This window comes from Copadichromis virginalis, linkage group LG22 (assembly GCF_057382275.1).
Source record: "Copadichromis virginalis isolate Kocher_CV1m ecotype Utaka linkage group LG22, C_Virginalis_male_GT1.1, whole genome shotgun sequence".
Lineage (NCBI taxonomy): Eukaryota > Metazoa > Chordata > Actinopteri > Cichliformes > Cichlidae > Copadichromis > Copadichromis virginalis.
The window spans coordinates 36,854,370-36,986,562 of record NC_140638.1 but is presented as its reverse complement, the minus strand read 5'-3'; the positions used below and the strand labels follow the sequence as shown (position 1 = coordinate 36,986,562).

The 132,193-nt window shown below is 43.3% G+C and overlaps 9 protein-coding genes, 2 long non-coding RNA genes and 1 other non-coding gene across 24 annotated transcripts in view; 5 read left to right on the top strand and 7 right to left on the bottom strand.

The window, feature by feature from the left end:
• Positions 1 to 1,625: 1,625 nt before the first annotated feature.
• Positions 1,626 to 11,939, bottom strand: gtf2h4 (general transcription factor IIH, polypeptide 4). The gene is made up of 14 exons (XM_085446021.1): positions 11,818 to 11,939; positions 11,433 to 11,621; positions 11,237 to 11,341; positions 10,228 to 10,359; positions 9,526 to 9,708; positions 7,758 to 7,866; positions 5,671 to 5,739; positions 5,440 to 5,523; positions 4,772 to 4,928; positions 4,403 to 4,533; positions 3,594 to 3,641; positions 3,417 to 3,495; positions 2,627 to 2,688; positions 1,626 to 2,210 (listed from the first exon to the last, which is right to left on the bottom strand). Exons 2-14 carry the CDS (start codon positions 11,546 to 11,548, stop codon positions 2,100 to 2,102), a joined length of 1,386 nt encoding a protein of 461 aa, XP_085302147.1. The 5' UTR covers positions 11,549 to 11,621; positions 11,818 to 11,939; the 3' UTR covers positions 1,626 to 2,099.
• A 4,041-nt stretch (positions 11,940 to 15,980) lies between these two features.
• Positions 15,981 to 17,930, bottom strand: polr1h (RNA polymerase I subunit H). The gene is made up of 5 exons (XM_085447058.1): positions 17,601 to 17,930; positions 17,361 to 17,480; positions 16,464 to 16,564; positions 16,266 to 16,375; positions 15,981 to 16,192 (listed from the first exon to the last, which is right to left on the bottom strand). The coding sequence occupies exons 2-5, from the start codon at positions 17,476 to 17,478 to the stop codon at positions 16,168 to 16,170; spliced, it is 354 nt and encodes a 117-aa protein (XP_085303184.1). The 5' UTR covers positions 17,479 to 17,480; positions 17,601 to 17,930; the 3' UTR covers positions 15,981 to 16,167.
• On the top strand, positions 17,923 to 43,638 carry ddx39b (DEAD (Asp-Glu-Ala-Asp) box polypeptide 39B). 4 transcript variants are annotated; one of them, XM_085447056.1, is made up of 11 exons: positions 17,923 to 17,987; positions 26,264 to 26,505; positions 30,940 to 31,067; positions 31,636 to 31,728; positions 31,801 to 31,984; positions 37,865 to 37,983; positions 38,544 to 38,675; positions 39,640 to 39,749; positions 42,274 to 42,418; positions 42,924 to 43,025; positions 43,258 to 43,638. In XM_085447056.1, exons 2-11 carry the CDS (start codon positions 26,274 to 26,276, stop codon positions 43,324 to 43,326), a joined length of 1,314 nt encoding a protein of 437 aa, XP_085303182.1. In that variant the 5' UTR covers positions 17,923 to 17,987; positions 26,264 to 26,273; the 3' UTR covers positions 43,327 to 43,638. The 4 variants fall into 4 exon arrangements, 3 of the variants coding, with proteins under 3 accessions (XP_085303182.1, XP_085303181.1, XP_085303183.1); XR_014917763.1 differs by lacking the exon at positions 43,258 to 43,638 and having other exon boundaries at positions 42,274 to 42,713; positions 42,924 to 42,986; XM_085447055.1 differs by having other exon boundaries at positions 42,924 to 43,326.
• Positions 43,639 to 44,376: 738 nt separating this feature from the next.
• mgat1b (alpha-1,3-mannosyl-glycoprotein 2-beta-N-acetylglucosaminyltransferase b) lies at positions 44,377 to 60,148 on the bottom strand. Of its 2 annotated transcripts, none has more exons than XM_085447053.1 (3): positions 58,917 to 60,148; positions 51,828 to 53,045; positions 44,377 to 47,250 (listed from the first exon to the last, which is right to left on the bottom strand). In XM_085447053.1, exons 2-3 carry the CDS (start codon positions 52,692 to 52,694, stop codon positions 46,552 to 46,554), a joined length of 1,566 nt encoding a protein of 521 aa, XP_085303179.1. In that variant the 5' UTR covers positions 52,695 to 53,045; positions 58,917 to 60,148; the 3' UTR covers positions 44,377 to 46,551. The 2 variants fall into 2 exon arrangements, with proteins under 2 accessions (XP_085303179.1, XP_085303180.1); XM_085447054.1 differs by having other exon boundaries at positions 59,570 to 60,148.
• Positions 60,149 to 62,412: 2,264 nt separating this feature from the next.
• vars2 (valyl-tRNA synthetase 2, mitochondrial) lies at positions 62,413 to 83,662 on the bottom strand. Of its 3 annotated transcripts, none has more exons than XM_085445498.1 (30): positions 83,616 to 83,662; positions 82,330 to 82,566; positions 81,090 to 81,171; positions 80,380 to 80,480; positions 79,176 to 79,297; positions 79,036 to 79,102; positions 78,806 to 78,903; positions 78,642 to 78,723; positions 78,067 to 78,186; positions 77,512 to 77,620; positions 77,350 to 77,438; positions 76,868 to 76,958; positions 76,641 to 76,768; positions 76,459 to 76,562; positions 74,545 to 74,626; positions 74,363 to 74,439; positions 74,157 to 74,244; positions 73,832 to 73,925; positions 72,216 to 72,286; positions 72,019 to 72,144; positions 71,822 to 71,926; positions 71,400 to 71,468; positions 71,243 to 71,321; positions 70,734 to 70,864; positions 69,384 to 69,536; positions 68,851 to 69,102; positions 66,900 to 67,011; positions 65,514 to 65,716; positions 64,486 to 64,635; positions 62,413 to 62,745 (listed from the first exon to the last, which is right to left on the bottom strand). In XM_085445498.1, the coding sequence occupies exons 2-30, from the start codon at positions 82,486 to 82,488 to the stop codon at positions 62,668 to 62,670; spliced, it is 3,222 nt and encodes a 1,073-aa protein (XP_085301624.1). In that variant the 5' UTR covers positions 82,489 to 82,566; positions 83,616 to 83,662; the 3' UTR covers positions 62,413 to 62,667. The 3 variants fall into 3 exon arrangements, with proteins under 3 accessions (XP_085301624.1, XP_085301626.1, XP_085301625.1); XM_085445500.1 differs by lacking the exon at positions 83,616 to 83,662 and adding an exon at positions 70,233 to 70,313 and having other exon boundaries at positions 82,330 to 82,689; XM_085445499.1 differs by lacking the exons at positions 62,413 to 62,745; positions 64,486 to 64,635; positions 66,900 to 67,011; positions 83,616 to 83,662 and having other exon boundaries at positions 65,581 to 65,716; positions 82,330 to 82,691.
• Positions 73,205 to 73,633, top strand: LOC146683839 (uncharacterized). The gene is made up of 2 exons (XR_014917401.1): positions 73,205 to 73,515; positions 73,550 to 73,633. It is a non-coding gene; the product is annotated as an uncharacterized LOC146683839 (long non-coding RNA).
• ppp1r11 (protein phosphatase 1, regulatory (inhibitor) subunit 11) lies at positions 82,935 to 89,723 on the top strand. Its single transcript, XM_085445501.1, has 3 exons — positions 82,935 to 83,249; positions 84,462 to 84,570; positions 85,712 to 89,723. The coding sequence occupies exons 1-3, from the start codon at positions 83,172 to 83,174 to the stop codon at positions 85,894 to 85,896; spliced, it is 372 nt and encodes a 123-aa protein (XP_085301627.1). The 5' UTR covers positions 82,935 to 83,171; the 3' UTR covers positions 85,897 to 89,723.
• A 1,843-nt stretch (positions 89,724 to 91,566) lies between these two features.
• Positions 91,567 to 93,267, bottom strand: LOC146683836 (uncharacterized). The gene is made up of 2 exons (XR_014917400.1): positions 92,947 to 93,267; positions 91,567 to 92,852 (listed from the first exon to the last, which is right to left on the bottom strand). It is a non-coding gene; the product is annotated as an uncharacterized LOC146683836 (long non-coding RNA).
• A 2-nt stretch (positions 93,268 to 93,269) lies between these two features.
• Positions 93,270 to 103,299, bottom strand: lg22h6orf47 (linkage group 22 C6orf47 homolog). 4 transcript variants are annotated; one of them, XR_014917398.1, is made up of 7 exons: positions 102,759 to 103,299; positions 102,186 to 102,240; positions 101,960 to 102,001; positions 101,428 to 101,459; positions 101,101 to 101,149; positions 99,952 to 100,953; positions 93,270 to 93,797 (listed from the first exon to the last, which is right to left on the bottom strand). XR_014917398.1 is itself a non-coding variant. In XM_085445497.1 (2 exons), the coding sequence occupies exon 1, from the start codon at positions 99,260 to 99,262 to the stop codon at positions 98,360 to 98,362; it is 903 nt and encodes a 300-aa protein (XP_085301623.1). In that variant the 5' UTR covers positions 99,263 to 100,263; the 3' UTR covers positions 93,270 to 93,797; positions 98,358 to 98,359. The 4 variants fall into 4 exon arrangements, 1 of the variants encoding a protein (XP_085301623.1); XR_014917397.1 differs by lacking the exon at positions 93,270 to 93,797 and adding an exon at positions 98,522 to 98,586; XR_014917399.1 differs by lacking the exons at positions 93,270 to 93,797; positions 99,952 to 100,953; positions 101,101 to 101,149 and adding an exon at positions 101,156 to 101,232 and having other exon boundaries at positions 102,759 to 103,268.
• On the bottom strand, positions 101,855 to 101,921 carry LOC146683835 (small nucleolar RNA SNORD52). The gene has a single exon (XR_014917780.1). It is a non-coding gene; the product is annotated as a small nucleolar RNA SNORD52 (small nucleolar RNA).
• A 279-nt stretch (positions 103,300 to 103,578) lies between the features above and the next one.
• Positions 103,579 to 117,617, top strand: sacm1la (SAC1 like phosphatidylinositide phosphatase a). Of its 3 annotated transcripts, XR_014917396.1 has the most exons (21): positions 103,579 to 103,813; positions 105,911 to 106,008; positions 106,946 to 107,020; positions 107,102 to 107,229; positions 107,868 to 108,017; positions 108,757 to 108,816; positions 108,897 to 108,930; positions 109,019 to 109,120; positions 109,565 to 109,650; positions 109,857 to 109,943; positions 110,031 to 110,099; positions 110,192 to 110,271; positions 111,217 to 111,315; positions 111,388 to 111,526; positions 111,737 to 111,806; positions 111,898 to 111,970; positions 112,061 to 112,154; positions 114,054 to 114,146; positions 114,223 to 114,280; positions 115,619 to 116,652; positions 116,690 to 117,617. XR_014917396.1 is itself a non-coding variant. In XM_085445495.1 (20 exons), exons 1-20 carry the CDS (start codon positions 103,785 to 103,787, stop codon positions 115,753 to 115,755), a joined length of 1,761 nt encoding a protein of 586 aa, XP_085301621.1. In that variant the 5' UTR covers positions 103,579 to 103,784; the 3' UTR covers positions 115,756 to 117,617. The 3 variants fall into 3 exon arrangements, 2 of the variants coding, with proteins under 2 accessions (XP_085301621.1, XP_085301622.1); XM_085445495.1 differs by having other exon boundaries at positions 115,619 to 117,617; XM_085445496.1 differs by lacking the exon at positions 103,579 to 103,813 and adding an exon at positions 103,854 to 104,012 and having other exon boundaries at positions 115,619 to 117,617.
• A 13,922-nt stretch (positions 117,618 to 131,539) lies between these two features.
• The window catches only part of LOC146683832 (tRNA selenocysteine 1-associated protein 1-like), a 9,211-nt gene continuing 8,557 nt past the window's right edge, over positions 131,540 to 132,193 (top strand). For both annotated transcript variants that reach the window (XM_085446072.1, XM_085446071.1), the window contains exon 1: positions 131,540 to 131,709. In XM_085446072.1, coding sequence (XP_085302198.1) covers positions 131,686 to 131,709 — 24 coding nt within the window. In that variant the 5' untranslated portion in view covers positions 131,540 to 131,685. The remainder of the gene's footprint in view (positions 131,710 to 132,193) is intronic.

The window sequence follows — 132,193 nt, the reverse complement described above, 5'->3', positions numbered from 1 at the left end:
GCCATTTCGTTCGCGACCGACACATTACTAGTACAAACCAGCGCCTGACTAACGCTAGGCCAGCCAGTCACATGGCACCGACTATGGCACCCCACTACAGCCCGCTCTTCCTTCTGCTGGTTTAATTCTTTTCACAATCGCAGTAATTTTTTAAAAATTACATTTGTATCATGATATTTAATATACATAGATATAATACTGGGTTAAATGTAACTTGGCTAACAATCTTTTGCGGGTTCAGAACCTGCAGTGAATACTGCAGATGGTGGGCTGCATTATATTTATAACACATGTTTATTACTCACGTGTTCATGTGGAGTTAAATCAGATGTCATTTAACTGTACATCCTTTTATAGATCTTTTTAGGTTTCCATTGTAGCTCAAACATACAGGGGTCCAATAAGACAAAGCGTGTCTGGAAAGGGCGAAAAATAAAGAAAAAAATACCAATCTAATGTAATATCAGATTATACATGAAAGAAAACAGTTCATGGGCCCTTATATATGCCACGTAATCATCAGATTCTCCCTGAACAAACTTAAACCTTTAGATCAGATTGGGGCAATCACAGCCCTCTTTGTCAAATATCACCTTTACCTCAGAACATGGAAATTTGCTTTTGATTTGAAATTTGCTGTACACAAGTACAGCTTATTCTGGTATGTCACCACTTTGCCAAAATCAGGAAGAAGACCTAAATTGTCATCTTCAGATGAGAAGAAAATAGTTTGGATGCTCAAGAGCAACTCAGGAACCACTAAGGCTCAATCCTGCCATGAACTGGAAACTGCTGAACACCAGCATCACTTTCTATAGTGAAGTCAGTTTTGCATCAACATGGACTGAGGCTACCAATCAAGAACAAAGCCTTCCCAAAACCCCAGACTTTGACCCCATAGAAAATTTGTGGGCTAAGTTTAAAAGGAGAGAGAAAACCAACTGATTTAAAGAACTCAACCAATTCTGCCAAGAAGGGTTGTCCAATATCCAGAGGTGCCTGTGTGTATACTTTTGACTGTGTGGATGAGAGAAAATTCAAACTTGTGCACCTCATTCTTGTTTTTGAGTCACTGAAGATGTATGCTGTACAGTCATTCCCACACTGCAAAAGAAACTATTAAAAGACAAACGTTACCATGATATTCTTGCTCATGAGGAGTGCATTTTAACTTCTCATCAATTTCATTTACTCATACACACACATATCTACACAGTGTTTTTATCTATGCCTAGGCTCCTCTAACATTTTCATTCAATCACACTCACTAACTGGCACTATGGTGAACACACTGAAGGAAACTCAGGAGTTGCGATCCTCCTCAGGGAAGCAGGCTGGAGGGATCCATCAACCTTCCAACTGGTCCATGGCCTGGTCTAGCAAAATTCTAGTTAATCCTATCTGCTACTTCAAACTGGGAGCTACCACTAAGGTCATCTACTATATTTTACTGAATATGGATGAGTACTTCAAACAGCAATTACTTACAAGACACCATACTGTCCCAGTTAAACTTCCACAGCCACGAAAAAAAGCTGCTCTAGTGGCAATACCAACATAAAGATAAGTGTCTGTTGTTTCAAGCAGGTATTATGTGAAGTTAATTCAAAACATTATTGTGAAAATATAATTCAACAACTTTTATTCTGAACTCAAAAATATAAAAAGCCACAATCCTTATCCAGTGTGTACAGGGTGTCTTTGAGCCATGCACTTAGTTTTCAGGTCACAACACCAAACAGATCAATTAATAAAGTTGGCTTCTTACAAATTAATCTTCTGAGTTTGGTTCCATTATTGCTGTCAGCTTTTTCACTGTAACTCCACCAGTTATACGATTATTTACAGTGGCTGTTCCACAGTACTTTGTAGTACTTAGAGTCCAAAGGGTGTCTTCGAGAACTCAGTAATCAAAACCTGATTCTGAGTATAGGATGCACACAGCTACTCAAAAAGGAAAGCATGAGCAGAAACTGTTCAGTTTAATACTCAGATGTTAGCATGTTGTAAAAAAATACAAAGTCATCTTCACTTTCCTATCGTACTAACAACGGTGATGGTAGTGGAAAGCAAGAAAAGCCACATTTCTCCTCCTCCGTTTACGTGTGAGATCGCTGACGTTTCCAGAACCTCTTGACCTCGCTGTGTCCCTGTGGTGTCACCACCATCACTCTGTGGGCCACATCCTGCCACACCAGACAGCCCAGGCCCTGCACCAGAACACCTTTGTTAGACACCAGCAGGCTACAAAGACAGTCTTGGCATTTGATGAACAGAAAAGTCATTAAAAAGATGTCCATCTGCTGTAACTACAACACGTCGATCGCATGGAATTATATGAATACATACAGTGAAAATATGGCACAACGTCACTGGCTCTTGTGCTGTAACACCAATACAGGAGTTATGTTTAATAAAATTTGTACTATTACAACTTGTTACGTTTTGTTGTACACCAGGACGTTCCATTATGAAGACATTATGAGCGTCTTGGAGCAGCAGGTACAAGCAATGCTGGAGACCTCAAAATCAAAGCAGCATATCCTAACTGACTAAGGATCCTTAAAAACATTACACAGTATATTAATCTGTTATGATTCTGGTATTAATATAAAAACAAACCAACCTGAGCTCTGTCTCGCAGAACCTCAAAGTCAGCCTGGGAGAGGAACTGGTTATAGAGCACACCTGAAGGAGACAGACAGACAGACAGACAGACACACAATCAGTTCTCTTCCTCTCTATCATAGTGTAGAGTTCATGCAATGAGAGTTACAGCTCAGCTATTTTGAAAGGTCTCTGTCAGCAGTCAGTCCAGCGTCACCAGGAAGAATCAAATGATGGTTCACAGACATTACATAGAGCGCCAAGGAACCACTCACTGATAAAAGTACATGTACACAGTCTGCTGTTTATTGCCACTTCATTAGATACACCTGTTACTTGTTAAGGCATATGACTAATCACTGAATCACATGGCAGCGACACAATGCATTTAGGCAACTAGGCATCATCAAGATGACCTGCTGAAGTGTGAACTGGGCATCATCAGAAAGAAGAAGAAGAAAGAACAGTGGATTAAAATAGCCTGACTGTTGGGATTGTCCTACACAAGCAATCTCATTTACAAAGAGCAGTCCAAAAAGGAGGAAACATTGAGTGAGCGACAGTTTGCAGGGAGATGTTTCACATCTAACAGGGAGGGCGGGTATTTTTCACCTTTACCACAGGTTTTAATGTGAAACTGAAAACAATATGTGAGAGCAGCAGACTACTTGTTAGCATGGCACGATTACTGATGCACGCCTGTAATTAGCACAGTGGATATGTACATTACAACAAATTTATGAAGACAAGAAATAAACAAGTAGTGTTAAGTGTTGTTTTGAACACACACACTTGATAAACATGCTCACCCTCTGTGAACTGCAGGCGATCTCTCTCCAGCTCCCACAGTCTGATCTGGTCTGTTATAGTTGGAGGCAGCACCGGGGTCTAAAAGCACAACAGAGGATGAGGATACTTTGCAGAGCGATTAACCTGTTCATTATTCATTTTACTAGACTGAACTGCAAAAAGAATCAATGCTGTACCCGAGTGAGCATGACAGGGTGAGCTCTGGTCCTCAGAAAATGGATAATCTGAACAGAAGAGAACACAAAATGTAAAAACTCAGCTCTGGAGCTCTGGAGCCAGTCGCCTTCAGAGGGACTAGACTCTGTCCCAGTCTGGACTTATCCACAGCGGGTGGGTATACTTGCACCGGCCCGGTTTGCTGTGGCATTTTGGATTTAAATAAATTGCCCGTGATTGTAAATGTAAGTTTTCTCTGTGGCCTGTCCGGGGTGTGCGCCGCTTCGTGCCCGACGCATCAATGTCAAAACAAGTGCACCCTCTTAAGGTTTTACACATCAGGACGTTCTAAAAATAAAATGTTCCTTAATAGGGCTTCAATTAGATGAATCACAAAACTATGTGCCATTACTCATTTAACAAAAATGAATATACTGTTCGACAATTCGCTGCTCTGGATTCAGGTGTGCGTTAACACAAAATCAAGTAGGGAAAACATTTGATCCTGAAGTTGTTGCTGAAAAGTATTACTAAAAGTTTCCAAAGAGGAAATCAAAGGTTTATGTGAGCTAATTCTTTCATACATTTACTGAGTGTTCACTTTCTACTGTAACATCAGGCCATGTGACGAAGGTTACAGCTCTGTGGTGGCAATGCATACGGGAGTGCAAGTCTAATGTTCTATCATAATTACTTTCTGTGTTTGTTCCAATCTGTCTAATGTTCACAGTTTGTGTTTTTGCTGCGGCTCCATCAGTACAGGGGATTGGAGGATGGGAAAGATGAGAACTGAATTTTTAGTGTGTAAGTGAGCCCAGTGCAGCAGTACCTGCTGTGCAGTGATCCCGTTGGCGATAGCCTGTTGCACAGACTCCCTTGTCAGCTGAGCCACAACTACATTGGGGAAGCGGTAGAGCATTTCACTGAAGAGAGCCACCAGAGCAATCTGAAGTTCTGAATCTGTGAGAGTCACACAAACACAAGTCTGGACAGGTTCTGTATGATAGCTGTGCATCCTTTCAAATGAAACAAAGGGGAAAATTACACGAACAATTAGAGATGCTACTGTAAAACAGTTAAAGGAAGTCAGGGTCAAATTCTATGCGGTTTACAATGGAGCTTCAGCCATCCTGACACCCTCTTAATCAATGGTTACATAGTGACTAGATGTGAAAAGTCTTGAGGTGTTCACACATACTTGTGTAGGCATAGATACGATAATTGGTTTCCACCACAATGAAACCTGCATCTCCAGTACCAGGACTGGAAGCCAGGTTAGAGGAGGAGGAGCTGCTGGCGACTCCTGCAGCCAGAGTGATTGCCAGCCTGGTGGGATAATATCTCCTGGACTTCCTCTAAATAGCAGAAGATGGAAGCATTAAAAAACAACAACCAAAACCAGACTTCTAACTACTGATAGTGTTCTGGTAACTAACTCTATACAGATTTCAACCATTTTTAAGCATTTAGGTCATTTTGCCTTCCACAGCTCTTTGTGGTGACAGCGTAATCAAACCAGTCCAACCCTGCTACGTAACTGCACTAACTTGCACTGCAGTAGCAGCTAGCAAACCAGGTCTCACGTGCAATGGCTCTGTCAGTGTTGTACTCTAGTCCAGGACACACAGGTTTCAGTTTGAAGTGTTTATTGTAAGCTGTACTTAACCTTTTCCCTCTAACTGCCCAAATTTGTCAAACAGTAGGAATGATTCTACACTTTCTTATTTACACAAGAAAGAAAACCAATCCGAAGGAGAACAACAACTGGTTAAGTAAAATCAAGCCACAACCATTAAAGCTAGACCCATTCAAACAGCTAGTTGGGTTGTTTTTTTGCACACAAAGTAAGATTCTCAAGTAGCTCACCTTTCTTTGGAACACCAGTCCAAACTCTCGCAGGTGCTGCAGAAAAGTCAGTAATGACTCGCTCATACCCTCCACCGAGTAATCCTAGGGCACACAGGCAGCACGTTAAAGGAAGACCTGAGACCACCGTATTACAGCAAAGTTATATTGCTTTTTGCACACACCCCAGTAAAAATAATCAATTAAAAATGAATAAATAAGTCAAACAGATGCTAACTGCTGTGCACTCACTCTGCCCAGACTAGAGAAACTGAGCTGGAATAAGAATGACAAGATCTCCACCAGGTCCATCCCTCTGGACTACAAGACACAAAGTATGAGATATGAGTAGATCGGTTCAATTACACATTTAAGCATTTAATAACAAGCAAAGGAAAACAAATAAACTCCATCTTGGATCATTGCATGCACCACATGGCACTTTACACAGCAGGGCTGAGGTCTTACAACAGCAGTGAGATAAAGATTCGCTGATACGGAGTCATTTCTACAACCTCCTCGATCCTGAATGGACAGTTTCTTTTTGTGAGATCAACACTTTTGGTCCGTTTCAGGCTGGGGCTTCAGCTCTAACATTTTAATTCAACACAGAGGACACCGAGACACGTGTGATGCAGCACTGACAAAAAATGGAAAGCAGAAGATGTTTTCTTTGGGAGTAAGCAGGATGGACAGGATGAGAAATAAGGAACAGCTCATAGTAGGAGAGGATGGAGGGTGGATATGGTGGACAAAGGATGATGAAGATGGAGCTGCCAGGCAAGAAAAGGGGAAGCCTGAGAGGAGGTTCGTGCATGTAGGACATGCAGAGGGCTGGTGTGACAGACGAGGATGAACCACTGTGGAGAGCACTAAAGGGAGCAGCTGAAAGAAGAGGGGGATCTTGAACTATGGGCACAGATTTGATGTCCTCTTTTTAAATCTATATTAATGATGCATTCAACATTGATCCACAATTAAGAGGTGGCTCATAGCGTTTTTCTATAATTTACATAATTTGTATTTCTGTACGCCTGTCTGGTCCAGGTCACCCTTAAAAAAAGGTTTTTAATCTCAGTGGGATCTTCCTGTTTAAATAAAGGTTAAATAAAAAAAATTTTTATTAATGACAATTTGTAGTCATTAATATTAGTCTAATGTAACCATAAATTATTGTCTTTTACGGCAAACTTACCAGCAGAGTGGTGTTTCTTGTTGGACATAACAGGAAACAAGTACAGCTCTGCACACTCTGCAGCTCTCTGAGTGTTTGCTTAACTGTTCATCGACACGGGTCGAGTATGTCCTCAGGTCGAGCTTTAGTTGCTAGGCAACTGACAACTAAAATCATTGGTGAATAAACACCTCAAGGACAGTCTTTCAACAAGCTTTACAAATGTATTTCTATCCATAATTACACTTTTAATTATGTTACATCAGGATTCATCCATCCGCTTCCACTTATCCTTTTCAGGGTCGCGGGGGGCGCTGGAGCCTATCCCACCTGTCATAGGGCGAGAGGCGGGGTACACCCTGGACAGGTCGCCAGTCTGTCGCAGGGCCAACACACAGGGACAGACAACCATTCACACTCACATTCACTCGCACATTCACACCTAGTGGCAATTTGGGTTAACCAATTAACCTATCCCCACAAGCTGCATGTCTTTGGACGGTGGGAGGAAGCCGGAGTACCCGGAGGGAACCCACGCAAACACGGGGAGAACATGCAAACTCCACACAGAAAGACCCCGGCCTGATGTTGGAATTGAACTCAGGACCTTCTTGCTGTGCGGCAACAGTGCTAACCACCGTGCCACCGTGCTGCCATCAGGATTCATTATTCACTTTAATCAACGTGGAGTGCGACAGGATGATTAATGATTAATTATGATTAAATGGGTCTGGTGACACGAAGAGCCTGATTGGTTCAGCTAAAGATGTTTTTCTTACTTCACAGGGAAATGATGGCTGATTGAGAGTGGGAACAAAATGAATTTACACGCTGATGTAAAGATGCTGCCCAGTTTTCATTGTTATTCACAACTGCCAAGTTTCACTTTGTCTCACAAATAGATTTCCATTCCCACACAGAGCTCAGCCCTTCAGGCCAGTATGTGCACTATATAGAGCAGATATCCTTAGAAAAGATTTCTGTGACCCAAAGTAGGGTTTTCAGTCCAGCCAGCGTCTGCAGCAGCTCGCATCGAGGACTAGAGCCCCGTCTGCCTGAACACGTGCTAGTCAGAGTAATGACAGGCTACAGACTCTAGAGGCTCAACGACCTGCTCGTCAAATCAGTTTAAACCTGATCAGGTTGAAGTAGTAGAGAGGCATACCTGAGCAGTTTTGAGGTACTGCAAGGTGAAGTACCATAGCTGAGAGGCTGTGTCCAGAAGGAGGAACTGGAAGCCAGCTGAGGTGATGTAGGGCGCCTCTCCTGCTTCACTGACAGTCGGAGAATAAATCAGGACAACATGAGATACAGCGCCGACATTACTCGCCAACAAACCCTCCCCCATGGCGAGTTTCTGTTAACGCCATGGAGATGAAAGAAAATTTATTTTAGCATAGTCTACTCTTTACTGTTACTTCTTTCATACAATGTTACAGCTGTCCACTTTGGATTTCCTCTTACTCAGGCGCACCCAACACGTTATTTACATTTGACCTGAGCTCACACAGGCTGCACACATCATCCCCCCCCAGCCTGAAGCCTTTCTTTGATGTTTTCTGGAAAAGTCTGACCTGGGCTTCCTTGTCTTGTACGGTTACAGTAACAATCTACAGCGTCAGTGGTTACTAATCGTAGAATCCATCAGGCTCGGCAGCTGGAAAACTCATACGTCATGTACAGGCAAAGTCACTGAATACAGACTAATTGAATTTACACTGCATGGGTGTGTCTAGCTTTAGGTGCCGCCTGACTCTACCCAGCAATTGAGCTAGAGTACTTGAGGCCAGAGAAAGGAGAGCTGCCAGAGAGCCTTTCTGGTTTTCAGCTAGTGAGCTGTGTGTGGTGACTGCTTACGACTGGTCTGTGAAGACGAGTGTGTGACTGGCCTTCTGTTTAGTGACCAACTTTGAGTGTTTCCTTTCTTTTGAAGGTGACAGTGGCTTGTTGTCTCTTTCAGTTTAATTAGTATGAAACAAAAATTAATAAAAACCTAATTTATCAATTTTGCCTTCATGTCTCTTTTTTATTACGTTCCCCCATCCCTTGGAGTTTCTAAAGCATAGGTGTCAAACTCTGGCCCGCAGCCTAATTACATTTGGCCCGCAAAGCCACACCAAATGACTATCAGAGCTGGCCTACTGGTATTATACAGTTAATATATATATATTGTTTAGTATAAAGCTTTGCTTGTTCCATATTCAGTTTTTCAGCAAAACATGTTTGAGTCCATAAGAAAAGATTCATTCTTATATCTGGAGGAAGACTTTTTTTTTCAATAAATATTAGCGTTAGCCCGCGACTTTGTTCCAGTTTTGAATTTTGGCCCACTGTGTATTTGAGTTTGACACCCCTGTTCTAAAGGATATGAGTACCAATTCTTTTCCCCGCATTAAATAGTCCAATCACCATCAGACAACAGCCAGAGGATTCAAGCCACGTTTCATTCGTTTTTCAACACTGACTGTTTCATTGACTGCAGCCAAAGCAAACGCCCCAGGGCTACAAATAAAAACATGAGCACTTCTTTATAGAGAAAACCAACAACATCTCACAGTAACAACCATCACTGGCAAGAATGCAGATGTTTTTGACTGGAGCACATTATAATGCTGAATTTCATTTATATCACATGAGCTGTAAATGCAGATTTAAAAGTGTTTTAGAGTTTTTACTGTTACATTACTCTGGCCACTCTGCTTGCATTGCTCCGCAGTGCTCATATGGCACAAAGTACATTTGCAGATTTTTCATTAAAAAGTTCCTGATTTTTAATTTAAATGTACTTATTGTTTATAATGTTTGCACAGTCACATTTCACTGTGTTTTGTACTTGTACGACTATGCATGTGGCAAATAAACAATCTTGAATCTTCTTACTTTCATATACATTACATGTAAAATGTGAATGTGACATAAAGACTACTGCATACCTTTTCATGAGGCCTGCTTGAACCAAAAGCTGTGCCAGGTCCTGGCTGACAGCGCTGGGAGAACCCACCATAAACTGCAGGATGATCTCCCAGCGCTCCATAGCATAGCGGTCAAGACTCTCAATGTCTCGTGCATGGCGGTCAGGGCCCAGCGTGCTGCCCTCATCAGCCCAAGCTCGCCCCCTGTGTGTTGAAACAACAATGATTTGGCTCTCTTGGTTAATACTGGTCCTGCAGGAATGAAAGAAAGTGAAACCGAGCAGGTAACAGGTGACTTCACTGACTTAGTTTTGGGCCCAGTAACTGTTGTGGATAGGCGTAGCTTTGGGTCACGTGGTGTCGGTAACAGTAATAGTGATTGCTATATCATCTGTTCACGTCCCGAGGGAATTTTTGTGAATGAGTGGGCGATGGGGGAAGTCGACTTTTGCTGACCGCTCAAGCTTAGAATGTTTTTGATCAGTGTTTTTCTGGATTTTAAGGATTTGATAACAACTAAAGAAGTTTTTAATCTGGAACTTTGACTTACGTTTTGAACAACGGGCGCGTCAACATTATTCCCCTATTCAGCTGCTCGGCGACTCAAAGGCTTGACAGTTGCCAATAGTAACCATGTTTTCACTTTTCAAAGAACAGTTCCTAAAAGAGAGAGAGATGCTGCAGCCCCATGACTAATCGGTATTTTCACAGTGGCAGACGTACCCCCCGAGCAAAGCTGTCCTCAGGTTGTCTTTAAACACCGGATTTAAAATGTATCCCTGCAGACCACCCTGCAGCTGCTGACTGTGCCAGAGGCGGAGACCAGCCAACACTGAGACACATTCATCGTGGTCCCTGCAGGAGGAAGGCAAAGACAAAAAACAATGAACAGAACTGGTTATCACGTTGAAATGTGCAGTCCCCTGAAGATGTCAAAGACAAACTGCAAACACTGAAGAAAACTTATTTCCTGTTTCAGAGACACAGGGATGCTCCGCCATCCAAGGACAGAGCACACCTGACAGTTATCAATCACTTCATGAGGCAGACACAGGGTTGAACAGCGAGTCATGCAGTTAAATGATCTGCACCATTTGTTATGCTGGTCACCTGCCGCTCCAGAACCAAACATACAAAGGGGACAAAGAGCACAATGAAGAGAATAAATTTAAATCTACATTCAACCATTTAGGAAACACCTCTAAGCCACACACGAGGAACATAAAAGTGTAACAAACTTCTAATAAATTCATGGCAGTTACCATTATCTTGTTTTTAATATCTTCTGCTAAGCTGTTAATTGCTTCACAAACCAAACAGGCTGCTGACTCTTTGGCAACAATTCCTGCTCTCATTTTAGTCTCTGACAAATGTTTCAAATGAGTTTTAAACAATGAGGAAAAAAGTTTAAAAGCAGAAAACAAGGGCACTGACACAAGGCTGATATTTGAGGCATAAAAACAGGGGCTCTCCTGCTCAGACCTACCAGGCTGGGGTCATCAGCTGACAGGACCAGTGTGTTACAGAGCTATTTAGAAATTTACTGTGATTTTAATGAAAAAAACAAAACTTTGGAGTTTGTCGTGCATCAGCCACCAGTGATGTGCACCAAAGTTTAGCAGGTTGTTATTTTGCCCATGCTCTAACTCTTCTATTTTCATGAGAATCAGCAGAGTAGTTTTGTACTTGACTGACAACACAGCGGACAAACAGAACAACAGAGGCAACTTACTTCTGACTGTCTTTCTTTACCCACAATGCCACAGCTGCCTGGGGGAGAGGCTGATCCAGGAACAGCATGCGCATCACATAATTCTTTGCTAGAGAGGGGAGTTCCCTGTAAAATATCAAAACACATAAAAAAACAGGGAAGAAGATTCACTCAACACTTTCTATATAACAAAAAAGAACCAGTCACAGGCACGCACCTGTACACAGCCAGGCATGTCGCTGGGTGGTTGTAGAGTCTGTCCAAAATCTCCGGACTCAGCTCCTTCAGGTATTCATGCAGGTTCTTGCATTGCAGCTGGACACGCAGCTTCATGGTCTCCAGCAGCAAAGAGGAACTTCAGCAAACGCGGTAAAGCTACTTCATACCCACGAGGCTCCCAGATTTCCTTTAGAAACACAAAAATGTAAAATTGCTTCAGCCGTTTTGTCAGACACTGACAGTATCTGACGGAAGACTCCGTATTCTGTGGATCCAGCTTTATTTCTGCACATGTGTATTCTGCGTGTATAACTGGACTATAACCAGGACAGCTGAGCCACACAAAGCTACCACGTGAATACAAATATAAAAAGCTATTTTACCGTAAAGTAAACCGCCGTCTTCCTATAGATAAGTACTTGTGCTGTTCAAAGTAATTGTTATTGCTCGATAGCTTTCTCAGCTTTCTGAAGCGGCCATGTTTCCAGGTCATGTGACCTGAACAGGAAAGTTCTCATTGGTCGTTTTCTTCTTCTGTTGCTTTTAATTGAGATCGTACTATTAGAAGGGTGCTGTGTCGCCGCCTGCTGCATTTAGTTTGGAAACGCTGACATCCGGGGAAATTTTTTAAAAAGATGCTGTAAAATTACAAAGTGGATTTGTATTGTGGTAAAACCTGTATTTTACGGAAGACTCGAGTCAAAATGTTGGACAGTTTACAGTTTGCTGTTCTGTTCAACAGTGTTGTGTTATGCTGGGTTTTTTCTTCTTCTTCTTTTTCACAACCCAGTTATACAAATGAAGGCAGGCTGTATAATAAAACCACTCTCTGTATATTAAAGTACAGTTAGACAAGGATCTGGAATATGAACTGTTAATTACGCCCATCCTTGTGGACTAGTTTGTTTGTGGACTTAGTTTGTCTGTTTCTTATTTTATCTTGTGCTTTTGTTTTTATTGTTCTTTATTTTGTCTTTGTTCTATTACGTGTTTTATTCTATTGTTAAGTATCTTGAAAGACATTTTATAAATAAAATGTATTATTATTAGTAGTAGTAGTAGTAGTAACTTTTTTTATATAAGTTACTAGTGAGTAACTTATACCAAAGTGTTCAAATATCCAGTAAGTGAGTGCACTAGCGTATGCTAGTACTCTAGCATGAGAGAATAGGTTGTCTAATACTCAGGGTAGGGTAAAGGTAATATCTCTCCATACTGTCTCCGTTTTGGAACAAGCGCTTGCATACCCTGATAAACCCCCAGGAAACTGAGGCTTAACTGTGGCTGTAAAGCAGCTGATACAGATCTTACAAAGGTATAATCCACAGATAATCCAATCTGCACTTATACCTTTCAAAGCTGCTCTGTCTTCCAACCTGAGCTTGGCCAGAATCAAAGCAAATATTACTGTCTGATGCCCAACACAAGTCATTTTTGTAATAAAGAGCTAGCTCATTTAAAGTCTTCAATGTCAACACAAGTGAAGATGGCCAACAAAATAAAGCTATCAGAGAGCTTGTACATTCTTACAAAGAAGAAATGTCCTGCTGAGCAAAACAAACTGCAGAAGATATGCACCAGTGTCTCAAGGCAAAGAAACGCTCTTCAGTTGTCCTCTGAATACCTTCACAGAGTGACAACTGTAAACAAAGGTTTCAAGAACAAAATGTTATTGCAAATAAAAGATATTGTGACCCTATTTTCCTTTCATTTGACACCTTTTAGTTTATGTGGGGGTAGTTTGTCCTACATTTCTGTTAATCACCTGCACACAATCCTGATTTGTGATCAGCAGATGGTGAAAAATCATTAATTATAGAAGAAAATTAGAAGGGGCAGTTATATACTTGATTAACAATGTGACAAACTTTCATATTTGAATCCAGGTGAAAAGACTCCTTGTATTCAATCGCACATTATCTGGTCATGTTATGTTTATTAATTCCTTCCAAGGGCATAGACGGAAGGAACATGTCCCCACCAATATCCAGCAATTATTGAATTGTCCCCACCAATAATTTAAACTCTTCGAGTAAAAAAAACAAACGCGATAGAATGGGGGGGAAAACTGTCAGCGTCTCATTCAACCAGCGGTGCAGAAAGAGTTAAATTACTTCTACTGGAGTCCTACCTAATGTAACAAATATGGCCAATGTGATTGGCTGTGCCATTCAGGGAGCTCTGTTTAGTTTTAGCAGCTGCAAGCCTGCGCTGCCAGGAGGAGAGGAGGACGGCAGCAAAAAGGAAGAACCTGGATATAAGAAAGTGTTTTTCAAAGAAACCTGTGAGTCGCTTAAAGTCAAGCTCACTCATAAAATGTGTCCATCATAATAACGTTACAGGCTATGCCAGGCTTTGGCCCACATCAGTCTAAAACTGTATGTAACCATGAATAACGTGTTTGGGAAACTAACTGCACAACATGCAGCACTGTTAGTTCTCTCAGTCTCAGAGCAGCATTTCTAATTTTAATTGAAACTGTCAGAGAAAATGGCAGCCTCGGGCAAGCCAGGATATTAGTTCACAGAGGCTGTTAAAGTTATACATCTAATGTTAAAATTTCATCCTAATGGTACTGACATATTCATAGGGTTAATTTTTGAGACAATATATCATGAGGTAGTCATGATTTTGCAAATATTCCACCTTGTAGTGCAGTTTGCACAAATTGTTTTAAAAATGCACTCACACTACAAACATCACTGATGAGTCAAGATCTGCACAAATTGACAGAAACACTGAAGCAGCTGCACATTTTATTCTTATTGTCATGTTTGTCCTATTTGTCAGGTGACAGAAGAAGCAACACAAAGCTCAGAGAGCAATGGTGACATAAGATCACAGGTGAAATGATGACTTGTTGGTTCATGACTGTATTTGAAGCACATGTGTGACTGCATGTATGTGGAGTGTCTCACTGTTATTGATCAGGTGACAGAGGCAGCTCTGCCATGTTGTAGCTCAGACAGAGCTGAAGCGCCTTGAGGCGACTTTTGTTGTGATTTGGCGCTATATAAATAAAATTGAATTGAATTGAATTGAATTGAATAGAGGCGAGCTCACAGGTGACAGATGATTTGGTGCTATAGATTAACTAGTATTTATTATCATGACAATTGTTAGGCTGCTGATGTAAATTGATTCATTAGTGTATGTTTGACAAAGAATCTGAATTGACACGTCTCACTTTTTATATGGCACGAATCATGTGTTATTTTATCAGGTGGCAATATGTCCTAGTGCAGTCAGAGGGGAGGAGCCAGGGCCAAAGGTGAGGCACAGAATAATAATTGTAATCTGAGGATAAAACGCAGGTACTGAGGCTGAAAGAAGCCTCAGTGCTCTCAGAAGACTAAAAACATGGCTAAGGTCAACAATGACTCAAATGAGATTAAACAATGCTGCTGTGTGTCCACCAGGACAGACTGGACAGTATAGATGTAAAACAAACATGTCAGCAGTTTATCTCTGTTAGTGAGAGGAGCAGGCCTGTGTTTGGCTGCTTCACATAGTGGACATTGAGTTGTTGTGTGGGACACCAGTAGCTGTAACAGTAGTTCATGTTGAGAATAAAAAGTCCCAGCTCACCGAGTTAATCGGGGCAATAGTGCCTAAAATGTTGCATAATTTTGCTGAGAGATCTTTTACTTTGTGGTAATCTTAGATGAGTAGTTTTATGGACGGAAACCAGCAGGTCACTCAGTGTTCCCTTAGTGCTGATGTATCAGAGATGTTGGTGTAACTGAAGTAATGCTGTTAAGTCTTAAAGTCATATTCTTTTATTGTCATGACTGTATTTGAAGCTATTTTTATTTTTGTATGATACCTGATTTATATGGAATATGACTGAAGTAAACTAAAGTCTAAAATACTTAGTCATTTTTTTAAATAGTAATTTAACATTATATCATTCACATGTAAAACTATGAATTGTGATTTTAAATGGTTTAAAAGCATGTAGAATAGCATGTGTAGGCAAGTATATTTCTCCTTTTTTATCAAGAAGCAAAGACAAAAAGGAAAAAAAGGAAACAGGGCAGGGTTCGGTGGCTGAATCATCCGTCCCCACCAACGCCAAAACCAAATCTACGCCCTTGATTCCTTCAATCAGTGCCCTAAGTGGTCTCAGTCAGAGTTGTTACTGATGTCTTTGGTTATGGACATTATTCCTGTATCTGCTGCAACCTTCAGCCAAACAGGCCAGGTTAGCTGTGTCAGCTCATAGACAGACGTTAAATACTAGAAACCTAAAAGGCATTAAATATGGATACATTTAGCTGTAAGCACACATTTGTTTGTTTTGATCACCTAAACAATATACAAAGTTTATTTAGTGCAGAAAAATAAATAAGTACAAAATAAAGCTGATACATTTCAATATTGCTTCACCTGTTCTGATTCAGTTACATGAATTAGTGGGGGCTCCATCAGGACAAGAATATGGTGTTGCTGAAATCCTGCTTGAGTTTATTCACACACAACTTTCTGCCGACTATATATCAGCGCTGTGCATCCAAGCAGCCAAAGAGAAAAACAGGAATGCTGCTTTAATAAGTTTTTATTGACGTGGTCAGCTGTACAACAGTCACATAAACTTAAATGTTGTTCAATCCTAACTGTACAAACTCAAGTTTAAAATAAAGGTTACTGTAAGCTCTGTTTAAACTGGTTTTTGTGCAGTCTTCAACAATAGCTGAGTAAGCAGGAGGGGGGAGATGCAAAGGACCCTCTTCTTAGGAGTCCTCCTTCTCTTGATACCTACAATGACAAAATGAAACGATGAGCAAACAATCACAACAGCAGCAACATATGGTGACCTCATGATGATTACCTGCAGTGTGTGCAGGTGAAAAAGACTGTCTGTCCTTCATCTGCAGACCTCATCTGCCTGGTATGGTAAATCATACCCTCTTTGTTGCAACGAGAGCAGCGCCTGTCAATCTACAGGAAGCAGAGAGCTTATTAGTAGCACACAGAGCTGTTGGCATCATGCAGTACACTCAGCAGGCAGCAAACAGGCAGCACTTACCACAGCACCCTTCATTTCAGAGTCCTCCTCATCCTGGGACACAGCCGTCTGCTCCACAGGGTTAAACACCACGGCAGAATAGATCTCCTGACCTGAGAACTCTGAATAAGCAGAGAAGAAATCATCTGTGCACTTATCACTCACTAATGTGTTATCAGTGCAGTATCCTTAAAAACAACCCCACACCATAAACCCCCCCTCCACCAAACTTTAGACTTGGCTCAATGCATTCAGATAAGAACCGCTCTCCTGGCTACCACCAAACCCAGACTCATCTATCGGATAGCCAGAAATAGAGGCGTGATTCATCAATCCAGAGAACAGGTCTCCACTGGTCTAGAGTCCACGTGCTTTACACCACTGCATCCAGCACTTTGCATTGCATTTGGTGATGTAAGGCTTGGATGCAGCTGGTGGTCACGGAAACCCATCCCATGAAGCTCTTTGCACACTGTTCTGATTTAATCTGAAGGCCACATGTAGTGGCATCCTATCACGTTACCATGCTGGAACTCACTGAGCTCCTGAGAGCGACCCATACTTTCACAAATGTTTGTAGAGGCGGGCTGCATGCCTGGATGCTTGATTTTATTCACCTGTGACCATGGAAGTGACTGAAACACCAAATTCAGTGATTTGGATGAGTGAGTGAATCCGTTTGCCACAATACTGTATATTGAGCTTATAAAAATACAATCACTTGCTGCAAGAAACTAAAATGATCCAAAGATGGACAGCAGATAGCTCTCAGATAGCTGCTCTGCCACTTCATTTGTACAGGCTGTATAAATATCACAGGAATATCAAGATGGAAGCGAAATGAGAAAAACAAAAAGTGAGATAGCAGCAAAATCTCTGCTGCTCATGCTCACACATAAACTCTGATATGGAATTTACCTGATACAGGGATCCTAAAGGAGCAGCCGGGGCAGCACACTACGTCCGGTATTCCTGGGAGAGGAAGAACATTCCCACACTCTGGGCAGAAGTTCGGACCACCACCAAAACACGACATCTCTGTTTCATGCGAAGTATTATTGTTATACATTTTGATACCATTAATAACTGTAAAATGGAATCGAATAAAAAATTTATACTGACTTATTTTGCTTTGTCGATTCATATTTTAGAGCTTACCTTCCAAAATAAGTTAAAGCGGTAATGTTGTTTTGTTGTCTAACACTCGCTGGAGCAAAACACCGCGCGTGGCACTTGAACACGTGAAGATCGATCAAATCCGCAACTGTCAACTAACCATGTGTTCAGCTTTCGTCGTCAGCCTTCAGCTTTAACAAAACACTTTGATGACTTACCGTTCAATGTCTTTACAGGGTTGGCAATCTAAACAAGACGCGGTTTATAGCAAAGACTCCCTGTTGTTACTTTCAGCCTGGCATCTGCATGGTTACACACCGTGGGGTCCTACAGCGGTTGGTTGTCCGTCGCATTCTACACGTCATTGTGACGCGCTAACAATCGCGCTTTACTTTAAACAGACGTTGACTTTTCTCTCTCGTAGTGAAGGTATGTCGATTATTAAAAGAACTGTAGGCAGTGCACGTTATCAGTACCTGCGGCAACATGACTGTCACCTCTCTGAAGTTTAATGTTGAGCCGTGAGATGTTCCAGTGAGATGTGATGAGTTGTTTGTTAGCCGCTGAGCTAATGACAGCTAGCTGTTTAGAATACTTGGGATTTGCTTTTACGGTTATTGCTAAAACGGCCACTCATGTGCGCTGTGTTTACGTGAGCTGCCATAATATCAGACGAGCTCGAGTAAATAACAGAGATCAGGGATGGTCCCAGTTTTATGGCGTCCGTAGTTTCATGTCGGTAATGATCTGCAGTGTGATGAAGAAATCTTAAAGACATCAGTATTGCTGGATTTGAACTTTCAAAAGTCAAACCATAACTGCGTGTGTGGTTATAGCTATTTAATATTCAGCGACAATAAAAATAAAAGTTCCGGAATATTCCTTCAAAATGAAACCAGGCAATTGATTTTTAGCACAGTGGACTGATTCATGTCTTCAAACTGAGGTGGTGGACATCACTGGAGTCCTTATAGAAATTCTAGCCTGCTGTAAAAGTTGGTGCCTCATGTTAGACACTCACCTCTATTCTGGCATTTATCCAATCCAACTTTATTTATATAGCACTTTAAAAACAACAAAGTTGACCAAAGTGCTTTCCAATAATAAAACAGAGATAGCAGTTAAAAACCATACATTAAGCATACAATGAAATCAATAAACAAAATAAATATATAATTGAAAAAGAAGATAAAAATAAATCAGTGTATATATTAAATATCAAAACATGAGTAGAATAAACAATATGAATAAGATTAACAAAGTAAAAAGATTAAGAATGACCAACAGCTGACTAAAAACTGACTACAAACTGACTCTGATAATACTCCTAGAAAGCCTTTGAAAAAAAGTGTGTTTTTTAAAAGTGATTTAAACATTTCAAGTGTTGAGGCCAGCCTAATATGGAGGGGCAGTTTGTTCCATAGTTTGGGGGCCACAACAGCGAAAGCTCGGTCCCCTCGGTGTTTCAGTCTCGACATGGGGACAGCAAGGAGTGACTGGTCAGATGATCTGAGAGACCTTTGTGGAGTGTATTGGTGTAAAAGGTCTGACAGGTAAGAAGGAGCCAGGCCATTTAAGACTTTAAAAGCAAGCAATAAAATTTTAAAATGAATTCTAAAATGGACAGGCAACCAGTGTAAGGAGGCAAGAACAGGGGTAATGTGCTCATGTTTGCTCATCTATGCAATATAAATAAATTTTGCAGGGTGGCACAGTTGTTAGCACTGTTGCCTCACAGCAAGAAGGTCCTGAGTTCAGTTCCACCATCAGGCCGAGGTCTTTCTGTGTGGAGTTTGCATGTTCTCCCCGTGTTTGCGTGAGTTTTCTCTGAGTACCCCGGCTTCCTCCCACAATCCAAAGACATGCAGTTAGTGGGGTTAGGTTAACTGGTAACTCTAAATTTCCCGTGAGTGTGATTGGTTATCTGTGTCTATGTGTTAGCCCTGTGACAGACTGGCGACCTGTCCAGGGTGTACCCTGCCTCTTGCCCTAAGACAGCTGGGATAGGCACCAGTGTGACAGTACCAGTATTCTGCTTTCACTCAAAACACTTTGTAACCTTTGTACACTTTGTTAGTACTGATTGAATTCTTTGTACCAACAATTCAACGAGATGCTGAAAACATTTCCTCAGAGACTGTGGCCCATGTGGACATCATAACATCACACAGTTCCTGCAGATTTGTCACCATCTCCCAAAGGTGCTCAATTGGATTGACATCTGGTGATTGTGGAGGCCGTTTAAGTACAGTGAACTCATTGTCATGTTCAAAAAACCAGTCTCAGATTATCTGAGCTTTGTGACATGGTGTGCTATCCCCCAAAGGGGTGGACATGGTCACCAACAGTACTCAGGCAGGCTGTGGCATTTAAGCAATGCTCATTTGATACTAAGGGCCACAAACCATGCCAAGAAATTATCCTCCAGGCCATTACTACAGCAACACCATGAGCTGCGGATACAACCCAGGATGGATCCATTCTGCTGTATCTTGTATTCCTCACTATCTGTCTGAGAGGCCTCAGTTTGTACGGCTGTGGGCCAACCTGTCTGATGTGGTGGTTAGTAATACAGGGTTACCACAGTCACCTGAATGACAGATTGGACTGAAGGCCCAACGGTGATGCTGTGTACAAGAAGGGGATGAGCTGACTCTACTTTCTAAGGAAGCTCAGATCCTTTAATGTGTGCAGCAAGATGCTGGAGATCTTCTAACATCCTGTGGTAGAGAGTGCATCTATTCTGCTGCTGTCTGCTGAAGGGGCAGCATCACTGCCAGCAAGATTTAAACACTAATCCAAAAGCCTGGAAGCATCTTTGGTCAAAATTTGGAGGTGTTTGAGTCAGTGAGGGTCAGAGGTCACACTCATCTCCATCAAGGATAACCCATCACATCGGCTGTGTCCCAATTCAGGGTCTGCACGCTTGAAGTACGCATTTCAAGTGCGGTTACGTCACCGCCACGCGACGACGGCTGTCCCAATTCGAAGTGCACTTCAAATGCATGCTCCAAATGTGCCGTCGATTTCCCCAAATATCAAGCGTGGTCCGGTGCACGCTTCGTGGTCCCATATATCCCACAATTCATAGCGCGGCAGTGGGTGTGGATAATTTTGCCGCAAAATACGGCAGAAGGGAGCGGCCGAAGAGGTTTTTTTTGTTTCCAAACTTTATTGAACTTATAAAGCGAACAGTCAGTCATTCCAGTTCAGTTTGTACAGTAGACATACAAGGCAAATAAGAGTAACAATATACAGTACAATGAAATAAGAAGGATAATTAAATAAAGGATAAAAAAGAAAAAAAGGGGGGAATGTGACAGACTTCATAACAACTTTGTACTTGAAAGTTGTGACAGCTCATTCCTTAAACATTTCTGAATGAACTTCAATCAATGATAAACCTTTTTTATTGGAAGTCTAAGAGAGTTTAAGTAATATTCAGTTTCAATCAAAAACAAATTAAATGATGGGGTTGAGTTTTGAAATTTACATTTATGTATGTGGACTTTCCCTAATAAGATGGAGCGGCCGAAGAGTGAACTGTCAAAAGTGCTGAATATGACGTCACTTATTTATGTGCGAATGTTTAATAATTAAAGTCAGTCATATATCCACAAACACAACAAGCTGAAAGTCAGTGATATGTGTGTGTGTGTGTATATATATATATATATATATATATATTAGGGGTGCAACGATATTCGTATCGATATTGAACCGTTCGATACAGTGCTTTCGGTTCGGTACGCATATGTATCGAACAATACAACATTTGTAATTTATTTTATCAACTTTCCTTCTGACGATGCTGTCTGTGTTGAGCGCTCAGTGAATCTGTGTTCGACTACTCCGCCTAGGCTGCACTGTCGAGCGCAGATCCACTGAACGCTCAACACAGACAGCATAGTCAGAAGGAAGAGCGCAGGGCAAGCTAGCGAGACAGAAGTTAAGCTCTCCTTGCAACATGGCAAATTTAACCTCCCCCACTCTCATTCAGATCTGGTGTTTGGAATTATTTTGGTTTTCATGTGACGTATGACCCTGAAGGTAAGCGAGTCATGGACTAAAGTAAAACAGTATGTTGGATGTGCCATGCAATGCTCAATTACATGGGTGGGAACTAGTGTGTTAGCGCAGTTAGCTCGTTAACGTGTTGGCCGTCTAGCCCCATGCACGGGCGATCGGCGGTAACTCGTTAACGGAGATTTGCCGTGTTGTGGCGTTAAGGTCATTTCAACGAGATTAACCTGAAAGCACTAGTGGGAACACAACGAATATGACTGCACATTTACACCGACATCATCCTAGTGCAAAGACAAAAACAACAAGCATGGTACTAACTTTAGCCGAGTCATTTAGACAGCTGTTAGCACATGATTCTCCTTATGCTGCTGAGAATATAGCCCAGAAGAAGCGGATAGTATAGCTTTTATTTTGGAAAGAGACATTTCTCTGTAATAAACTCTCTTTTCCAAAGATGAGTGATTCCTCAATCAGATACAGGGCTCGCAATATCGCTAGCCCAACGTCCTGGGGCTAGCGATTTTTTCAGTCGGGCTACCAAAATCTATCTCTGCCCTGCCCGTCGGGCTATTGTAGGAAGGAAAAATATATGTCAATGCTTTTGCATTCTTTCAGAAATGTAGCTGGGTAATTATGTCATTGGCATCGGTGAGCCACTGTCAATATGTGACATATTGAAATCACGTTTGAATTTGCGCTTGTTTTTTTGCTTTCACTTTGCAATCGTGCGAACTGTGTATAGAGAGCGACAGCACTGATCTGTGAGTGATGATAATTTGTGCACCAATTCCTCTGACATCGTCTTATTAATCGTTAGCTTACTACGCAAACATGACAAGTGAAATCTCCCGCAGCAAGCTTAAACATGTGAGAGGTTGATCGCGCAGAGAATCGCTGAAATTATGTGAGTGCATGTGTAAAAGCATTTCAGTTCTGCTGAGCCAAATAAGACAGGTCAGGGTGAAGAAGTGACAGCCAAAGAAAAGCTTACCACAAAACGGAGAAGTTATGACAAATCAGGTGTGCGAATGCGCACCTGCGGACCACTTATGTGCAGCCCTGGTTATTTAGCTCGTCATATTGCAGCCACAGAAATTATTTTGTCCATGAAACCATAAAGCTGCACTTTCTTTTTGCCTTATAGTCTGATTTGTCATAACTTCTCCGTTTTGTGGTAAGCTTTTCTTTGGCTGTCACTTCTTTACCCTGACCTGTCTTATTTGGCTCAGCAGAACTAAAATATATATCGTGCTGCTTTTACACACGGACTCACATAAGCTCAGCGATTCTCTGCGCGATCAACCTCTCACATGTTTAAGCTGCGGGAGATTTCACTTGTCATGTTTGCGTAGTAAGCTAACGATTAATAAGACGATGTCAGAGGAATTGGTGCACAAATTATCATCACTCACAGATCAGTGCTGTCGCTCTCTATACACAGTTCACACGATTGCAAAGTGAAAGCAAAAAAACAGGCGCAAATTCAAACACGATTTCAATATGTCACATATTGACAGTGGCTCACCGATGCCAATGACATAATTACCCAGCTACATTTCTGAAAGAATGCAAAAGCATTGACATATATTTTTCCTTCCTACAATAGCCCGACGGGCAGGGAAGAGATAGATTTTGGTAGCCCGACTGAAAAAATCGCTAGGACGTCGGGCTAGCGATATTGCGAGCCCTGTATCTGATTGAGGAATCACTCATCTTTGGAAAAGAGAGTTTATTACAGAGAAATGTCTCTTTCCAAAATAAAAGCTATACTATCCGCTTCTTCTGGGCTATATTCTCAGCAGCATAAGGAGAATCATGTGCTAACAGCTGTCTAAATGACTCGGCTAAAGTTAGTAGCATGCTTGTTGTTTTTGTCTTTGCACTAGGATGATGTCGGTGTAAATGTGCAGTCATATTCGTTGTGTTCCCACTAGTGCTTTCAGGTTAATCTCGTTGAAATGACCTTAACGCCACAACACGGCAAATCTCCGTTAACGAGCTACCCCTGATAGCCCCGTGCATGGGGCTAGATGGCCAACACGTTAACGAGCTAACTGCGCTAACACACTAGCTCCCACCCATGTAATTGAGCATTGCATGGCACTAGGGCTGCTCGATTATGGCAAAAATGATAATCACGATTATTTTCACTGAAATTGAGATCACGATTATTTGACGATATTTATTTAACCCTTTAAGACCTACTATAGAACCAAGTCCACCAGAGCTTATATTATTTTTTTTACATGCTGTAGTGCCATTTGTGGGAGCATTTCAAGTTGCTATACAACTGTTATAGCCCATATTTTAATAATATGTATGCATTAAGTCCGTAGTAATTACATAAATTGCAAAAAAGTGCAATAAACTACAAAAAAAATTGAAAATCGCTTTTGTTTTGTTTACATATATTTCTACTTGGAGAAATTTAAGAGGTTTATCCCTCAAAACTTTAAATACAATAAAGTTGCAAAAAATAGTTTACAACAACAGGAAATTTATTTTGAGTGTCTTCATAGTTTTATTTTGGAGATACAGCAATTTTTATATACTGCAGGAAAAACGAAAAAACAATCCTATGATGCAAATTTGCAAAGAAAACAGCAGGTGCATCATTTCACTGTGGGAAGTGTTACGAACAGCTGATAGGAACGGCAAAGCGTGTTTCTGGAATATTATGTTTTTGTTCCTGCAAGCGCTTTTTATGCAATTTTTGCAAAGCTATATGTGGAAGGAAACCGTGACCGAGGACAAGCTGATGGCATCAGATGTAAGTACAACTCCTCCGGTTTCATATGCAAAACAAATTATTGCGCTAGCTTACACGGTTCAGGTTCTACAGGGATTTAACAATAGTTACACAACACGGAGCGTGCTGCTCTGACCGGCTTTAAAGGGTTAACAATGACTTTTAAAAAATAATATAAAATAGTGTGCAACACCACTGAAGTTTTTTTTTTTAAACTCTCTTTTCAACCAACGGCAGTCACTCTCCAAATAACTTCTGCTTAGCTTTCCGAGCTTCCCTCGGGTCCTCTTAATCAGCGGTCTCCAACCTTTTTTGCGCCACGGACCAGTTTATGCCCGACAATATTTTCACGGACCGGCCTTTAAGGTGTCGCGGATAAATGAGGGAGGGGCTAATAATCGGCTCAGTCATTTTTAATGATCGTTGAAAGCCCAGATCGTAATCGTGATTAAAATTCGATTAATTGAGCAGCCCTACATGGCACATCCAACATACTGTTTTACTTTAGTCCATGACTCGCTTACCTTCAGGGTCATACGTCACATGAAAACCAAAATAATTCCAAACGCCAGATCTGAATGAGGGTGGGGAGGTCCACTTCTGTCTCGCTAGCTTGCCCTGCGCTCTTCCTTCTGACCATGCTGTCTGTGTTGAGCGCTCAGTGAATCTGCGTTCGACTACTCCGCCTAGGCTGCACTCTCGAGCCTAGGCGGAGTAGTCAAACGCAGATTCACTGAGCGCTCAACACAGACAGCATCGTCAGAAGGAAAGTTGATAAAATAAATTACAAATGTTGTATTGTTCTTTTTTTTTCTCCCCTTTGGTTTTCTTTCTTTCTCTCCCCCTCTTTCTTTCATTCTTTCCCCCTGTCCTATCCCACAGTCATGTCTGTCCCGTTTGCAACTGAAAATAAAATAAATTCATAATTATAATAAAGGTCAATCAAATGGACCAATATGATGATCCACTTAAAATAAATCCTCTTGGCATCTTTCTTGGCCTCAAGACAACAATTCTGATGGCTATAGATCCAAACGGGACACAAAAAAAAAAAAAATAATATTAATAATTGAAAAAAATTGTATTACTCGATATATGCGTACCGAACCGAAAGCACTGTATCGAACGGTTCAATATCGATACGAATATCGTTGCACCCCTAATATATATATATATATATATATATATATATATATATATATATATATATATATACACACACATATATGTGTATATATATATGTATGTATGTATGTATGTATGTATGTATGTATATATATATATATGTATATGTATGTATATGTATATATATATATGTATATATGTACACAGCTATCCGCTCTACTCCACAGTTTGGAGACAGCAGAGCTCCTCCCCTCTGCATTTGCAGAAGTCTTTGTATTTGGAAAGCCTTCACAAATGCGGCCTCCGAAGGATGCTCCCCCTGAATTTGGACACAGCTTCTTCTTCTTTGGGGTTTAACGGCAGCTGGCATCCTTGTGCATGCAGTGCTACCATCTTCTGTTTCAGTCCGTTATTACACTCTTAAATCCTACTACTTATTCCTGTGTCTTTTGGGATCTTGCAAAGCTTTAAATAACGCGTTAAATTAGTCGTCGATGATTTTGATAGTCGACGTAATCGTGGCAGCTGAAGTTGATTAGGATTTGACTTTGGGAGGTGGGATTGGGCTGCTGCACTCAGAGCATGAGCTTGAGATAGCTAGATTAAGGACATCTGCTCTGACTGACGTCTCCGAACCAGGAGTAAAACAAGCCCAACCTTCTGAAGTCTAAGCTGCTGGCTCTTATTTGCACACATGCTGACTCCAATAATTTTTGGCCATGTTGAACCTTCTAGCACTGCAAAAGTTTAAAAGCTCTTTGTTCCTGAAGTTTCATACACATTATTTGTTTTTCTTGTTTCGCAGCAGGGTCAGGATGACAGAAAACGACGTAGATAACGAGCTGTTGGACTATGAAGATGATGAGGTGGAGGCCGGAGGGGTTGGAGATGTTGGAGATGTTGGAGGTGCAAGTGACATGTCGATAAGGAAGGAAGGGGTGAAGGGCTCCTATGTGTCCATTCACTCCTCTGGATTCAGAGACTTTCTACTGAAACCTGAACTGCTGAGAGCCATAGTGGATTGTGGGTTTGAACATCCGTCTGAGGGTGAGTAACTGGTGCCAGGAGGAAAATTGGGAACTGGTACAACCGCTGCTGATTTTATTCACTTTTTTATCTTCTCTCTGTATTTGAAGCGTCTGATAAAGATTAATGCCAGTTCCTCCTTTTACAGAGCTGTGGTGGGTTGGTGTGTTGGCAATGGTAATTTTAGTTACATAACACATTTCATTATGCTCAAACTCGATGTGCTGAACACAGAAGATAAAAGCATGAAAATCTGTGTAGGTTTATGTGGTGGGGCGTGGACTGCGGTGCTGTGCGGATGCACCTGCACGGCATCCACAGTCAAGCCCGCCATGTTAAAACATGGGGACTCAGGGGTTGGTGGGGTTGTGGTGGTTTGACAAATGTTGAATAAAAATGGCTCAAAACACAGATCTGCGGTACCGCCGTGCCTTAATTCCACCACACTGGTGCCGAAACCCAGGATGTGGCACGGCAGGGTGCATCCGCACGGCACCGCAGGCCACGCCCCACCACAGTTTACAATCTAAATCATTGTAAACCTACAGTGAAAACAGCTAAATAGAATAGCCATTCATTGTACAACAAATGTATAGGCGCTCCACACCAGCTGTGCTGGAATAAAATGTAAATAGAGAGCAGGAATAAATGGCAAACATAGCCATATGTACAGTCTAGAGGAATATGTACAAAACAAGACTAAGGCACACATTGGAGAACAAAGTGCTTGGAAATGGTGCAAAAAAAAAAAAAAAAAAACATATGAAGAGATCTCAGCACAGGGTAATGTGCTCAAATTTCCCAGTTCTTGTTAAAATGCGAGCAGCTGCATTTTGCACCATCTGTAGACCTCTGAAACTTTTCTTTGATAGCCCAGAAAGAAGAGCGTTACAATAATCAATACGTGAAGACACAAGTGCATGGAGCTTTCCCTAGCTCCTTACCCTAATCATGACAAATGAATGCCTAACTACATCCTAATTGTAACCCTGACACTAAAACCACATTTTGAGTCTCATTGTAGGTCAGTCAGAATAAAAAGGTTTTAAGCCTGTTTTTGAACGTAGGCATACATATACAGTGGCTTTCAAAAGTATTGGGCCCCCTTGAACTTTCCCACATTTTGTCACATTACAGCCTTGAGATTCAGTATTGAGGAAGGGTACAAGAGGTGATCGAAGAATAACCACACCGATCTGGCCGGGTGAAGTCAAACGATGATTTTAATGAACACACGTGTGGGAAGACAACTCTGTACGCAGACAGGAAGTAGTCTTCAACTTAATCAAAGCATGAACAGATATTTTATAGCATCAGGGTTTGTTTACTGACGCCCCTTCATACGTCACAGGTACATTTTATACATAGATCAGATCAACATCATCATGACTTTTCACCTAGAAAATCATCTCCTATTTTCATGGCTTGGTACTTTCCGTTCTTATCTTAAAATGAATTGTTCCTCTTTCTTGCCGAGACAACAAGAAACGGTTCCTCTTTTACCGAGACACTTTTGCAGTTACATGCTCTTTGTGTCACCTCTTCACCTACTGTCTGTGTCTCGTCCTCAAATGCTCTTTCTCAATTCACCTGTTGCACTTCTGACCTTTTACCAGACCAGAAGCTCTGGTCTGCGACCGGTTCACCCCAACCGGTCGCAGCAGATGGCCGCCCCTCCCTGAGCCTGGTTCTGCCGGAGGTTTCTTCCTGTTAAAAGGGAGTTTTTCCTTCCCACTGTCGCCAAAGTGCTTGCTCATAGGGGGTCATATGATTGTTGGGTTTTTCTCTGTATCTATGAAGCGCCTTGAGGCGACTTTTGTTGTGATTTGGCGCTATATAAATAAAATTGAATTGAATTGAATTGAAGCTCACTGAGACTATGTGTATGTCTTCTACTAAATAAATGTTTTAACCAAGAACCTCTACTAAAACCTTAATATAAAATGATCTGATATATAAGTGTTTTGTAAGCATGTATTGCAATTCCTTCAGTGGCTCCAAGTCACTTGCACAATAGATTGTCCGAACATCGCGCCGAACAAAGCTTCCGACCCCCAATTAATTGACCGAGCTCCAACTCTTTAATAAGCACAGATATGCATTGTGTATAAAATAGTCATAACTGCTTAAGGCCTTCTTAAAGCTATCTGTTACATTGTTAAAGCCTCGTCTTAGCCTGCGGCTCAAAATAACTTCCTGCTTCTTTCTACATACAACTTCCTGTCAGCCTGCAACTCAGTCTTTCTGAAAGAGACACTGTTTAAACCTTGGAATGCAATATCCATGCTGCAGATTATATTATTAATGCAATGACAATTATTTAACAATAGTAGTAAAATAATTTCCCTCCTCGACAAGCCACAAACATGAATCAATAATAATAATAATAATAATGGATACTTTATTGATCCCCATGGGGAAATTACTTGTTTTTCTCTGCATTTGACCCATTCACTCAGTGAAGCAGTGGGCAGCCCACTAAGCAGGCGCCCGGGGAGCAGTGTGTAGGGACGGTACCTTGCTCAGGGGTACCTCAGGGTAGCCGTTAAGTGGATTCGAACCGCCGACCTTCCGATCATGGGGCGACCACTTTACCTACTGAGCTATCCCTGCCCCCAATGTTATTGGACGTCCAGGTGAAAGACCAACACAAAGTGGTGCACACGTGAGAAGTGGAACGAAAGTCATACATGATTCCAAACATGTTTTACAAATAAATAACTGCAAAGTGGGGTGTGCGTAATTATTCAGCCCCTGAGTCAATACTTTGTAGAACCAGCTTTTGCTGCAGTTGCAGCTGCCAGTCTTTTAGGGTCTGTCTCTACCAGCTTTGCACATCTACAGACTGAAATCTTTGCCCATTCTTCTTTGAAACAGCTCCAGCTCAGCCAGATTAGCTGGACAGCGTTTGTGAACAGCAGTTTTCAGATCTTGCCACAGATTCTCGATTGGATTTAGACACCAGACAGGTCAGGGATAAAGTTATTGAGAAATTTAAAGCAGGCTTAGGCTACAAAAAGATTTCCCAAGCCTTGAACATCCCACGGAGCACTGTTCAAGCCATCATTCAGAAATGGAAGGAGTATGGCACAACTGTAAACCTACCAAGACAAGGCCGTCCACCTAAACTCACAGGCCGAACAAGGAGAGCGCTGATCAGAAATGCAGCCAAGAGGCCCATGGTGACTCTGGACGAGCTGCAGAGATCTACAGCTCAGGTGGGGGAATCTGTCCACAGGACAACTATTAGTGGTGCACTGCACAAAGTTGGCCTTCATGGAAGAGTGGCAAGAAGAAAGCCATTGTTAACAGAAAACCATAAGAAGTCCTGTTTGCAGTTTGCCACAAGCCATGTGGGGACACAGCAAACATGTGGAAGAAGCTGCTCTGGTCAGATGAGACCAACATGCAAAACGCTGTGTGTGAAAACTAACTCTGCACATCACTCTGAACCATCCCCACTGTCAGATATGGTGGTGGCAGCATCGTGCTCTGGGGGGGCTTCTCTTCAGCAGGGACAGGGAAGCTGGTCAGAGTTGGTGGGAAGATGGATGGAGCCAAATACAGGACAGTCTTAGAAGAAAACCTCTTGGAGTCTGCAAAAGACTTGAGACTGGGGCGGAGGTTCACCTTCCAGCAGGACAACGACCCTAAACATAAAGCCAGGGCACCAATGCCATGGTTTAAAACAAAACAGATCCATGTGTTAGACTGGCCCAGTCAAAGTCCAGATCTAAATCCAATCCAGAATCTGTGGCAAGATCTGAAAACTGCTGTTCACAAACGCTGCCCATCTAATCTGACTGAGCTGGAGCTGTTTCAAAGAAGAATGAGCAAAGATTTCAGTCTGTAGATGTGCAAAGCTGGTAGAGACAGACCCTAAAAGACTGGCAGCTGGAACTGCAGCAAAAGCTGCTTCTACAAAGTATTGACTCAGGGGGCTGAATAATTACGCACACCCCACTTTGCAGTTATTTATTTGTAAAAGATGTTTGGAATCATGTCTGACTTTCGTTCCACTTCTCACGTGTGCACCACTTTGTGTTGGTCTTTCACCTGGAAGTCCAATAACATTGATTCATGTTTGTGGCTGTAATGTGACAAAATGTGGGAAAGTTCAAGGGGGCCCAATACTTTCGCAAACCACTGTAACCTACCTCAGGTCAGCAGGCAGCTTGCTCCAAAGAACAGGACCACAGATGCTGAAAGTACCCGTAGACCTAAGTCTGGGAACAGTTCAGAGATGTGCATGTGATGACCTGAGAGTTCTGACTCTGAAAGACCCTGAGAAAGTATACTGGAGGGCAAACCACAGAGAGTTTTGTGAAATAATTAAAGGATTTTAAAGGTAACTTTGCATTGAACTGGGAGTGAAAGAAATGGCTTGAGTACTGGTTTCTGGTTGCTGCATCCTGAATGAGCTGAAATTCTCCTGCTCATGTGTTCTCCTTCCAGTTCAGCATGAATGCATCCCTCAGGCAATCCTGGGTATGGATGTGCTCTGTCAGGCCAAGTCTGGGATGGGGAAGACAGCAGTGTTTGTTCTTGCCACCCTGCAGCAGCTAGAGCCCATCACCGGTCAGGTGAGGTGTAGCAGCCAGGACAGAGCTAAAAGGTGTTTTATTATATTGTAACAACTGTCATTTAATTGCTTTTCTGCATTTATTTTCATTTTAGATTCTACTTACAGCTGATTTTTAGCTAATGAGCACATTTGTTCTGTACTTGTGGAGCCTTCATATCTAGATAAACAGGCTCAAAAACAAATCTGAAAGCAAACTCAGGATATTGCGTTGTGTCTTTTGTGTAAAATGCCGACTTTTACCTGGCAGTCACAGAGTCAGTTGACTCCATGATGTTGTGATTAGGGCTTTTCACAACTCTTGACTGACCAACTGCTAACATCCAGATGAGAGAAAAAATGTTTGAGTCACTCTTAATTATTACCATCCACTTGGCAGAACTCTTGGTAAAGAGTTGTGGGCTGTTTGAGTTTGAACGAAAGACTTGCAGTAGTGTGCAGGGAAAAAAGAACAGTGTACATTCAGATTTACAGATGCATCGTGTTTTCAAGGACCATAGTGCAGTAAATACATCCCATAGTGAATTAAGTTGATACTATATCTTAATCTTTGCCATTTTTATGTGCAGGTCTCTGTCCTGGTGATGTGCCATACCAGAGAGCTGGCGTTTCAGATCAGCAAGGAATATGAGAGATTTTCAAAGTACATGCCCACTGTTAAGGTAAAGCAGCTTGAACTCATACATCAGTTTCTCCCAGCTCAAACAGTATGATGTATGCTTGTTTTCCTGCAGGTGGCAGTGTTCTTTGGAGGGCTGTCTATAAAGAAGGATGAAGAGGAGCTGAAGAAAAACTCTCCTCATATTGTGGTGGGAACACCAGGCAGAATCCTGGCACTGACGCGCAGCAAGACGCTCAATTTGCGTCACATCAAACATTTCATCCTGGATGAGTGTGACAAGATGCTCGAGCAGCTTGGTAAGTGGCACAACCCACTTTTTAAAGCAAAATCAGATCCAAATATGTGCCAGTGTTTAAAACCAAGAAACAAAGAAGAGGATAAGATAACATTCAAACCAACCTCTGTCTCATTAGCTTTGTGGTCTCACTGTGGTAGCTTTGTGGTTTTTATGTATGGAGTCCAGTTTCCTTTCATATTGTGTGAAGGTTTCCTGCCTCCCTTGGGGAGCTTGCAGCAGTAAATATGAGTCTGTGGTTTTCCTGTAATGTGTGATTTTTATAAGGATCATGAGGTATCCATCTTTTCTTTTCCCAGGATAATAAAGTGTTTGACAGCTGACAACTCGAGGCCAAGGTGCTGGTGGTAGAAGTTATTGTACTGCGGGTGTGATTGGTGTGAGAATAAACAGTAACGTATACATGACATATATCAGGGGTGCTCACACTTTTTCCGCATGTGAGCTACTTATAAAATGACCAAGTCAAAATGATCTACCCACTACAAAAATCCAAAACATATACTTATTTATAAATATATTGAGGATTCTTTATATCTACAATGTATATACATGCATAACCGCAATATCCAATATTTCACAACACAATTAACTATGTAAATTTTTTGTCATTACCTGAGTTTACTCTGATGACTTGCACTGAATTGAATCAGCCAGGGATGCATAGTCCGGACAGTAGCTGCTGACGGCCAGGTTTAAGAGAAAAAAACCGAGAGCTAAAAATTGGAGTTAACTCGCTGACTAGCTTGTCAGTTTTACTACACTTCGCGCCGCTGTTTGCGCATGCGCAGCGACCTAAGCGTCAGAAAAAATCTGATGTCATCTGACTGGCTTCCCTGTATCAATCAAGTGACGGGATGGATGATAGGCTGGCATCAATTTTTTTAATGCCATGCGATCTACCAATACTACCTTTGCGATCGACTGGTCGATCGCGATCGACGTATTGAGCACCCCTGACATATATCTAGCTAAATCTAAATGTACACAGTGGATTTCTCTGCTGTGCTTGTGTGACAACAAACAGAATAAAGCGTAAGAAACAAATTTCTCAGTTAAAGATAAATTTGGAGGATTGTGAAAGATCATGGCACCAGCGTCTTCCCACCTTTGTAGAGGCAGAGGGGGCAGCTAAACAAATGCAGCATGACTTTGTTGCTTTTATTTTGATGACAACTGCTACTTTTATTGTCGTAACCCTGCGAGGCGGGCGGCCTGGACACGCAAATTTGTGAAGTGATAACTCAAGGACATAGCGACATAGGGGTGTGAAATTGATACCACTAGGGTATCTAATAAAACACTGAGGGCTATCAGTCTTTCCCTAATAAAATTTAATGAGGCGTCTGTGATTTGGAGCACAAACTGGGCGTCATCAGGACGCTACAACACAGAGCGAACACCAGCCCCACAGACACAGCAGCCAGGGAGGCAGAAGAACATCAAGAAGGCCCTGAGTAAGTGTGGTTATCCCAGCTGGACTTTTGGCTCCTAAAGAAAGCTCCAGCTGATCCAGGAGAGAAGGACAACCGCTGCCCAAGAGAAAACCTGTAGTGATCCCGTACGTGTCAGGAGTATCGGAGCAGCTGAGACGCATTTTTTCTAAACACCGGGTCTCTGTGGCTTTTAAACCTCAAAACACGCTGCGCCAAAAATTGGTCCACCCCAAGGATCGTGTCCCCCGACACAAACAGAGTAACATAGTGTACGCTGTTAAGTGCAGGAGGACTGCCAGGATTTATACATCGGGGAAACCAAACAACCTCTGGCTACAACACAGCAGAGCCACCTCGTCAAGCCAGGACTCTGCAGTCTGTGCACACCTACAGGCCAGTGGACTCTTTCAATGATGAGGATGTAACATCCTGGACAGGGAGGAACGCTGGTTTGAGGGCGGAGTCAAGGAGGCCATTTACGTGAAAAGGGAAAGACCATCTCTGAATGGAGGAGGGGCCTAAGGGTGCATCTGTCACCATCTTACAATGCTGTGATTGCAGCCATTCCCCAACTCTCTGTGAATGGTACTCATGGCCATTGATCAGTGGTCTTTGATTAATGGTCATTACCTCCCAGCCCATTGTTCACCCACCAATAGTTTCCCTCATTGTGTAAATGTACTGTTTATAAGGTTGGAAACCTGCAGTCAGCTGAGACCGAAGAAGTCACTTGGACGAGTAACGAAACGTTTCTCCCACAAAATGTCCAGGTGAACGGAATCAACCTTTGGGATTTACTTACCTGGATGATTGAGCATGCATCAAAACTCTGACGATAATAATCCACGCCTTTTTTCTCACCATGGCACGTGTGGTGAGGGACATGATCAATAGTGGGTCAACAACCTTCTTAACCTCCTAGGACCTGACGTCCACATATGTGGACATCACATTTTGGGTTGTCTAGACCAAAATACAAAATTTTGTTCTACAAGGGCCCGATATCCACTTACGAGGACGTTATACTGCCACTGTTCTATCCAAATGTAAAGCAAATGTCCTCATATGTGGATCTAATTTATCTCAGAAACAAAAATCAGGTATAAAAAAAAATCTGGGAATTCTTTGTTTTTACATCCATCGGGTCCCAATCAGCCCAAATAGCAAAGAAAAATTAAAAATGCATGCCATGAAAGAGTTCGGGCCTTAAGAGGTTAAGGGACAACTTCCACTAAGGATTAATACCTGGGAATCTCCACCATTTTGTTTTATAATTGAAGAAGCTTCTCGGATGAGACGTGAAACGTCTTCAAGAAACTTAAAGAAATCCAGTTGCTTTCAGTTCAGTTTTATATATACAGTACGAGATGACAACAACAGTCGCCTCAAGGTGCTTTATATTGTAAGGTAGACCCTACAATAATAAATACAGAGAAAAACCCAACAATCATATGACTTCCTATGAGCAAGCACTTTGGCGACAGTGGGAAGGAAAAACTCCCTTTTAACAGGAAGAAACCTCCGACAGCTGTGATTGGTTGGGGTGAGAGAACGAAGACAGGATAAAGACATGCTGTGGAAGAGAGACAGAGGTTAATAACAAGGATGATTCAGTGCAGAGAGGTCTGTTAACACATAGTGAGTGAAGAAGAAACACCCAGTGCATCATGGGAATCCCCCAGCAGCCTACACCTATTGCAGCATAACTAAGGGAGGATTCAGGGTCACCTGATCCAGCCCTAACTAGAGCAGGGCGATATGGCCGAAAATATTTATCACGATATATATTTGAAAATTTGTGATAACGATATAACTGATGATATAGTTACTGCGAGACAAAATACAACTCCACAACTTTACTAGTGCAAAAAAACCATCCATTTATTTTCACTTAAACAAGCAGCTGTTTTTTATGTGCATTAAAGCTATATACAAATTTAACAGTGCAAATGCAAATTTGCTGACATATGGGCTGACATATCCTGAGCATAACCATGTATAATATCCACTGAAGTTAAAAAGAGGTGCTTTGCTACATTAAACTGCAGTGTGCCAAATAAAAAAAGTCTAATGTGTATTTTTCAGACCATAAGGTGCACGGGATTATAAGACACATTAAGCAAAACAAAGCAGTCAGATAAATCAAACTTTATTAAACTCATTCTTCTTGCTTCCTCCACTTCTGTACCATTGATTCATTAATGTTGAATTCTCTGGCAGCTGCTCTATTCCCATGTTGTTGCAGTATATTAATGACTAACCTCGTATTGTGGATGGATTATCTCAGTTGTTCTCCTGACTGAAGTTTGGTCCGTTTACAGCATCCTGCCATGCGATTGCATTTGTCTCTAACTATCAGGAACCTTCACGTTAACTTTTATCGAGTGCAAAAGTGTTAGCGTTCATCCTCCAGCTTCACTGTGTTTGTTATGCTAACATAGCTGTGTCGCTAGCGATCACGTGGCACATCATTATATACCAGCTAGCCCAACTTCAGTAACCCTACAAACGTCACTGCTGTTTAGTTTCCTGTCTTAATATATGTTGGAAGTGATAGCAGAGCTGTACGTTTGAATGTTTCAGAAATCTCTCAGTCAGAACATGCTATATCATGCTTAGGTAACTAGCGAGCTAACTTCCTGCTAACTTCTAACTGTTAAATGTCATAAATTCTGTTTTCATGGATGCCTGGATGTTAAACTTAACTGTTACACCTGGTAAAGCAGCAACGCTGATCGTTTTATTAAAGATGAAAGAATTTAGACAGTTTTTAACTCTCAGTGATGCAGCAGTGTTCGTTTGACTTTGGGACCTGAAGCGGACAAAGTTTAGGACCCAGATTACTCCCAGATTTAAGAGCATCTTAGTCCGACAAATACGGCAATAACGACGACCCGCTTGCATGTTCTACAAAAAAATGTGCTTTGTTGTGTATCTGAGGGACAAACACCAAACCAGTTCCACATCACTGAAGTTGCACCATTTTTACAAACCAATTCTGGTTCATCCGTTTCACTCAACAATCGGCCATGTGCGTATGAAAACAAAGGAACTGCGCATGTGCGTTTTACTCCCATTCTATCGCGATATTTCATTTTCTTATCGTTGCCTAACATTGTACCGGTAATACCGTGAACGGTATAATATGGCTCAGCCATAGCCCTAACTATATGCTTTAGCAAAAAGGAAAGTTTGAAGCCTAATCTTAAAAGTAGAGATAGTGTCTGTCTCCTGAATCCAAACTGGAAGCTGGTTCCACAGAAGAGGGGCCTGAAAACTGAAGGCTCTGCCTCCCATTCTACTTTTAAATACTCTAGGAACAACAAGTAGGCCTGCAGAGCGAGAGCGAAGTGCTCTAATAGGGTGATATGGTACTACAAGGTCATTAAGATAAGATGGGGCCTGATTATTTAAGACCTTGTATGTGAGGAGCAGGATTTTGAATTCTGGATTTAACAGGAAGCCAAAACAGGAGAAATCTGCTCTCTCTTTCTAGTCCCTGTCAGGACTCTTGCTGCAGCATTTTGGATCAGCTGAAGGCTTTTCAGGGAGTTTTTAGGACTTCCTGATAATAATGAATTACAGTCGTCCAGCCTGGAAGTAATAAATGCATGAACTAGTTTTTCAGCGTCACTCTGAGACAGGATATTTCTAATTTTAGAGATGTTGCACACATGGAAGAAAGCAGTCTTACATATGTGTTTAATAGCTCCTTAGATTACTATGACCTGGATGACCGAGAACCTACGTAGACTTAGCAGCTCTTAGGGTTTATTTTTCTCAGTGTAACAACAGTTTTAGATGTTGGGTGATATGATTGTTCAATACTGTACAAAAACTTTAGGAATTAATTGTTTCAAATGTGATGTCATAGATTTCTTGGTGTTTTTGACAATTCATTTGGTACGAAGTGAAGCAAAAATGTTTTCTTTTGAAGGGCCTTTTACATCGGCCGTGCGCTGCACTCACTGCTTGTCATTTCAAAACGTGTTTCTCTGAGGAGTTTGTGTCCTATTATGTTCAAATGTTGATAAAAACATGTATCGCTGGTTCATAAAGAAGAAAACTTTGTAACTATCCCAGCTGGTGAAGAGTGTGTTGTTTCCACAACACTGCTTCTCTCTGAGGTCTGCAGAACCTGCAGCAAACAGTTCACCAAACTCTGATACGTACAGAATGTTCTCCTTCATCATGTGGTTGAACTCAGCGCAGCAGTACTCTTCGTTTCTGTTCCTCGCACAACAATACGTCACAAGTGTGCATGTGCTGTGCTTTGCTCGGTGCAGCGGGAAATCATTATTGTGTGGCACAAACAATAGACACAAATGGGTTCCAGAGTGCAGCGCGTGCATATGTGAAAGGGCCTTCAGTCATCATTATTGAATCTTTAGTCACTGCATCTAGATGAGTTTGTAATACGCTGTAAATAATGCTCTCTTCCTTAGACATGCGCAGAGATGTCCAAGAGATTTTCCGTATGACTCCCCACAAGAAGCAGGTCATGATGTTCAGCGCCACCCTGAGTAAAGAGATCCGTCCAGTCTGCAGAAAGTTCATGCAAGATGTAAATACGCCTCTTCACTTTCATCTGCCATGCCTCTTCCCGCTCCCTCCACACCTCCACTACTCCTTCGCCTGCTGGAACAGTGGGTAACAAAGTCCAAGTCGATGTTCAGCCTCCATGAGTCCAAGTCACAAGAAAGAAGTGTGTGTGTGTGTTTACTTATCTTTCTGGGGACCAAAAAGTGGAGTTTTACTATACTTGTGGGGACTAACAGCTCTTATAGGGACAAAGTTCCCGTCCCCACAAATTTGAAGGGATTTTCGAGGCTCAAAATCTTGTTTTAGTGTGAGGGTCACAGTTAGGTCATGGTTAGGTGTAGGCTGAGGGTCAGGCATTCATCTTTGATGGTTAGGGTAAGGGGCTAGGGAAAGCATTATGTCAATAAGATGTCCCCACAGAGATATGAAAACACAACTGTGTGTGTGTGTTACCTATACCAAAGCCTTCCCTCCGTCTCCTCGCTGCTTCCTTTTCACTTCCACTGTATTATGATTGGTGTTCTCTTTGTGTGCTCTTCCCTGAATCTTGCCAACCTCCCTTTCAAACTCCTGCCGGTCCAGCCGATGGAAATCTTTGTAGATGACGAAACCAAGCTAACTCTGCATGGGCTGCAGCAGTACTACGTCAAGCTGAAGGATAATGAGAAAAACAGAAAGCTCTTCGATCTCCTGGATGCACTAGAGTTCAATCAGGTACCCACACCATACTTTCCCCACAGTGTAACCCCCCTGTGGACATTTTTGTTTTGTCTGTTTGCTTTTCTGTTGATGGGAATTAGATTGCTGCGTTTTATGTTCATGTCTTACAAGCATGTTACTGTGGGACACACTTGCAGATCCTGCTAGAGAAGCATTAGTTATTTCAAAGATCAAAATAAATGTTATTTATGCTACTTGTGTGCAACCCCTCAGCTCATCAACTTCCTGAAACCAGGCTCTATTCTTCTTCTGATTGGCTACACCTCTCAGAAAGAAGGGTTAGGGTTAGGCTGTGTGCCAGAGGACATCTCCTCACATTTACAGTTAAAGAAATACTTAATAAGATATGTACAGTATGTGTGTGTACAGACAGAAAAGTATAATGGTCCTCTTAAAGGCCTTACTATGCTTCAGTGTGAGGGAGCGAGGGAAACAATATACTTTGCTCATGTGAGTATGTGAGGGTCCACCAGAGTGAGGGGTGCGCCCACCCAGTATTTGTTAGATATCAGCCCAGTACAGACTTTAATACCTGAATCATGTATATTTGACAACAGGGCCAGCAGTTCACTGGAGTTCTGTCGTTACCATGTCAGCAGCAGAGTTAACAGAACGTGGAGGAAACCAACAGGACAGCAGTGTCATAACTGCTAATCCAACAGGTTCTGCTTGTGCAGTTTGCGAGCTTGTCACTGAACAAAGAAACAAGTCGAGCGCTAGTGAGTGTCAAAAAGCATGGCTGACGGTGCTGTCCTGTTTCTCTCTGTCTCTTTTGTCCTGGTGTTGTTCTACATGAAAACTTTTTGATTCTACTTAGAGTAAAGTAATAAATAGCTGTTAATGATCGATTGTCTCCAAGTGCAGACGAGGGGCGCACACAGTGAAACAGACACACACAGGAAGCCGACAGGACTTAATGTCCACTGTAGCTGAGTGATTGTGTCGCTGTGCTGCTCAGGTGGTGATCTTTGTGAAGTCCGTCCAGCGTTGTGTAGCTCTGGCTCAGCTGCTTGTGGAGCAGAACTTTCCAGCGATTGCCATCCATCGAGGGATGCCTCAGGTGGAACGGTAACTGAGAGCGGTGACGCCATAAATGTTTGTTACTATTTTATTACTCCAGACAACACTGAACTGCCATGTTGTGTTCACTCTACTTGTTCTTTTGGCAGAGGATAGCAAGCTCAGTGTGAACCTTTAGGAAATGGCTCAAATGTAATCAGCTGACAGTGAGCTTAGCTCCATGCAGCTGCAGTCTCTTTCTTGTGGCCAATTTGATTCAGTTTTATTTATATAGCACCAAATCACAACAACAGTTGGTACTTTATTTTGTAAAGTAAGGACCCCACATCTTTATGCTTTCTACTATATAATAATATTATGAAGAAGGAAGCAGGAGGCTTTTATTTTTTTCACTCTCAGACACTTTTATTTTGTTAAATTAATGCGTTGTGATGATTATACCATCGCAAACATAACTTTTACTGGTAAGTGAGGTCATTCTTTATATTAGGTAAAGCATTAGTTCTTATGGTGTTGTGTGCTCTAAGATGCAGTGCTGTGCAAAAGTCTTGAGCCAACCATTGTTAAGACAATGGTGCTGTCATATATTGAAACATGCAAACATACCGTAAAAGGAAATATAGTACATTAAAACACAGTCTGTACAGGTCTGACAAGATTAAAAGCCAGAATCCGGTATTCTTCAACACAGTCTGATCTCTCTGAGACAGCTTCCTTTATGAGTACTCAGGAGCAGTTCTCCAGGCTTCCCAAAGGACATTCAAAGGTTTGGGGAGGCCATGACTGACTGTCCTGTGTGTGTTTTTTATATCCAGGTATGTTTTAGTGCATTGGCAGTGTGCAAGAAAGCACTTACATAGAAACAGCATCGAAGAAAATGCTTGTGTGAATGAGGCAAGTTGTGTAAAGCGCTCAGACTAGAAAGGCGCTCTATAAGAACCAGTCCATTTACCATTTACTATCATGATTTAGCTCCATTATAAAATAACTCAATTGTAAATATCCAGAATATTACAGAGATTAAATATATATAACTGACATTTTACTGTAAAACTTAATTTTGTTATTTTCACTGTAGAGGATGTGCATTAGATGGAGAGTGATATCCACAGACAGGAATGACTTCCTGTGTCCTTTAGTGGTGCATTATGGGTAATCTTAGTCTCTCAGTGACTGACCAGCTCATCATGAGTGGGTGGGAGGTCCAGCATTGTCCTGACCTTGGACAACATCCGCCTCTCAGACACCACCTTATTAAAGTCTAGCTCCATCCCCACAACATCACCCACCCTACCTTGTTTTACCGATGGCTGTAGACACTCACTGTTGGACCTCCTGATCCTTTCCATACATATTGATGACCACAAATATTAGCATAGTGTGCATTGGGTCCTTCACAAAAATTTGAGGAAACTGTACGAGTGACAGGATGTCTGTTGGCATCTGAAACCCTCAACCTGCTGTCCCAGCAAGCAACAGCACAGAGGATAGCACTGTCCACAACAGACTCATAGAAACACCTGTGTGTTGTCCGACAGATGTTGAAGACCTCAGAGACGACTCTGGCCCTTCCTGTAGAGTGCAGTGGTGTTTTTAACCCACTACAATTTATTATCAGGTGTACTCTGAGGTATTTATAGTCCTGCACATCGACCCCCTGGATTGAAACAGGGGTCACAGGTTTCCCGGTCCTCCTAAATCGGTTGGTCTTTGCTACGCTGAGTTGCAGATGATTCTGCTCGACCACAGCCCAACACTCATCACCCTCACTGATGCATCCAACCACTGCAGGATCATCTAAAAGTAAAAGGTCTGTGGTGTAGATGGTGAAGAGGAAAGGGGAGAGGACAGTCCCTTGTGGTGCCCGTGTTGCCGATCACCTTGTCAGACACACAATGTTGAAGACGCACGTTGTGGTCCTCCTGTCAGATAATCAACAAGTCCACAAAGCAAGCTCCATATAAATAAGCAGCTTTGATGTGGAAGAACTTGACTGGCCTGCACAGAGTTCTTAGCTCTGCCTGACAGAACACATGACTGTACACTCAGCTGCTCCTCTGTCTCTGCGCCTTCCACTCGCTACACCCATGGACTTAGCGTGCTACTTAAATAGGGAAAGACAAGGTGGAACAATGAGGAACAGCTGTGGCCTTCAGCCTCCTCCAAGCACTGCTCCACCCCTCCCCTGCAGCTGAGCCAGAAACCACACCCTGTCACAAACACCTGTGGGATAAATTAAAGTGGAGACTACGAGCCAGTCCTTCTCATCCAGCATCAGTGTCTGACTGATGTCGGTGACCAAAAATCCCATAAATACACTCAAAAAAAGCTGATGTCCAAGAAAAACTTTGAAAGTCTTTCAGGAAGCTGGAGAGCTGTTACTCAAGACCACTTCAAAAATTCCAAGAAGGTCTGTGTCATTGGGAGAAAAAAATGTAAAGACATGAGTGGGGACATTTGCACAGTACTGTGAGGATGTTGATCAACTCAGCAGCCCAATACACACATAATGAAACTTTCAATGTGAGGATATGTGACACACAGACTAAGCTTCACTTATTGTCCTCTGTAGTTTGTCTCGCTACCAGCAGTTCAAGGACTTCCAGAGGCGAATCCTGGTGGCCACCAACCTGTTTGGACGAGGGATGGACATTGAGAGAGTCAATATTGCCTTCAATTATGACATGCCAGAAGACTCTGACACTTACCTTCACAGGGTGAGACTATCCATGTGTTGTTCACCTGACAGGCTAAAAGAGTAATAGAAATATATGTGAAAGCTGCACAAGGTCATATTTGTGACTTATTGGATGATGTACAAATACATATTTAAGGAGATGCTGAGGAATCTGAGCTCTTTATTAGATAGACACAGGTGTGAGGCATTTATTAATGTTATAATCAGCTGAGCAGGTAGTAGCTTATCCCAAGAGTGGCAAGGAGGGTCTCTGTCCTGCACCCAGGCTGGAAGGAAGTCTTCTGTTGAAAGAGGACTTCATAGGACAAACACGGGTACGGAAGAGAAAAGGCAGATCAAATACTCTGGGACAGCATTTATTCACTAACATTAACCTATGCCAGAAGAACACGGAGAGGGCTTCTATCAAAGCCATACTATATTGTCTTATACTTATCCTGTACTGTGATTAGTTTGCCCTACTGTGCTGTAGTCTGTGATCCTGACTGAGTAATGTGGTCAGCTGCACTGGTGTCTTGGTGTAGGTTGCTCGAGCAGGCAGGTTTGGAACGAAGGGCCTGGCCATCACATTTGTGTCTGATGAAGGTGACGCCCGCACGCTCAACGATGTCCAGGACCGCTTCGAGGTGAACATCGGCGAGCTGCCAGAAGAGATAGACATCTCCTCGTACACTAAGTCTTCTTTTGTTTCTTGAATTATTGTAAGGTTCATCCAAACTAACAGCACTGTGTGCGTGTGTGCGCGCGCGTGTGTGCGTGCGCGTGCGTGTGTGCGCGCGTGTGCGCGTGTGTGTGGGTGTGCGCGTGTGTGTGCGTGTGGGTGTGCGCGTGTGTGTGCGTGTGTGTGCGCTCCTGCAGTTGAACCAGCACGATAAACGAGCCGGACGCTCCAGTTGGACTTCGATTCACTTTGCAGTTTTACTCTGATGGAAGATGCAGACTGTGTTTGTATGAAACCTGGCATGTCCAACAGCAGATATTTACCCAAGCCTGTGCTTATTGAAAGGAAGAACGCAGGGGCACAGCTCCCTCTGCAGGAATGATTCAGAATAGACTTTGTATGATATTATTTAAGTTTCTAATGTCGGTATTTGTTAATATATAATTCAAGTTATCTGGTTTTCTAGGTGTGAGTGGAAGTACCAGAGGTAGTTTAGTACTGACAGTAGAAAGGCACTGTTTACTGCTGTGGATTAATAAAGTTTGCCTGGTAAGGTCTCCTTTATTCTTTCTTTTCCTTTTTTAAATCCACATCCACACTCGTGCTGTTGGGATACATGCACAATGTGTTTGTTATCGTCTGACACTCAGACTTGTCAGGATGGCAGCACAGTTTTCTTTAAAACCTCTACATACCATTAACGGTGCTTTCACCAATATTCACGGCATAGGTGTAAATGGAGCCTGATAATATCATGCATGTGGGATTTTTAACTGCTGACAGGAAGTTTGATTCCTTCTCTAGAGCACACACCCATCCATCCTTTCCAAAAGGAATCTCTTATGTTTAATATCATTTGGAGTTAAAATGAGATTAGATTCGTGAGTCTTTGTGATTTTACTTTCAACATGTTAGTATGATCTGTTGTATATTTGTTTTTAAATCCAAGCCTTGTTGAAGACAACATCTTGGACCATGTATACTTGTGAACAGCACCTTTTAAATTTGAGTATCTGACAGTCCTGCATGCAAAGGTTTTTTCACAGCGCGTCGGCCACCTTAACTCCATGAATCAACTGAATAACTGAGGAAGCTGAACGAAGACGTCTCATCACAGCTCGTTTGGCACAACACACAATAATGTCTGTATTTTTTTCATTCTTTAGACGTGGTCTGGTCACATAGGGTGTAGTGCCCTGTGTGCTTTTTAGTGTGATCTTCAGTCAGTGCAGCTATTACGCTCCAACTAAGGAGTGATCACTGTGGACACCCATGGATATGAGAACTGAAAATTTCCTTCAATATATGGACAAATATCAAAATAGTGGATTTTATTTGTAATGTAATAAAGTTATAAACATCAGGCAGTGGTTTTACACATCACCATACAGAAGTGGGTATCAGTCAATCATGTAGATAATCTCCCAAAGCTAATTACAGTACAGTGATAATCATCTGTAGCTACCTCACAGACCTCCTGTTGCAGAAACTATCAAACACTGGTTGCTGTTTCTACAAACTGCAGTTTGAAGCTGTTTCAGGGCGATCATGATGTCAGTGAAATTTGAAGTTAATTTGCAGCTTTACGTCCTTCATAAACCTACAGTTTGACACACCTGAAGGGAGCGTGTTGGAAAAATACTGTAACCCTCTGAAATGTAGTGTTTTTCAGTAAAGCATGGCTGTGATTCACACTGGAGTGACAGGTTTTCAAAGTTTTTCTTTTTAAGATTAGACGTCTGCTCGAGCAGGACTAGAGCTCTATTTTTAAGCAGCTTTCTGAACCAGGAAAGCCACTAACCATCCCCACAGACTAACCTACGTGATGGTTTGTGGGCAGGTATCACTTTCTTCTCAAACTACACTTTAACATTATTCACACAAGTTCATCAGAGTTCGACAGGATGACGGGCTCTGTGGAGTCTCGTTGCCTATGTTGGTTTGATAGTGAAGACTTCGTGCACTCACGCACCTGCTGTTTGTCCCGTGTAAATGCTTCTAACAATGTCACCTCCTCACTAAAACAGCGGTTTCTCACCAGAGCTTCATTCTTTGTGGAAACAATATTTAGTAGATTCAGGTGTACACTCTTGTTTTATATCTGAAACCTATTATTACTGTTATTAGACGTCAGACCTTATTCAGACTACATCTGGTTATTTGGCATCCACACCTCTGTATTTGTAGCACTCATGAGTAAAAAATGTTGTGCCTCGTGACTGAGAGACAGTAAAGCAAGTACTGCACTGTTGTCAGTTAGTCCTCAATCCAACCTACCGTTTTGATCTCCCTAAACTTTGAAAATGGCCTGTTTACTACCACAGACTGTATATAAAAGATGCACGTGTTGCCTGCATTCTTTCCAAAGGCCAGCAGGGGGCAGCTGCACAAAAACTTGAAAAACCTCTTTCTTGATTTAAGGACTCAGTAAAACCTTCCTGATGATTCTGAGGAGGATAAATCACAGCATGCTTTACTTGTTGGGTTACCTTTTGATTTTCACATGAGCCTGCATTGGTCCTCAGTTTCTCAGCAAGATCTCCAGCCCAGAAATCAAGGGGAAAGAAGTAAAAACAATTGAAGCTGTGTTTATTTACTTCAATCGGTTCATGGTCACAAATCATTTTTCCCTGCTTTTGTCTCTGTAGTCACATCTGTGAGCTGTAGGAAGGCGGAGGGAAACACTGCACAGTCAGATTGACCCCTCACTTTGTTCAGCTGATGTTTAAAATGGTCAGCTCGAGGCTTCAGTGTGTCCATCTTTTATATACAATCTAATGCGTGATGCCTTCTACAAGCGTTACAGAAGCCAAGAGGTGGATAAGGTGTTACATAGGACACTTCTTTCTCCCAGGTGTGAACGGTGATTAGTGTGCTTTCAGTGCAGAGTCTGACTGATTCTAGGATTTCACAGTATCTGCTTACTTTTTGTCTAGTATGTGCAAATTGATGATGTTCATAGCAAAATGCTCGGGGAGTCATTACAAATGTGTTATCATAGTTTATCTAGCAGAGTGCTTACTCTTTCTGCATCACAGACTAGCCAAAACTAAGACCCACCAAAAAACAAAACTGCATTGATCCAATACCTGTCAGGCTCCACTGCAGTGTACCATCACTCACACTGTTGATAATGACATGATTACCAGTAGCTGCTGCAAACATCTGAAAGTGATGTCAAGTCTATATTTGGCCAGTTTGTCACAAGAAGAGAGAATACACCAAACAAAATGAGCCCAGAAAGCAAGGCACGCCGACAGCAGCCGTTTAGTTTAAGGATGGAATGGCTTCAGCCAAAGTGGGACCGCTCTGAAGTCTGTGTGGCCCACACGTGCCGATCCTCAATGAGCGTCAGTTTTAGAAGCTCGGCCTTCCAGCTCCACGTTTAACTTTGAACTCCTGCGTCCACCGTATTCTTTGGTCTGAGAGGGTGTTCCTCTGATTAAGGCTCTGTCCCCTCTTCAACACCATTTGGACCGCGTCTGGGTCTCTCAGCTCCAGCTGGTGTCATACTGCGACCAGCCCTCTGGTGGAGCTAAGAACACCCTTCGACCACGGTACAGGAAGCTGACCACACCTCTATAACCTGTACGAGGAACTCCTGATTTTAAGTCATCCATTACTCCCAGATTTCGAGCAAAGACTTTAAAACTGTCCCTGGTGGAGTACTGCACCCTGTACGGCCCAGGTCCTCTTAAACTGCCCCCTTGTTGCAGATCCTCAATCTTTACCAGTGGGGCGCTATAAACCTCTTTAAACTTTTCCTCATACTTCTCTTTTAGCAAATAAGACAAATCCAGTTTGGTAAAAGGCACAAATTCAGTGTTTAGCTTAATATAACGAAGGTACTGGTCAAAGAATTGACCTAAGCTCACACCTTTCCGGCCAAAGGTGATAGTCCGAGAGATTTCTGGCCGAATGCAGGAGCGGCCGTTGCGCTGTTCCGGCTGACGCATCCAGTCGTCCCAGAAGGCCGATGGCCATTTGGGCTCCAGTTCATCCCACATCTCTTTCAGCAGCATCCAGCCCAGACCAGGGAAGAAGTCTGTCCTGTAGAGGAGATCAGCTTTGGACGAATCCACCAAGGCGTCTCTGCCATTATCGTTCCAGGCAGAAACGCACCACAGGGTTGGGTCAGAACGCAAGATTGGATACAGGGCTCGGAAATACTCGAAGAAGTCAGGTGCGACCTGAAAGAGAGGAGACAGATGAAGAGTAATTCTGCTGCTTCAAACACATAATCACTGCCTCAAGTGTAACGATCCAGGTATTATTTACCTATTTATTAGACATTGTTTTACTATCTGTTCTTCTCTGATGGTCACAGACAAGATGCCAATCCAAATGTCCTTTGTTCTTCTAGTCTGTTAGCCAACAACAACTACTACTGTTCAACCTGAAACCATTTAAATGTTTGCTCACCACAAAACGAACGGGCCTGAAAGGAGTATTCTAGTGTACGACAGCGCATGTTCTGGCTTTGTAGATTCATATTTGTGAAAGTACTGTAGCATAAACAAGCCAACAAATACAGCAGACAAAAGCTGAAGCAGGGAGCTGAGTCCCATCATTTTCATTCCCAGCGTTACCCTACAAATGCTGTTATTGGTTTGTAGTTTGCATGCAACATGTGACATTTACATTTTCCCTTCCTCCATGTTAATTGTTTTTTCGGAAGTCGAGCGTTCACTTTTTGCTTTGCCATCTGAGAAGATCTTGATGTTCACTTCAGGACTGATTTCTGTGACTTCTTAAATCAGTTGATTTTCATGGTTGCAGTCCTAGAACTTTTTGATTGTAATTCTTGCATAATTTCTCATGCTTGAATGTCCTACATGAGGTCCTTAATAATTCTACAAAAAACTAAAAAAAAAAAACAAAACCTAAACTGATGAGCGTTCAGTTTATTCAAGATGAAGCATTCTGATTAGTGTTTAGTAGAACGAGGCTACCTGCAGCCGAATATCAAAGGTTTGATTGCTCCGTGACAGAAGACTTGATCCTGGCATGATGTACCTTACCTATACTGGTCACTTTCGTGATATTCATGCAGTAGAGGTGTGCCTGTCTGTTGGGTTGGTATGTGCATAATGCACACCATGGAGACATTAAGGACACATATGTACAAATGCGTTTCATAGACTTCAGTTCAGCATTCAGCACAATCATTCCTCAGCACCTAATTAGAAAACTGAAGCAAGAACGACGAGTCAGCATACAGAGAGGAGGTGCAACAGCTAACAGACTGGTGTAGAGTCAACAATCTGTCTCTGAATGTGGACAAAACAAAAGACAGGATTGTTGACTTCATGAGAGCACGGAGAGATCACTGCCCACTTAACATCATTGGATCCTCTGTGGAGGTCGTCAAGAGCACCAAATTCCTTGGTGTCCACCTGCCGGAGAACCTCTCCTGGTCCCTCAACATGAAAAGCCCATCTCCTTCCATCCATTCTCACCACCTTCTACAGAGAGACTAGCGAGAGCATCCTGAGCAGCTGCATCACTGCCTGGTATGGTAAGTGCACCGTATCAGATTGCAATACCGTACAATGTGATAGTGAGAACAGCCGAGAAGATCACTGGAGCCTCTCTTCCCTCCATCACGGACACGTATAACACCCACTGCATCCGCAGAGCCACCAGCATTGTGGAGGACCCCTCACACCCCTCACAAACACTCTTCACCTGCTGCCTTCTGGAAAGAGGTACCAGAGCATCCTGCCCCTCACTGCCAAACTGTGGAACAGTTTCTTCCCCCAGGCCGTCAGACTCTCGAACACTCAGTGACTGGACTGACTGACACACACACACACACACACACACACACACACACACACAGTTACCTTTTGCACAATGCTCAGTCTTTTTGCACAACCCACTGTGGTTGTTGCACTTTCCTGTTGGACTGTTGCGTGTCTGCATCGTTCTGTCCTGTCTGGTGTTGCACTGGTTTTGTAATTTTTGCACACTTGCACTTTCTGTAGTCCTGTGCTGATTGTCTGTTATATATAGCACCTTCATCTTAGAGGAACGCTGTCTCGCCTCACTCTGTGCTGTACCACTGTACATGGTTGAAAGGACAATAAAGCCACTTGACTTGACCTAGGGTAGGGATCAAACACACTAGCTGTTATTAATTACCAACTATTAATTTAGAGGACTGGGTAATGAATTTTCCCAAGGGGCTACATGAGAGGAAAACAAACTGTTGTGGAGGGCTGCACCAGTAAGTTAAACTCAGCATTAATAGTTCAATAATAATTCTCTCTCTTCTGGTGTTATTGGCAGATATTGCAGTTAGACAATGAAAATAAAAAATAAAAATAGTAAAAACACCAACAATTTAATTAATCAATGAATAAACATTCCCTTTTTGTCCCATTTCAGCCCCAACCTATCGGAGCATGCAGCTGCGTCCGTGATCTTCCAGTCCCAGTTCTACCTTAATCTCCAACTCTTTCCCTATCCCATGTACAAAGATCAGTAACTGGGCTGCCTCAGACATCACATGCTTGTTATGTAAATAGTTTCCCCCACAAAACAACTAAAGCAGATTTTAATGGGGGGAGTCGTAGAGGAACAAGGGTCTCTGCTTTGAGACCAGCCTGGGACCACAGCATCATTCCTGATCATTCATATTCACCTCTGAGGTCTATTATTAAACAGAAAAGTCCACAAAACACTAAAATCTGAACGATAGCTTCCGCACATACAGTGTGTAGTAATCCAGTGGTGTGTTACACCAAGTGTAAAAGATCCATTCACTTAAACTCTTTATTCTTAAAGACAAAGCATTCAGCAAAGAACAGACTCATTCCACGACCTGCCTGAAACATGAAAAGAGCAAACTGGTAGATACCAGCTACATAAGTAAAGCCAGATTTTTCCCCAGGGCTCAGTTTCTCCAGAGCTGCTGGTTGAAATTACTTTATACTGCTGTAACTGCAGAGCCTCTTTTTACCACAACTTTTCTGTGTCACACGAAGCTTTTTACTTCAGAACGGATTTGTACTTTAAAGCGGTCAGTTCTTAAGAAAGAAGTTCTTAGCAGGCCTTACGATTGGATAAATACAACCTGAAATGGACAACAACACATACCACGACATACTACATAGTGTCATGATTTATTTAACTAAAACTGAACCAAAATGCAAAAACAATGTGTGAAAAACTGAGAACACTCCACAGATCAACAGCATGCGCAGAGCTGGTAATAATTCTGTAGAACAGTCTGAAATTTCTATGGTAGTTTCACTTTTACCGGAGAGAGGCAGAATATCAACCAAAAATGACATAAAAGCCATCAAATAAGTTGCAGGCCATTGAGTGAAATAAGCATTTGATCCCCAAGCAAACATGACTTAACGCTTGAGGGAGAATCCCTTGTTGGCACCACAGCGGTAAGACGTTCCTTTTAGTTGGTCACCAGGTCTACACACATCTCAGGAGAGATTTTAGATCACTCTTCTATACAGAAACTCTCTGAATCATTTAAGTGCAGTCATACTTAGACCACTGTGTGCTTATGGAGAACAAATTCAATTAGGCACAAGTGGCACCAGTAAAAATGTAAAGGAACAACATTAGAAATAGGATATACCAAGTTGTTTCCCACCTGAGGTTCTGAGTAGTCATGTAAATATAACCCTCGATTCCAAAAAGGTCGAGACACTATGTAAAATGTACACAGTAGATGCTCTATAAGCTGCTCAGAAGTGCACAAGGATGAAACGCTTTTATCTGTCACATTTAAATCAAATATGGGTTTTGGGGTGCGACCACGGTTATAACTAGCATATGCCACAGATCATTCACTGTGGTGACCCCTAATAAAGGGACTAGCCAAAAGAGGATGACAAGTCTACTGAAGTCTTTGCTGCTAAAATGATACAATGACAGCAAAATAACACTCATCATCTTCAAAAGTTGATTCTGTTCATCTGGACATAGCGTTTTATGGGAGAAACGTTTGGTCATCATCAGGTGACGTCTTCAGTCTCAGCTGACTGCAGGTTTCAATCTTATAAACAGGACATCTGCATAATGACTGAAACCAGCCCACTGAAGGAACAATGGGCTGGGAGGTCAGTTCCTTAATCTTAATTATGCAAACTCTCATTGATCAACAACCACTGACCAAAACCCACTGATCAATGTCCATGAGCACCATTAACATGGAGTTGGGGAATGGCTGCAATCACAGCATTGTAAGATGGTGACAGATGTACCCTTAGGCCCCTCCTCCATTCAGAGATGGTCTTTCCCTTTTCACGTAAATGGCCTCCTTGACTCCGCCCTCAAACCAGCGCTCCTCCCTGTCCAGGATGTTACATCCTCATCATTGAAAGTGTCCACTGGCCTGTAGGTGTGCATAGACTGCAGAGTCCTGGCCTGACGAGGTGGCTCTCCTGTGTTGTACCATCCGCTTGCCAGGACTCTGCAGTCTATTTACACCTACAGGTCAGTGGCTGTTGATCAATGAGAGTTTGCATAATTAAGATTAAGGAACTGACCTCCCAGCCCATTGTTCCTTCAGTGGGCTGGTTTCAGTCATTATGCAGATGTGCTGTTTATAAGATTGAAACCTGCAGTCAGCTGAGACTGAAGACGTCACCTGATGATGACGAAACGTTTCTCCCCCAAACGCTACGTCCAGATGAACAGAATCAACTTTTGGAGATTTACTTACCTGGATGACTGAGCATGCATCAAAACACCCATCATCAATACCATGACAATAATGTGGATGTCTGAGAGCACTCACCTCCAAGTCATCCTCCACAATGACCACAGTAGACTGCGAGAATGTGTGAAATACTTGGTTGAGTGCCCAGCGGTAATGTCGGGCGATTTTGTAGTACCCCTGGAACTTCCTGTGTTCTGGCCGGACTCTGATGTCCGACAGGTCTGGTTGGCTTATGTGCGTTACTTTTTCTCCGTATGAGCCAATCACACGAGCCGTCTCAGCATGGCCGCAGTCTTGGCTGACGATGATTGGATACAGTTCTTGAGAAGGGCGGTACTGTATCAGTTTGTCAAGACTCCGCTTTACTGTCACTCTGTCACAGGCAATAACCAGAATGGGAATGATGACTTGTGGACCAGAAACAGAAGCTGTTACTTTATTGTCCTCAGCAACCTCTTCCTTTACATCAGTGGCCTGATGCCGTTCTATATTGGAGCCTGCAGCTACTGTAGCAACAGACCTCTGTGTGTGTTTTATTTCACCTTGGTCCCCAACATACACATCATTTATGAGAGGAACTGGATTATTCTGCTGCTGGTCAACAATCTGATTTACTTCTTTGATATTATCAGTTTGCTTTTTCCCAATCTCCTTCTGCCGAGCCCACACCGCCCTGTGACTTTCAATTTGCTTTAATAGCTTTTTCTGGGTGTCAAGTTGAATTTCAACCTCCTCGGCCAGTCGGATGACCTCCCCAGCAAGGTTAACTTGACCTCCTTTACCTCTGACCATGCCCCACTCCTCCTTTCCTCCTGGTTCAGCTCCACCGCCTTCTCCTAGGTGGCCCATGGGAGGGCGACCCCAAAGGTAAAGTAGAAGCAAAGCATTCCAGGCGACAAACAGGAAAGCACCGCATAGTATAAAAGAGCTTTTCTTGCGAACCATGGCCCAATAACACTAGAAAAGGGGTGGGGTTGATAAGGAACAAGCGATACCAGTATGAATCCTACAGACCAAGGTGACTATTTTGGATGTGCAGGGAGTTAATATCCCACCATTCTGTACTTATTTCATTCTGTCCTTCAGTCAGGAGGGTGTCTGCTATAGGAATGTCTAATTTAAAAGGAATTTATATGATGTTACTGTGGAATACATGCAGTCTATGAAATCCCATAAGGTCAGGTCAGCAAGCTTGCAGCTAGCAAAATGGACTGCAGGTGAAAGTGGACAAAAGGAGAAGACAGGTCACTTTGGGTGGAGGGAGTGCAACTCCTTGAATGTTATCCTTCCACCATCCTGAAAAAAAGAGAAGGGAAACATTCAGCTTGGTGACTGTAGGTCATTTGAGAATTTCATAAGTGTACTGTATATGTGTCTCTGTAAAACAAAAGCAGCTATACTGTCAGTTAAACCCACAACAAGATCAAGACCATTCCTCGCCCAGCGGAAGAGTCAACTAGGGCATGCAGAGGGTTGGTGTCACTGCTGAGGATACAGGAAGATGGTGGGAAATAGGGTTGGGTCATATCATATCGTTCACGGTAATACCGGTATAACGTTAGGCAATGATAAGAAAATGAAATATCACAATAGAATATGGGTAAAACGGGCATGCGCAGTGCCTTTGCTTTCATACGCACATGGCGGAAAAAGCATGGCGGCGACGGAGAATGAGAAGAGCGAAAGTGGATCTTTGAATGAAACAGATGAACCAGAATTGGTTTGTAAAAATGCTGCAACTTCCAGGGTTGAGGAACTGACCCCGCTTTTGTCCGTCAGATACACACCAAAGCACAATTTTTGTAATGCACATAAAAACAGCTGCTTGTTTAAGTGAAAATACATTGATGGGGTTTCTTTGCACTAATAAAGTAGTGGAGTTGTAAAGTATTTTGTCTAGTGTCAATTATATTGTTATGGTAAATTTTCAAATGTATCGTGATAAATATTTTTGGCCATATTGCCCTGCCCTAGTGGGGAAAAAACCCTTCAAAACAAGCTCTTCTTTTAGATTCTTGCAATATGAGCAAAGGACACAATCATGTAGTTTTAAGGTGACTTAAATCAGAAAACCTTAGACTACTCAGTTTGCAGAGGTGTGAGGGATCTTCCAGGAATGGTGATGCTATTTTCTGTAGACTTCACTTGTCAGTAGGCAGTGATTTCATGCCTGTTGATCTCTAACCTGGAACACAGCTTGCTCCAGGGAAGATGAGGATTGCAGCACGTTATCATGGTGATATACCCCGGTAAGAACTGATAGTAAAGGCCTCTGGCAGGACAGAGTGGTCACACCGAGGTTCTGGCTGATGTTTTAGTCAACATGTGAAACTGACCTGTACACAACTTCAACTGGACACCAACAGTATTCATAAATTAAAGACATCTAAAACTAAATGTCCAGTCCAATAAACCTGAATGTTGACAAGCTTTCTCTGTTATTTCAAAGTAACAGAGGAATAAATTTAGTAAGTGAGCGAGCGGATGAAGGTCACTTCTTAGCATTAGAAACACCTAAACCAATTAGCACTGACAAACATAAGCCTGTGCTCTGACAGGATGAAGCCAGTTCTCTAAGGTAGCAGAGAGGTGGGTAGATAAAGGTGCTACCCATTACTGTCACATTCTCAGTTTACCCCACATTTGTTCCAGCCAAACAAGTTAAAGTGTAGTGTCATGCCTGCAGAGTGAGAAATGGTTATGGTTAGTGGCCATGTGCACTCTGTCAACAGATCCAAACTTACCACAGTACAACACAACAGACTCTTCTATTCACTTTATATTATACTGGATGATTGGATGAGCAATACTGATTTTCAAGATGAAAAAAACACTATAGTTACTGAAGACCGGTTTCTTAAACTGTCATTTATTGTTTGATTCTTTATGATTGAACGGTTGGGTGTTCCCGTAGAGGTTGGGTGTATTGTGTGTGTCAAGCAGCAACCAAGGGCAGGGACCCTGGAGGATCGATTCCTGGCTACCGAGGCTGGAAATGGGGACGTCACCCGTCTGATGGGGAAGGAGCCTGAGCTAGTGCATGACATTGAGAGGTACTGGCTAGACACAGTCGAGTTTACTTCAATGCACAGCTTAGGCTCTGGAACCAGTCTCCAGAAGCAGGGCTGAACTCGGCCCCAGCATGGACTTGCCCTTGGTGAGAAGCAGCAAGCTGGGGTGGGTATCCTGGCATCCCCTCGGCTTGATGCCTTTACATTGGGGGTTTTTCCCAGAGAACGAAAAGGTTTGTTCCCTGCGCCTCTGGATCAGGGAACGGGTCTTGACTGTCGTCTGCACTTATGCGCCAAACAACAGTTCAGAGTACTCGGGCTTCTTGGAGTCCTGTCTTTGGGATCAGGTGGCAGGGGGAGTATGCTGGACAGACCTGGTGCCCCAAAATGTATAGTGAGGGTACACTGGGAACACCTAACAGAGGTCCCAGTGTACAACTCTCACTTCTAGCAGAGCTTCAACAATATTCCGAGTGAGACTGGGGACATTGAGTCCAAATGGACTGAGACTGCTGCACTGAACTGTGGCTGCAAGGTGGTTGGTGCTTGTCGTGGTAGTAACCCCCGAACCAGCTGCTGGACACTGGAGGTGAAAGGAGGCATCAGGCTGAAAAAGGACTCCTATTGAGCTTGATTAGCCTTTGGGACATTGGAGGCAACCGATGGGTACTGACTGTCACGGACCTGGGTCTGAAGGACCCACAGTCTGTGAATAAGCATGGACATGTGTATTTTTGGTGCTTCTGTCCTCTGTTTCCTTATGTTTGTGTGTAGGTGGGTGTGGCAAAGCACCTGTTCTTCAGCCCTGTTGGGCGTGGCAGTCAGGAGCCTGGCCACACCTGAGGAGAAGCGCACACACCTGAAGTCGATCAAGCCTCGTCGGGGAGCTATTTAACAGTTTGGCTGAGCGCTCCTCGACGCTGGATTGTTGCATAAGACTCCACGTCAGTGTCTTGACTAAGGTTTAAATCAGTGTGTGCATACCTGCAAGAGCATGTTTCTTGACGGCTGCCTCTGGTATTCTTTCCCCCAGGAGGAGCGTGGAAACAGGAGGGTAGTGAGCACGGGGATTGCGAAAACACGGGAGCGGAGAGCACCAAGACACGGATTTTGGGAGAAGACACTGCACGGGAGTCAAGGGAGCACACGGGGATTTATTGTTATTTCTCCTACACTGTCAATAAACGCACCATTGCGGTGAAGAGTCCTGCGTTTTGGGTCCCATCTTCCCCACACCTCTATGGTCTGCCCCGCAGACCGTGACACTGGCAGACCAAGCCACACAATGGCTGAAACAAAAATTCAGGTGGGAGTTTGGTGAAGCCATGGAAAAACAACTTTGGAAAGCGGTGCTCTACCGACAATGTGTACAGCGCGGGTGAAGTGCTGCTGACTTCAACTGATGATATTGTCGGGGGTTGGAATACTCGGAGGACGTCTTCCGTAGGATTAAGACGTCTCAGTGGGATAGGGTTAGGGAAGCAGAGTCTGGGGATGACCTAAGCATTACTCGGGGTAAGGTCACTGAGGCAGTTAAACAACACCATGGTGGCATGGCCCATGGGGTGGATAAGGTTCACCCTGAGGTCCTCATGGCTCTGGATGTTGTAAGGTTTCGGTTGACATGTCTTTGCAATGTTGCGTTGAGATCTGGGGTGGTACCTCTGAATTGGCAGACCGGGGTAGTGGTTCCCATCTTCAAGAAGGGGGACCTGAGGGTGTGCTCCAACTATGATGGGGATCACGCTCATTAGCCTCCCCGGGAAAGTCTATGACAGGATGCTTCATCAGGAACTCAATGGGGATGTTGCGAACAACACTAGAAGCCAACTTCAAGCCAATAGCACAAGTAACCATCAAATGCTTTGTCCTGTCAAATCCTAGTCCTGAACCCTCTCAGTGAGATAACTGACAAGACTGGCTACGGATACCGACTACGGAATGGAGCAAGCCACCATCATCAGCCACCTCGTCTATATGGTTGACATCAAGATGTATGCCAGGAGTGAATGATCACTGATCCACACCACCAGGATCTACCAGCAATGACATCGGAATGTCATTCAGACTGGAGAAGATGGTAACAAAGAGAGGGAAGGTAGTCAGAAGTAAGGGGACAGCCCTACCAGAAGGCAACATTGCAGACGTTGAAGACAGCTACAAGTACCTGTGAATCCCACAGGCAGAGAGTAAGGCAAGTCCTGAGGAGTCAGCTGAATGGGAAGGACAAAATCTGGGCTATCAACACCTACGCCCTGCCCATGATCAGGTACCCCTGCTGGGATAATATCCTGGCCAAAGGAGGAGATAGAAGCTACTAACATCAAGACAAGAAAGCTCCTCCTCCATACAGGGTTTCACCCCAAGTCCAGAACCCTGAGACTGTGTGCTAGGCGGAAGGAAGGAGGCTGGGAACTAGTGAGTGTCAGAAGCATGGAAACCCCTGGAGGTCCCGAGGTCAAAATGGGAGACGCCCCCTAGGGTGGTCGAGAATGACTGAGCTAAGATCCTGTGGGACTTCCAGATACAGACGGAAAAATTGGTGGTGGCTAACCAACCAGAAATAGTAGCGATGAACAAGCAGAGTAAGACGGCTATAGTGATAGATGTCAGCTACGTGGCATATAAAAACATGACAGAATGCAGTGACAGCCCTCTATAGAGCTTAAAATACTCTCACAATATTTGGGGATTATACTTTACAGTACTGTAGGTTTTTGCACTACAACGTAAAGCACCTTGAGGCGCTTGGTCTTATATGTATGGCAACTTTAAGTGGAAAAAGATGAATGTTAGATTATATTGTAGTGACAATAAAATGAGAGGTGTAATATCAAACTGTGCAAAGAATACTTGATGTAAAACGTGTTCTGGAAATATATAAACTATTCATGCAAATCTCTCATGAAATTGGAAAATGAGTATATTAATTGACTAATGTAAACTTCTCTCATGTTTCACTTATCTTATTTCCTTCAGTAACATTTATATTTATTTCATTTCAATTTAGTTTTGCTTTAACTGTATAAAGCAATACAACAATTTTCAAACATGCACAGCAACCCTAACTTTTTATGACCGAGGTAAGCGTGAGAACACAACAGCTGGAGACAGCTGGATCAAGATTAAAAGTTGATTTTGGCTGCCAGCTAGTTAGTACTAATTCTCTTTCAAACTGCATTTTAATCTCTTAAATTTTAACATTGTACAGCAATATATATTAGTTGTGATTATCTGTAACAGTGATTAAGCCATTGTTAAATACATTTGTGTTTATAGCTTTTTAAAAATTGTCCATCTGCCTGGGACTAGAGCTGAAAACCAGCCTGTAATGGAGTAGACTGGTTCTAATATAGTGCTTTTCTACTACACTCGAGCAGCCAAAGTACTTTATACAACGGTTCTTATTCACCTATTCACACAAGCACTTTCTAATTTATATTTTTACAAACATTCATACTTCATCAGAGAGCAACTTGGGGTTCAGTATCTTGCCCGGGACATTTGACATGCAGACTGAAGACTAGTCGCCCGGGACTGAACCACCAGTCTTCTTGGATGAGTGACGAAACGTTTCTCCTAAGTCCAGATGAACAGAATGCATTTTTGGGGATTTGAACATGCATCAAGACATGTCTCTGCCTCATTCTTGCAATACTGTCAAGAACCTGTGTATGAAAACAGTTTGCTAAGGAAAACTCGATCAAAGACGCCCACCTATATGCAAAACAAACCAATTTAGAGTTCAATGCTGTGTGGACTTGAGAATGGGGTTAAAGGTAAGGCTTGTCTCTCTAACTCTTCACCATTGCAATCTGAAGCTTTCAATCATGTACTAGGTACTTTTAACAGCACTGTGACATTAGATAGCTATGAGTATTTTTGATTCCTATAATAATGATCTCTGTAAGTTTACCTATGCTAAATATCCATGAGACTACTTCTCAGATGACTCTCTCTCTCTCTGTTTAATATATCAAGCAGCTTGATTATTTGCAAAAGACAGCTTATTAAAGAAAGGGTCAAGAGTCCCGGACAGTGTCAGACATCATCAGCTCAACTGAAATTAAAAAATGCCTCAAATTTGAGAGAACAGACAGACACAAACTGGTCAGAGAGACTAAGCCCAGCAAGTTAAACTCACTGCCAACTGTACCTGAAGTCGTGGTCCTGTTCAGCCATGCAGGGCTTCAAGCCGACAAGTGGAGCCGAGCAGAAGAAGAAACTGTTGCTCCTGTCACAAAGTGTACCAGCTGAAAGTCTCGGTGAATCCCCTCCTCCCTCCGCCAGCCGACGTGGAGCTGACTGGTAGGATGACAGAGAGCAGCCTGCGGCACGAACCTACTGAAGTAACGGACACGGACCGGGCTTACCGGTGTTCGGCTCACATGATTCCTGTGAACTGGGGGCTGGCAGGGAAGGACTGGGAGGGCGGCCGACGCCTCTTAGTTTGCCAACACTACAAACTTGTTGTTCTGCTTTCAGCTGACTCGTCCACTCTGCACACAGCAGCCGTCTGTGTCGCTGAACTGTTCGCTTCATATGCCCAGTGTCGCTGAAGCTGAGTTCAAGCACAGGACACGGTGCGTGTTAAATGCGGCAGGGCCGTGCCCAGTGTCTGTCCCCTCTACAGCGGTCTCTGAGCATCACACACATACCGATCATCCTCACGGCCAGCTAACCAGTTCACTTGCGCTGACGTGCTGTTAGCAAGCCGGCTAACGCCAAATAGCCACAATGACAGCTTTTTAGCTGAACAGCCGCCCCAGTCAACGACAGGATGCAGCGGCAGGATCCAGGGTCACTCACCTCTCTCATGCCGTGCTGGCCCGCTAAACGAGGCTTGCATTTCCAAATGAACTGAGGCTCATCGAGCTGCAGCACTAACCGGCTAGCTGGCGAGCTAGCTGACGTTAGCTAGTCGAGACCCTCTTATTTCTTATGGTGTGACATTAAGCAGCACATTTCTGAGTGGGTTCACAGAGGCCCCAGTATCACTTTCTGCACCTTATCCGCCTCCTGTTCAGTCATCTTCCCGGCCTCGTTCCCGTATCCAGCGCCAGCAGCTGTCTATGTTAGCCGGCTACAGTGTCTGCTCCGCAGCAGGGGGCAGACTGCTAGCGGTCTGTGCTCCACGGAGAAACTTTGCAGAGGGAAGCGCTTCTCTGTGTCCCTGCAGCCAGGGGCTTCACTTACTCCACAGACCACTACCTCCCATGTGTGTTGATGGCATTTTTCTTTTGATTGCACAAAACTACACTTCCGGATTGTCGACTGGCTTAGAACCGAGTTGACCCGAACCGAGCCGAAGTCTAATCCCTGACAAACTCACATCTTTCCAGCTCACAAAATCACTTTTCTCTGATCATTCCAGTCTTCACTTGTTGCCGCAGGTTTTCTTAGACACTCCATAGAGGTCGGACCTACTGCTTTGTAGGCTTCAATGTGTTACTGGGAATGTGAAATTCAGTTGTTACATCTAACGTCTGCGTGGTTTGCAAGGGAAGGTTAGGATAGTAGTTAGTTAAATAAATTCACAACTTGAGCAAATGTTACAAGATATACTTAAAACATTAAAACTTAAAAAAATGATCACACACAAACACAGGGGCATCACCTTAAAGATAAAATAGTAGTAGTTTGTAAGTCATCCAACCACGGTTTGTATTTTTCCAGCTGTGCTGTACCTCTGTTATACACAGAAACTAAAAACGTGCATCCTCTAACTCGTCTGGCAGGCCTCCTCTCTCCTGAAGATGTATTTTAGAAGTGGAGGCATGACATACTGCCACAGTAAATCATTGCACTGTTTTTCTTACAGTTTTTGTGTTTTTATGTATATGTGTTTTTAATATGAATGGTTTAGTGGCATTTTCTGGGCACACAAATTAAGAGAAAGGAGAAAAGCTTTATCACTCCAGGAGAATGGTTCACCTCCACAGACACAAAAACACAAGTCTTGCCCTATCAGAAGGTTTTTTTGTAATTCTGTAAAGGGTGTAGTGACATCCAGGCCATGGTGACGGGACTGTCACTATAGTACATCTGTCCAATGGGACATAGCACAGCTGCAAGGTTGTACTGCCCTAACGTGGACCCACACTGTCAGCGGTCCGGGAACTGGCTAGTTCAGTAGTTTGGTGTTCCTCATGCTTGTGTGAGTCATTACATTTGTTTACTACACTGATAGTCAGCAGGTAATGAACTAAAGTTACAAATCAGGTGGATGAGTTTAACTCATGTCAGTAACTTTGAAGCTGTTTACTAGATTGGAGAGCTGAACGTAGGCCATCACATGGTAGTTACAGTGTAGCCTTCAAATCCAAAACAAGACTGGGTTTATGCAAGATCTTGGGCACAAGGAGACTTACCCACTTTATGTACTGGCAGTGGTGTTCATCCAGGAAGTCATGGACCTCCAGTTACCGTCTTGACTTCTCTTTGGCTAACAGCTGTTTCCTTTTGTTATTAACTTCCACCGACTGCAATTATTCCAGTACTCCAACTCCAAAGCTAAATCATCACAACTGCACCAAACTGTAACCTAGATGTAACCCTAAAGCTTTGAAGTTAAAACACAGTTTGAATAAATGTGACAAAAAAAGGTTTCCTCACTTCAGTGGTTAAACAAGATAACCAAATACTCAACAGCATATGTTTGGAACGAGGACTGTGGCATAATCTCGAGGTTCTTTCTTTATTTCTAGGAAAGCTGATACTTTCCAGCTAAAATTAAGGCTCGCTGCTCGGCACAATCACAAATGTGCCAGGAAGTATGTACATCTGAGTGTGCGCAGCCTGTCCCAGCTGCAACTGGGGAAGAAGCTTGGAAAGGTCTTCCTACACTCACTCAGGGTGTTTGGCTGAGCACTTCTTAAGAACGGTGCAACCTGCTCATGAATAGGTAGAATCCCTGGGAGTGTTTTTACTTTTCTTTGCTTATGTGATCTAATTAAGGATGTACCGCTGGGGGCGCAGAGAAGTTCTGAGGAGTTGAGGTTAATAACTTCTGGATAGGCAGTTTTCAGAATTTGGGTAAAAGCTGTTTTCTGGCAAACTGTCACAGCTACTGACCGCCTGCATGACAGACAAACAGGGAACGTCTGCAGCCACACAAAACCACCATAACTAGGACTGTTAACCTGTGGAAAACATGGCTGTGAAATCTGGGCAGTTCTTGACGACCCCGATGAAACTCACAGGCTGAAACATGTTGGTGAAGTAATAAAGCTGATCTTTATGCCAAGTGTTGCTTGAGCTTTGAACTCAGACCGCTCTTCTTGTCCATGCTCTTTGGGAGAAGGTGAAGCTGTGCAGGAAAACCTTCATTCTGTCATTAGATACGAGTGCTGACTTCCTGCTGTTTATAGCAAAGTAAGAGGATGAATTTCTGTATGAACACTCTAAGTTATCTTTCTACATTTAGTCTCTAATCGATGTATTTAAAAAAAAATAAAAATTGAATTTCTATGATGTATTTATTTTCTATCAATAGATTAACTGCTGTTTTAGTTCGCATGTTAGTTATTTAGCCTCCTTTATTCGCTCCATGATTCTTCTGGGGTCTAAATTATGATATACTCAAAAAGTGCTTTCCCACAGCAATATTCAGATTTGAAATGCATTCATGGTAAAACAATGAAAATGAAAAGTTGATCATAAAAATTATTTTAAAATCAGAGTTTTTAAAAGGCCAGAACAGAAGACAATATTTTTGGAATAAGAGCAACAGATCAAATGCAGATGCTTCCACTATGCTCAAAACACCTGGAGCCAGACAGGACTGCTATACAGTGTATAACTCCATTACATAATATAAAGTTCATATTTTTGACTATAATATTATAAATAATGAAACAGCAGCTTTTTTCCTACAGCAGTCCACACAGCTACTGCGAAGGCTTCAGTTACTCTGCTGTTTGCATCTCTTGCAGCAATTTCAGTTGATCCTCAACAGTTTTCAGTTCCTGCTCCAAAGCAGACACCTGCACACACAGAGTAGAACATATGAAAATACAGAGATGGATACAGTGCTAGTATGAACTCACAGAGTGAATGTTCTCTGCACAATGACACAACAACAACTGATGACACCATTAGCATTTACATGCGTTTCCTTGCTTTCACTGTGCAAAATCTCACAGGATTGCATAACGACAGCAGGAAGCCACATATTAGCTTAAGATGACTGTGCATTTTAAAATTGAGTGTGGCCTAGGCTTAGGAGGAGATCCACCGTGTACGTGTGGCGGGGTGCGGCTCAGTTGCAGGGGAGGGGTGGAGGAGTGGTGTAAGGGGAGGTTGACGTGCACCTGATCTCCATCAGTGAACCAGCCTCCCATGTAAGGATGGTGCCTGGACCGGAGGGGAGAGGTGTGTATGTCGGTGTGTGCAGAGCAGATGAATACCTGCTGGTGCTTTGTGAATGAGGAAAAACATCTAAGACATCAAAGGTACCAGAATGTGCAAAGCTGGTGTCCTCATTCTGTCACAGTGGTGCTGAAACCCAGCCGCAGCACGACAGAACCACAACCAGCCCAACCAACTGAGATGCTGGCCCAGATGATGGCTAAGATCATGGCTAGAGAGAGCAGAAGGAGCCAGCGGCAGTGTTTTACCACCAGCGGGAGAAGCTACGGGGCCAGTCTTAGTCCTGGACAAAAATACTGGAGAACCTGGGAGCTGCTTGGTTACCCGTTGAGGCCTGCATCGTAGAGCTGGTGGTACAGTTCATCGCGGGGCTTTCCGCAGAAGCCGCGGAGTGGGTCTGCACCACCCAACCAGTCTGGATGCGGCTGTTGGTTTGGCCGTGAACAACTTCTTCCACTTTCTCCCTTTGATTTACTGTTTGGGAGAAAGCTGTGGGAGGCGTTGGACAGGATTCAAGAAAACTGGTCTAAGCCCACACAAAAATTTAGATGTGTGTGAAGTTGGACGGCGGGAGGTACAGTAGGAACCACTTGGGGGGCAGGTGGATAAACGGCAGCCATCGCATCCTGCCCACGGCCTAAGACTGAAACAGAGCTGAGGCGGTTCTTGGGGCTGGCTGGGTACAACCGCCAGACTGACTGACCTCATCCAAAAGGGTACCCCAGATTGGTCTAATGGACGGAGCAGTGCCAGGCGGTGTTTATTGCAGGTAAAGAAGGGTCTCTGTGGGAAACCCCTGCTCTACACGCCTAGCCTTTTTCTACCTTTTGTTCTGCAGACTGATGGCTCAAAAAGGGGCTTGGGGGCTGTTTTGTCAGGGGGTGTGGCTCAGCTGCAGGGGGCAGGTGGAGCAGTTGGTTCATAGTGTGGTGTCATACGCACCTGATCTCCAACACCAAACCACGCCTCCCCTTTAAGGACGGTGCTGGGACAGGAGGGTGGAGGTGTATGCAGGGCAGCTGAACAGCAACAAATAAAAAGCACCAGAATGTGCAAAGCTGGTGTGTGGCTCCTCATTCTGCCACAGCAGGATTCGAGGTTTTTGAGTGGAAGAATGTACGTATATGTACGAGGTTTCATATAATCTCCTATTTTAAATTGTAATTTTTATTTATCAGCAAAATCTCAGCATCAGTCTTTGAAATGTTCAGTGCACCACTCTACAACCATCTGTTGGTTAGAGAGCGATAACAGCAGTGCCATTCCCTGAGCTTTGATTCTCTCTCTCCAAACCATGAAGCTGACTCAGATACAGTGAAGCAGTTACAAACAAAGCTGCTGCAGGTCTCCTTCACCTTACTGTCCATCTGCTCCCGGACATGAGAAGGAACCTTGGTGAGGTAGCTTGGAGACTGGACTCTGGCAAGGATTTGATCCAGCTTTGGGACGAGCCTGTCTCTGCGCTGAGAGAGCTGCACGATCTGTTTCTCAATGTTCATTCCACTCTGAGAGACACAACACAGTACGTTAGACATGACCAGCATCCTCATCACCACTGCAAAAACATCCAACAGGAACAGGATGGGATTCTCATCACAGTGCAAACATGACGTGAACAATGTGTGCTTCTCTGAAGAGTTATTAGATTTGCTTAAGCAAAGGTCACATGACATTTAATATTCGTCGATTACGTGCATTTATTTATACACTACTCTCATAAGGTCACAGCATTTCAATGGAGTTCAGGTCCACACTGTGACTGGGATATTGCAGCACCTTGACTGTGTTTGGGTACATTGTCCCGATGCACGACTCCAGTTTTGGCTGTGGGACAGATGCCCTCACCTCTGACTCGTCTGTGTACAGAGGAGCTCGTGGTCTTCAGTGGCTTCACCTGAAAGCGCTGCTGATGATCTAAGAAGCTTGGAGAGAAAAACGACTGGACTTCTCTAAGTTTCTTGAAGACGTTTCACCTGTCGTCTGAGAAGCTTCTTCAGCTCTAAGGCCAAAGGTGGCGGCTCCCAGATATTAATATTATAATCTGTACTGTGTAAGAGGGTAGTTGACCCACTACTGATCATGTGCCTATTCACACAAGATGTTTATCTCCTTGGCTCATGGTGTTCGTGCCAGCAAACTGCCAAAACTGCACACTTGGCGATGATCAACCAATCAAGTTATTAGCGTAACCTGACTGCTCCTTACTTATTAAACCCTGCGCATTACAGATTGGGTTCATATCCTAGAGTAAATAATTTCATTCGCAGTATGTCAGATGATAATCCCAATGCTGAAAGACTAAACTGTCAGTCAGTCCAACACACAAAGTTAATTCATTAACAATGAAGTTCATTGCTTCATGCAGAAGAAGCCCGATACGTACTTGAACGTGAAGATGTAGCTGACATGTGTGGTCCACCACACCAACGAGGCTTGTTTTGGGTGGAGAAGTGGAGTGTACAGACGGGGGGATACTGCCTCTGTCAGAACAGCAGATGTGAAGGTCGGAGATTCGGCTTAAAGTGCTAATCGCTGACCCGAAGCGAAGGAGGACCTCGGCCTGGCTGGGCGAACACACTGCCCACACTGAAACCATCGAGATTTAAAGAAATTAAAGCATGAAATCATTTTTGTTCTTTTCTTAAAGAATAAAGGTCCTGCCACAGCTGAGTGTGGCTCTCAAGGAGCTTTCAGAGTTTTGGCTACTTTGTTACACATATTCAGGCCAGTGCTCATACCTGACCATTTTCAAAGGAATGTTTTATGTTTGTTTGTTGAACCTCTGAATAATTCACGCATTTAAAAAAAAAAAAAAAGAGAGAAAAGTGAAGAACCAGTGTTGTGTCTACACATAACAGGCAACTTAGCAAAGAACCAATTTTAAGTGAAGCCTTTGGCACTTTGTTACAAGTGTCAAAAACACAGTTTGTTCCCATTTTTGAATACCAAGAAAAATACCAAAGATACCAGTTTGACAAGCATTAAATGGTATTTTTACACAAACAAGACGATTCCAAAAAAGCTGTAAGTTAAAAATTTGGCATATATTAGTATGCAAAACATACTGCACTAGCAAAGAGCTGAAACAAAACCTGAACAATCAGCTATTTACTGGTCCATCTACTGTCAGAAATGGTCCCAGTGGAAGTGCAGCTGTCAAGAAGCCGTTCTTAATGAAGCCGAGAAAAAACAAACTGAGGCATGAAAATTATGCAAGACGTGCACTGATGATCAAAACGTGTCTGATGGAGAGAAATCCAAATCTGAAACTTTTGGTTCAAATCATTGAATTGTTCAGAGCACATCAGAACAGTGCGTGTCTAGCCTCCTCAGATCCCAAAGCAGTGTGGGATCATCCTGACAGATAACAGAACAAGAGGCAGAAATATCCAAGGAAAAATTCTGAATGTCCTCCAAGAAGCCTGGAGAACTATTCCTGAAGATACTTTTAAGGAGAGCTGTCTCAGAGAGCTCAGGCTGTGAAGAATAAAGCTGGTCCTATGGGAAAACGGGAAATGGGTGCAGCGATTTTTTTTAAATATCTGCAAACCTTTAACTTCTGTGCTGTATCTCCATAAAGTCAGAGTTTGTGCAATATTAAAAAGAAAAAACGCTGCACCCATTTTCCTGGCAAAAAGTGAAGAAATCGCGGGTGACTCAAGACTTTTGCATAGTAATAAAACGTAACTTTGTTGCTATATTTGCTTTCAAGCATTTGCCAGTGGAAGAGTCGGTGTGATAATGGTTATGCCTTCTTGTGCTGACTTACTGTCAGGTTTTGCTTTGGTTATGCCACACTGTGCTCGTAAAGAACGGGCCACTCGGATCACTTCCTGTACCAGCAGGAAATCTCTTTCCTCTTCGGCAAAATGCCAGTGTGCCTGTGAGAATGGAAAGGACCGGGAGGTTAGAGAACTAACACATCAGCTGAAGTCCACGGACAGTGTTGTAAAGAGTCTTTTAATAACTCTGGGACAGTTTTCAGTCCTGGACTAAGAAAGCATCTCAGTGTCCAGGTTAGTGTGGAGAAAACCCTCGGTAAAAAGTAAAAGTTTAGAAGCTTGTTATTCTGGCTGGATCATGTGACCTTCGTTATGCCACAGTAGAGCATTTTCTCTCTTTTATCACCACGCATTCACTTGCAGCTGCTGGATGTTACCAAGTTTGCACCTTCTCTTTCCCCGGTTTGTGCTTCCTCCTCTTTGGCTCTTTCTCTCTGCAGGCACGTCTGACTCCACTGAGTTGCGTTTGCTCGTCCCACAAATAGGTTTTTTCATCTTTTCTTTTTCAGGTCATGTTGTAGGACTGTCTTGGTTGACACGCCTCTGCAACATTCACTCTCCTCAGGCTTTGGGAAGGCCTGTGCCAGGGTACTGGAGGTGTGAGTCTGTCTTTTCATTGTGGTTGTGGATTGCTGGACCAACTCTTCCTCCTCGCATGGATATTCGAGGTTTCATGGGAGTTTGCCGAACTAGTTTACATGTGCTTTGTGGATTTGGAGAAGGCATTCAACCGCATCCCTCTGGGTATCCTGTGGGGAATTGCAGGGGAATACGTTGTATTGGGCTTATCCAGGCTCTGTACAAGTGTTGCTAGAGCTTGGTCCACATTGTTGGTAAAATATCAGATTTATTCTTTCTGTTCATCATTTTTATTTGCTGAATTTTTCTTCTCAGAGTTTGCAGCTGAAATTGAAGCAGCTTGGCTGAAAATTAGCTACAAGTCCAAGACCACGGTCCTTAGAGAAGGGCGGAGTGCTCACTGTGACGATTTAAGTAAGGAGAGCAGGAGTGACAGTGCACTCTGAACTGGTCTGTTGTATTGTGGTGACACACTCACATTCAGAAAGAGCCAACTGTGAAAGCAAAGGTGTTGCTGGTCCGTCTACATTCATACCCTCACCTATGATCAGGAGCTTTGGGTAATGACCAAAATAATGAGATGAGAGCAATCCTGGGTTCAGCCTTAAGGAGAGGGTGAGGATCTTGGTGAGGGGCTCAGAGTCGAGCTGCTCCTCTTCCAAATCCAAAAGAGCCAGATGAAGTATTTGGCCACACCAGGCTTGGGTGTTCTGGGAGGAGGCTCAGTAGCTGATTAGATTAGTGCCAGTAGAGGGATGGACAGACATTTAAACCTTCAGGAGTAATTACTGGTGAACTCTCTCTTTCCCAAACGTTCAGAGAGTTTATTTCCTGCTATCAATATAAGATCATCTAATCTATGTTATTGTGGAGAGTTGATCTTACAGCCTCAAGATTATGGCTGTTGTCAGCTGGACCTTATTTACTGTCCCTCAGTCTGTGGGCGTACAAACTGGGCAGTGTGATCAATATTATCTGCTTCTCCAGTGATATCTGTCACTGAAATATTATTAAAATCTTGAATTACACTATAATTACAGTAAATGTCTCTGGGTGAAGCTCACCTAATAAGCAACAACAGTCGTGTTCTGTTTCCTTCTGCTTGCTGTGAGTTTTAGTGTCTCAAGTTTGCCTGAACATGTTTGAATCCGTCTCTGCTCGTCATCTCTGACAGGAGAGGTTTCTGCCAAGCTGGTACTTGGTTTACTCTGACTGGAATAACTTGAGATTGGTAGAAATTTGGAATTTTCCTAAATCCAGATATCAATGCACATTAGCAGGGTTGTTTTTAGCGTTATTTAAGACAAGAAGGTGCTTTCCTGGGGGCTACAAACACTTGAAAACCTCAGAAAGCCCTACCAACTGAGCGGAGCGGGGGTACGGCTGTAAACACAGGCTGGTTTGTGCAGCAGCTTCGGGTGCAAACGGCTGAAGTCTCTGCCACAGCTCCTCAGTGATGAACGGCATGAAGGGGGAGAGCAGGGCCAAGGACACAGACACACAGTGATAGAGAACAGCGATGGCCGCCTGCCTCGCGTCACCACTGTGCTCTGCGTCGGTTGTGAGGACGACTTCCTGGTCCTGCTGGGTCAGCAGAGGCTTTATATACTCCTGCAAATACACACAGAGCAAAGTGACAGCAGCTCATTCAGTGCTGGGCTAACTGCTGGCTTAGCGCTAACACTTTAGTCTTAATTAGGTTAATCTCTTTGCATTAAGCTTTGAGCCTCCACGTTTCCATGGAGAAACCAGATAAATATATCACCTTCTCTCTCTTTTTTTTTTTAGACAGAGCAGTAAGAAGATCAGTGGAGATACAAAGGAAACCCTCTTATCTGGTCTGTTGGGATGATCAAAGTCTACGCATGTCCTGGGACAGTTGTGCTCCTCACCATGTAAATATCACACAGGCTGTGGACCCAGAAGGAGTACAGGGCAGACGTGACGCTGTGGAGCTCATAAGCTTCAAAGGCCTGCTCACACTGCCCAACCGTGCTGTGTAGTCTGGAGCAGATCCAGCGGTCCATGCTGCTCAGAGGAGCTGTCTGCAGAGGCAAACACTGTGAACGAGGCGCTTCCAGTGTACACAGTCAAGTTTATGATGCCAGATTAGAAGAAGATGATAAAAGTAAACATTTTTCAGATGTCTTTTCCTCCACGCTGTCAAACAGTGTGTGAAACAGGCACAAACACACAAGATTTCCCACACCTCAAACCTCTGAGAGACGGCACAGCTGTTTGTAAAGTGGGAGTGGGGAGTCAGCGTGTCGTGCTCAGACTACGTCCACACTCGCCCGGATAGATTTGAAAACGGCGTTTTTGTCTGAAAACACTCGTTTTCAGCCGTTTTCACAGTTGTGCGTCCACATTGAAACGGCCCAAAACGCTTACGTGCAGTCCTGCGCAAAAACGAGTGAGAACTAAAGAATTTGAAGAAAAGCTATCTGATATTCATCTTTTTTTAGGGCTGTCAAAATTGAGAGCAATCAAAACAACTGCTGTATAATGCCCTCCGCTATCTTTGTTGAATTGGTCACATGACTGCATCACATGACCAACATGCGTCATCGTTTTCGAGTGTCCACACTGCGCCGCGTCTCAGTGTGGACGGGAGGCCAAACCGTAGAGAAAACTGAGTTTTCAAAGGCATTAGTGTGGACGTAGCCTCAGTGTCCACGCCGTTAAAACAAAGCTGTCATGATGCATTTTGATATTTGAGAAGAACTGTAGTTCATTTTAACCTGGTGTATTTCTCTTGGTGTGCATGTTTGGTCCCTGTGTTGTGAAGAACAACAACGAGTTTCCTCCAGCTTTGGATCCGACTCAACGAAAAAAAACCAAAAAAAGATCTTTTAGGATCAGCAGATAGATAATTGAGTCAGAGAGCTCCATGGTAACTGGTCAGCTGACCTGATCACTCTGTGCGAGGCAGCCAGTGTTGTTGTATTAGTCTGCTTCTATGTTTTGACAGGACCGTGGAGACGCCCAGGACTCTGTGTTTATGAGGGACAAACTTCTTTCCCTTGCTATAGAGAACCTCTGACAGCCTTTGTACAAAAACACTTTCCTCTCTTTTTACACTTGTGTTACATTCAACACAGCTCAGTGCTCATACTCTGATATGTAGGCTCAGTCCTTCAAAAAACAAAACGCCACACACACACACAGCCTTTTTCAAACAACAACAAGTCTATAAGGTAAGAAGAAGCGTTCCAAATCGTCTGACATCGTTCTTGCTGTACCTTTGCTATAGTTTCCAGTGTTGCTCCGTTCTCACTCAGCACTCCCAATGTGAACCTTAAGGTCTGCCACATCTTATTACAGAAGTGTCTGCAGCTCAGAACCTGAGCGACAGACAGACTGATGTCTTCTCCTGACAACAGGCAAAAGTGAAAACATTACACACAGTAAAAAGACAAAGCAGCAGCCCACCGGTCTAACATGGATCACTTGTTTGATTGTTCTGCTCCCCAGCAGTTAGTTACAAGTTAGGAACCTCTGACTGTGATGAAAGATGAGATGTTATCACCCTGATAACATCTCATAAGCTACTTGAAGGTACCCGAGATGGTTTTAACCTTCTGTGTTGTAATGACGGCTGGCTTTTATGTGAAACAGGGATCAATAATATGTTATGCAGTCACTTTTAACTCTAGTGAACATATGCATCACATCTTCTTTCCTGTGACGCTGTCTTCCACATTCATTCGCTCTGACAAATTGCTTCCCGTCAGAGGAGGGACTCACTCACCCTGCATTTTGTGAGAGCAAAGGGCAAAGCGCAGAGCATCAGTCCCACACTCTGGGATCCCCGCGGGGAAGTCCTTCCTCTGTGGGGAAGCAGATGTAGCAGACAGATAAGAGTGGGAATAAAGAGAAAGAACGAGTCGGGAGGGAGGGGAGCTGACCTGTGCTTCCATTGCAACCAGCTGCTCCCTCGGATCCAGGTTCCCCTCCTTCACTTTTCCTTGAAGTCTCTAAGAGGACGGAGGAAACCACATCGTTTAAGGTGAAGAGCAGACGGCTGTGCCACGGTGACAGCTGTACTGCTTACAACTCTGCTATGCATCTTCTCAGCAACTCAGAGGCTGTGAGACAAAATAAAAATGCAATCTTTCGCCAGCTGTTGTTAGCTCTCTACACTGCGCTGTAGCAGTAAAGACAAATCAATAACTGCTTTTCTTTAAGACGTCTAGAATGAGCAAATTTCCTTAAAATAGAGCGTAACAACAAAACAGACGCTAACATGATGTTTCTGACACTAGTTTAAAGATGCCGGGGCTCTTCACTGAGTGAGACGGATGTCAGACAGTCATTACGGCCTTTTTACCTCCAAAGAGACTCCGTGTATAACGTCTAAGGGGTCGATGACATTTCCCAGAGATTTACTCATTTTTCTGCCATATTTATCTCTCACTAGTGAATGAAACAGGACCTAAGAGACAGGAAGGAAACGGGATGAGAGACAAAAATAAAATAACAGGATATGCTGAGGCTGTAGTCCATTTTCTCATTATTATAAGTAACCTGTTTAAAGGGTAGCTGCCCGGTCAGCTCTGTTCCAAGCATCACCATCCTGGCAACCCAGAAAAAGATGAGGTCACTGCCCGTCTCCAGGACAGAGTTAGGGTAAAACTGCTGCAGGTCAGCGGTCTGTGGAAAGAGTGGGTGGGTTAGGGATGAGGGTTGCTTCTTTTTACATTCAGTCAGAGGAAGTCCAGTACCTGATCTGGCCAGCCAAGCATGGCAAAGGGAAAGAGCGCAGAGGAAAACCATGTATCCAAGACATCTGGGTCTGAAACAGGGAACAATGTAGCTGAATTCTGACACACCTCACATCCTTTCAGTTTATCTCAACATCAACAGTCCAGCTCAGTAAACCACTAACTGGACCCATTACCATTTTTGTCACACGTTTCAGATCATCAAACAGTTTTATATTAGACAAAAATAAGTAAACTTAAAAAAAGACTGTTTTTAAATTTATACAGGAGAAAAAGCTATCCAAACCCAGCTGTTCAACTAAGAAAGGCAGACAAAGTGAAGTAAGCCAGAAGATGTCAAAAACCAGCACACTGAGATCCAACCACTGACATCTGTGACTCCGACACGAGTACAGAGGCATTTACCATCAGTCATCCACACATGGAGAAAGCAGTGCGAACCTTCACAGGAGCGACCAGTCTGACAAAATTACTCAGAGTGCACCGACGACTCATCCGGGAGGTCACAGAAGAAGCTAGAACATCAAAAGAAGACCTCGGTCGTCTCAGTTAAGGTCAGAGCTCGCGATTCAACAACCTGAATGAGAGCAAACATGGCCTCCACGGGAGAGTTCGAGGAGGAAACCACTGCTGACAAGAACAGGAAGGGTCGCCTCACAAAAACACCCTCAATGTAGCCGACTTGAAATAATTCTACAAAGAAGACTGGCTCAGTGTGAACGACTCATTAGCAACACAACACTCAAGTTCCTACAGCGAGGGTGGCAGCAGGCGTTTGGAGTCTGAAGCCTGCTGGTTATCTTAGCCTGACATAAAACCTGCTTCACAACCTGAAACGTGTGACAGACATGCACCAAAAAACCTACCAAACTATCAAGTAGGCAACTAATACTTTTACACAGCAGTGTGTAATAATCATGAACATGTTCAGACCCGTCTCATTAGATCAGCGAATCCTTATCCTCGTCATTTAGCCGGCAGTAGCACAGTCATATTAGTGGTTTACAGAAAAAACAACAGCAACAAATAACTAGAAAAAGTTGCATTTCCTGCAAAAATGCAGCGTAAATGGCATGTAGTGGAATCTGAAAACAGCAGAAGGAGAACTGTCTGCTGAAAAGAGGTGAAGAAGCTGAAATTTGTGTTGAAAAGAGTTTAAAAAATTGAAGTGTTAACTGAAGCTTCTTATGTCATAAGCGGGATTCGAACCCGGGCCTCTCGCTCGGAGAACAGCTGCTCATCTCACTGAGCTAAAACACGGCTCGGCCCGGCAAACCAAACTGGTGATCACACTGATAATGTGGTCCCATCCAGCAAAATGGGCCAAAAAAAAGGTGTAAAAAGCTTAATATCTCAAAAAGTACAAGAGTTATGAGCACCAAAAGATATATCACGCTTCAGCAGAAAGAGCAGAACAATTTAAAGTTTGATTGGTGAAAATCGGCTGAAAACTGAGGGACTAGTTCAGCAGCAAAAAATTGATAAATTTTAGAATAATAATAAAGTTTAAAGAGAAACAGGAACACAATAGTGTGAACGCCTCACGGCATTCACACAATAAGGTAACAATGTGTAGATACAGCAGCAGGTTAAAGGTCAGGAGGGAGGTGAGTCACCCCGAGTCAATGTGACGGCATCTGGCTTCAATCCATATTTGACAGCAGCTCTCTGACGGGCCTCGTCCTCGCTGCGTCCCCAAACCCACTGCTCCTGCACGCACACACACACACACACACACACACACACACACACACACACACACACACACACACACACACTGCAGACTGGAACAGACTGACACTGGTGTACAATGTAGGGATTATCAGATAATTCACAAAATAATCTACAAACTCTGTGCAGTCCTTTTGGTTCCTCTGCATGAAACTGTCAATCACAGGCGACACAAGCGTGCTGTTTTTGGAAGTTTTCCCACACACTAACCTCTTGTTGTCCCTCATAACTCGGAAGCATCACTTTGTAGGCAGGGATCTGATGACCCCACCAGAGCTGCCTGGATATGCACCAGTCACTGCACAGCAAACAGAGGCACATTGTTCACAACCCACATGTTCTGTGACAAGAGCTGCATTATTGTGAGAGTGGTGTCATTTCACACATGTCACTGACGACACACGCTGCCACACAACCTGATGTTGGACAGCCAGTTCTTCCACGTCTTTGTGTAGTACTCAGGAATGATTTCCAGCCGTCTTTCCTCGACAGCCTGACCGGGAAAGACCACACCTCCGTGACGATAGTGACCCGGGAACTTTTTCACAAATTTTACTTTTGAAAGCAAGTCATGGAATCGATACAGCTGTAAACTGACCTGCACAGCTTTTTTTGCCATTACATCACACCGGACAAACCATTGGTTTCTTAGAAGAGGTTCAATGATGTCTCCTGAGCGGCTAAAACAGAGAGGAGAGTGGAAAAAAGAATCAGGAAAGAGAAACCACAAAGAAGAACATCTGCAAATGAGCAGGAAAAATAAATAATAATCAGGCCCCATCTCATCTTAATGACCTTGTAGGACCATATCACCCTATTAGAGCACTTGGCTCTCGCTCTGCAGGCCTACTTGTTGTTCCTAGAGTATTTAAAAGTAGAATGGGAGGCAGAGCCTTCAGTTTTCAGGCCCCTCTTCTGTGGAACCAGCTTCCAGTTTGGATTCAGGAGACAGACACTATCTCTACTTTCAAGATCAGGCTTCAAACTTTCCTTTTTGCTAAAGCATATAGTTAGGGCTGGACCAGGTGACCCTGAATCCTCCCTTAGTTATGCTGCAATAGACGTAGGCTGCCGGGGATTCCCATGATGCATTTCCAGTCACCTTTCTCACTCACTATGTGTTAACAGACTCTCTGCATTGAATCATATCTGTTATTAACCTCTGTCTCTCTTCCACAGCATGTCTTTTATCCTGTCTTCCTTCTCTCACCCCAACCAATCGCAGCAGATGGCCCCGCCCCTCCCTGAGCCTGGTTCTGTCGGAGGTTTCTTCCTGTTAAAAGGGAGTTTTTCCTTCCCACTGTCGCCAAAGTGCTGCTCATAGGGGGTCATATGATTGTTGGGTTTTTCTCTGCATGTAGTATTGTAGGGTCGACCTTACCATATAAAAACACCTTGAGGCGACTGTATAAATAAAACTGAAGACTTTGTACATGGAAACAAGCGAAGCATTCAAAAATCTGGTGATGGATATAAAGTAAAGAGGCAGACAGCTGTGCTCTTCACTTGTTTAAACAATTAAACAATTTATTCTGAAGAGGACTGAATGTTTTTCTTGGCTGATCGAGCAAAGCTATAGACAGGTGACAAATTAAAGGAAAGAAAGGCATAAAAAGAACTACTTCAGTGCGCATTGGCATTATTTCAAGTCATGGGAAAGCTGTGGAAGCGCTCCTTTAAAAAAATTAAACAAATTCTCTGATTTGGTGTTTTGATGATGGTGATGAAGAGTAGTGGCTATTATACTGGTCCAAAATCCCTGATAGGCGAGATCTGGAGACTATATTGACAAGAGGTGGGACCTTCAGGCCTCGAGGGCCGGCATCCTGCAGGTTTTAGATCTCACCCTGGGTCAACACACCTGAATCACACGATTAGTTCATTAGCAGGCCTCTGGAGAACTGCAGGACATGTTGAGGAGGTCATTTAAATCAGCCGAGTTGGATCAAGGACACATCTCAACCTGCAGGACACGAGGCCTGGAGTTGGACACCCCTGATGTAGACCATTACAATTTCTACTGTTTACTCTGCATCAAGTCCTGCAGTGCCCCCTGCTGTCCTATGGATGAATTAACTGTGATCATAAGGTTCTCATATAGACAGCTTTGTACTGATTTGGGGTCCGGGACCACGTGAGAGACTGAGGGCTAATAAGCTTCATATAAAGAGATCAGGATATATTCGTGCGCCCCTCACAGCAGTCCCAGCTTCTCATGTGGCTTTGTGGGAAATTAATTACCGACCTCTGCTCCGAGGGGACAAGTGGAGCTAACCCACGACGGCAAAATTCCCCAAAAGCAAAACCGAGCCCTCTGAGCTGGTCACTGCGAGGGATCAAGCATTCAGGCTTTCCCTTTAATCGATGCACCGACACAAAAACCAGTTCAAACTCTGTACTATGGTGTCAGCTGGCACAAAACGCTCTAATGAAAAGACTCTGCACACAACACGGTCCATCCAGTTCCTTTAGAGCAAACACTCAGACGTTGAGCGTGCATGCGCTGCTGTACCTGCAGACGGGTAAACTCATGGCATGAGCTTTTCTTCCTCTGAACAGTCTTTTCTCAACCAGAGCATCCACAACCAGCTGTCTGGCATCAAAACGCTTCACTCCCTTCACAAAGAAAAAGAACAGTGAAACCCAAAGACACACAACAAACTCACACACGTATACAAACAGGTAACACAGCACCTCCAGCCACTGTCCACAGGACCCTGTCATCGTCCCATCGCCAGCAATCACAGTCAGGCGTGGAAGTGAGTGTCTCTGTGAGAGGACAAAGTCTGTGTGGTCATGAGCAGGAGTCACCTTCACTGCACCTGCAAAAGACAAACAGGAAGTGGGCGGATACCACGGGTCAGAGGGCTGAACACATCCACAGGAACAGTGTCACGTCAGGTGTCAGGTGTGGTCGTCACCAGTTCCAAGCTCCACGTCCACCATAGAATCAGTGATGATGGGTAACAGTCTGTCGGTGAAAGGATGTCTGCAGTGCTTCCCATGAACAGTCTGGAAGAAGCAAAGACACGCTCCGTTAAACAAGCGTCACGCTGCTCACGTGGTATCCACTCTTCCAGCCTGCAGTTCATCCATTTGGCCTCCAGGCTTCCTGATGCTGTAGTGCAGGGGTGTCCAACCCCAGGCCTCGAGGGCCGGCGTCCTGCAGGTTTAGATCTCACCCTGGGTCAACACACCTGAATCACACGATTAGTTCATTAGCAGGCCTCTGGAGACCTTCAGGACATGTTGGGGAGGTCATTTAAATCAGTCGTCGTGTTTTCAGCTCACTGATGTTACAACACACTGAGCGGTGTAGGAGATCTGTACTGTTTATTGTCCTGAAATATTGTCAAACACTCCCACTGAGACACTCCCAGAGTATCTAACATAAACAACTGGCCTGGTATCGAGGATCATCAGGGTGAACAGCTATGGCCACGTCTCCCAGCATAGTCTCTGGACGGGTGGTGGACACCACCACCTCGGTGTCTAAAATACAGAGAAGAGGATCAATGTACAAAACACAGGACACACCATGTCCCAGGATGGTCCCGACACGCACCGTGGCCTTCTACGGGGTACGCAAAGCTCAGCATCGATCCAAACTCCACCTTGTGTTCATAGCCAGGAACAGACAACATGGTCCGGCCGGAGAGCTCCTTCGAGTCCACCTGATGATGAGTTCAAGTGATATTATATCAGAGGCACACTCTGCTCTGTAGCTCATCTAAAAAGCGTACAGCGAGTGCTCATGTGAGCTCCACATTATCAGACTGTAGCATTAGACATGCAAACACATGCTGAAGGTTTTATTGTTCACGTGGAGGCAAAGAGCAGGTTTGGTACCGTTTTCAGCACACACATGGTCTCTGAGTTCTTCCCATAACCTTTAGTTTTAGATATGACATTAACGTCCATGTGCTAACGAACAAGCAAAGTCAAACCTTGTACACGTTCTTATATAAAAAAGCCACTTATATACAAGTTGTTAATCAATCTGAAAGCTGTCTGGACCCCTGGATACGAGTAACTTTAGGTTGGGGAGAAGACACATTACTGTCTCTATTATTCTGTCCACTTGTTGCATTTGCTATCCATTTATGTAAAGCTGTCTCACCTCTATGTCAGAGATGGCAGATTCCAGGGCACAGCTCCAGCTGACCAAACCCTCTGAGCGATAAATTAGACCAGAGTCACACAGTCGGACAAACGCTGCAGTTACAGCTCTGCTAAAACCCTGAAATCAAATCACAAAAGCAGGATAAACAGTTGAAGGTGCTTTGCCCCATTCACCACTGCAGCTTTACAGCTCAGCTTCAGTGTTTCACTCTGCAATTCTTACGGCACTTTCATTTTCCTGGAGAGGCCACAGGATGGTGCGATTTCTCGTTTAGACGAGCCTGCGTGTGCTGTGGTGAGGAGGCAGAGATGGCTACAAATAAATAAATCTGCCTTACTGGAAACAGGGACGCTGGGAATGACTTATCATCTCTACCCATCGTGTGTATGTGCTTACATCGCACCACAGTTTCATATTCGTCTCTCTTTGTACCGCTGCTGCAGTTATTTGTACAGTTTCATAAATCAGCTCGTTAGGATGGTTGAGATCATCTTTCTGGGATGGTTTCATACGTAAAACTCCATCAACACGTTGAATCGCAGAGTAAGGAACATGTGTGACTCCACTCTTACTGGGTCCATGGTGAAACAGGCTCTGCTCCAGTCCAGAGAAGCTCCAAGCTTCCTCAGCTGGTGGTAGATCTCGTCTCCTTTCCTGCAACAGAGGCTCAAAACTCAGCAAACACCGTGCAGGCCACACAGCAGATGTGCTCAGAAGTCCAGATGTGAAGACTCACTCATTCTTCCACTTCCACACCTCCTCCAGAAACTCGTCCCTCGTAAAGTCTCGTCTGTGCTTCCCTGTTTGCCTCAGCAGTCTCCTCTCCACCACCGTCTAAAACACGAGCACATCGACACTCTCAGCACTGAGCATGTGCCACAATCATGATACAAATGTGTTTCCATATTTTGATGTTACTCTGAGGGACACCTGAGAACATGTGAGCCAAACCGTCATCACGCGTACCTGCGTTGCGATACCTGCATGGTCACATCCAGGCACCCACAGCACTCTGCAGCCCTGCATCCGTCTCCTGATGGATACAAACCATCAACACGTGAGCTCAGAGAACAAAGACAACATGCTGCTCTGCTGTTGATAGTTACCATCGAACCAGCGCATCCTCTACAGCTACTGTCAGAGCGTGGCCCAGGTGCAGAGTACCAGTCACGTTTGGTGGAGGAATACACAGAGAGAAGGTCCGATCCCCAGCGTGGGGCAGCCGTTCCTGAGAGCAGGAAGGGAAACACGTTACTGGCGTGCATGTGTGCACACTCGCTCTACAGAACAACTTTTTCCTTTGCTGTAATCAAATATCTCGTAGTGCTGTTGCTCGTGCTTTAGTAACGTATACTTTGTAATTATTGAAAATATTGACTTGACTTCTAAGGATTAAAAAAACATGTTCAGATTCAAATGAAACTGAACATTAAGGTGGACCTTTGAGACTGAGTGAAGTCTCTTTTGCTCCTCGTCGTGCCACCTTTACCTGGATAACTTGAATACAATCAGATCACTCTGACCAAATCTGAGGTGGTCAGGCTTGCAGTGTGATCACATCTCAGGAAGACGCACTTTTCTGTTTTCACAATCACAATGATCCTCTGAAGGCCCAGAAAAATGCACAACAGATTTATTTTCCCAAATAGATCGTTATGGCTTTTACCACATGATTGTCATATTTTATTCGACCTTTATTATTATTATTTATTTATTTTAAGTTATTGCAATTAGAACGGACAGGACTGAGGGACGGGAAAGATGAGGGACAGAGAAGTTGGGGAGAAGAGGAGGAAAAACTCGAGATGAAGAGGGAGGGAGAAAAAAACCCACTGAAAATCTGCTTCATCACCTGCCGAGAGAAAAACAAAAACAACACAGGAGGACATCACAGCAACCTGCCTTCTCCTGTCAAAGGAACAGAAGAAGCAAAGCAATATTTTTTCTACAATAAAAATAATTATTGTAGAAAAAACAAACTGCTTTACAGCAAATAAAGAGCGCACTGCTGGCAGGACAAGGTCAGAAAGGACATAAAGGTCACTTTGGACGCCTGAAAATATGACCAAAGTAGAAGTAACTGTCTGTGACAAATACAAATGTATGTTTTCTGATCAGTGCTCTCAAACAGTTCATCCATTTTCTGCATCACTAAATAAAAAGTATTTATTTGCTATTATTAGCATTAGTATTAAAGCTTAGCTGATTAACCACTTACTCAGTTTGTTTCATAGAAACTGCAAAAAAACTGCATTAAAGTGAATTCATTTTAACTGCAACAGTAATGATTTAACAAGTTCACATGTTTACATGTTGCTCAGGACTGAAGAATCCCTCTTTCTCCCACCACTGATACCAGCTGGACTCCACATACTCTGGACTGTAACACGATGGGAACGGTAAGCTAGTGTCTGCAGGGAAAAAGAAGAAGGACTTTCAGAGCCTGTGAGGAGAAGAGACAGCCGAGCCAGCAGAGGTTACAGGAATCAAATTCAAATCAAATTCAAGTTTTATTTGTCACGTACACAGTCATACACAGTACGATATGCAGTGAAATGCTTGGACAACTGCTCGTGACCTAAAGAAAACAAAAAAGGAAAAGGCTATGAATAAGATAGGAAATAAATATGAAAAATTAAAAAGGGTAAATTTAACTAGGAAGGAATAAAATATAAATTAAGGTTAAAAATGAAATAACTGTACAACACAAATTAGAATGAAGGGTAAATTTAACTGGGAAAGAATAAGATAAAATATATAAATTAAAGTTGAAAATAAAATAACTGTACAACAAAATACACAATATAGAACTATATAAGAATGTATGAAGGAATCTAAATATAAATAAATATACACACAATAACAGCAGCTGTACAAGTATTAACCGGAAATGAAGAATATAGTGACCAGTGTTGTGCAAAACCAAAGTCCAGAAAGTCCAGTGTGTGTGTAAGAACCATATGTGTGGGTCAGTACTGTGTGGTGGTGTGATTGAGAGACCGTATCGAAAGGAGAGTCACCTTTCTTTGCCCCAGGAGGTGTAGGAGCAGTGTAAGCAATCTTCTGCTTCTCACTCCACTTTACTGCTTTACCTTCAGCACTCTGCAAACAGAAACATCAGAGCGTGTCTGACTGGCAGCTTCAGCTATCGTATCTCTCATAACTATATTTATGACATCACGGAGTGCATTAGCACAGCACTGAACAAGTCACAAGTCAACACGGTTGAAACACAACAGTGTGTAAAGTAATTGTCCCCTAAACCCAATAACTGGTAGTGCTACCCTCAAGACGTCCAATCGAGTGTTTGAGTTAACAGCCAAGGACTCTTTCACATCACTGTGGAGGAATTTTAGCCCACTCTGCTTTGCATGATTGTTTCCATTCAGACACATTGGACAGATTTTCCAGCACAAGCAGCCACTGATTTCACACATGGCTGTGCAGGTTTGAATAACTTTAATAAATGAAAGCATCATTTAAAGACATAAAGACCTGGATGGCCGCTAACTTTCTGCTTCTTAATTCAGATCAAACTGAGGTTATTGTACTCGGCCCTGAAAATCTTAGAAATATGGTATCTAAGCAGATTCTTACTCTGGATGGCATTACCTTGGCCTCCAGTAACGCTGTGAGGAACCTTGGAGTCATTTTTGACCAGGACATGTCCTTCAATGCACATATTAAACAAATATGTAAGACTGCGTTCTTCCATTTGTGCAACATCTCTAAAGTTAGAAATATCCTGTCTCAGAGTGACGCTGAAAAACTAGTTCATGCATTTATTACTTCCAGGCTGGACGACTGTAATTCATTATTATCAGGAAGTCCTAAAAACTCCCTGAAAAGCCTTCAGCTGATCCAAAATGCTGCAGCAAGAGTCCTGACAGGGACTAGAAAGAGAGAGCAGGTTTCTCCTGTTTTGGCTTCCTGTTAAATCCAGAATTAAAATCCTGCTCCTCACATACAAGGTCTTAAATAATCAGGCCCCATCTTATCTTAATGACCTTGTAGTACCATATCACCCTATTAGAGCACTTCGCTCTCGCTCTGCAGGCCTACTTGTTGTTCCTAGAGTATTTAAAAGTAGAATGGGAGGGAGAGGTAACTAATGAGTGCAGCATTAAACTATTACATTATTATTATCGATACAACGATGCCAGTATATCTGTAAAAATACACACAAACGCACTAGTACTCTTTCCTTGGGGGATTTGGCAGAGAGCTTTAGCCTTAGTGCTTTGCCTCCCTCTAACTTACACCATGCTGACTCGATAGGATGCCCTCCTCCCGCACTCGTCTGCGCCTCTGCTTCTCGGCGTGGGGTCGAAGTTTGTTTGTGTGAGAAGCTTTAGGTGGGGTGCTGGAACAGAGTCTGGCTGCCCTCCTCAGACTCGGACCAGGACCTGTCCTCCACATCCTCGGTAACTTTACACGCTAGAATGCCCACGCATGCCAGCCACAGCCGTGTAACGTCACTACTTTGTCCCTGCCAACCTGAGGAGAGACGTTTGTATGGAAGCTTTACACAAAATTAAATCCGTGACAAAACGATGTTCCAGTATGGTTTGGTGCTGTTTGTTGACGGGATATTATATCTTCACGGACAACAGGAAACGCACTTGGTCCGTCTGGAAATATCTTCCCCACAGCGTTTCAAGTTAAAGCTAAGAGGAACCGGAACATCCTTCCCGAGTTTAAAAATAAAATAAATTGTGGAAACAGAGTTTTCTATCCAGTTAACTATCTAAACCATTTAAATTCCACACATAATATAATGATGTAGCCCAGCGACTACTGTCATGTGATTATTTTTTGTGGGTGATGATGGTTCCCATAGCTGATAGTTGTAACGAGGAGCCGTACGTTTCCGTTCCGACCCTGGCTAACGCGTTTTGTGCTTTGACTGTAGCCACCGCTGTCCCACACCTCGTAACTGTGGGTTGACATTTTTCCATTCAGTGCGATTTTTGGAGTTAAAGAGCGGAAGGTTAGTCGGTTAGCTGTCGACTAACGCGGTGTCGCTCATTGTTGACGCTCTGCTTCGTTTCTTTTGGATCTTTAAGCTAGTTAACGGTAGCGTTAGCAAAGCAGCTGCAGGGATGGCGGAGGTTCCAGGAACATCCAGTGAGACCATAACGGAGACCGTTCAGACGAGCACGCCGCCGCCGCCCCAGCAGGTAAACGATGGACAGCTGTTCCTGAGACAGTTGGACCGCTCTGGCAGCCAGTGACAGTGTACATTAAAGATACAGCGTTTATGTTATTACGGGGGAAGCGTCGTGAGGCCTGATATGTTAGTTACGTTAGGCTTATTTAAATGACAGGGCTGCTAGTAGCGCGGTAGCATTAGGGAAAGCCGATAGCGGGCTAAGTGCTGAATAGCTCCGCGTTGCTGTGTGAAAGTTAAACAGCTTTCAATTAACAACCCGAATCTGTAGTATTGTTGCATAATGTCTAAAGCAGCAGGAGCATCCGGTTTACATGTTAAATACACTCTGTTCAAATCATATTTCAAGTTGTCCTGCTCAGATAAACAGTCAGACCTCCATTAACTGAAATCCCCATAGTCGGTTAGAATGGGTTTAGATGCAGCGCAGACAGGCCCATCTGCAGGCACCACGGGGCAAAGGGATGGTCTCTGCTAGCATACATGCCCGGTAACCCCAGCTTTGTGTCATTTCTGAGGCAGGTGCTCTTTAATAGTTTGTTATTAACCCCTCCCAACCCTCACGGCTTGACTTTTTTTAAAATTTGTTGCGCATTTTTTATTTCTTTTTAAATATGTGCATAGTCATGTTTGACTTTTAAATAAGAAGAAGTCTTAAAGGATATTAAGAGGCATACTCGTGTTTGGCTACAACATACTTTGTGTATCATTTTACACAAATCTTCGTAGTCCTACTGATGCAGACTGTTTACTGCAGATGTTGTCATAATTAGAAGTATTTCAATAGTTGCAATTTATTCCTTATATTGTCAGAATTTGCCTAACTGATGGTCATGGTACATAGACTGGTTCTTATATAGACGCTTCTGCTCTGAGCATTCAAAGCACTTTCCACAACTTAGCCAATTAGCACTTGTATCTGTCTAACATCCATACACATTTAGAGTGTGATACATCAGAGGAATAAGTCCTTGGGGTTAGTATCTGCAGCAGACAGGGATCAAACCACCAACCCTCTGATTAGTAGGTGACCTGCTCCATCACCTGAGCAAGGACATGTTTTACTTTTCAGAGAGCAGGAAACAATAGCATGCCCATGACGCCATAGAGACAACAAGAAGGTCCTACAAATGATAGATGTCATTGAGTGTGACTGCAGGATTCACAGTTCACACTGTGGTTTGTTTGCGATGTCTCACAGTAGACCTCTTACATGTTACAGGAGGGAAGAAGCTTGACAATCAAGTTGAGGAAGAGGAAGACTGAGAAGAAGGTAGAGTGGTCCAGTGACACTGTCGACAACGAGCATTTGGGAAGAAGGTCTTCAAAGTGTGAGTTTATCTTTCTCCGTAGCACACAGGCTGAGAAATGTAATTAAGCATTTCAAATATGTCTGCCACCAGTTTTCAGTGTTTTGCTCTGTCACATTTTAGGAGGAACAAATGCAAACGTATTGGATGCACTTTTTCTTTTACTGTTTAGGTTCAGTGCCAAAACTTGCACTGTGGTATATTTTATGTTTCACAGTGGGGTTGTTGTTATCAGTGGGATTTTCTGTGGGCGTCCAGTGGCTCGTCTGTTGGGATTCTGCAGAATATGAAATAATTGAAAGTCATCATAAAACAATTAAAACTAAATCACAAAAACAACACAGCTGATATTTTACTCTTATGCTGAGTGTGGAACAATGGAATATTTGGCACCGGGCTGCAGAGTCAGTCCTGAAAAAGCTGTTTCATGAAGTTTGTCCTGGAAAGAAACTCGATTTGGACGTTTTCCTCTGAACTGTGTGGTTTTATTATCAGGAAAGAAAGCAAGAAAAAGAAAAACCAGTTTGAAATGACAACAAAGTACACTGGCTATGCTGCCCAGCACCGTTAGTACTGCCGCGCTGCACCCCTGCTTTCCATATGATTCTTTTTATTTATTTATTTTTGTATCATTAATTTCCCCTCAGCATGGTTGAAACTGTGTGTCCACAGCAGAGACTGTACTCAGTCAAATGATGCACACTTATTTATAAAGCCTGGACCATATACACCTGCGCACCACGAGTGACTGTACAGTACACGTGGTTTTCCTGTTTAACTGCAGTATATGACACGCATGAAGTAATTACAACAAGTAGTAGCTGTACCGAACGTGCTTCAGCGTGTCACGGTGCATTGCATCTCATTACTTTCCCCATGACATAATCGAGGCTCAGCTAATTAATTTTAATAGCCTTAATCTTTCTCAGTACCGTGCACATGTGTAACATGCACTAAAATGCAGCTAAAGCCCTGAGTAGACCACGGACTCCTGCCTCAGCATCCGCCTTCTGCACACTTACTACATCAAAGACACAGTATGTGTTTAATCACACGCTCCTGCAGTTACTGTTTCTGAAGTGAAAGTATTTTTAATTTTGAAATGACGAACTTGGAGCTTCATGTGAGCCTGTGGCATCATGAGCTGCTTGTTGTGTTTCAGGCTGCTGCATTTACGAGAAGCCCCGACAGTTTGGAGAATCTTCCTCCGAGAGCGAGGGAGACGACGACGACGAAGGCTGCGGCAGCGCTCACTGTATCTTGGGCCACGGCAGGAGAGGCCATGGACAGACGGGGGGTGGGGGGACTACAGTACCCCCAAACTCTGGGGGGTCGCACTCACACTAACAAAAAGCAGGGCTGATTGTGTGGTCTGAGGGCTCTTTGGCGCCACGACAATGACACATTAAAAACAAACAAACTGCACTCTTGTTTTAGTTTAGTTTCATCACTGAGGTTCAGGCCTGACAACCGGGCTTCAGCCCGAGTCTGAAAGTCCCAGCTGCTGCCGCACGACGGCAGCCTCTGTGCTGCTGCTCCTCTCGGGGAAAGTCATGGCCACGTCACGGGCTCGTGGAAAATACTTTGCCGACCTCAAAGCGTGTTTGCTATTGTGCCAACTTAAATATGAAGCATAGACTGGCAACACGTTCAAATTGTGATTCTAACTGAAATCAAATGACAGTTTCAGCGTTTTTCCAATCAGCTCCACTCGGTGTGCATGACATCACTGCTCAGCCTTATCTGCCGACCTAACACACTAGGAAAATAAGCTCTGAGCTTTGAACTTTATTCTTTCCTTTGTTTGGTTTTATTGAGTTGTGCTGGCAGGTTGGGCTCCTTTATGGTCATCATCTAGGTGATGCGCATCAACCCCATGATGTGGAGGTTTGAAAGGATTATTTAGAAAAGAAAAATAAAACTTGTAAAATCGATTTTCCTTTTTCCAGAAAAGTTATGTCTGCAGATTCCACAGTGCACCCAGAAGAGCTTCACAGCTCTATAACAGTCGCATTACTTCCTGTTACTTCGTAGAACTTTAAATCTTTCCAAAAGTAGTCATTAGTAGCAATGTGATTGGTTCTGAATACATCAGAGGAGTGCTGACTCTCCCCAGCAGCATGTGGGACTTTCTGACTGCAAGGCATCAGTTTGGAAAAGGTGACAGCAGAAAGAGGCCATTAAATGCTGTCTGCTCGCAGAGTTAAATGTATATAATACAGCATATTGTTTTTTTAAAATGTAGTTTTCTAATTTATTTGCTGCTCTTAATTCTGAACTCGTCCATATTTGACATGTACCTGAGCCCAGCGGGTTAAATACTGGACATTTAGATTAGCTTCATATTTGTCTTTTCTGAGCTGTTCACCAGATTTACAGCGAATGCTGAACATATGAGCCAAGGCTCTGAATATAGTTTGGTTCACTGAGGTGGGCTTGTGTGAGCTGCTTTTCTATATCTTCACTGTATGGAGAGAAATTTGCTTCTGTGTACAATACGATCCACAAGCGTAAACTAACATTTACAAATGTGTACAATAATTTGTGTGCAACTTTTCAGGGGCACCACAGACAAATATGAAGCGATCTGACCACATGAAAACCATTTTACAAATGCGTATACCCAGACCTGAATAAATACGATTATTTATGCACAGTTTATTAAGTTCAGCTTTACGAATCCAATAATTTTACTTTTCAAAAACCTTTGTGTGTACAAATGTCTACACGTAACATCTCTCTCACTCATTTAAAAACATTACATATGTGTGGAATCGCCTGATGTGCACAGATCACCTCGCACGCCAACGTGGGGTTTTGAGACGAATTTAGCCGTGCCAGCTTGGCACAGATCCACAAATATGAGATGCACCAAGCTCCCAGTGTAAAACTGCTTCAAGTGTAGACCTGCGTGTCTTTTTCTAAATAAACAGAACAGCTCATTCAGTTCTGTTCAGTTTTATTTACACAGCCCCAAATCACAACAACAGTCGCCTCAAGGTTCTTTATATGGTAAGGTCGACCCTACAATACTACATGCAGAGAAAAACCCAACAATCATATGACCCCCTGTGAGCAGCACTTTGGCGACAGTGGGAAGGAAAAACTCCCTTTTAACAGGAAGAAACCTCCAGCAGAACCAGGCTCAGGGAGGGGCGGGGCCATCCGCTGTGATTGGTTGATGTGAGAGAAGGAAGACAGGATAAAGACATGCTGTGGAAGAGAGACAGAGGTTAATAACAGGTATGATCCAATGCAGAGAGGTCTGTTAACACATAGTGAGTGAGGTAGAAACACCCAGTGCATCATGGGAATCCCCCGGCAGCCTACACCTATTGCAGCATAACTAAGGGAGGATCCAGGGTCACCTGGTCCAGCCCTAACTATATGCTTTAGCAAAAAGGAAAGTTTGAAGCCTAATCTTGAAAGTAGAGATAGTGTCTGTCTCCTGAATCCAAACTGGAAGCTGGTTCCACAGAAGAGGGGCCTGAAAACTGAAGGCTCTGCCTCCCATTCTACTTTTAAATACTCTAGGAACAACAAGTAAGCCTGCAGAGCGAGAGCGAAGTGCTCTAATAGGGTGATATGGTACTACAAGGTCATTAAGATGAGATGGGGCCTGATTATTTAAGACCTTGTATGTGAGGAGCAGGATTTTGAATTCTGGATTTAACAGGAAGCCAATGAAGGGAAGCCGATGCAGGCTTACCCCACATGGGCATGCGATGTGATCTGTGTGTATCAGTGAGAGAAATGTTACGTGTAGTTTTTGACACACACAGAAAGGTTTTTGAAAGGTGGGATTATAGGATTTGTGAAGCTGATCTTAATGAACTGTGTGTAAATGATCAGAATGTATTCAGGTTCTGATGCATGAATTTTTAGAATAGTTTTACATGTGGTCAGATTGCTTGTATTTGTGTGTGGATTGAAGTGTGTGCTAATGAAAAGTTGCACACAAATTACTGCACAGATTTGTAAGTGTTAGTTTTCTCTTGTGGATCATATTGTACACATTGGCAACCCTTATCAGGTAAATCTCTCTCCATATCATTAGGCTATGGAAGGCATGCTCACAATAACACAAACTAACTAATAGAGGCAGCAGATACGAATTAGTGTATCCCATTCAAATGGACCCATATTCAAAAGTATTTTGCAGGATTAGTGCCTTTCTGTAAAGTGTTCCCCATAATCAGTACCACCTTTTACTGTATTAGGAAGTAGCTCTACAAAAACAAAGTGAGGGAAAAATAAAGTCAAACATTTAGATTATTGAAATATAGTAAATAAACACAGTTTAATCATGAGTACATACGCATGCTAAAATGTTTCAATTTACATACAAAACTGCTTTAAATGAGTTTCTAACTACTGTTGTATAACTAGAGTTTGCAGATTAGTCACACAAGTCCATCTTGTTTTGTGTCGATGATTTTTATCAGAGACTTTGGCAGTGAGCTGGTTATAAATACAAATATTAACTAAGCTTATATATTTCAGAATTTACTGATTATAGGCTTGTTTTCTTTTTAAAAAACCTTTAATGTCATTGGGAGTCACTTTCAAAATCGGTATTGTTTTAGCTAGTTGGATTCTTGAAGACAGTTTCATGTGTGATGAGGATGTTAATGTTGGATGAACTGAAGTAAGCTGATTTGGTCAGGATCATGTAAGCCTGGATTAGTCAGACTAGATCTGAAGAATGGAGACCTGGAGGAGATACACGGTCGCCTTACTTCAAAACTTTAGCTCTCCGCCTCTTATTTACAATCACTCTGTATTCTGACCAAAGCTCATTAACTCAGAAGGAGGAGGCGGGGTCTGTTTTACCTTTAAACACTTTCATGGGTTTAGTTTTGTTTGGTTGTTTAAATCCTTCGTGTCCACTGGATAAAACCAGTCTGCCCACTTGAGATTTGAGTACAACTGCTTTTTCATTTTTCTTTTCCTTTGGTAGGCGTGGCGTTCACAGGCTCAGCAGTGGTTGTGAGCAGCAGCATGGAAAAGTAAGAAGTTGTGTGTGTGCACTGATTCACTACAGTGTTCACGTTCCTGAGCTGCATGTCAGCCAGAAAACAAAGCCTCGGTGAGGGCGAGGGGTGTTTGTGCTTTTCCTGCTGTGCTCGCTGGTTTCCTCGCTGTGAGGTAAATAAAGACAGAGCTTTACATGATTTGAGGTTCGTTGCTGACCAGAGTGTACACATGTAACTGCCTAACGTGGCACAGAGAACGGGGGTGAAGCTGCGTGACTACTGGCCCAGGCTTATTTTTCTGACGTCTCTGCTGTGACACTCCATCATCATCGTCCTCATCCAGGATGGGTTCAGACCGTGGGTTATATTCACATCATCTCCACCAACATTTCCTGTACTGCCCACACACATTGTTACATATGTACATTGTTCTTGTAACAGTATTGCAGCTTTCTGTACATATACAATGAATACACTGAGATCAGATTTAATGTGAATTAAAGTTTTGAACTGTGATTAAAAATGTCGTACTGATGTGTGACACAGGAATAAATGTTTAGTCATGTCCCATCAGGTCTCCCCAGTGGACTAAAGGACAAATCTGTGTGTAAAATCCACTTTCAGTAAAGACCCCACAGTAACAGACCTGACAAAGATAAAAACACCTCAATTGTAGCTTCCACTGTGGAAACACATGGTTGTCATGCTTCTCAGTCACTTCCTCAGCCTCACCTTGAACTGGCTTAAGGTTTAAAGGTTGGCCAGTGTGCTGACAGCTGATTCGAGTTTCCTGTTGGTGAATGGTGGAGACACGTCCAACATCAACTGACAAAACATTACAGCTTAAAGTTATTTGCAACTTTGCACTTTCAGTACTGTGACTTCCTACATTGCTTCACTGTTCTGTTGCTATCATTATTTCTTTCCAATAGAAGCAAGCAGCTGCTTCCTGGCTGCTTTGTTTTTTAGCCTTTAAAGGCCCAATGATTGTGAACGCTCAAGTGACACCAGTGCCACCTAGTGGTCGGTGGAAAAGCCAAACTTTCACTGTAAAGTCTTTGTTCACGACTCCATGATTTGTTCCATTTGAAGGGTGAGATGTGTGCACTAACATTTGAAATGTTAATGAAAGGTTTCTGAATGGCCCTCTCTCTGCAGTATTTATGTATTTTGACCAATCACAGTACAGGGGAGTTCCTTTCCTAGGTCTAGAGCCTAGAGACAGAAATGGGACTCGTAAAAGTGTGTAAAAAAACCCAAACTCACGTGTGTGTAATACTAACCAGATAAAGAGTAAGACGTGTTTCGCAGGAAATAGGACAAATAAAGATTGCTCCTTCATGTGAGCCCTGCCTTAAAGTAGTTTGTCAGACTCGAGTCACAATCAAGCCGAGATTTAAAACTGATGCTTTTCATTCTTCATGATCTACTAAACACAGCTAACTTTGGCCTACAGACTATTACATCATCAACATCCCACAGTAAAAAAATACCTTAGAATTTATTGTTTGAATCTACCCAAGAGTCTTTTTTAATGCAGATTTAATTTCATATGATGGCTCCTGGTGACTTTACAGCGTGATGTGGCAGGTATCAATCATCTGTAGAAACTAACTACAGGCTACAGAGGTTCACGCAGCCTAGGGTGCTTTTAGGTCACTTGTCAGAGTAGCATCAGTGTTACACATCTGATTTGAAGAACGCACTGACCACTTAATTAATTCTGGCAGTTAAAAAAGGTCATCAGCTCTGTGCAAGTACATTTCCCAGCATGAATGGAAACAAATGCATCAATCATTTAAAACAATCAGGTTTAGCTGGCTATTACATGCAAAGACCAGTGTGGTCCTGCACTCTGGCTACAAACGGTCGTTCCAGCACAATCCACATAACCAACCACCAGAGTTTCAAGATTTCAGCTGAGAAGGATGGCAGCTAGAAATCCTTCCCTGCTTTGTTCCTTCCAGGTTGACACAAGGGATCAGCATCAGGCAAGTGATTAATACAATAACAAAGAAGTATACACATAGACTTGTAAAGATTTGGTGTAACCTGTTTACTTGAACAATATTATAAAATCAAACATTTTCAAACACTTAAATATTTCATTATGTGGCCAAAAACTGGAAAAAAGCAAGATTAAGATTGTAAGATTAAGGAAAAAATACCATATCATTATTTGAATTGTGATGGACAAATATAGCATGGCCAAAGGATCCAATGATGCCCTTTAAAGCTGCATCCTCTGAGGACTCTCCTATGTTACAGTAAGACGAGGAAAAGCAGCAGATTTGCATCTCCTACCTTAAACTATCAGCAGACTCTGAACCCTGTTGTGCTGTGAAGTGCAGTGTCAGTAAGGGTTTGATTTTACGCTATATTTTCATCAATAAGAATTCTGTAGTTTTGTTATACGTCATGCACAAATAAGACACAAATACTTCAGTTAATTTTGCCCAAAGGCTTCATCATCGCACAGGCTGATGGAGCTGAAGTCCATAAGTGTTACTGGAATAAACGGTTCAGCGGCACATACTTAAACACAGTAATATATACGAGAGTAGTGGTAAATGGAAAAGCCCTCCGTGACATTTCTGTGGAGGGAAAGTGCGCCCTACGTTGTGAGTATATATCATGGCACAGAAAACAACAAAAGGCAGAATCTAAGTGTACACACAAAATACTTTAAAGTCAGCTGCTGGTATTGTGCCGGTTCCCAGAATCTCACATATCTCTCACAGAAAGCAACAATGAGTGTACTGCTCCTTCAACCAGTTCATAGTTTGAATGTAGCATCGGCTGCAAATGCATGCCAAGGTTGCAGAAGCTTCCACAGCTCAGGTAGACCTGCTGTTTGATTCACCGAATATCTGATCACTTATAAACGAACAGCAACCATCTCCATGCTGAAGCTACTTCCTTTATGACTTGAAAGGAAAGATCCGAATTAGATTTCATTAGTCTTTTGCTCTTTGTCTAAAAAAAGAAATTTAAACTGCAGACTACTCTTGGCTTTAATACAGTCTATGCCAGGGGTGTCGAACTCCAGGCCTCGAGGGCCGGGGTCCTGCAGGTTTTAGATCTCACCCTGGGTCAACACACCTGAATCACATGATTACTTCATTAGCAGGCATCTGGAGAACTTCAGGACATGTTGAGGAGGTCATTTAGCCGTTTGAATCAGCTGTGTTGGATCAAGGAGACATCTGAAAGCTGCAGGACACCGGCCCTCAAGGCCTGGAGTTCAACACCTGTGGTCTATGCTGTAGTGTGCGTGTCTTGAGTAGCTATAGCTCACCAGTGGTGTTTGCTACTAGCTCGGATCTCCTGCAGGCGACACAAACATTCACATTAGCTCCCTGTTCCACTGAGTGAGCCGGTACAGTGTCCTGGATACAAGCTCAAAGTCACAGGTCAGTACCATCACAGAGTCTAAACCAGGGGTGGGGACCTCCAGGCCTTGAGAGCTGGTGTCCTGCAGGTTTTAGATCTCACCCTGGGTCAGCACACCTGAGTCAGATGATTGGTTCATTACCAGCCTCTGAAGAACTTCAAGACATGTTGAGGTCATTTAAATCAGCTGTGTTGGACATGGCCAAGCTTCAATTGAGTTCAAACTGAGCGGGGCCATACGGCAGATTTAAATTTGCCCCCCACACAATGAACACGGTCAGAAGAGCTAAACATTAGGAGGCACACTAAAACTGGCCAGTGGATGCAGGCGCAAACTGTCGGTGGTGCTGTTCAGAGTTTATTCCTGCTCCTCGCTGTGTTTAAGAGACCCAAAGATATTTCTGCTTCACCTAAAGTGTCTCAGTGAGGCTCTCTTCATAAATGCTGCATCTGTCCTCTCTAAGATTTGCTGTTCTACTCACCAACACAACGCACTGGAGGCAATCGGCTGGTCTCAAATCAAGTGACTGTCTCATGGGAAGAGTAGTCCCACAAACAAGAAGAAAACAGAAACGGGTACCTGCTGGCGATTTCCCCTTTCACTTAAGCATTCTCTGAACATTCATGAGCTCTTCTGGTGTAGATTACAACAGTTATCAGTGAGATCAACTGAACACAGATGCAGATCTGTAGTGCTGGACATAAAGTGCCACAAGTATCATTTCTCTGAATATGAAATTAATGTGCAATACAATTCTTAAGTTACGCTGCAGAACACACGCTGCAGTCCACAGTCTCAGTCCCACCGCTGTGACGTCAGAGGGCTGGAGGAGGTGTGATACAGCTGGAGTACTGGTGGTGCCAGCAAATTCTCTCCACCTGTGGAAGACACACACCAAATAAACAGACGATCAGGAGACTACAGCGATCACTGCATGTGTGTGCATGCTGCCTGGTATAGCTCAACAATTAGAGTTAACTGTAACACGGTGGTTGTTGCCTGTTTTAAAACTACCAAAAACTAAACTCTGTTCAAGAGCACAGGTTTAATAAAATCCTGTTAACTGTGAAGAAAACACGTGAGATTTGTCCCAAAAACAGAGCCAACCTAAGGAAACTGCCTCTGAAACCACCCTGCTGTCAGTTTGGTTAAAACAACTTCCTTTTCCGAGCTCTCAGTTCACGTCTTTAGAAATAATGAAATCTAAAACAATCAGTCTGATACACAACAAGTGTTTTCAGCCTACAAATGCAGGACAGTGACAACTAAGATTTCTTCATAGCGTGCAACATTTCTTTCCAACACTGGCTCTGTGGACACTGGAGACACTGTTATACTGTCAGTCAGATCCCCCAAAACAAAAATCAAGCCAGCAGTGTTTAGGAAGCATAGTCTTTAGTCTGTATGGGTCTTTTATTTTGAAAAGTTAAGAGCTTCTCTTTGTTGTTCCAGTGTCTAACTCATACTCTCCTCATGTGCTCTGTGCAGCCTGACGTGGCTTCCATGAAAAACAAAAGACCCGATGCAGTTTTCACCAGCAGAGGCACATTTGGTGGAACTGCTAGTGACAGTCTCACCAGTGTCCTGTTCAGCTCTTCTACAACTGAACATGTTTCCATCTCAGAGGTGAAAGTTAAACCAAAGGCCTTGTCAATGCTACCACTGCTTATCACTGTTGCATAATGTTGGCAGTTATTTGGGAATTTAATTTGAAGTTCCAATCTAAATGAATGAGCAGAATGCTGGTACTTTTACTTCTGTCAGTGGGACATAAAAACGACATGTTGAGAAGTACAGTCAAATCTGATAAAGACACTTAAAAAGTTAGATGTCTTTTCCCCAAAGTAAGATTTAAAATGCTTCTTATAGTGCATGCTTTTATTTTACTTTGCTTTATTCAAGACCGGGCATGAGCCAAACATGTCAAAGATCTGTATCTCGTCAAACATGAAAGTTTGCTAAACCTGCTTTGTGAAACAGGCGCATGTACTTTGCCATCTCACAGTAAACATAAGCTGATGATGTTCTTCCTTTGTTGGAGTTTATTCCTCCCTTTGGAGGCCTTCCTACTTGGGGGGGATACATGGTCTCAATAGCAAATGTTTAAACGTATGTCTCACACAAAACAACATAACATTTGGAAGAATATGAAACTGGTCAAGTTGATCACCCATTGTGTGTATATAACTATGCTAAATTGTATCTATCACTGTAGCTATGTTTATACATGTTCTCCTTGTTTATTGTGTGTGGGATTCAATAGAAGGTTGAGCATGGGGTAGGGATTAATAGGTATGTTATACTTCTTCCATTTCAGACTTAATAATTGTCATTTCATGTCATTTAGACTTATTTTATTTATTTTGTTTTATCTGAGCACATACGTGTGTGTATTTACATATATATTCATTTTTGTAAATGCAAGTATGTGTACTTGTGTGTGTATATATATTGTTTTTTTTCTGTATATGTCTGAAATAAAGATACAATACATAAGGCACATTAAATACAGAGTAACACACTTTTGGTTCACATAAAAACATGTAGTTAAATCACCAATAGGCTGCAAGTAGGGCAGGGTTTAACGATTTCAGCTTGAATAAAGTGATATTGATTCATTAAATCCTGAATCAATTTTTAAATATAAATGTTTAATTACAAACGACAGAATCTCAGCTTAAAGCTCATTAAAGTATTTAAACAACCAGCAAACAGCTAAAACAGTAAATGAGAGCAGGTAAACGGACTCCACACAAAGAAACACGCAGCGTGGATCGTTCACCCGACTGTGTTTTATCCTCAGTTACTTTGACAGAAAGGCATCTGCTGTGATGCTCACACCTCTGATCAAGTCTTTGTTTTTATACATAGATATAAAAATGTAGATATGTACTGATGAGCAGAATTTTAATATTTCCGACTGTGTCAAAATGTAATCAAATGGAATCAGTTATAAAATCAGTGAGGATTCTCAGGCCCAGCTGCTAACGCAGGCCTTCAGAGTCACTTTCAGCAGGCGCTTGCACACCTGCCTTTTGAGGGTAATTCAGTGTCCATGAACAAGTCAATTACTTACTGAATTCCATACAAGAGACAGAAAAACAGCTCTATGCAGACGGGTAGTTGTTCTTTTGTGGAATGTAAACCTTTTCTACATGAATCAATCTATGCAACAAAAATGTCTGCGTGCTCTTTAACGCAGGGCTTTGTGTTGCTTTAACTCTTTAAAATGATCCAAATGTGTAGTAATGAATTTGAGGCCACTTTCTCCTTTAGAAACGCTATGATTTTGTCAGTGTGCTTTGGATCATCACGCTGGAGTATTCCCGGGAGAGCTTTTGTCAGATTATTTTGGTACATCCACTGGTGTAATTTATATCTGTCATCTCCCCCTGAGTACTTCGACTGTGGAGACGACACATTCATTGTTAACATCAGTAAGTTCATCTTGGTCTGTTCTGATCAAAGAATGCACTCCCAGTATTTATTCGATTTCATCTCATGTTCTTTAACTAATATTCATTTTTTAATAAACTGAAAAGTTTATTAAAGTAGTTTTTTTTCCCTTTGGATGCAATCCATAGTCGCTGTTATGCAACCTCTTCCTCACTGAATGAACTCTCAGTAATAACTGCTCCACTGAGCATTTGCCCATGTATGTTTTCAGGGCTAGACTGTGGAGGTAGCACGGGCTTATTTTAGAAAAGCCTCTTCAGCTTGTTGTACGTCTCCTCCTGATTACTGCTGCAGCTCGGTGGTTTGTTTTGGCTGGTCACACACAGCACAGACTGGCAGATACACTCAGGAAGTAGAACATCCACTAATCCCAATTCAATCATTTAATCAACAATCATCCTAAAGGCAGCTCCCAACATGAGGACATAACCAATGTAAAATTATTAAGTAAAGCAAACTTCAGTTCCATCATTTTTTCACGTAGTCTCGAGTTATTCATTATCTTCACACATTGTAAACTCCGTCAGCTTTCCCGACTTGGATTGAAATGCTTGGATGTGAGCATGTGCAGTAGCCCAATTCAGGCCCAATGTTGATCTCAGAGTAGAAGACAGAAACCCCTCAGTGCAGCATAAAATGGTAAATAGCCTGTATTTGTATAGCGCTTTACTAGTCCCTAAGGACCCCAAAGCGCTTTACACTACATCCAGTCATCCACACATCCACACACTGGTGATGGCAGCTACATTGTAGCCACAGCCACCCTGGGGCGCACTGACAGAGGCGAGGCTGCCGGACACTGGCGCCACCGGGCCCTCTGACCACCACCAGTAGGCAACGGGTGAAGCGTCTCGCCCAAGGACACAACGACCGAGACTGTCGGAGCCGGGGCTCGCACCGGCAACCTTCCAATTACAAGGCGAACTCCCAACTCTTGAGCCACGATCGGCCCCTAAAAAACATAAAGAGCCTCAATGCTGGATTTGAACTTTTTTTTTTAAGCTTGTAATAAGTGTGTGACACAATGCACAGCTGACATCATCTAATGTTTGTTAAAGTTAGTTTTCCAGCTCTAACTATCTCAGCTAATCGGTGCTTCACAGTTAGACTTAACTATGAGGCAACATTAGGGTCACATTGAGAATAAAGTCAGAAGCTTGAGATTAATCTTGAAATGCTATTTTGGTGCCTGTGACAGCAACGACTTTAATCTCCACTTTTTGAATAATACATATATTTTTACTCTTAAAGGGGGCCTAATACTCCGTCACATTTGGGAGAGAAACTTGTACTGAATGTGTCGAGGCTTTGTTGCACAGCCAACAGCAGCTTTTCTTACCACTGGTCACAGAATGCCTCAAACATATTTTAGTTATTTCAACTAACAGTGAAAGTAAACAAGTTGGCGCCCTTTTTCTATTTTGCTCGAGCTGACAGAGTGAATGTAGTTTGATCCTCCAGGTGTTTGCAGAAGATAAACTCCATACAAATAACCACAGCTCTGGCTGTGTTAACTTAGCTGCAGAGTTCACGCTCAGTGAAGTTTGTTAAAGCTGTGTGAAGCCTAGCAGACAGCTGATAGTGGGTCTTACTCACAACACACAATAACTCAATCTTGACAGGGAAATAAGTGGTTCCTCCCAGAGCAGGTCTGAGCTTCGAGCTGGTTTCACACCACTCAGAGAATGTTTTTTTGTGTTTCACTTGGTAACAGGGTTAAAATAGATCCAGGATGTCCCTGCTGTGTTTGTGTTGGATGCCCAATGACAGCACTGAGCATTTTTCTCTTCTTCTTACAGTAGTTGATCAACTTACACAGACTCGTAGTGTTCAACTGTGTAACAACTGCTAGCCCCTACACTAAAACGCCTTCAGTAAACAGCTGTATTATTCTGAAGCCTGGACAAAAAAACAACACAATGTTACAGAATAAAATTAAATCTGATAACTTTGACAAATATAACAAGAATAAATGGACTCACCTTTAATTTGTCTTTACCTTGTCTTTGACAGACACAGGCTTGTCTTTGTGTTCCTTAGTGTCTCTCGTGTCATCAGTGTCCTTTCCTGTCTGGTCATTCTCTTCCTCAACACCTAGCATCACACTCTGTCGAACACTGACAGAGATCACCAACGCCTGAATGATGCCATAGATCAGGGCAAACTGCAGGAGATACTCCTGGATCAACCAGAGTAATCCTGCCATTCCAACTGTGGCGACAAAAAACATAGCCATACCATGAAACCACAGTCTCAGTGCTCCCTGGACACCCAGCACCTCCAGGATAAGCTTGGCAGGAGGTGACACAGTCCACAGGAAGCCAACAACAAACAGGTCAAACAAGTGGCGTAGGAAGTTAAAGCAGATCTCGTAGTGCTCTGGTACAATCTCCACGTTCCAGCTGTGTGCAAACAGTCGAAAAGGAGAAGTCAGCTGAGAGGGAGAAGGGGTGGGGGACGGAGGGGGGGTTCCATAATCAGAAAAGTCTCCATCAGTATCACGTTCCCGTGGATTTCCAGTCCCACCGTCACGTTTCCTGTGTCGTAGTCCACTTAGCTCAGTTTTCCTTGGCCACAGATAAGAAGTTGGAAGATATCTATCCCACCACCTAGGCACCAGTACAGTTTCAGCCTCTGGCTTCCCTGCCGCCAGATCTTCAATTTTAATGGGCTGAAGCTTCTCCTGTGCCTCCCAGTACTCCTCTACTGGACTGCTTAGTTCATGCTGACGTCCCCATGAGCCCCAGATCCAAGCCTTGATGCCCCAACCACCACTGCCACGCAGCTTTTGGCGCTCAGCTGTCAAAACGTTAGTGTCCTTTGACCTGGCACCGCTGCTGCCCCATGAGCGGACCCACCCCCACGCTTTGCCCACCACAGCTGCCATGTCTGCTCGCGGAGCTTGTTAGACCTCGGTTAAAATCGTCAGTTCTCACGTCCTGTTGGCTTCCCGAGCTTCAGAGAAAAGCATGCACTCGCTGTCGGTGCAGTTATGAAGTTGAAATACTTGTTCAGGAGGCCTCAGGCCTGGGCAACGTGACGTCCTCGGGTCATCGCCACACCTGTGGGTGTGTTCGAGCAGTTCAGCAGACAAAAGGTTACACTCGCCCCCACCCTACATTACTTACAGGGCTCTGCTCTTAACGAGACTCCACCATTTAAAGTCCAGAAGAACAGTCTACATGTTTGGTTTCAGCTGACAACCTTCGAGGGTGCTTTCAGTATTTCAGCGACACCTTAGCACAGAGGAACTGGGAAAGTTGACGAAAGCTTCAGCTCAGCGTTAGCCAACAGTTAGCTTATTCTTTGGCCAGCCCTTCCCAACAAAAAAACAAAACAAACTTTTTTCAGCCTCTCGAAACGCATTTGTTAACTCCTCAAACAAGTAGAAAGGTTGGTTTACGCGTGCAGTTTGGTATCCAGCTCCACGTCAACATCGTGCAGCTTTGCTAACACAGCGGTCAGCTGCCCTACAGGTTACTCACCACTGAGCGAGCTGTTTAAAGTTTACCTCACATATGATTTTTCGGTGTGAATAAACCTGTCAGTGATAAAAGTCAGTAGCTAAAAGCTCACCTTCGCCGCTGTTAGCTGCTTTGTCAGAACCCAGCTAGCGCTACTCGTTAGCATGAGGTAACTCGATAAACAGACTAGTTGCTCTGCTTCAGCACGTCGTGGCTCAAATGTCCACTGTGGAGAGAAAGGTCCGTGTCCACTTAAAGCTAAGGGAAGGCAGGTACCACTAAGAGCACTCCTAGCAAGCACAAAAAGGTCGCCTGAACGGTTTCCCCGCTCATTACGAGAACAAAGACGACGAACTACCGGGTCGCTTTCAGCCTTCAAAATAAAACCATGGTTACCGTCAGAAGGTCAGCATCACGTGAGACTCGTCCTCTTCAGTGATGTTGCCAACGTGTAAATTAGCTTTGCACGTCAGTCAATTTCACGGAGGCAGATGTTTGTAAAACATATCAAACTACACAATTTCTCAGGTTCTGGACACACCCGATTTTATATCAGTTCAGCGTAGAAATACGTGACCAAGCCGCTTTCAGCTCAGCCTTTTATTCCTTTGCATGAGATCGTTTAATGATGTTGGATAATTTTGCCACATCACTAACATTTAATTCCAGTTTAGGCATGTGCAGCACTTTAATACAGCATTCAGTCACCCATCAGTAAGGTTTCACACATTTATACAAGTAAAATGTTGCACTGATGTGTAAGACAGTAAACCCAAAAGCTGCTTGGGGATTATACAGTTACAACCATCTGATCAGTGCATGAGAAGAACTTATGGCAAAACTGTCACCCACTGATATTAGCTTCCAAAGCACATTGCTCTGAGTTTACTGTGATCAACCCACTGAAGAAAATAGCCATTGGTCCTGTGTGGTCAACCTTTATTGTCCTTAAATACAGTGGTTTAAAAACAAAACAAAAACCACATTCAACATTCACACAGATGAAGACACGTTGCTTAAAGCAATGGAAGACGTGCACTGCTCCAGCTTGATGCTTCCATCAGATGACAGACGAGGCTCTTCAGTGTTGGGAATGCCACCTCTGCAGTTACACCTGTCAAAGGACAAAAATGAGTGAGACATGTAAGGGGGTGGGGGAACTCATTGTCACAGAGTGTAGTACATCTCCAACTTACAGCACACACACTGCATCTCATACTGCAGCAATGATCATTTGAATAATCCACCTACTCACACCAACCTGCTTTCTCTTCATGAAGGTCATCCAGCTGGGGCTGCTACAGTCATGCCTGACAAGATAACAGTGATGAAATCACAAGCTCTTTCTCATCCATATATTCAGGAAGCGCTCCAGTCTGAGTGTCTCAGTGCGCTGCGAGTAGACTTCAGTTAACATCAGTAGAACCGAATAACTGAATCATCATCGACCAGACTCAGGAAACAGCAGCTCCATTTCAACAAGCTTGGATCATTTGAATACACAGGCTTAGCTGCGATATCTTAGTATAATCTGCTCATGATGAAGTATGGTCACAGGTGACCCAAAATGAACACATTTCTTACTTACAGACATGGAGAGAGCAGCTGTGTGCAGACGAGCTACAAGACAAAAGAAAGCACTATTAGCACCTGACTTATACCAGTGAACACATTCAGGGAAACCATGTGTATGGATGCTTTACCCATTTACTGCAAACACTTCAGACTTGTTACATGACTGTACAACTTCTCCCTGTGAGAAACTATCAGTAAGGTCCCAGATGACTGGGACACTTGTTTCAAACATCTGAAGTATTAAAATGGTAAATATGTTTTTATGTTTTACATGTGCTAAAGTTCAGAGACGGTTAACCAAGTGCATACTTGAGTACGACTACCTTTACTCAAAGCAATGAAACACAAGCTTTAAGTGTTCTTTGTTGGACAGACCTGAAGAAAGCCCAGCCATGATTTAATGTCTGTAATGTGCAGTAAATGGGCTGCTGTGGGTTTTGTGGTCAGTGCACTGTGAAAACAACTTCATGCTTCTCAGAGACTCTAGTCTATGCAATCATCATCCCACATTAAGGCACAGAACAATGTTTAGAGTCCAGGCTTACCCAGAAGAGCTATGTCCAGCAGATAAAACCATGCTGAGGTGCCTGCAGAGTACAAAGGAGAGTTTTAGAACTAGCTCTGATTGTAGCATTCACATGTTAAGAAGTAAAATGCTGTTCAGTGCACTGTGAAAGAGCTTCATTGTGTATTCAGAGACTCTAGTCTTATGAATCATCATATCAGCATACTACTTCCTCCATCACATTAGAGGATCTTTCTAACACTCACCATCAGCTCGCAGCTGCAGACTCCACACTGTTCTGCATCTGCTCTTTGCAGCTTTCTGGAAAGCAGAGGATGCAATTTCCAGTCAGTTTAGTTTTTATATGGTAAACGTTCTAGAGCCATAGTCCATCTTCAGAAAGATCTACTTCACAGCGAGGCCTTAGAGCCCTACGATATTTATTTCCAAGGCTTTAATACATTTTTAAATATACCAGCTTCACTGTGCTAGGGCAGGTAACCGCATCTCACCAGCAGAATTGCTATGTACTGCTCTAATTTGCTTGCTTTGTAAAATGGTATTACCTTACCCCAGTTAACTGCTACATATTTGCACTGATTACAATTTAGATGGAAAAAACGCGTATTTCACCTGCTGCGCACCACGTTGTGTCGATGCGGACATGAGCTGTTAGCTGGACAATTTAGCATTTTAATACTGCCCGATTATAAGGCTTTACTCCAGCATAGCCTAAAACTACGGTAAAGTATCTGATTAATAATAGAAGATTACTCATTCCTACTAATAATTTAAATTAAAATCGACACTGAAAACAGAACCTTTGATGTAATACTCACACTCTTCCCCTAACAGCTTCTCCGGAGGTAGACTCTGCAGATTCACTACCCTAACCCCACTTTTTCTGCACAGAAACGAACAGGACCGCAACGAGGCCAGGCTCCTGGCCACGTGCTGGGCACCTGACCCGCGGATCGCGTGCCGCTCGTCCCTCGCGCTCTGCAGCATGACTCTGACCACAGAGCTCTCCGAATAAACCCTCCATTATCAATTCAGAGGTTAATCTGTCTAAATGCTAAAGCCTTGAACATCAGCTCCTCCTCCTTCCACAGCCAGAACCCAAAGGCTGAGCACGAGCGCGCCCAGGGCTTATATATCCGGGTCCTTCACCGCTACCGGACTTTTGGTGGCCCGAAAAATGCCCGTTTCGGCCTGAATAATGCCTGTTTGGAAGTCAGGCCCCAAAGAAAATGTGAACACTTCATAACGCTGTCAGTTTGTGCAAACAAGCTATGATACACAGATACGATATATTTAAAATACCATACACAAGAGAGCAACGAGATTAAAACAATACACCAAATCTCTCTCCCTCTCTCTCTCTCTCTCTCACACACACACACACACACACACACACACACACACACACACACACAATAAATAAACTTAAAAACGAACAAATAAATAATCACGATGGGTGGGTTAGTCCACGCTGGGTGGGTTAGTCCACGCTGGGTGCACTTAAATCTAAACCGTGAAGTAGAAACAAGTTATTCATGTAGTCCATAATGCAGACTTTTACCGAAGAAGAAAAAGACTCAGGTGTAAAAGTCCCACTAACCCTTAACCATGTGACGTGCGGCTATTGTTCACACAGCCAGTGACAGTTGCAGCGACCGAACCGGATTAAACTACAAGTACCACCCATCACCACGTCTGTCTCAGGGTGCCAGGTTCGCTGGGTTTGGCGGGAAAAACGTGCACTTCAGGCCCCGCGCCTGCTCTGTGTTTTACACCTCGTATCTGGCAACGCCTGCAGGTCCTCGCATTGCTGTCGTCACTGAGGTCGGGTAGAAGGAGCGAAGATGGCGACTTGCTACGAGAGATACAATTTGTAAGTAGTGTTCATACGGAACAGCGTAGTGTTTCTGTCTGCGGCTTTTCTGCTCACAGCTCCGGTTAAAGACACATAAGACGAGTGGCTGTCCGTGAGAGGTGAAGCAGCTGCGGGGGCTCAGCGGTGCTGGTGGGGTAGATGACACAGCGGCTGAAGTTTGCTGACAGGCTCGGCCGGCGGAGCAGGAACCAGCCAGGTTTCTCTCCACTCTCATTCATAATGAACACTTAGCCAGTGTCGCTGTGTGGAGCCGGCAGCAGCGAGTGTGGGTGAGAGCGCCGACGGGCGCCTTTGGTATTCAGGGAGGCTTCATTCACCCAACGAGCTGCTGCACAGCTGCTCCCTCCGGCTTTAGTGGCACTCCACGGCTGGCAGCTCCTCGACGCGTTTTTAGACGTGCAGGGTTTATATTTACTTGTGAATGTCACTCAGCTGTAAGTGAGCCTAACACTGATAACCGCGGACATGTGACGTTAGCCGTGCGGCAGCTGACAGCTCAGCCCCGGCACACCCTCGATCAAGCCCTTTATTTCAAGTACCCAGCCCTACCGGTCCTGCCTCTGCCTGCAGCGTGTTTTACTTACACGAGTGAAGGTGTTGGGTGTTCCTCAGCCTTTCCCAACACGGAGCAGGTAATGAGGCACAGCTCTGTAGTACGTCACACATGTTAGACAAATGGACCCTCTGAGTTTGGGCCAGTACAGTGAGCACTGGCATAATCTAACTGGGGAAATGCAAAACAAACAAAAACTTTGACAAAGCATCTTTTCAAATAAAGTAAAGACCTAACATTTCTCGGTAATTTGTACATAATTGTCCAGTTATTGACAATAATGCCAGTTTTTCATTTAACCCTGGAGTGCCTCTGTGTACAAAGAGGTGCTGGGTGCACCTTAACCTGATGCATCCCAGCACTGCGGGCCTGGAAGTGTGATTTAGACCAGTCTGCAGTCATGTGTTACTCATCGCACGACTGCTCATTCTAACACTGACAAATGAAAAAGTTGCCTCAGAACAAAACCGTCTGTTTGAAAACTCGTTTCCTGTTTGGTCCACACTGTGGTGGGGGGTCAGAGTTCACCCCCCCACAGTTAAACTCTGTCTATTTTCTGTGTTTTCCACCATGGGGGTCACGTTCACCACCTGATTATTGTGTGTGTGTGTCTTATTGTGCTTCTGATGGCATAGTTTTCAAGGACTACAGATCAAACATGTCCTGATTCACACTTGCCTGTTGTCCACGCTGCGGCTCCTGGCTGTGGGACCTTATTCGGTCTCTTCTCTTTGTTCTTGGTTTTACACTGACTGTCAGTCACAAAGCATATCTCTGCTTATGGCAGCATTAAGTGACCCTGAAACTTTGTTAAATGTGCGTAGGTGTAGATGCTGTGTTTAAACCGTGGCCTGTTCTGTCCTCAGAACAAACCGGAGCAGCGTCCAGTCTGAACCTGTGTGCTGCTCTGGAGGCTACCTGGGGTCACAAAGCAAACATGACTGCAGATGTGCTCTTCTCTCAGATTTCCATCGTACAGAGTGTGGGTTCTGACAGTCTGCGCTTTAAATAAAAGCCTCAATTTAGAAAGTTCACTGAAACATTTCCTAATACACAGCATGAAATCAATCTTTAGTTTTGATATTTGTATTTAATACTGGTTTATCACAACATCGTGCTCCTGGCATCGTAGGTTTTGGTATCAGTTGAGCTTTTGTTTCAGAGGAAGATGGCTGGAGTTCCTCTGCCAACGTGTTTGTCATTATTTAATTAAAGACAAGGAAAGTGTCCGTCACAGAAAACGAGCAGCGGAGCTTTGTAGAGTGAAAGATGACGTCAGACAAGTTGTTTGTTCTCAGCTGACAACGGCAGAAATATTGTGTTTCCAGGGACATGTGACTATGAAAACTAGCACTAAAGGACCAAAGGGGCCGTTTTTGACATTTCAATGATCTTTGGTTGTAGTTGAGTGATTGTTTGAAGTATAATCAGCATTAACCGTTCATGCTGTTGAATAATTGACATTGTTGACTAAACACCTCCTGGCTATATTTTCATGTGCGACTGAAAATTTCCTCTTTCCTCCCGTTTCCCTCTCCCAGGCACACGACCCCTGAGAAGTTCTTCATCGAGGCCTGCGATGAGGGTGCCGATGCTGTGCTGGCAATCGACAGGGTCTCGAACGAGATGACCCTCACAGGTAGGCTGTGTTCGAAAGTGCTGAGCATCGCTTATGATCCAAAGACGCTGTCGTTGAGACGTGCCTCAGTTTGGACGTTGTTTGCTAATCACATCTAAAGAACTTTCTGACATTCTCAGACTGTATGAGAATAACAAACTGGGTGTCCTGACACATGATATACATGTTTACAACCTGATTTACACGATTCAAGAGTGTTAGCCTGCATGCAGTAACTACATGTCACTGTTACAGGGATATAAGAGGCTTAGACGGTGAGCCTTACTGCCCTGTGTGTGCATGCATGTGTACATCAGGACTGCTGTCCAAGCTAAGCTCAGTCACACTCCTGAGCCCGTCCTCAGAGGAAGTAGACGTCTACTGTGACACACGCGCACACAGACACGCGCACACAGACACGCGCACACAGACACACAGACACGCGCGCGCACACAGACACGTGCGCACACAGACACACACACACGCGCACACAGACACACACACACAGACGCGCACACAGACACACACACACAGACGCACACGCACACACACAGACACACACACACGCGCACACACACACACACACACGCGCACACACACACAGACACACACACACACACACACAGACACACACACAGACACACACACACTGCTTCTAAAGGTTGAGGTCAACTTTGTAGAACCCCTCTGGACTTGTATGTTGTGGTGACTCGAGTACAGCATCCAGCACAGGTGTACTCTGTGTGAATTTAAAGGCCTCTGATGCTTCACGAATGGCCGTCACTTCTTTGTGATGAAGAGGTTTTCTCTTCAGACAAAAGCAGCTGGCCCTTCTGTGTACTCGTCCACAAATACGAACAATATGTTGCAGTGAGCTGAAGCCTTGTGTGCAGGCCCATGTCAGACACTGAGACGGAGGATTCAGAGGAATAAAATCAAACCTTTGTTCCTGTCACAGGTAAAAAGGACGTTCCTCCCTCTGCAGTTACCAGGCCTATCTGTGGCATCATGGGAACTATCCGCCTGGTAGCAGGTATGTAGCACACACGCGCATCACTGCTGTCCGAGCTGCTCTTTGAAGCTGTGCAGTAAAACGCTTCTGCTTCCACCGCAGGGATGTACCTCGTTGTCATCACCAGGAAGAGAAATGTCGGCAGCCTTCTGGGCCACGCTGTGTGGAAGGCTGCGGACTTTGACGTGATCTCTTATAAGAAGACGGTGCTGCATCTGTCTGAGATACAGGTCGGTAAGAATGGATCACTGATCCCGAAGGAAATTCAAACGTGCTGTGGCAAGAAAACATTTATGGAAAAAAGAGAAAAGCTCATTAAAAAGCATACGCTGTACGCTCGTGTGCAGCAAACATTTAGCATGTTCTGTGTTTCTTTTGTTGTGTTTTTCTTCGGTGCGTGCTCACTCGCTCTGTGTGAGATTAATCCGCACACACGGCTGGTAGCGCAGCCCGTGCTGCTGTCGCCGTAGTCTGCTCATTTTAATAGGACACCGTGTTCTGAAACGACACCAATAAACTTTGTTAGTCAGTGTAGGAATAGCAACAGGGACAGACGGTGGTAAGCCAGTAACACTCTTTGTTTCCGTAAGTAGTTTTGCTCTGACATCAGCCCAGCTGTGATGCAGCGATTCAGAAAAGCTAAACTGGAGGCGCCCCGAACGCCGTCAGGCTAAAGCAGAGCCTGATTCGATGACCCGACCTGTAAGAGACAGATGTGCGTGCTGTTTTTAAAACAGAGCTGAAATGTCCGTACCTGACAGACTGTCGCGTTTGGCTGGTGAATCGCCTAACAATGTAGAATTTGTGACATGCAGCAAAGTGACCTGTCATGAGCTTTCCTGCCATCTAAACGTCTTTCCTTTCCTAGTCTCAGGAGAATAAGACCTTCCTCTCTATGCTGAACAATGTGCTGACCACGGACGGCTTCTACTTCTGCACCGACTTCGACCTGACGCACACGCTGCAGCGGCTCGCCAACACCAGCCCTGACTTCCAGGAGATGAGTCTGCTTGAGAGGGTGAAACATGTGGTCTTAATAGCTGTTAGCAGCCGATGCACTCAGTGTAACACAGACAGGTGACTTTGAACTGGTCTAGTGGACAATATGAAGGCTCTGGTATGGTTAATAAGAGAGGTAAGTGCAGCTTCAAGCTGAGACGCAGCTCTGCAGACGTGGCGTTTGCTCTGAGCGAGCAGGTGAGGTGGAGATAAAATGAGCGTGACAGTGTGTGAGTGAACATGCAAGGAGCAGTGGTAGTGAAGGCAGGTGAGTTTAAATACCTGTGACACTATCCACTGTAACAGGTGGTGCACAAGAGAGGTGAAGAACAGGGTGCAGGCAGGGTGGAGCGGCTGAAGTCTGGTGTCGGGGTGGTGTGTGAAAGGGAAGGTTTACAACCTGCTGTGATGGCGGATATATGGGACGAAGGAGGATGAAGATGCAGCTGCCAGGCAGGAGGAACAGAGGAAGACCTCAGAGGAGGTTCGTGGATGCAGTGAAGGGTGGAGTGACAGGAGCGTGCTGGGATGGGAGGAGCTAAAGGGAGCAGCTGAAAGAATACTTCTCAAAATAAAATCTTTTGTGTTTTGCTGTATTTATTGCTCGAGGTTTTTATTTATCGGTCAAGTGTTCACAGTAGCATTTTAGTTATTTTTAAATCGCACATCCTTAATTTGACATTTGTGTCCAACTTAAATGCAACATTAGTGTAAAGTCTTCCTCAGTGTCATGTGTTGATGCTTGTGGTTATTTTCAGGCTGATCAGAGGTTTGTGTGGAACGGGAACCTGCTGAGGGAGCTGGCTGGGCAGCCCGAGGTGACCTGAGCCTCACTTACACTGATGCATGTGTTTGTACTTGTTGTGCTTAATTACTGACCTTCACTGTCTCTCCATAGCTTCACAAGTTTGCCCTTCCCGTCATCCATGGATGTATCCTTTGCACTGAATGTGAAAGTTTTTTTTTCTTTCTTCATAAAATCGTAAGCGAAGCCTTTTTTCTTTGACCGACCCGGTTCAGTCATCGTCATGAAACCGTGCCGTATAAACGGGAAGATCTTTGAGTGGATCCTCATATCGAGGAGAAGCTGCTTCCGGGCTGGCGTCAGATACTACGTGAGAGGTAAAAGCCTCGGAGCTGAGACTTTTCTTAAAGAGCAGCTGTTCTGCTAATTTTCACACCCATCATTTTATTCGCTGGGTGACCTAGAGGGGCTTTGCATAACCAGTTCAAACTAATCCTTCTTTGTCACGTACTGAGCACTGGCGCATCATCCTCTGTCTAATGTTAGCTGCTTGGCTGTTCCTTATAAACTGTCAGTATGAAGAATGGAACCTTTGTCCAGCCTAAACCCTGGGCTTGAGCTCATAGGGATTACTTGCACATACCTCCTGACCTCATTGTTTCAAACTAATGTGACCAGTGTAACAGTCTGTACTGAGCGGCAGACAGTAATGAAGGGCACCCTGTGTGCCCTGCTGTGTGGCAGTATCACCATGCTGCACCGTGCAGCAGCAGACGGTGCTCCTGAGTGTGGCTGCTGACCGACGGTGTGTGTGTCCACAGGCATCGACTCTGAAGGCCATGCTGCCAACTTTGTGGAGAGTGAGCAGATCGTTTTGTATGAGGGAGCAAAGGCTTCATTTGTGCAGGTAAGTTTCAGGGTTCATCATATCAGCGATGTTTTTACTGTTTGCATCGAGGATCATTTATTAGATGTGTTAGCCCTGCGTCACACTCTGTGCTGCCTCCTATGGCGGCTGGGGCAGAGTCCCGCCCCCTGCGACCCTGCTGAGGACCAGCTGATGAGAACGGATGGTATTTCACAGCGTTTTTTCTTTTTCTTTGAAACAACCAGACACGAGGCTCGATGCCCTTTTACTGGAGTCAGAGACCCAACCTCAGATACAAACCCAAACCTATAATCAGCAAAACCACAAATCATGTAAGCTGATCTTTCTGCACATCCACGTGTTCGTTTCAATCACGTGAAATGGAAATCTTATGCTAACGTAATGGAAATGTTGTACAGATGGACGGCTTCCAGAGGCATTTCGACTCTCAGCTCCTCATCTATGGGAAGCAAACGATTCTGAACCTGGTGAGCCGTCCTCCTTTCCTTAGTCTCTTACTGGTAAACAGAAGCACTCAGGAGACCAGTCTGACCAGTCTGTTCGTCTTCTTCCTGCTCAGGTGAATCAGAAGGGCTCAGAGAAGCCACTGGAGCAGGCCTTTGATAGGATGGTGTCTGGCATGAATAATGATATGCTCAAGTAAGTGTCACCCTGTGTTTTTACTGGTCACTGAGTCGCCGTTGGCTTAATCAACCAGGTTCAGCAGTTTGACCTTCCTCATCAAAAGTGTTTGATAAACTATTGTTTTATTGATTAACGACACTGGTGCTGCATCAGTTTTAGTTGTTCTACAAACCTTTTCAGTAGAGGTGGGAATCACCATACATCCCACGATACGATATTATCACAATACTTAACGCACGATACGATATTATCACAATACTTAACGCACGATACGATATTATTGAGATTTTTTTTTTTAAATATTTTGCAGTATTCAGATTCTGTACATAAAGGTAAACTTTATCAATATTAATTTTATCTAATATCAAAGTCTCACACTCAGTCTTTCTCTCATTTCAGTTTTATTGTTGACAAACTGAACGGTTTGTATTACAGTCTAGTCCAACTTAACTGAATGCAACCATCTGGTACAATTACAGCTATTCTGAACTATGCAATATGAAAACTATGCAGCCCCTTCAGCAACTGAAGAATTTGAAAGTAAATTAAAACAAAATATAATTTTACATTAAATAAAAAAGTTTTAAACTTAATTAAAATAAAACATAAATTAAAATAAGTAAACTGTCATGTTTATTGCTGCCAAAAACAAGTTAAACACATTTGGACAGTGAAGGAATGTCAGGATTCTTGCTCAGAAAAAGGATCAACATGCTCTGAAGTCAGAGCACAAAAACCTTTTTTGTAACAAAATATCGATTTCTGCTGTCCCTGCATCGATACATTATTAGCAAACAAAATATCACGATACTACACAGTATCATTTTTTTCCCCACCCCTACTTTTCAGTCGGTGTGCTGTGACAAGCTTTCAAAGATTTAGTCTTCGTTTTGTTTTGTAGCAGTCTGCCCTCCAGTTGTCTCCTTTATAATCTACAGTGTGACCCACTCCTGTCCACAGATACATAGCCTTCGACTTCCACAAAGAGTGCAGCCACATGAGGTGGGACCGTCTCCAGATCCTAGTGGATGCTGTTGCTGACAAGCAAGAGGAATACGGGTAACAAAATGAGCAGCTGCTCTTTGCTAATGTCGAGCAGTTCGCTGTGATGACGTGCGTGTGCGTGTGTAGGTACTTCATGGTGAACTCGGAGGGAAAGACGGTGGCCCAGCAGAAAGGCGTATTCCGCAGTAACTGCATGGACTGCCTGGACAGGACCAACGTCATCCAGAGCCTGCTGGCTCGCCGCTCGCTGCAGTCTCAGCTCCAGGTATTTAAGGTCACAGCTGCCAGTCGTACTGTGTGGTGTAATGCTGCAGTGCAGGACGGTGCTACGCTCGCACGTCTGCCCCGTTGGTTTGTAATGGTTTTAGCGTAGAGAGCAGACTGTATGTACATGAAATAAGCTGGTGGACTTGGCCAGTTTGGGAAGGTGCAGTTTCAGAAGAGTCGCACAGGTGTTGTTGCTGTGTCTCCACAGAGGATGGGGGTTCTGAATGTGGGGCAGCGCATTGAAGAGCAGGCCGAGTTTGAAAAGATCTACAAGAACGGTAGGATACTCTGTTAGCACAGCTGCATGTGCAGTGTGATTGGTAGAAACTGTAGCCTCATGTTGTTTTTGTGTGTGTGCTCTCTAACCAGCATGGGCTGACAATGCCAATGCATGCGCTGTACAGTACGCAGGAACTGGAGCCTTAAAAACAGACTTCACAAGGTACCGTAGCATCCACACTGACTAGCATGTACTCAGCCTTGGTTCTGCTGCTCTGATGACTGCTGTTTAACCAGAGTTCATCTCTTTCAGGACAGGGAAGCGGACCAGGTGGGGGCTGCTGATGGACGGCTGGAACTCGATGATCCGTTATTACAAAAACAACTTCTCTGATGGATTCAGACAGGTGTGAAAGCTATTACACACTTTGTCACTTAAGAAACAAGTTTAGTGTCAGAACAACAGATCATTGGAGTCTTGATTCTGAAAAAGTTTGGACTCTGTGTCGAATATTAACGGTCTAAGGCATCATCTGAGACATCGCTAACTCTGAACTTAGAGATGGCACGATACCACTTTTTTATGTCCGACACCAATATCATAAATTTGGATATCGGCCGATACCGATATGAATCCGATATAGTGTTGTTTTTTTTTTTTAAATCAATAAAACTGTTTTTTAATATCTTGCTGCATTTTGTATAAGTTCATACTCAAGTTTAACTAAACAACAACACTAAAGCTATTCTGTTATACCTGTATGTAAAAAAAACACACTGCACCCAAAATATTTCATAGTTCAGCAAAACTGATCAAGCTAATAAACTTAAACCTGCAACATCCTCCCTACTCTGGTATTTTAAAGAGTACTTACCAGAAATATTAAACAACCTAACTAACAGGGCTGCAAACTCCCAGCAAAAGAAAAAATAGGGAACCACCCCCGCCCTCCACCTCATGATGCTTAATCGATGTAATCAACTTTAATTTAATGCACATGTAAAAAAAAAAATGCACAGAAATCAATTATTTTTCAAGAATAATTAAACAGATTCAACATCTTTCTTCAACAGAACTGCAGACTGCACAGATGGTTCCCAAAGGAAAAAGTACTATAGCTTACTAGGGTATATTAGACTTAACAGTTACTATATACAGTAATGGACTTCTATATATTTTACATCAGATTAAAACTTTGGGTGTCAGATAATTATTTATTAAAAGCTCGACATTGTAAATGAGAATAAGAAAGAAAAGTATGTCTTTGTGCCCTTTCCCTGTTAATGCCCTATCGGCCCCCCTGGCTAAACTTTGCTAGATCCGCCCCTGCACAGTTACAGCCGTCAGCTGTAGAAAAAGATCCTGGTGTAGAAAGTAATATTAAATAAACAACAGTCAAGCTTAAACGTGCTGCTGTTGTTCAGCCGCTGGTTTCCTCTTTCTGGCGCAAAAACAAAGAAGAGAGACGATCAGCTGATCATTGATCAGTTTCATGATTGAAGTAGCAGCAGGAGAGAGAGAGAGGCAGTCGCTCCATATATCGGTTGTTAAGCTTAACGCTGGAATGCTTTACAAACATTCAGAGATGAACTTACACACTTGCTTTACTTCTCTCTGGGATCACTTCCTCAGAGATGAAATGCCGGTTTGGTAGCGAGGCTACAAACACACAGCCGCTCTATCACGTGACCACACTGCTGCGACGTGCTACGGTTATGAGCAGAGTTACGCCGTGTAGTTTTGTGAGGTGCTTTTTTGATATTTAATGGATCGGATTACATTTTTTATTTCTCTCCGATATCCGATCCAGTCATTTACGTCAGTATCAGACCGATACCGATACGTAATATCGGATCGGTCCATCTCTACTCTGAAGCCGAAGTTCAGAGGAGACGAGCAGAACGTTCTCTATGGAAACACATAAATGACTGTTGCCTCACAGCAGGATGGTCCTGAGTTCAGTTCCTCCAGCAGGTCTTTCTGTGTGGAGCATGTTCTCTCCAGCTTCCTCCCACAGTCCACAGACATGCAGTTAGTGGGGACAGGTTAACTGGTAACTCTAAGTTGCCCATAGGTCTGAATGGTTATCTGTTAGCCCTGTGACAGACTGGTAACGGCGCCCATGAGACTGCTGAGATAGCCCCACCCCCTGTGGATGGAGGGTGGCACTGGTTAACGACAGACTTGCCTTCTTAAATACAACCGGGTCCACATTCACCGGCTCTGCTTTGGCTTATTTGTTGCAGAAATGAGCTGTGATGCAGCCACGTTCAGATTTATGCATGTGCGTTGTTGCTGGTTTCAGGACTCCATCGACCTGTTCCTGGGTAACTTTGCCGTCGATGAGTCGGACGGACCCACTCCGCTTCGTGTGCAAAAGGACTGGAAGTTCCTCACAGTCAGTATATCAGCACCGTGTCCTGTCGTCACCAGCAGCAGGACGTTGTGACTAACTCGTGTTTTTATTTTTGCAGCTGCCCATCATTATGCTGGTGGCATTTTCCATGTGCATTGTCTGTCTTCTCATGGCTGGTATGTACAACTGCTGATCCTTAATCCTGTTTAGTTTGGTACAGACGAGCACTGTCCAGTTCTAAAGCACTTGTTTTATTCAGTATGAAGTGAGTGACTGAGCTCATTGAGCACTTGGTGTAATTCCCAGGCTATAGAGATGAATCCAGGGTTTAACTATAGATGGTATAAATGATGGACGTAGTTTTCAGCTCATCATGCAGCTTGACCCAAACTTGCATTATTTTAATGGCTATCAAGGGGTGATGTGTGTGCTCTGGTAAATGCATGGGCGTTTTGAAGCACTCGCAGCACTTTAACAACAAGCCCTTCACTTCTAACCTGACACTGAGGCACCCCCATGGATGCCCAAGCATACTTTGACATGCAGGCAAAAGCTGCTGGAGATTGAGCTGCTCATGCTCTGATTGGTCGTCCACATCCTGAGCCACAGCTGGCCCGTGGTTGCAAAAAGACTTCTTTTGGAAAACAGCACCCTGACAAACAGAAAGTCCAATGATCTAAGGACACCATCATCATGCTGGTGTCAGCCTCAGTCACAGCTGCTTGCAACAATGTAAACACTCACCATCAAAATGATACTCCGCTGACGTCACACTAGCTACATCCATCTTTTTACTGCCTGTGGATTTATCAGAGATACTGAGCTTAAATAGGTCAGTATTAAAGGACCAACGTGTCTCGATACAACTGGAAAGAAGCACAACCAGTCAGCACTGAAACATGCATGTTGATGGTGCAACATCCAGTTCTTATCAAATAGTTTTATGCATCAGAGACAGCCGTCGTGCTTGTTTAGGAAAGTGTTTGTCAGCCCTCCACTGTGTAATATGAGTATCAAACAGGCCTCGTGTGAACATCTTCAGGATTTTGGTAACTTTATCTCAGATCTTTTTAAGTTCAACCAGAACAGCTTCACAAGCTTTGTTGCTGTTGTTTAGTAAAAGTAGTCACCAAACTACACGTTGAAGCAACAGTTACAGTCTTCATGTAAAATATGGTCCAGACTTCTGCAGCTTCAGGTTCCATTTCTGTCTGGATAAAGTCTCTCGCTGCCTCCTTTCTTTTTCCAGATTGCACTAATTGCATCGTACTTTTAAAGGCGAGCTTAAAGAATATTCCTGATATTTGTTAATAATTAATATAATCTTATTCTTTGCTTTGAATTTGTTCTGCAAAACATTTCAGGGTGAGAATCCAACCGCACACTTGGCCGAAGGGATCAAAGCTGTGTCGTGAAAGCAGCTCGTTAGAAGCTGCTTGGTTTACAGAGTAACAGCCTAAAAAGTGTTCCTGATGATGATGATGATGATGAGATGTCTGCTGTCTGCCTTCCAGGTGATACATGGACAGAGACCCTGGCTTATGTGATGTTCTGGGGTGCTGCAAGTGCAATTACAGCCACTATCATCCTGTTTAATGGCCAAGACTTTGTGGACGCCCCCAAGTTGGTTCACAAGGAGAAGATGGACTAAGTGTGCGCTTGTGTGTGTGTGTGTGAGGATGAGCTGGGTCCGGCGGGCTCGTATACCTCATCATCTTCACCTTCGGCAGGTCTGGAGTCCAGGCTGACCTGCCGCCTCCGTGTTGCCCTCTGGACTTTCTCATACAAAACAGTGTCTGTCTTCTATCTGCAGCACATGTGACCACCTTCAGTTGTACTGCACACACGTGCTTTTCATCTAATTTCGTTTCCCTTGGTCCCCAGGCTTTAGTTTGCCGTTGGTTTAGCTAGCTGGGTTTCGTTGGTGTTGGTTGTTTCCATGACTACACTACCACTGTGTTTCCCTTTGTTTGGGCTTGTTTGTGCTTTCTTTCCCCGTACGTTAGCTTCAGCAGTCGTGGCGATGAAACATGCAGATATTAAAACCTATGTTGTATTGCAATGAAAAGTATGCACTCTGGAAGTTTTGAATGTAATGAGCCTTACTTGTGTATTAATTATATAACTATGTGGCCAATCTGTCTTCCTATGAAGCGACCTTAGAAAAGCGCCGGTGACCTTGTTCTTTGTAGAAGCACAAACTGTGGCCGCACACACCTGTGACAGAGCCGTCAGTGGTAAACGTTTGGCTTCAGGGTTACAGGCTTGATTTGCTCCATTTCAGCTTTATACAGGGTCAAGAATGAGACCATCTGAGCCACCTGCAGGTGACCACAGCGCACTACAGCGTACTGCTTTATGTGTGATGGCACGATATCATCATTGGGTTTGGGCCTCCATGGCTGAGGCTTGCCTTGGTGATCAAACGTGCCCTCGGTCTTTGTGCATGTTTCGCTAGCTTAAATGAATGCCAGGAACCAAAGTTTCTGGCAAAAGTTCGACAGTATCCAGGCGGTCATGTTGTCCTCTTCACCTGCAGTGGTTTCAGGTTGACCTGCAGCAGCATGTCTGCATCGCTGTTGCAGGTTTTCAGAGCTGGTGCTGGATGTAGCGGAAAAATGATAACCTTTTCCCAAATACTGTCAGGTGTGACAGAGTAAGGTTCTTACTGTAGTTTGAGAATACCAAATGATTTAGTTGCTAAAACATTCTGTGGATTTATTCTTAAGGTGCAGCTTTCTTGGTCATTAACCCAGGACACCATCTTAAACCAGTCGTTACCTTGGTTTTGGTCCTCGTTCGTTCGAGATGAGGCACAGGGTCACACCTCATCACGTGTCCACGACCCGAGATCACTCGTTCCCGTGGAGCTGCCAGTGAGCTCAAATGTTCGGTCTAGCTACTTCTTCACCAGCTTATACAGTATGCAATCAGCTGTGAACTCTGGACACATCCTTGTGTATTTTGAACAGGACATTTGTATTAGAGTAGACTGAGCGATGGTTTGATCTGGACGCTGCAGCTCTCGGTCTTTCCTGCACCTGCAGCGATCTGACGGGTCCGTACTGTCTTCTGTCCAACAGTGGACTCAGTGACAGGGGCTCAATATGTGGTTCGTGTGTTTTCACGGCTCGGCAGCGAGTCACGCTCGTTTTCTTTATTTCATGTTGTGGTTTTAGAGAAATGCGACAAACACATTTCAGAAACATTTGTCATGTTAGGACATAATAACAAGATTCTCTCTTTTCTGATCTTTAATACTCTGTAAGCTCTCTGAGTAGTACGCACATCGTCTCTCCACACAGACGATGATCTCTGTGAAGTACAGCTGACTTTGGTGTTTTTATGTCTGACTGTTGCTGATAATCGTCACATATTAGGAACACTGGGAGTGTACGACTAAACAACACGTCCTGTCTCTGTTTTGTGGTGGAAAATGATCTCGTGCTTCTTCAGCACTCTCCTTCCAGGACCAGACTTTGTTAATAAACTGAACACGCAGATGTTACAGCACCTTTGAGCTTCTGGAGTTTCATTTATCGTTTCTTTTCTTTGTGAAATAGAAAGGAAAGCAGGGACGGACACATGGGAGGCTTTGTACGGGACATTAACGTCATATCAGGTGAAAGTACGTCTTACTAAGGGTTTTAGGAACAGACTCGCTCGGTGTCCGTTTAAAAAAACAACCTTTATGGTTCATTTACAGGCTCCGTTTACGTTTGTTGGGGCTTCATCGTTTAAAAATGGAGCACACAAATGATTGAAGATGAAAGCAGCAGCCTGTAAAAAGGTTCTACGTTTGTAAGCAGCAGCAACAGAAATGTAGTTCACGGGGCTTGAAGGCCGATGCCTCTGTGGGAACGCTGTGTTGGAGCAGAATTACATCTAGTGTGGAGGTACTATGACTTTTCTTGGATCTCTTTATAAACAATATCAGGCCAGTTTCACACAATCTGATAAAAATAAAAGTCAAAAAATAGGTTGGAATACAGATGTGCCAGTGATGGAGGAACGTCATCTCTATAATACTTATTAAAAATAAAGGGTGAATAAAGTGCACCATGTTTGTCCTCACAGCTGTTTTTATTTCTGTTATGGAGCAAAGATCAAAATGAAAACATTATTAAACAGGAATAAGGTCATGGCTGACTGCGTTAGATTATTCCACTGATATGATGACTGATATCTTTGGTTCTGAGGGATCACTGACACACTATTGATCATGTGAGTCATCACATGAGCCATGGTGTGGAAAAAAGGGCGTGGGTCATTATGTCACTGGGGAAAGGGGATGAAGTCACAGCGAGACAAGGCCTCACCCTCTCATGTGACGTCCTGAGATCACCTGAGGCTCGGCGAGCTAAAGCTCCTGGGTGCAGTCACTGACCAGGAATCTGTTTACACCGGTTTAAGGAATGTTTCTCAATATAGGGCCTCTAGATGAACCAGTCAATGATGGGGAGGCATTTTTATCATGGCTGTGTCCAAATTCAGGGGCTGGAAAGTTGGAAATGGCAGGAAGGTAGGCGTTAGCATTCAAGATTCCTTATTTGTCACATGCACAGTTCTACAAGTACAACACGCAGTGAAATGTATCCTGACACGCTCCTCGACTGTGCAAAGGGCGAGAGAAGAACATTATATGCACACGTGTATTCATGTTATGGTTTAGGGCTCGGGTGGCTTGGGGATAGAAGCTCCTCTTGAGTCTCTGTCCTTGCCCGGATGATGTGGAACTTTCTGCCGGATCGCAGAAGTTGGAACAGATTGTTGCCAGGATGGGACGGGTCCTTCAGCGGGGGGGGGGCAATGCTGCTCAGGGGTTAGGCTAACCCTGAACCCTAACGAGGTATTTAATAATATAGATCAATCATTATTTGCTGATGATGGAGGCATTTGGATTATTTTTACAGAGAGTAGATTAGCTGTTTAATCTCAAATTGTATGGGAATGAGACGGAACAGGTTGATTGCTTTAAACATTTAGGTATGTGGTTTGATAAAAGGCTTACATGGAAAACACATATTGGGGAATAACTGAGAAATGTAAAAAGGTTTTGGATATTTGAAGATGTTTAAAAGGCAGCGCGTGGGGTGCAGATAGGACAGCATCAAAAGCTTTATAAAGACTTCATTAGCTCAGTTCTGCTTTATGGTTCAGCGGCTAAAACATTGTTAAATAACTTGGATAAAATTCAGTGTCAAGCGCTGAGGTTTTGTTGTGGGGCCATTAAAACTACACCAGTGTCCACACTGCACGTTGGAGTGGGTGAACAACCATTAGAAATCAGAAGACATGAAATAGCTGTAACTTACTGGGCAAAGTTAAAGGGACACAGTGAAAATCATAAAGCTCAGAATATAATTAAACCTTGTTTAAGAAAAAGTAAAAAAGTGAACGAATAAGACGTTTTGGTTGGATTATAGGGGAAAAATAAATGAGACAGGAATTAGTAACGAACATATTAGTCCAGCAGAACCATTTTCAAATTTACTGCCATGGATATATGACCAGACAACTGATTTCATTCATCACACAAAGGAAGAGCCAGGTATATGATCACATAAGGGGAGAGTATTCAGAACATGTGGACAGAACATGTAAACTGATGCAGCATAATTGTTAGATAATAAAGTGTTGTGTTTGTTATTCCAGAAACAAGCTTTGTGATGAATAAAAGAATTACTGATGTTTATACTGGAGAACTGTAGCAGTGTTAATCACTGCAAACTGGGTGGAGGAGGCACCAGTAGGAAGTGTTTGATGTGCTCGGACTCTGGTAGCGCACTATTGAGGATATGTCTTACGTGTTTGGATTCTAGACACGATATTGTTTTTTAATATAATTCGTTTAATCTGTAGAATCAAACAGGAATAGAAATACATTTTTATTGATTCCTGAACATATCGGTGTAGATGGAAAGGAAGAGGCCGGTAAGTTTGCAAAAGGTGCAACGAGAAGAAGTCATGTAGATATGGATATAAAATATAGTAAAAATTAGGTTAAAGGTCGCGTGTCAGGCACAATGGGACAGAGAAGGAAAAGGTAGATATTATTATGGTATACAGAGAGCAGCTGGACACTGTAGAAGAAGTCATAACAGTAAGAGAGAAGACGATATAATCTCAAAAGTAAGATTTGGTCATACAGGTTTAAATAACACTGTAAAAAAGATGAATAAGCATGAGACGGGGAAGTGTGAAACACTTGAACGTGTAATGTTAGAATGTGGTCAATACTCTGAGTTACAGAAAAATAAAATTCAATCAAGTGTCAAATAAATGTTACAGAGGAGTCCAGGTGACAGGGACACGGCCACTGTGTTGGAAGGAAGAGTGCTACGAACCGCACTTAAAAGCAGCTCAAAAGAAAAAGGACGGTACAGAGACAGACTGCGACCGGATGCAACGAGACGGTACTTGCAAAAAAATAGCGTGCATTGAAAATGTGGACCCGTATGAAATAACAGCAGTGGAGTAGAAACCCTGAGGACCAACCGCCGTTGACGTAGCGTGATCTATTCTCGTACCTGTGGAGTCAGCGCGTACACGGCGAACCAATTTCGCAATTATAAATCTCTGGAGGCGCACATCCAGTTCACCAATGGTTGGGTACAAGATTTGGCTATTTTTAAGCCTCCACGTCGTGAGTACGCCGTCATTCCAACAAAGGTAAGTCAGCTCGAGTACTGCGAGTGAAATGCGTTCGACTTCCTCCCGAACATTCAGATTAGTGCAGCATAAATTCATTCATGAGGGGAAATTACAGTGAGAACATGTGGAGGCTGTTAGAGGGATAACATAGTGAGTTCAGTGCATTGATGTGACTAAATTGTGACAATTTAGTTATTCTCTATGGTTAAAGAAATTGCAATAATTTATTAATGTTTATTATAAATAATCCTAATTATACACCTTGCTTCCATGTTTGTGTCCTGTGTCACTAAAAATACATTTTATTTTAGTTTTATACATCGATTAATGACCTGCAGAATCTCATTATCATATTAAGTGATTCATAATTGTCACTTTATGCTTTCTCCATCTCTAAAGTGATGACATCCTTCCATGACATACTTTAGGTTCATTTTCTGCAGGCAGGTTTCTGACAGAGAACAGGCGGATTTATACTACAGGGAGTGCAGAATTATTAGGCAAATGAGTATTTTGTCCACATCATCCTCTTCATGCATGTTGTCTTACTCCAAGCTGTATAGGCTGGAAAGCCTACTACCAATTAAGCATATTAGGTGATGTGCATCTCTGTAATGAGAAGGGGTGTGGTCTAATGACATCAACACCCTATATCAGGTGTGCATAATTATTAGGCAACGTCCTTTCCTTTGGCAAAATGGGTCAAAAGAAGGACTTGACAGGCTCAGAAAAGTCAAAAATAGTGAGATATCTTGCAGAGGGATGCAGCAGTCTCAAAATTGCAAAGCTTCTGAAGCGTGATCATCGAACAATCGAGCGTTTCATTCAAAATAGTCAACAGGGTCGCAAGAAGCGTGTGGAAAAACCAAGGCACAAAATAACTGCCCATGAACTGAGAAAAGTCAAGCGTGCAGCTGCCAAGATGCCACTTGCCACCAGTTTGGCCATATTTCAGAGCTGCAACATCACTGGAGTGCCCAAAAGCACAAGGTGTGCAATACTCAATACTATATCAATTCAAACAGAGGTGATCCAGTAATGCTGCACTAATGAATCAGACTAACTATTCACTTTAGCTAAAGTTATTAAGTTAGCTACAGAGTTGGGATGCTGTGTAAGACATAAATAAAGCTAAAACACAAAGGTTTGGACACCGTTTTGCATGTTTCCCTACTGTAGGGGTCTCTGCAAGCATACAGAGGGGGTACTCTGAGAGGGTCCAAGATGACAACTTTGGAATTCTACTAGAAACAGTCGATCATATTTGTTGTCAAAGCTGAATTCAGGGCAAACTACGCTAAATTAGCGTTTTTAGCTAACAGCTACAATAAGCATAAAAGTTACCTTACGGCTATCATTTGTTAACATGACGCTTGTTCTTATACATGTAGTACATTTACCAACCTGAGAGTTTATCCGCTGGTCATTCGACATGACGAATGACTTCTGAAGTCTTAATTCAGCTCAAGATGCTGTAGATTCCCGTCAGTAACACTTTCGGTCCGCTAGTAAAACGTAGTTCTATTAATCTGCGCTTGAACCGGAACCGGATGTAAGTTCCAAAAAACTGAATTTTGGAACTGAAACTGAATGGTGAGAAGTGAAACTGAAATTATTCAAGAGCTGAATTTTTAAAGGATAAAATGCAGTTTCAAAGCAAATCAATTCATTTTCAAAATATAAAATTCAATTTCAATTTAGTGATGATCATTTTCAAACCATAAATTCAAATTCAAATTTAACTTATTCAAATTCAGTTTCTGATGGCACAGATTTCTGCCCATAACCACCACTGAACAAGACACACAAGCTGAAACGTCAAGACTGGGCCAAGAAATATCTCAAGACTGGTTTTTCTAAGGTTTTATGGACTGATGAAATGAGAGTGAGTCTTGATGGGCCCGTGGCTGGATTGGTAAAGGGCAGAGAGCTCCAGTCCGACTCAGACGCCAGCAAGGTGGAGGTGGAGTACTGGTTTGGGCTGGTATCATCAAAGATGAGCTTGTGGGGCCTTTTCGGGTTGAGGATGGAGTCAAGCTCAACTCCCAGTCCTACTGCCAGTTTCTGGAAGACACCTTCTTCAAGCAGTGGTACAGGAAGAAGTCTGTATCCTTCAAGAAAAACATGATTTTCATGCAGGACAATGCTCCATCACACGCGTCCAAGTACTCCACAGCGTGGCTGGCAAGAAAGTAGAGCTGGGCGATATAAGATTTTTTCATATCACGATATGTTTTTTTCATTTCAGGCGATAACGATATCTATCACGATATAAGCCAAATAACTATATTTGTAAGATTTAAATGTGCCGTTGCTCACAAGTAAAATGTGAAATAATCAGCAGCTTGTTTTTATTTAAATATTTATTTCCCATAATAAGTTCAACAGGGTAGATGTACTTAAGGAACATGAGACTTTTTCAGATAAATAAAGGCAAATATTGCAAAATACACAAAAGGCAGCCGCTAAAGCGTTTAAGTTTCAAAATAGAACAAACGAAACAGACGACTAAATTGTCAATTCCACTTAGAAACAAAATATTAATTCTAAAAATAAATCTTAGTTTGTTTTACAGAAGAACAGACAAAACTGACTAACTTTTGTCAATATCAAATAAACTGAGAACTAAAAGGAAATTCTCAATCTCTCCTTGTTGTATAGCTGAGCTTTTCAAACAGTTTTAACAGTTACTTTAGTCTGACAAAAGCCGAATGACGAATTAGCGCTTCCAGTCAGAGACTGAGGCTACGTCCACACGTACACGGGTGTTTTTGAAAACGGAGATTTTCTGTTTTCGTTTTAAAAAATAATCCCGTCCACACATAAAGGCAGAAATGAAGGAAAACGCTGCTATGAACATGCCAAAGCAGCAGGTGGCGCTAGATTCCTAACCGTGCAGAAATGTTGGCCAATCAGAAGTCTAGAAGCCTCGGTGGGAAAAAGTAAACAAAGCTGGGGCATAGAAGCAGAACCGAGTCGTATGTGTGGAGGGACAGTAACTGTGTGTATATGTAAGCATTTAAACACTGCAGAGAGTACAATTAACAGTATTGTAGAAATTCATTTCACCGAAACAATAACGTGGCGCACAGTGTGACGTCAAAAAATGCGCACACCTTTGACACTGCGTTTTCTCAGTTTTTCTAGTCCACATGTAAATGCAAAAACGGAGTTTTCAAAAATATCCACCCTGGCCGGAGTTTTTAAAAATCTTCGTTTTCAGTGACCAAAAACGCGTGTGGACGAAAAACGCCGTTTACGTGTGGACGAAAGGTGCAAACGCATAGAAAAATCTGCATTTTCAAAAATACCCGGGTACCTGTGGACGTAGCGCACGCACCAGTTTATTGTATTTCCAGACTTGCTTTCGGCACAATTTACTACAAAATTTACTACTACCACTCTGTTTTTTGTCAGACTTGAAATAGCCGAAATACCTTCACACTACGGAACTTCTATGGCTCTTCCGTTTGACAATCTCTCCGGCATTGGAACCATCATCTGTTTTCTCTTCGGTCACGCTCGGTTGATTTTTCTAGTCGGCACACTCATTTCCTCCATTACCCGGGCGGTACGGTGGCTGGCTGCTTCCCAAACAAATACACATGTGCGGCTTGGCACTTGTGCCGTACGTAACAAGTCACGTGACGTGACGCTGTGGCTGTGATTGGTTCGGCTCTGCGCTACTTAATTTGGATTGGCTGTTTTTTTGTTTTTGTTTTGTTTTTTTAAGAGGACAAGAGCGGCGAGGTCTATCGCGATAGGTTAATTTTTCTATCGAGAAAAAGTTACATCGCGATACATATCGTTATCGTTCTATCGCCCAGCTCTACAAGAAAGGGTATAAAAGAAGAAAAACTAATGACATGGCCTCCTTGTTCACCTGATCTGAACCCCATTGAGAACCTGTGGTCCATCATCAAATGTGAGATTTACAAGGAGTGAAAACAGTACACCTCTCTGAACAGTGTCTGGGAGGCTGTGGTTGCTGCTGCACGCAATGTTGATGGTGAACAGATCAAAACACTGACAGAATCCATGGATGGCAGGCTTTTGAGTGTCCTTGCAAAGAAAGGTGGCTATATTGGTCGCTGATTTGTTTTTGTTTTGTTTTTGAATGTCAGAAATGTTTATTTGTGAATGTGGAGATGTTATATTGGTGTCACTGGTAAAAATAAATAATTGAAATGGGTATATATTTGTTTTTTGTTAAGTTGCCTAATAATTATGCACAGTAATAGTCACCTGCACACACAGATATCCCCCTAAAATAGCTAAAACTAAAAACAAACTGAAAACTACTTCCAAAAACATTCAGCTTTGATATTAATGAGTTTTTTGGGTTCATTGAGAACATGGTTGTTGTTCAATAATAACATTATTCCTCAGAAATACAACTTGCCTAATAATTCTGCACTCCCTGTATAAAATGCAGCGTTCTATAGATGGACACATAAAGAAATGAAAAATTACATGTATGTGCCAACTTTCTAAACACTTTGTTACATTTATGATAAAGTTGTTACGTTCCCCTGGGGGGGGTCTAGGCGATGAGGGGGAAGTAACAAAAGTGACCGGGTCAGAAAAAGGAATCAAGGAGGCGAAACAGTTAAATAAAACAGTTTTATTGAAGTAATTCAACTAAAAGAGACGAACAAGCCGCTATCACCATTTTTGAAAAACAACAAACAAAACTCAGGCGTTGGTCAATCAATAAAGTAAAACGTAAGCCAAAAAGAAAAAGCAGCTCACCAGCTGAAAACCACCAAACACAGCTCACTAGCTGAAAACACACTACTGGCACTCCCGCCCAGAGCTCACCTTTCCCTGGGCTTAAATACTTTTAATTACTGATGAGAGTCAGCTGCACAAAAGGGAAAGGTGGCACCTCAGGCAGAAGGGGTAGTGGGACACGCCCACACAGGCACATAGGAGGGAGGCCGTTCAGGAGGAGGCCCTGCTAGGGCCGTAACACCCCCTCCCATAAATACAAACCCGTGGTTTGTCCAATGATTATGACAACCAAAACAACTAATCATGTCCGTAACCGTCGCATCAACAAATTGCAGGCTTTCCACCTACCAAACCCCATAGCAACGGTTAGGCATTGCCCGCGGAAGTTGCCAACCCCATCTCAATGGGTTCAAAATACTTACTGAGGGTGGCCGCAGACCCTCAAAACAACGTCTCATGCGATAGCTAGGGCTTTGAGCCATCACATGTGGAGAACACAGCAGGCAGTCAGAAGACCTTACTGTAAGAGTTTTCAGACAATTGCTCCGGTCACGGGTACAGGCATGCTTGTTAGTCAGGGGTGCAGATCTGAGTGGTGGTGTTATACATGATCTGTCCACCTGCAGGTCATGTTGAGGAACAGGGACATTGTCAACCAGCAGCAGCTCAGGGTTAGTTGACCTCTCACACTGACTACATGACACGATTGAGCAATTATGCTCCAAGTGTAGCCTTTTACTAGGCCTGGCAACCTGGTCGGTTTGAGAACCACGACTAGCTTTTCTCAAAGCAGGCAGTTTTTGCTTTGAGTCGGCTTTCCGTTTGAGTTTCAATTTCGAACAGTCAGCAATGAGGTGTCCAGGGTTGTGGCAAAAGAAACAAAGCTTCGTTTTGGGTCTCGAAACCACAACTTTTTCAGCCTTGTTAGCTGGCTCCCTCCTAGCTCTCCAAGATGTGTTACCGTGAGAAGGGATGTCACATTCCACCGCGTTTGTTTTATGAGTTAGGGTAAACCCATCCGCCAGTATGGCAGCCTGCTGTAGAGTGGAAACCCTTTGCTCACTTAAATAACAAGAAATAGACTCAGGAACCGAGTTTTTAAAATCTTCCACCAGCATAAGCTCACGTATGGACCCCACGTCGTTAACCTGGCTTGCAGAACACCACCTATCAAAGAGCTTTGCCTTCTCCCTAGCAAAGTCAAGGTAGGACTGACCCTGTGCCAACTCCAAACCTCGAAAGTTCTGCCTATAGGCTTCAGGTATGAGTTCATGGGCTTGGAGGACAGCACTTTTAAGCTTTTCATAAACTAAGCAGTCCTCCATTGACAAAGCAGAACAAACCTCCTGAGCCTTACCTGTCAACTTACATAGTAACATCACGCACCACATGTCCTGAGGCCATTGCAGTGCGGTCGCTATGCGTTCAAAGGCAATAAAGAAGCTATGAACATTGGACTCCCAGAAAACTGGAACCAGGTGGATGTTATTGCTCATAAATGAGCCTCTGGACACCTGTTCACCAACAGATGTAGGCCCAGTGCTCGTCAGCTCCAGCTGATTCAACTGGAACGCCATTCCAGCCTGAAAAAAAACCACCACCACACACACACCTGTGCCAATTCTCACAAGCTAGCCAACAATTAATGGTAACCGAACAACTTATTCTTCTTGACCAACTTACCTTCTGCTACACACACACACACACACACACACACACACAACCTACCCAGTTCCTGAGCACAACAAACTTGCCTACCTATCTTCTGGAGCGTGCTGGGCTCGAGGCAACTTGAAAGGCAGAACTTCAAATCAAATCAAATCAAATCACTTTTATTGTCACATCACATGTGCAGGTACACTGGTACAGCACATGTGAGTGAAATTCTTGTGTGCGAGCTTCACAAGCAACAGAGTTGTGCAAAATACAATAATGTAAACAAGCAAAATACAAGAATGGCTACATCTGAAACTAATAAATATATGTACAATATATAATAGTATATGCATTTCTGGATGTGTATACTAAATATTTTTCTACGTGTGTGTGTGTGTGTGTGTGTGTGTGTACACACACATATTTTACAAATTAAATAGAGTAATAGAGTAACAAAGTAGATCAAACACATTTATGAACTTGGTGTGTGTTTCAGGTGCTGCACTCTCATAGACTGAATGAACCAGCATTGCAGCCATGGGTCACTGTGAGCATCACAGGGAAGGTTGAGCTGGCCACTGCACCTGTATGGCCGGAGTCGTGGAGACCTGCAGCCATGTCGCTGCTCTTCTGTTTAAAGTAGAAGCAGCAGTGTTGATCCTTGGCACAAGGACTGTTACAGATGAACCTGCATACTGGGTTTTGCTGGGTAATATGACCAAGATACAGCCAGTGGTTGGCTGTAAGATAGACTTCTCCTCTTCAGCTGCCCAAAAAAAGGCTCTCGATCAAAACATAAACAGACCATCCATATTGACAGGTAAAAGGAACCGTCCTCAAAAAAGAAAAATTCCACCTGCTACTGTGGAGGAGTTGGATCAACTGATGGGAAAATATTTCTCCAAGCATAGTTCTGTTCTGAATGACCCATAATGTTGTATTTAGGGGTCTACATTTGTGCCTGAAGTGCACTGCCATGTAAGTAATTTGGATTTGCTGAATGTGTACTTACTAAGTACCACTGTTCAAAAGTTGAATAAAGAAATACATGTTTGCCTTTTAAAAAAAGATTAAAAGCACTTTGTAGAACATCACATCAGTAACAATGTAGAATCCATGTCATGTGTAGTTTACAAATGACAAAATGTTCACATAAAATCACGACAGCATTTAAATAATATCACCCACTATAGCGTTCTGTAATTTACTGTCACTACATAAACAGCACAAGACTTTTAAGAGTTCTTAACAAGAGCAAGTTTCTTTTCCCTGGTTTTACTGCCACACTGGGGCACATGTTCACCAAAACGCAGCAAACCTTCACCATCTTATCCAGGAGGGTCCCCTCTTCAGCCTCACATGGAAGAAGTAATCTGATTGGCATGGTGGTTTGTTTGAAGCAGGTCCCTTGTGTAGCGCTGGAACCCAGTCAGGGTGTTTCATCCATTTCATAGGCTGGTTTGCTGCAGTGGCGTGTCTAGAAAATTTCTGTTGGGGGGGCCAGGTAGGGGCACAGATTTGGAGAAGGGTGGCAGATGTAATTGGCACATAATGTTAAAAACAATTCTACCAACCGTTAACCATAATTCAATAACCCTGTAAACCTAATAACCGAATGCGCTTTTAACTCTTATTAGAATGAGATTTTAACCACTACGGTGCAAAGTTTTTAGATACTGCGTTGATAAAGTACAAGAGATACAATCAGTCAGTGTTTATTCAGCAGTCAAGGACATCCATATTTGCATAGTATTTTTATTGACATGTAGTGCACATATGTTTTGGGCAAAAACATTTTTGAATATTAAAATACGAACATTTGTAACAAACAATTGACAAATTATCCAGTTCCAATGCTAAACTTTATCTGCCTGTTAAAAAAAGAAGATAATCTTCTCACAACCTGGTGTTTGATTTTGAAACAGGAAAAAAGTGGAGAAACAACTGAAAAGACTAACATTTGAATAAAACCTGAAAGCAAGTAAATACTTTCTGTGCTGCCTTATGGTAAAGTTTGGTAATATTGATCAAGAACAGCACTGGCTGATGATGAAATACAGTCAGCTGACACGGTGACACTGCCAGTATTAACCTGCAGGGCTGGACTGGGACAGAAAATTGGGCATTTTGACTACAGACCGGCCCACCAGGTATTAAAGCCATAAAGCCTTTGAATGAAAACAAACCCTGTTGTGACAGTGATGTACAGTCTTGTTGGTATATGTATGATTTCTATACATTTTACGTCAGATAAAAACTTTGGTTGTAAGATTCAGATAATTATTTAATAAAAGTGAGATATTTTAAATGAGAATAAGAAAGAAAAGTATTTCTTTGTGCCCCCCTCTCCCTGTTAATGCCCTACCTGGCCCCCTGGCAAAAGCTGTGCTAGATCTGCCCCTGCACAGTTACCAGCTGTCAGCTGCTTAGAAAAGGATCCTGGTGTTATTTGTCTCTCAGAAACAGTTCATAACTTCAACTCATTCATGTCACCTAAAAGGTAAACCTGTTTCTCCATCACCTGTTCAGCTCTGATGATCCAGTAAGGACATCTCCTGGTTTCATCTTCATGTTTCCCTCTCACCACATATCCAAACCAACATCATGACCAGCAGCTTTACAGCTGTGGCTCCAGCAAACATCAGCTGATACTAGAAATTAATATTAAATAAATTCTAACAACAGCTGATCAAGCTTAAACGTGCTGCTGCGCGACATCCGCTGGTTTCCTCTTTCTGGCGCAAAGTGGGCGATAAACAAACAAGAGAGCCGATCAGCTGATCATTGATCAGTTTCATGATTGAAGTAGCAACAGGAGAGGCAGGGGAGAGGATGAGAGAAGAAGAGGCAGCTGTGCAGCATAACGACAGAATAAATCCAGCTTTGTGTCTTTTTCCATTCTAGCTAAAGTTCGGGACAAACTGCGTCTCTTCTCAGCTCAATACGAAACGTGTAATATTTTCTCTGATTGAGGGACCATTCCATTTTTAAGGAGTCGTTGGCAACTCTACTAACTAACCTTATGAATAAAATAAAGTTCACTATCAGTAACATCATAGCACCCACCCAGCTGTACTGTATAAAAACTCCATCAAACTGGCTAGAACGCAGTATGAGTTATTGCAACTGAGGGTAAAAAGTCAGCAACATGAAAATAAACTCCACCTAAACTTGGTTTATATCTGACCCAGATAGACTGCAGGTCATAACTTCTTACCTGAAGTTCAGTTCACCTGACACTCGGACTGGCGGCTGCCTCGGGGCTCTTCTCCTGCCTCCCCTTCCCTCATCCACCTGCTGGCCTCTGTGGAAGCCCTGCCATAGCCACCACCAAACAACTGAGTTATTTTTACACATCGACCTGCATCTGGCCGATCCACCACCTCTCACTGTTCATGCCATTACAAAATAAATAAAAAATAAGTCAAATAAGCCCGATGGCCAGTCCAGCTATGTTAACCTGCAACCAAATCTGCAGCTCCATACAGCAATGTTACGACTTAGATTACATCTTATAACTCATAACTCTTATGTTAGCTGCCCTCAGTAGCATACTGTCTGAAATATTCCACGGCTGCAATAATTCTTTTAAGTGTTATTTTTTCCTTGGTATTCTAATTTCACCGAAGTTTACTAAACTCAACAAACTTAATATTACTGACATTTATTCTGTCCTCATTTTCTTTCACCGAAAAATTGTTTCCTGCAGTGCCTCTTTCGTGCTTGGCTCTCCTACCTTTGCTAACGTGATGCACATAGCGCAGAAGCCGGTGCTGCATTCACTTACACTCAGATATCTGAGCTTCACCGTGAAAACATAATCGTACATTTGATATTTGATTGAATTTTATTGTTTTGCCTTTGGGGTGGCACCTGGGGTGGCCAGTCTGGTTGGGGGGGTGGCCTGTGCCCCCCCAGGCCACCCCGCTGGACACGCCACTGGTTTGCTGCAATAATGAAAAACAAATAGCAACTCTATAAACAGAACATAAATCTACAAAATCACTCAGTAGGATGTTTGTTCTAATTTGGTATGAGCTCTGAGCGCATTGAAAATAACACTAATAGGCTACAAAGAGTGATATGAACTTATTCAGATCTTACCTGAATGAAAATGTCTGGAGCACCAACAGATGTCTGTGGAGCTCGTCTCACAGCTGCTATCCAGGCGCTTCTTTTGGTAACATGGATACACGAGCTGCCTCACGATGCTTCCAGGTGGGGAAAGAATAAAAACAGCCCATTTCCAGCTTATTCCCTTCACGATCGTGCGATCATTACAACCGACAACACAGCAAGTGCGAACCATTGCTGATGCCATCCGTGTGCTTTCGCTCCTTTGTTTGGCCTGCTAAAATGGCGCCTCGGCAGCCACGCCCCCTCCCGTGACATCACGCTCCAAAGCCCTTTTGAGTGACGTAGGACCTAGCGGTGGCGCGTGGTCCGCGTTAGGCTAAAGCGTACAGGAAGCTTCGGTGTAGTTTAGCAGTTGGACCGTAAACCGTATTCGTGGTCGGATCTTCACCGCGGCAGCGCCATGAGTACTCTATGGATGGGAAACGTGAGTTGCTTCCAGCTTGTTGTCGCGGTAACTTGTTTGGTCTGACCGTGAGTGTTAGCTAGCTGTAAACGAGCCGCACACGCCAAATGAACGTAACTTGACTTCATGTAATGTTGCGTTGCCGCACAAAACTTTGTACGGAGTTCCTGTAAGACGGTTACTTTGTGTTTAATGTGGCAGTCAGGGGCCAACACCAACCGTGGACAGACCAAAACACGCTTTCTCGTGTAGCATACATTTAGCATACATCCGCGTTCCGCAGCTTAGCCGCGGATAAACCCAGGACACGGTTTTAACCGGTCTTTACCCATAACAGTGACTTTTCCTTATCAGACCTACTGCAACAAACTCCTGCAACTCGCTGGCTGATACCAGTGTTGCACTAAAAGCGATTTCCAGTCTTTGTTGTTAATATCTTGCTGGTAATATGTCAGACAAATCTCTCATGAATGATCTCAAGTCACTTTATATCCTTAATGCAGCT

Coding starts and splice junctions, on each gene's coding strand:
- gtf2h4 (XM_085446021.1), bottom strand. CDS start 11,548: ATGAAGCTGCGTGTCCAGCTGCAATGCAAGAACCTGCATGAATACCTG. Junction 11,342..11,432: donor ACATGCCTGGCTGTGTACAG/GTGCGTGCCTGT, acceptor GATATTTTACAG/GGAACTCCCCTCTCTAGCAA. Junction 2,689..3,416: donor TCGCCTGCAGTTCACAGAGG/GTGAGCATGTTT, acceptor TGTCTCCTTCAG/GTGTGCTCTATAACCAGTTC.
- polr1h (XM_085447058.1), bottom strand. CDS start 17,478: ATGTCGTGTTTTGGTGGTGGTCCGAACTTCTGCCCAGAGTGTGGGAAT. Junction 16,376..16,463: donor CTGAAATGAAGGGTGCTGTG/GTAAGTGCTGCC, acceptor TGCTTCCTGTAG/ATTGACAGGCGCTGCTCTCG. Junction 16,193..16,265: donor TTCACCTGCACACACTGCAG/GTAATCATCATG, acceptor TTGTCATTGTAG/GTATCAAGAGAAGGAGGACT.
- vars2 (XM_085445500.1), bottom strand. CDS start 82,488: ATGTGGAGGACAGGTCCTGGTCCGAGTCTGAGGAGGGCAGCCAGACTC. Junction 79,298..80,379: donor TCTTCAGTCCTGAGCAACAT/GTAAACATGTGA, acceptor TCCTGCTCTCAG/GAACGGCTGCCCCACGCTGG. Junction 76,769..76,867: donor GGACGTGGAGCTTGGAACTG/GTGACGACCACA, acceptor TGTCTTTTGCAG/GTGCAGTGAAGGTGACTCCT.
- mgat1b (XM_085447053.1), bottom strand. CDS start 52,694: ATGGTTCGCAAGAAAAGCTCTTTTATACTATGCGGTGCTTTCCTGTTT. Junction 47,251..51,827: donor TTGTGGAGGATGACTTGGAG/GTGAGTGCTCTC, acceptor CCTCTCTTTCAG/GTCGCACCTGACTTCTTCGA.
- ppp1r11 (XM_085445501.1), top strand. CDS start 83,172: ATGGCGGAGGTTCCAGGAACATCCAGTGAGACCATAACGGAGACCGTT. Junction 83,250..84,461: donor CGCCGCCGCCGCCCCAGCAG/GTAAACGATGGA, acceptor TACATGTTACAG/GAGGGAAGAAGCTTGACAAT. Junction 84,571..85,711: donor GGGAAGAAGGTCTTCAAAGT/GTGAGTTTATCT, acceptor GTTGTGTTTCAG/GCTGCTGCATTTACGAGAAG.
- sacm1la (XM_085445495.1), top strand. CDS start 103,785: ATGGCGACTTGCTACGAGAGATACAATTT. Junction 108,018..108,756: donor AGATGAGTCTGCTTGAGAGG/GTGAAACATGTG, acceptor GGTTATTTTCAG/GCTGATCAGAGGTTTGTGTG. Junction 111,527..111,736: donor CGCTGCAGTCTCAGCTCCAG/GTATTTAAGGTC, acceptor GTGTCTCCACAG/AGGATGGGGGTTCTGAATGT.
- ddx39b (XM_085447057.1), top strand. CDS start 19,035: ATGGGGACAGCAAGGAGTGACTGGTCAGATGATCTGAGAGACCTTTGT. Junction 31,729..31,800: donor AGTACATGCCCACTGTTAAG/GTAAAGCAGCTT, acceptor GTTTTCCTGCAG/GTGGCAGTGTTCTTTGGAGG. Junction 38,676..39,639: donor ATGCACTAGAGTTCAATCAG/GTACCCACACCA, acceptor TGTGCTGCTCAG/GTGGTGATCTTTGTGAAGTC.
- lg22h6orf47 (XM_085445497.1), bottom strand. CDS start 99,262: ATGGCAGCTGTGGTGGGCAAAGCGTGGGGGTGGGTCCGCTCATGGGGC.